The sequence below is a fragment of the Squalius cephalus genome (assembly GCF_949319135.1).
Source record: "Squalius cephalus genome assembly, chromosome: 8".
Classification (NCBI taxonomy): domain Eukaryota; kingdom Metazoa; phylum Chordata; class Actinopteri; order Cypriniformes; family Leuciscidae; genus Squalius; species Squalius cephalus.
The window spans coordinates 3310036-3432011 of record NC_137129.1 but is presented as its reverse complement, the minus strand read 5'-3'; the positions used below and the strand labels follow the sequence as shown (position 1 = coordinate 3432011).

Here is a 121976-nt window from a genome sequence, read left to right as displayed (position 1 = left end):
TGACTCATTTTTTGAAGAAAAAAACCTAAGTGTAAATTGAATTGGAAGCTAGTTACTTTTCAACAGTCCTCTTCTGTCTAGTGTGCCATACTAGAGCCTTGCGGTGTGACGCCTGCCATTCAGTGTCTGTGAGTTCAGGGCCGAGTCGGGTCACTCATAAATCATTAATGTGGCTTCTTCAACTTCTTCAGATGTCTCTGTCTCTGGGGACGACGTTGGCCGCTGGTGATTTGTGACATTAGAGCAATGTGCATCCTCAGATTCTCCTTCCTCTGTATCACAAGACAACCTGAGCTGGAGCGAATCTCATCGCTGGTGAGGTGATAGATAACATTCGCAGGGATGAAGAAGAAAGACATCCAGTGACCCGCTGTCACAGAGCTATCTAATGGTTAATTGCACACTCTGATAAGCCTGTATCAAAAACGAGGAATAACCTCAAGGTATTAAGATAAGAGCTATTTTTAAAGTGTTTGTGCTGTTATCGGACGTGCAGAATTATTTTAGTCAAAAACAGAGCAAATAAAAAAAGATCAGCAGGCATGATTTATTTAGTGTTTTCCCCATTCACTTCAGAGTGATGTAACCGTTGCACTTCAGTATTATTTATTCTATTCATTTAAGAAATTGGTTATTAGTTATGAATCTGAGCCGCTACCCACTGTTTTGCTGTGTTATTGTGAATTTAATGCATTGCATACATCTTTTAAACATGTGTTAAATAATTACAGTGAGTTCAGCTGGGTCTGGTCAAATTAACCCATGCATGTAAGCAGGGCCTAAAATTAACGTAAAAGTGAATCATTGTTGGCGAGTATGTGAAAGTGTCAATCGCCAGTTGGCTGGTAATATTTTTATGAATTCTAACAATGCAATGTTGTGAGAACATGAACGTGAACAACGCTCGGGACAGTTGAAATAGTTCGAAAGAGAACTCAATTCACTAAGCGCACGCACATAAATCTGAAAACGCATGCGTGTCAGTATGGATCCGTGCAGCTCTTAAAGTGACAGCAGCCTAATATTCCTGCTGCTGTCTGTGTTTTTAATGTTAATCAAACAACAAAAGACAAAGAACAATCACTGACTTCTCTGAATAACTTTTGTAACTTTCACCGGCTATTGGCAGGTTATGCAAAAAGTTAGTTTTAGGCCCTGCATGCAAGTATGCCCACTCAAAGTTTACTCAAAGTAAATTTGTTCAAAGTCGGCATTAAAAACGGAAGTTGTGATAGTCTTTTCTTCCCTATTGTGATGTAAATCCAAGTGAAATGGCTTTAGGAACAAGAAAACTAAAATATAGGGCAGGGCTTGATTTTGTCCATGGGGAATTGATTGGATGGTTTGCTATTGGTGGATCTCATGTGATTGACAGGTTGCCCCGCCCTCACGCTAGTAAACACGTCATCAGAGAAGAGAAGTCACTGTAAGAGGGAGGGGCAGTTATTTTGATTTAAGATTATGAGGCACAATCATTTTTTTGAAAATGAATAAATCATTCATAATAAATACTACAATATTCCATAAAAAAATAAAAATAGTCAATTTTTATTTCATGATGACTTTAAAAATGTGTCAGCCTGAGAGTTTCATCCTCATTTGCTTTTATAAAGTTAACATTTTAGAAAGTCCTTTCTTGCCAGAGTCTCTGTTAGTTTGTAAACTGGGGATGCCAAGCCACTTTGGAACAATATGCATTGTTAAAAGCTCAATACAAATAAATGGAATTAAAATGAGGGTGTTCTAGGTCAAGGCAACAGCTCTGGCCAAGTTTGACAATCTCACAATTTATATTCATAAGTTATTTATATTGTCCTTCATTGCACAGTGTTCTACCTCTCCAGACCTGCCAGGTGATAATTATGGCCTGAGTGAAATTAGCTAGTCTTCTGCAAAGTGGAAAAAGGAATTAGTACAGCTGGAAAAATAAAACTAAAAATCTGAAGGGCACTGAACAGGGTGCATTGTGTATCAATGAGAAATGGCACCTTCGAACGCCTGCGCAGCCGGACAAAGGTCAGCCGACTGGCCGTGTTTCGCCAAGATAAAGCCTGTGCCCAGCGTACATAATCATCCTGTTATGATAAAGCCCATTGTGTACAAATTTCCATTGTGATTTAAATGAGAAAAAAGGCAGGAGATAGGAATATCTTCACTTGCACTTGAGGAGGCAAAACACTAAGGGATCTCAAAGTTATTTCTTCTTATCGAGGAATGGGACAGTGTCCTCACCGCCCTGCTAATTGATACGAGTTATGAACAGCACAGAAAGCAAAAATAACCAGAAGAACAATATCAGTTTCCGTTTTTGATTTTGCTGGCCAATGACAAGTTTCATTTCTTAATTGGTGTTTTGAGTGGGATAATTGCCCACAACCAGAACTTACTGCAGTTTTAGTGTCAAAATGCAGACCAATCTTTAACATTTGCCTGGGGAAAGAAAAAATCTGTTTAATTTATGTTTTTTCACTTTGAAATTGGTAGTGGAAGTATATATGAACACCCAAACCAGCGCATATCTCCACCTCAGATGACCCGAAAAGTGTCATATTGGGTGAAGATGTTTGATATTCAAGGACTTCCTCCATCTTTGACTGAATATAGTTTACATGCAAAGCGCCCTCTTTGGCTGATAGATAATCAAACTGCTCAACAAGGACACAGCGCTGATGAAAACTAAGCAAGGGAGGGGAAAACATCATTGGCCTTGGGTGCTTTACCCTCAAATCAAGGCTTCATGTCAAGTCTTTCTCGGTAAAGCAGTGTGTGAAGTATAATGAGGAAGTTTAAAGTTAGTAGCCAATGGGCAGGAAGAATGGGACAAGAACCGGGGTTGATTTAATCGCTCAGATGGGAACAGAAATATGTTTGTCTGTCATTGATTTGTCCAAAACTGTTATCTACACAAAGATAGACATGCCCGAGGCCAGTCTGAGACTCGGAGTACTTGACCACACTAGAAGAGATGAGATTGTGATCCCGCCGGATCTTTGCGCTGTCAGCCGAGATTCTGTTCTGACTGTGATATTCTCACTTTCAGATCATGTAATCTGTCCACTGGCCTCGAGAAGCCGAACTACTGTTCCCACCTCAATAAAACATTCGACTTATAATGACAACATCTTCAGTGCTTTTCAGAAATGTAACTAGTTTTGCAGAGCACAAGGAACTACAAATAACAATCGCATCATGTTGGTTTGATGGCCACTGGAGAACTTTTTTCTCCATTCTGTCTCCTGATGGAGTTCGGGTTCCTCGTCTCTGGCTTGATTAGTTGGTGACACTTAATATTCAACATATTATTGATCTGACTGTACTGACGCTGCCGTGTAAGAACTGAACTGAGCTGGACAATGAAACATATTTTTCTGTAATCACTGTTGAAACAATCTCCATTTCATAAAGCACTATAAAAATAAAGCTGACTTGACATGCTGAGTCATATGCTTCAAATAATTCATAGGAACAATCATGCTGTTGTAATAATTGTATGAATAATTCAATAAACAAATAAATATATATATATATATATTTACTGGAATTTTTTTATATATATATATATATATATATATATATATATATATATATTGTATTTCTTTATGTTTTTGTCGATGTTATTTGTTGCTGCCGTCTTTGGCCAGGTAACTCTTGTAAAAGAGATTTATTATAAAATATATTAATGTATTATCAATTATTCCTATGTTTTATCATTATTAATCATTTATTAATGAATTATAATTTTAATCATTTGGTCTATGGATAATTTAGCAGTTTCACACAAGCATGGGTAATATTGTAAAAAAAATAAAAAAATAATTATATATATTTTTTTTATATAATAGATAATATTATAAAAAAAATGTTTTTAAATAAAGCTGGAGGAAGTCCTTGAAAAAAAATCCTCTTTTCTTTCTCTCTCTTTCTCTCTCTGGTAACATTTTATATGCTAGGTACAATTAATGCTGTAACCATAACCACATTTTGTCATTAAACTTTTTCAATTACAAATGATGTGCAAACTAGTTTTGATTTGCTATTGACTTTGAAGTGCTACAAATTGCAATACAATATTGTCACTCTCTATAGCAACGCTCTCCCACATATTAAGCTATTGTAACTGCACTTATTTCCATCGTTGGTATAAGTAGAAGTGGGTGGAAATATACAAGAAATGTTCCCATATATATATATATATATATATATATATATATATATATATATATATATATATATATATATATATATATATATATATATATATATATATATATATATATATATATATGAAGAAGCTCCTCCATCGAGAGACAGTCACTCAGACTCAGACTCAGTTTTCCACAGTGAGCAGAGCTTCATGTCCAGAAGTCTTCAAAGACTCACTGACATCCACTGAGGTCAGGACCTTTCCTCAAGGTTTGGACGGCCTTTGACTTTGAAGGTGAGTTAGTCGGACAAGAATAAGAAAGAGCAGAAGGAGAAACGGAGGTGTATCTGTCACTGGAAGAGTTTGTGGAAAGGGTTATGGCAGCTGCGGATCCTATTCATCCTCACTTTAATCTCAAAGGAATGTTTTCAATGGAATCAACATGCACGGAAAAAGCCAAATCAAAAGACGAGAATCCATTCTTCACTTTATCACGAGTGACTCTGTCTCGCCATTATTCAAATATTCACCGAAAAATATATTTTAGAACAAGATCATATAGTATGGTTAAACTATAAAAAATATATAATTTATCGTGTACATATTTTTTCTAATTCATTGAAGTTAGCTTCAGCTAGTATTAATAAGAGTATACACAAAGACTATATATATATATATATATATATATATATATATATATATATATATATAGTCACTATATATATGTGTGTGTGTGTGTTACTTGCCGTTTCTTTGTAATTCTGAAATTTACTTGCAATTTCTGAGTGAAAAATTTCTTCTACAGCAATGTTTTTTTTTTCCTCAGTGTTTACACAATAAACTATATTTTATGAATGTTTTACTGGAATTAGCTCAACTCATATTAATAGATTTTCTGTAAGAGCTTTGAGATTTCACATGCCAGCTGTCAGGATGTCACCTTTCTCTCTGAATATTTGAAAACACAAGTCTTGACTTTGAGACACGATAAACATGCCAGTTAAACTAGTGTAAAGCGTATCAGTGCTTTAGACTGGATCCTGCCCTGAATGACTGGATATAACAAGCCTTTAACCAACAGTCTTGTAGGACATGAGACAAAACTATTGGACAGCGATCAATAGCAGTTCCTCACAGCGCTGTGAGAGGTCAGAGGCTTCATCCGGTTGTGTGTCATGTGACGCGGCGAGCACAGGGACACTACAATCCTCAGACTAGAAGTTTATCATCCGTCAAAAGGTCAGATCAGCTCTCCTGACTGAACAGAATTATCAATAGAGCTGGCATCAAAACAACAGGGAACATTGTTTAATCCAGTTTTACTTTACTTTAATTTACTTTAAATAAATGAATAGAAAAAGCTAACATATGACCCATTTGTGCAATATCTATATATGAATGTATGGATTGAATTGCTTATATTCCTCTATTCGCATCTGCTAAATGCATAAATGTAAATGAAGTTGATCAAAAGTACAGACATTTATAATGTTACAAAATATTTATATTTCAAATAAATTAAAAAATGTATAATGCTTTTCTACATTGATAATAATCAGAAATGTATCTTGAGCATCAAATCATCATATTAGAATGATTTCTGAAGGATCATGTGACACTGAAGACTGGAGTAATGATGCTAATTTATATATATATATATATATATATATATATATATAAATAATCAAATGCAACCTTAGTGAGCAGAATTAATCAAATGAATGAATAAATTGCAATTAATTTATAGAATTACGATTTAAAAAAACACATTCTGATGATACACAATAAGGTACACAGATAATTGCTAAAATGTTTTATTATTTTATTATTATCATTATTATTATCATCGTCATCATCATTACTATTCAAGTTTAGATGTAACAGACATCTTTGCCATCTTTATTGAATCTTTTTGCATGTAAAAACCTACCACACAAAAAAAAAAAAAAATGAAAAAGAAAAAACAAAACAAAATAAAACAAAGTTAAGGTGGCAGCTGAAAAAAAAAGAAAGAAAATATCCTAAAATCATCATCTATGCACTTTAAATGCAGCAAGTGTAAAAACAATAACATTCTAAGAATAATGGTTAAAACATTTACATATTTATGCCCTTCACCTTGACCAAACAAGCTTCCAGGCTCCATCAAATACTCCTTGTGTTTCAATATTGCTAAGACCTTCGAACATCGGCAAGATCTCGTTCATTTATTATAATGCAGTACCTGTACTTAGCATGCTAATAACACATTTCATCTTTCTTTTGCAACAGAGTAACTGAAGTGCAAGCATTAACATTTTCAAATTAAAATGAACATTTAGAGACAAAAAATAAAAAATAACAATAATATGTTATTTAATACCCAACTGTATAAATGGTTTGTTGAAAAGCGACGGTTTATAATGATTTCAGTTATCTTTAAGAGGCATTTGCAGTTAAGCAGCGTTGTAAGGCTAGTTTCGGAGAAAGACAGAGAGACATTTTCATCTCTTTTCCCCAGTTCATATAAATAATATCTGTTTGAAGTCCGAGCAGTGACTCACTGAACCTGTGGCCGTGAAGAGGAGCGAACGTGGAGGACAAGCGCAACAACGACAAAAAAGTTGCAAGCAAACAAAAACAGATTCTGCGAGGGTTCAAATGATATTTCCCCCCTTTTCAAATGAACCGTGAAGATGCATAAACAGCTTTATAGGAGATATCAAGCGCTTGACTTGATGAATCACGTTTGGATTATTTCTGAGCTCATTATTACTTGTTCAGTTGCTCAGGTAGACAGTCCGACTCGACTCCACATGAAGCAAAAACCAAAGTACAGCTGGGTGAAACAACAATATAAATAATGTTACGCCTCTTTGAGACAACTGCCATGGAAAGGCACCAGAAACACCTGCAGTTATTACGTTTCAGAATCATCTCAAATTTAAAAACATCTGCTCTTTAGAATTAAAGGTGGAACAATAAATTTAGACTGGCAGAAAGTTATTATTTTTTATATTATAGAGCACTGGCTCCTATAAAAGGACCAAATAAAGCGCAGCAGAATCGGCTTCCCTTGAATGTTCGGCATCAGAAGAGCAGGAGAAAAATACAGGAAGACTTCAGTCCAATGCAAGAAGCTTCTTCATCGACTAACAAGCACATGTACACGGGTGAGGAGAGGCGACGGAAAACGACAAGCTCGGAATGAATAGTGCCCTTTTGTGGCCAAAGAGAAAAACATAGTACTTTTGTTTAATATTCCACCTTTGGAGGAAAGGAAACTGAATTGTCTTACTGTTTTCGTGGAAAAAGAAAAAGTTCAGGTGTTGCTTCATTACGTCGTTTTGCTACATTTGCAAATGTAAACGTTTGTCAGAGCCAAACTCCGGGCCCTTATTCAGATGCATATCAACATCTCATGTAGAAAATACTTTGTACAATATATCAGGCACTGATAATGTGATTTTACTATTAACAACCTAGAAAAAAAAAAATAGGTTTTTTTATTCCTTCCCAAATTTCTAGAGTAATAAGAATTGCATCCCAGCAACTAAGGCAGCAGCTTTAAAAGTTCCGATGGAATTCTGTGACTTGAGTTACCTAACAATTTCACTTCAGAAAAACGAAGAGAAAACCATAAGACATTTAGTATGTTAACTATAAATGTTGTCTAATTCAGCCATACACATTCCCTGAGGATGCTGGATGTTTGTTAGTTTCCTACACTGAGCCACACATGCAGAAACACATCCTCATTTTCATCACAACATTTCATAAATCTGTGGATACACACGACGACGACGACGAAGCATTGAGTTTGAGTAGATGTACCTTGCTTGCTGAACTGCCTTGTCGAAAATTACACATCTGGACTAACGAAAATATATCTTGAGTAGCTACATGTACCGATGTCTTCAAAAAGTCTTTAAAAGTGTGTGTGTGTGTTTGGGAGCTCCTACAGAAATGCTAAGCTGACTGAAGTTTCTAGCATTAGGCACCTTGATCCGCCTTGGCACGTTTCAAGCACTGGGATTGGTTGTGCTGGGACTCATTGGTTGGAGGGTTCGGCGCTGGCCTCGGGGACGGCCCGGTGGAGGCCTCGCTGGATGTGAGTTGTGAAGTCGTATTTATCGGAGCAGGAGTGCAGACAGATGCTGCACTGGAAGGGCCCGCTCTCCCCGTGGCAGCTCATGTGTAGGGCGTACAGGACCTCGTCCAGGAACACGATCCCACAGTGAGCGCATTTACTCGAGAGCTCGTCCTGCGTGGCCTGATCCACCTTCTCCGGCTTGGGGGTTTGGGAAGTAGAGCGTTCCTCTTCGGGTTCCTCCGTCTCGGAAACAGGCGAAGCTCGTTTCTCAGCGACGGGGGTCCCGTTGGGCGTCGGACTGGGTTTGGAATGTTTCATGGCGAGGTCGAGAGGCGTGTCGTTTTCGGGACCGGATGGGGTCGGTGGGGGGAAATGAGGAGGTAAGCTGAAGGCAGGGTAAGGCACAAAGCTTTGGCACGGATTGGGAAGGCCGGCTACAGGGCTCAGGTAATGACCCGGGTTGCCCGGCACTGACATCTTGTACTTAGTCCAGAAGCGCAACCAGTCTGACTCGTTTTGCAGGTCGTTGTGGAGGAAGGGGAGGCTGAAGAACGGGTACTGGTACTTCTCAATGGGACTTCCAGGAGGAGAGTAGCTGGCCTGCTTTGACGGGCGCATGTACTTCTCGATGGGACTGCCCCGCTCCGAGCCACCCTTACCGTCCCCAACGTGGGGTCCCGATCCAAGCCCGTTCCCCTCGGCCCCTCCGTCCGCGGGACTCTTGTGCATATGCAGCGGAGGCATACGCTTGTGGATCTCCAGCGTCTGGTTGACGAGGAACGCGTGGGTTGAGAGGGGGCTAGGGTGACTTTTGGGTCCTGAGGGACCGTAAGACTCATATTTGGCCAGTTGGGATTGGGCCTCGGCACGTGATAAAGAGCCGTCGGATCCGGGTTCCTCAGTCCTCCTCTCCAACGGGCTGCCGTTGAGACGCTCCTCGCTGTTGACCCGCTGCTGTTTGGACCCCACCTGCTCCTGCGGGACGGGCTCCGGGTTCAGGCGCTTGCGTGTCCGTCTTCGGATGATCTGCTCGCCGTTGTTTTGCTTGATAATGTTCAGCGGTCTGGGGGTCTGGAAAAGAGACGTGGAAATTACTTTTCAGAGCTATGTTGAAGTTGTGGTAGAAATGATGAAAGTACTTCATATTTATGAATTAGTGATTAACAATTCATTTTACAGTCAAAACATGTTTAAGCCTTTTTTCAAGATTTACGCATTTCTATTAATAGTATAATTCCATCAAAATTGAATTGAATAATCCTTACATATTATGTATTAAGAATTTGAAATGAGTAAAAAGCTTAATAAAACATTTTGTATAAATCTTAATGGAACAAGGGAATGGACCATTTAGCATATGTGATTCGTATTCATAAATAAAAATAAAAAATAAATTAAATTTAAGATTTATATAAAATGTGTTATTAGGCTCTAGTTTCTAAATTCATAATATGTAAGGATTATTCAGTTTAATTTGACGTGGAAATATTGAAAAAAAGGCTTTTTAGTGTATTTATGAATTATTAGCTATATCTTTGTTGGAATTGGTATCAATGATATGATTGTAATTTTTCGTATCTATACATTTATTCAAATAAACAATAAAAATTCAGGAAAGGAATAAAGCGTATATATATATGTATTAGTAATGAATAATTCATTACATTTGTACAAAATGGATGCATTTGCATTTTTCAAGGTAAAATGTTTTACCTTGAAAAAATATATTTACATTTTTTTTTTTTGAGAATAATTACAGAGGTGTACAGTTTTTAATTATGATTTACTTGCTAGATAAACCACAATCATCAAAACAATGTTAAAACAACAAGAATACAAAGAATACATTTTTAAAAGCCTAAAGAACAAAGTCGCAACCAGAGAGTCTATGTTAGAAATATTACATTTTAATAGTTTATTTGGGAATGTTTTTCTTTTTTTACAACCTCCATGAGTGTGAACCACACAAACAAATACTCACAAGCTTCCCTGTGTGTGTGAGAGACTGAACCAGATTCATTTAAAGCCTCATAAACAGGTCTTTGATCTAATATTGTGATTTCAGTCAAATGATCAGTCATCCCTTCTGGGACTCACAGGACACACTCCTGTAATTAGACTGGTTAGCGTAATAATCTGACATCAAATGCCTATTAATTACAGCTTTATTTTCACTGAACTACATAGCCAAGCTCCAAAAATCAAGGAAGTACAACGAGTCCACAAACACATGAGCGAACAACAGAAGAGATTTTCAGCTCGACTACCAGAGAGAGACCGAAATCGACGAGTGGAATCGTTATCAATCGTGCTACTTTACGAGAAAGCGCCAGAGGTAACCGTATGTTCCCTCTCATTTCTCATCCTCTACGTCTACGCTAAAATGGAAACTACTGTGGTTGGAGAGATGAGAGATATGCATATTTCCTCTGGTGGCAGACCTGCGACTGGAGGGAATAATGGAGCACTTGTCTGTAATCTATTTTCCTGAGCTCGAGATTCTGTCCTGGTAGGCAGCGGCTCGGGGGAAACTTCAGTAAGGTGACGCAACTCATCTAGTCTCTGCTACACTGCCAGACACATTCTTCCAAGCCAGAGATCACCCACGATCACCCAGAGCCAGAGATAATTGGCAGAGGAGTCCCGTCAGGCGTCGGGTCGCCACTCGCCTTTGTAGCTCGGATAAGGAAAGAACGGGAGGCTTGGGATGGCTAAGTGTTTCAGTATGAGAGAAGGAACATATTTCTCTGGTACCCTTTAAAAGCCGTACATAAAAAAATTATTTATGCAAACATGTATTTCCAACAAAGCCGCCTGAATCAACCGCCTTTGGCTCCGCACCATATGTTCTGGGGGAAGAAACAGGAGATGCATATTTTCAAGAATGTTTGACCACTGGGGGCCGGAGTTACAGCTAAAACAAATCTCTCTGTGTTGCTTAACTTCAGTTAATGCGCTGTGATGGATGGTGTTAAAATGCAAGCGTCAGGCCGGCTGTCTGTCTGAAGAGAGGACGGGATAAACGGCAGATAAAGAAAGAGTGCCCTCTACTGCTGGACCCTGTCAGGCCCTCACTGCACAGGACTGAGCGGACATCTCTTCTGTCCAACTCTGGATTATTCCTTTTTTTAAACGGACACTGCTTGATTTATCAGTTGGCTATGAGTTCTTGGCTTTTCTGTTTCAAATATCAAACTAGAACAGAGACAATACAAGTCTAAAACTAAAGCCTTTGATTACATCTACTTACTATAAAACTACTGAGAAAAGGGGGATTAAGTTTGGTGATACTATTTAATAATACTAGTTAAGCATTGCACAGTATGAAGACAACTAGAAAAGGAGATCATTCTATCAGACATAGCTTTTTGTGTTTCTTAAAAAAAATTAAAATAATAATAATTTTATTTTTATTAATTTTAAAAGCACTAAAATGTGCAACTACCCCGCCCCCACAATAAATGCACACAAAAAAATTATAAAAATTATATAATTAATGTGTACGCCACTAAAATGTGCATGACGCAAAATGAACATTAATTCTACAAAAAGTCTCATTTTGGAAAAAATTCAATAAAAAATAAGCCAAAATATAATAAGTGTGTATGATACTAAAATGTGCAAAAAACACACAAAATATTTATAATAAATGTGAATGACAAAGATAAAAAGAAAATCAATTATACAAAAAGTCTTATTTTGTATAAGATAAATCAAAAATAAACCAAAAAAAATATAATAATTGTGTACGACACAAAAAGAAAATGTATTTGTATTAACTAAAAAAGTTGTATTTTGTATACATACAGTACACTGTATATAAATACATATTTTGCTAGTCAGCAATCTTGGGTGTCTCTCTATCTTTTTAATGTGGTTTAAGTGCCTCAGATCTAAAGACCCTCGTGTGAAACAGAGAAAACGTTTGTTTTAAACACTGAAAGGTATTTAATGCTCGACCGTCTCGACCGCGCTGTCCGTGAACAAAACCTGTCTGCTATTCCAGCTTTTTTATTTATTTCTATCTTTTGGGCTTTCTTGTTCCAACGGGTGGTCAGAATTCAGAACGCTCGACATATTCTTTCTGAAAAGTATCATGACGGTGAGTTTTATGTCGGGCACTGACACATGGCTACGCCGCATGTCGGGTCCGATTATTAGAAGATAAAATCTGACAGACATTTATTATTGCAATGTGTTCTGGCATGAGGAGTCCAGACCTCCATTTAGGGCTCTCTACAGTGTGCTTTTATGAGGTGCTATTATGAAATGATTTCTGTACAGCATATAAAAGTTTTTATTCAAAAGTATAAAAATACTACTGGAAGCCGACTGCCAGGCGGACATGAAGGACACAGTCTCCGCTGGCCCGCGTCACAGCGCCATCACTGAAACAGTCACTCGATTATTTATCAAACCAAGAACCTGAAAGACTGCAAGACATTCTCTACTAACAGCCCCAGCGTCTTTCCTCGGCTCCGCGAATCAAACTACTGAAGATGACTCAGCATCTTCTAGCTGAAACCAGAAACAGAAACATCACGCAAACAAATCCTGCATCCAATCTGTAGTGTTTCGAGGGATCCTGAGGGCTTCGAGAGACGTCTCTACATCTTGTTTATTAGCTTCTAGTGGAGTGTGACGTGTACACAACCTGATGGTCCACTGCAGAAGCTACTTTACAGTGAAAGAACATGGAGAAGAGCAAGAAAAGACTGTCCATTCAGTCCACCGCTGGCTTTAGATCATCTCACCACACATATTAACTATCACCAAAGATGAGCACTGAGATAGAACTAATAAAATACAGATCCAAATATGATTTTGCTAGTTTTGTAGACAAGCCGAGGGAAATTCACCAGAACTAGATGCAATCATCGTACAAACGTGAATAAAAAAACCCAACTTCTCTTTTCAAGATAAGCACAAGAAGAGGAGAGTATCAGAAGGTTTAAGGCCATAACAGATTACATCAAATATTCCAGAACCAATGATTATTATGCCTTTCCTTCATTAACGTTCTGGATTGTCTACATTCTTCCAGTATGGACAGAGTCGCCTTGCCATATTAAAATCTGCTACTATCAAGAAGATCAATGTGAATTACAATATTTTCTGTCAGCAATGCATTTCCTGTGTTTATTTAAAGGTTTTCAGTGGTTTGCATGTCACTTCTGTACAGCCTGGGCACTGGAGAAACACACAACATGCCTCAATCTCACTAAACACAAGATATGGGTATTGGAGCAATAATGAAAATGCTGAATTATTATTATTGTACACTACAGTTCAAAAGTTTGGGGAGAGTACAATTTTCAATTGATAATAATCAGAAATGTTTCTTGATCAGCAAATCAGCATAGAATGATTTCTGAAGGATCATGTGACACTCAAGACTAAAATCAGCTTTGCATCACAGGAATAAATTACTTTTTAAAATATATTAAAATAGAAAACCATTTAAAATTGTAACAATAATAATAATAATAATAATATTTCAGGATTTTACTGTATTTTTGATCAAATAATTGCAGCCTTGCTCAGCATAAGAGATGTCTTTCATAAACATAAACATAAAAAAAAAAAACCTCATACAGACCCCAAACTTTTGAACGGTTTTCAAATCAATGTCTATTCTTGCTTCCTCAACATTTCAAAATAAAATCGTTAAGGAGACGAATCATTATTTGTAACTGGATTCAGAACCAAGACAATCCAAAAAAAAAAAACCCATAAGATTAGTAGAAATTAATGTTCCTATAATACAGCTACTATTTGCATCTAAATGTGGTAATTCACCAATAACAATAAATGTCAGTGCATTCATTACAATTTAGATTTTTAAAATGCTTAGAAAGACATGAAATTCAGCACAAAAAGTGAGAACAATTAAGCCATCTGAGCAATAATTCTCATAAATATTTCATTGTTCTCTCCATGTACTGACTTTAGGCCTGAAGAATAACTGAAGCCACTCTCATTAAATCCATCTTCCCTCTGCTTTTAATATCAATGTGATCTCAGTTGTAAAGCTATCAAAAATGGTTTCCGTTTCCCTGAAAGCCACGGCCACCCCACTGTTTGTGTCTCAGGAACCCTGAGCAAAGACTGATGGAAGTCCAACATAAATGTCAAAGTTAGAAAAACGTACGGCGTGAGGAAACGTATTTACTCCAGACAGTGTTTAATGTGGGGCAGTAAATAGAGCGTACAGTATTTCACAGGCCTGTCTGTGAAGCGCTCATTGATCGCAGGCTCTGTGATGAGGCAGATGTGAGGGGTCGAGCCACCAGGTGCCGTGGCCCCTGAAAGAGCCTGTTGTGATCCGGTGCCGGACCGCTTTACCCCAGTCGACCACACTGATTCAGTCGGCCCCTGTATCCGAGTCCGTGCCACCCAGGCTCTGCTCCCGAAAGCCCGAGGCCACTGAGGAAAAAGAGCGCTTCCAACACTGCATATCAAGACAGGAAAAAACCGAAACACTCACAGACCTGACCCAATTCTGAAGGAGCTCCAAAGATTAAACGCGAAAGCAACGTTAAGTCCGTGCACAATACTGCTTCTGTTTCTCCGGCTTAATCACTCACATGTCTGTTTACTCGTCACGTTTATCCAGACAGCCTTTTTAAAGGAAGTAGAAGAACACTAGAACACTTTCAAGGATGCAGACAAAGCTTTAGGTACAGTCACAGATGGACATTAATGATCAGAATTAAATTGGGAGGGCAGAGAACTGCGAGGCAATGAAGCAAATCAAATTAAGTCATTTTGTGACCCAGTCCAGAAACGAGCAGTTTCTTTTCTTTGGGCACAATTACACACTTTCTAACTTTGCTTTATGCATTTAAGCTGAAAGCGTGTGTAGAGTAAGTGCAACAGTGTCCACCCACTTTTTCAGTGGCCTTGTTTCCGGAAGTATTTTTCCAATTAATTTTTCTCATAGAGATTTTTTAAAGAGTTATAAGCTATGAATCAAATCAACCAGCCACGAGGTGAATCACAACACTAAAAACTTTGATTTGAAGCAGGAAAGTATATATATATATATATATATCATAAGTCTCTGACTGTTGGATTTTTTTCACCAGGTGAAATGTAGTTTTTCACCAGGAATTCTGCTGTTAAACATGATTATTTAAAAAATAATAAATAAATAATTAGGGTGGATGGCTTTAACAAAAGCATTTATCACTGATTAACAACCTTGTAGCTCAAAGTCTGTATTTAAACGTTAAAAATAATTTTCTCCATAGAGGAATTTTTTTTTTTCACCCTTCCAAACAATGACTTTTATAGGCTTTGGAATGCAGAAAGAGATATTTAACAGAATGTCAAGCTGCTTTTTTCTATACTATGAAGGTGAATGGGAACTAGAACCACTGTATGGAAAAAGGCAGCTTGGACATTCTGCTAAACGTCTCTTTTTGTGATCCACGCGAGAAAGAAAGTCATCCGTCTCGACTGGGGTTTTAAGGTTGTGCCAGGAGCCATTGTGTCCGTCTCAGGTTTTAAGGTCAGGTGTTTGTTAGGACTGTGGGAAGTAGGGCTCCCAGCTGGTGCAAAATTACTTCCATAGGGCCATTAGCTGGCTTCAGGGTATGGGGAAGGCCAAAAGGGCTATTCCCTCGGGATCCTCGCCTGACAGCGCGGAAATGAAGCGATCAAACCGAAGCTGCTACGCTGTCACCTCTCCATTCATTTGAACTCTGTTTCTGCGATTTGTGGGTGGGCTGGCGAGGCGTTTGCACTGATGTTTTCTTAGTTTCCCCCTTACCGAGTGCAGCTTCTGATAGAGGCCACACGCGTTGCACACGTAGCCGCCGTTGGCATTCTTCCTCCACAGCGAGGTCTTGGTGGTCAGACAGTTGGCGCAGAAGACCCCCGAGCCCCGCCGTCTCTGAAATCATAAAAAACAAAGAGAGCCAAAATGAGTTTTCAAAAAAAAAAAAAAAAAACGAGCTGCAGAGAAAAAGAGGGATTGAGATTCAAGCTCAGCATGGAGATGGGAGCTGAATGTAAAAAGCGAGCAAGAAAGGTAGGAAAAAGGCAAAAAAATCCCAAGACTCAGTAGGGTGTAGCTGGATTTGACAGCTCTGATGGAGACAGACACAATGCGTCCAATCAGAAAGCCAGGATTAGGCATGATTAATAGAAACAAGCTGATTCCAACACTAATTAAACTTCCTGTGATGTATAGACTTTGTTAGATACCACTGTGTCAGCGACAACACCGCCAGCTTCAAACTGGGTCGCTCGCACCGGCCTGACATAAATATTTTGATCTTTCAATAAATGTCTCTTCTCAAACACATGCATGACGTGAACCTTTAAATACATGGCCGCAACTCAAAATATCTAGTAGCTTGAAATATTGCACTCGACTGTGAGAGAAGGGGAAAACATAAGCTCAAGTAGGGGAAAAAAGGAGAGAGATATAGCCGCATGAATCATCCGCCGGGAACGGACAGAACTAAAAAGTGAATCCCGAGAGTCAGCCGAGGCAAATCACAGGAATTATCTCGCTTATGGACCCTGTAAAACTCGTTTAGGCTTATAGAATGTGTACGATTTATTTAGCCTAACTTCAGACGGCTTGCGCAGGGAGCACATTTCTCCTGCCAGAAAAGTACAATGCTCCTAATTGTGCTCTAATACATTTAGAATGGAAAGCTTTCTGCAGACATAATTTTGGCATCGAGTCGGTAGAGCTTTTTTGGCAGGGAAAGGGGCACTTGATTCATCGGGTGTTTCACAACGTATCAGTAAAAAGTTTTGGGGCGCCGCCAAGCTTCCTATAGGGTAATTTTTCCGTCCAGATGCGCCATTGGAGGGCCTGCAACAGCTAAACTAATTATGATCTCACCTTCGAAGATGCTCGCTCACTCTACGGTTCGACATCTACCATTAATCATAGATATGTAGAAAATGAATGTGAAAAGAGGATGAGGGACGGTAGCCCGCACGACCATAAAGAATAAAAATGATGGCAATAACTTAATGAGATGGAGCAATGTTTTCCATGAGCTATCAGCAAATGCAAAGTCACTCTGACAACTGGCCTTTGCAACCGCAGAGCATCATTCTGATGCACGCAGCATTTCAGGCAAAGAGGGAGGGATCTCTCGCCCTTATTGTGCACATAAAACAAAAGTTACTCAATGAAGATTCATAAACACTTTTCTAATGGCTCTCCGCAGCAATAATGACTCGACCCTTACATTAAAGGGATAGTTCTCCCAAAAACTAATGACTATTTGTCATCTTTTACTCACTCTCAAGTTGTTCCAAACCTGTATGAGTTTCTTTCTTCTGTTGAACACAAAATAAGATATCGTGAAGAAATGTTGGTTTTCAAACGGTTGATGGTAGCCAGTGACTTCCATAGTAGGAAAAAAAATACTATGTCTACCGTCAGCTTTCAGCAATCTTTAAAATATCTTATTTAGTGCTCAACAGAAGAAACAAACTCATAAGTAAATGATGACAAAACTATCCCTTTAAGCATTACACTTACAAAAATCAATAGTTTCATCCCTTACAAAAAGTATGTTGATGGTTTTAGATGCTAATGCTAATATTATCAGCACTTCTATTATGTAAGTTTGTAATTCCAGACCTGTATGACCTTCAGTGAAACGAGATATTTGGGAGAGAAAACAGACTCAAATATTTTTCAAAATATCTTCTTTTGTGGTCTGGAGGAAAAAAAAAATGTATTCATACAGGTTTGGAACAACATGAGTATGCATATTTGTAGGGTGAACTATCGTTTTAAGAGTGCAAGATGTCAGGCATATCCTCCAACACAAACCCACAATACCTTGCTGGAAGATTATCTCAAAATCGAATTACGGCTCATTAACGTCAAAATCAGTGCTTTCTTACAACCTTTAAGCGAGAATGTATATATTTTCTGATCTCAGTGGTTTTTTTTAGAGGGCCACATGCTAGTCCTGACAGTTCAGACATGATTGATTGATTTATTCTTTCCTATCCTGTTCTAGCGTTACAAGCCAAACAAAGTGTCCGTCATCAGCTATGTGGATTTCTCTCCCTGGCCTTCTGGGCTCCAGAGCCAAATCACTCACACGTGTTCTGCAGTCCTTCACTGCACAACAGCCCCAGAGAGTTAATATACATGCAACCTACACAAATCTGATCATTTGTCTTGTTGGTCATATCATTCATTTGTGCTGGGCCTCCTGTTTAGCCATCCAGAAAGCTTATAGAGTTAGTGAGCCAAAAGTGTTGGATTTAAAATGAAATAAATCAAAAGCTCCGACACTTAGCCTGATCGTATCTGCGTCTGTGTGATAATGGCTGTTTCGATGTTAGAATTAATCTGACTCTTGTATGTCCAGCATTTTTATCAATGGGCAGAGAAATTAGAAATTAAAAATTGGATTTACATGTCATTAAGTTTATGTTCACTGTATAACCCAATGCCTTACATATTATTTTAAAAGTACAAGTGAGTTTTCCAACCATGATTCAGTTCAACCAACAACTTACATTTACAACTCGGCAGGAACTTGCTAATAAACGACCAACTATACACACACAGGGATTGCAACAACAACTGGCTGGACTAATATCAGGTCAGAGGGACTTCCAAAACAATCCAAAGTTAGTCGACAACACGCATCTAAAGGAAAAATACATAAAATAAGCAAACATGGCACAAGCATTACATACATATGAGGGTAGGGTCAAATAAAGTGTTCTTTAAAAGTTGTTATTGCCCAGAAAAAAAAAAAAAAAAGTGTTTTCACTTTAAAATGGTCCGAAGGTGAATCTGCCATTAAACAGCCTAAGTAGTGAAACTGAAATAGTAAAACAACACGCATTTGGACTTTTGACTCAAAATCTTAGTTAATTAGAAACCTTATAGCAGTGGCTCTCAACCAGGTCTCAATCAGTAAACAGGTCTCGAGATGACTTACAATTTAAAATAAGCATTAAATCAAGATGTTTTTTTATTTTGATTCATGTCCTCAAAAACTTTTTTCTTTCTTTGAAGAACCAGGCACTTTCTTGGAAAACCAGGATATATGAGGTAGCCTAATTGTAAAAGTGTGATTTCTAGCTCTATTTTACAGTGAATATATATTTTTATGCCAAAATCTACTGTATTTTATCGGATAAAAAAAAATATTTTTTTTTAAAAGTCCTTATGGATAATCATTTCCAGTAAATCATGACTGGAAAAGCCATGTAAGTTCATTGGTTTAAAAAAGTGGGATCTCAGAGCAACCATTCAGCTCTTAAAACTTTAAGAGATTTTAAATGTAATTTACGGAATCTAGAAGGCTGTTGAATATTGTTGTGGACAATGGTTGAGAACCACTGCCACTGATAACTAGGCACAACACGCATCTAAAGGAAAAATACATAAATGAAGCGAACATGGCACAAGCATTACATTATACGTATGAGGGCAGGGTCAAATAAAGTGGGAGTGTGAAAAAGTTGAGATGTGAATGTCTGTGAGGAGGGGGTCGTGGGTCAATTACACAGGAAAGCCCAGAAATAGCCTTCCCCTGTCGAACGGTGCAAAATCCCAGACTTCCTTTTCAATTATCAACTGGACCGCCATCTGTAAAAACGAATGCGTACCTTGCCTTGCCAGGTTCTGTTGTTTTATCTCTTTCTCCCTCCATTACATCTCAGAAAAAGGACAAGTTGGCAAGGGAAAATAAGAATAAAAAAAAAATCCCGCACGTTTGCCTGGCTCGCTGCAGCTGCTCACCAAAGGAGAAGGAGGGGAGGCGAACAAGAGAAAGCCCTGATTGTCTTTGTTTTCCCAAAGTGTAAGGCGATTTTTCTCGCCTGCCACGTCTGGCCGTGCTGTGAGGTGATGCATTGTTTTTTTTCCGCGGGCTAGAAGGGCCGTAGAGATCCCAGGTCCTGTCTGATCCCAGGCCTGCTCCAGTTTATCACTGTATCTGCGTGATCCTGCTATCCGTCACGGCATTCGCTACAGGAGCCATGCATTATCACACAGCGCTATCACTGGTTAAAACACCACCAATCATAACCAGAACAAACTTTGTCATACCTTTCATCTGCACTCGGGATGAGGCGTCATAATAAGCTGGATAATTTCGACATTTCCAGACAGACAAAGGTATGTGTACAGGTAGGGTAGGGTTAGAGGTTCTCGCGGTAAACAACAAAATGGCTGTTCTTGTTTGCATTGCGGGCTGTGATGAATGACCGTGCTGCACTCTGGTGCTTTCTGTGGGTGTAGCCTGTGCTTTCTGTTTGTGCGTGATTGATTACGCATGCCTAACACTAGGCGCTCTAGGGAGTCCGACTAATTCGGTCCTGGTGAGAGGAATCTGAAGTAATTAGAGGCAGGACCTAATTACATCTATTTATTTAACAAGCATGTTCCCACAATCCCATAAAGCTCTCCATTAAAAGCTTCTAGTCTCAGGTGAAAGAGGCGGGGAAGAAACATCACACCTTTCTGTCTTAAAACCATTATGGTAATCAGCTGCTCTCGAGGTTTTGCAACCAGTTTCGCACCCATTGTGAACTTTCGGCACTAAACAATGCACTGTCTATGAAAAATGACCTGAAAATAATAGCTTTCAGCATCAGGGAGATTTTCAGGCCTCTGCGACGTCAATCCAACAGTCAGTTCTGGTGAGGTGGACGGCAAAATCATGCCTAAAAGCAGAGACAGTGAAAATGATGAGGGGAAGCAAGCGATGCTTGGAGACTGAGACACATCACAGATGTAATATGTGAAAATAAGGGATAATAACGCATTTGGCATGTCGTCTGGATGTAAGAGCGAGGATTCTTTGGTTTAAAGGGGGCGATTTGCACACAAAGCTGGTGAAATGAAATTACATGTAATTCACTTAGGCAATCCGCGGGGCCTCTTACATTAAATAAACAATTATTTAATCAGTTGCGGGGAAATTAGGTGAACCCCTACTGACAATTTCAATTTCTGAAATCCTGCATCAACTTTTCAAGGCTCAGGCGGTACCGTCGAAACGCCATCGGCAAACATCTGGATACAATTGCAGACATATCGAACCATCAAGTCCTATCTTAGGTGGATGTTTTACCGGGTTTACGCAAATCCAAAGTCTCTAGCTGAAACGGAGTCCTAATTATATAATTCAGTTTGATAAATAAGGTTTAATATATTCCGTGAAAGCTTCATTCCTCCTAGAATCTGGGAGGCCACAGTTCAGGGTAATATTCCCACATCACGTCCTCATTTCTTCACGATGCTCTCGATATGCTTCACGTCAGGAAGAAGTCTATAAAAAGTAATAAGGACGGTCTCAAATCATCTCAATCGGAAGAGTTTTTAAGCAATTATTCAATTAGGTATGGGCGAGCGGGGCTAGTTGTCACACCTTTTACTCTACGAATAATATTTCTCAGGGTACACTCTACTTTTCTGAATGTCTGTAAACTTAAAAGTTTAAAGTCTGTGAAGTGTCTATAAAAGTTGTTATTGCCCAGAAAAAGAGTGTGTTTTCACTTAAAATGGTCCGAAGGTGAATCTGCCATTAAACAGCGGAGCCTAAATAGTGAATTTTAAATAGAAAACCAACACACATTTGGACTTTTGACTCAAAATCTTAGTTAATTAGAAACCTTATAGCAGTGGCTCTCAACCAGGTCTCAATCAGTAAACAGGTCTCGAGATGATTTACAATTTCAAATAAGTTAAAACAACTAAAAATCAAGATTTTTATTTTTATTTTGATTCATGTCCTCAAAACTTTTTTTTTCTTTTCTTTGAAGAACCAGGGTTTTCACTTTCTTGGAAAGCCAGGATTTATGAGGTAGCCTAATTTTAAAAATGTGATTTCTAGACCTATTTTACAATGAATATAGATTTTTACACCAAAATCTACTGTATTTTAAATTGTGTGTGTGTGTGTGTGTCCTTATGGATAATCCTTTCCAGTAAATCATGACTGGAAAAGCCATGTAAATTCATTGGTTTAAAAAAGTGGGATCTCAGAGCAAACATTCAGCTCTTAAAACTTTAAGAGATTTAAAATATAATTTACGGAATCTAGAAGGCTGTTGAATATTGTTGTGGACAATCGCCCATGTTAAACATGCAAGTTGCAACTGTAGCAACTTGATGGGCTTCGGCTTTCCGTTCAAAGACAGAACCTTCTGTTATCTCTATCCAAATCCCCATCCATCCCTTTTGTCCTGCCCTGCGTCGTACCCCGCTGCTACACGAGACCATCTGAGCCTGGGCTTTCTCTCCAAATCAGATCGAATCGGAGGACATGATCAAAGACAGACGGCTCTCTATATGGAAGTGTGAAGCACAGATATCCATTTGCACTCAATGGGCTTATGGTTGCAGTCATGAGAGTCGCCTATTGTACTGCAAAAAATCAAAGACCTCCTTCCTTCTCCTGCAAATAGAATGCGGCTTTATGTATTCTGGAATAATCTATTCCAGAGGCCGAACAATACTCCGGTCTCTCCTTACCGCTACAAAGGCATTAGGCCTTTTGACACTATCGCTACACCCGTATCCCTTATCTAGGTCTTCCTTAGATATGTGGTATCCTCTTCTGAGAATCAGTTCCGAGGACAAATCCTGTCCCGGTGACAGGAGAGGAAATCCGGATACGCCACAGCTGGCCTCTAAATGTGTCATGTGTCATCTCTGTGAGGTTCTCTTCAATGCTGTTTGCGTCGACTCGTCCTGGATGTCATAACATGGGGCCAGCTGACCCAGGACAATAGTTAAAGTGACTGACAATGACGGGCAGGGAAAGAGAGCACAGAGTTCAGGCATGACTTCACCAGCACACCTGCTCGAGTGTCAGAGAGGACGAGGGGTTATTGCCCGATCTACAAATCAACATCGTCTACAAGCTCGGTTAAACCATCAAAATATGAGGAAAATATTGTATGGTTTTCAAATATTTTAAATGTGAGGGAAGAACAAAACACTGTACTTGGTTAAGGTATATCAGACCAAATTATTTGGCAAAAAAAAATACTATGCAAAAACAATGTGTAGAAAAACAAAAAGCTCACAAAATCGTTAATAGATTTTTAATAATATTTGAATAAATGTGTAGATCTGAACTTTCCTATAGGCTGTATGATATTTGAATATGAATACATATATGGGTCAATGACTTTTTTTTTTTTTTCAGAAATTCATTAAATATGCAATTTATACACACAAAACTTGAATAAAACTTTTTATGATTTTTTAATTTCTGAATAAAAATGTATTGTGGTAATTTTGGAGGGCATAAAAGCAAAAATTTCATATTATATAAATTCTAAAAAGCCATTAAAACAATCCTTTAACAGTAGTTTGGTTAAAAAAAATATTACTTATTTGAAAAATTATGACTGTTTCAATGTAAAGTCTCTTAAAATATCAGATAATAATAATAATAATATAAAATATAACATAATAATATGACCTTCAGCATAAAGGTTAGTTCAAGCCGAATAAAAAATTTAAAAAAATAGAAAAATAAAAACTTTATCTTTATTAAATCTATATAAAAATATTTTGAAAATAATAAAGATGTGTACACTCTTATGTTTATGTATACATTTATTTTTACTTGATTACATGTCACAAGGCATTTTTAGAGACTTTTCTTAAAAAAGGTTAGAACCCTAAACCAACATGAGTGAGTTTCTAAAAAGTGGCATGTGTTTTAAACAATATTTTAAAAGATGTTTCCTTTTGCTTAACATGGACACTCTTGCATGTCACTGACATTACTGTATATTAGTTTGGCCTTCAGCAATGTCACCAGCCAACTGATGCATGTTGCAAAAATAATATAATATAATATAATATAATATAATATAATATAATATAATATAATATAATATAATATATGACATTTAGCAGCAGATATATTGGAAGCAGATATATATAGGAAAGATTGAGAAACAGCAGATAGATTGGAAGGATTGAGAGGTATCTTATAAAATAAGACTTCACTCTGAAAGTTTCAGCCAAATATTTTCAATCTGCACGCCCAGGGCAAACAATCAGATTTTTTTTTTTTTCTTCCCTAAACTATATAAAATAGAGACTGTGGGAACTGCCACTAGCAAAACTGTGGCACACTTTGCTTTAATAGTGTGTGCTGTAATATTGTGTGGAAAGAAGGACATAGAAACCTCAATTCACCTTGCCCTGGAGGGGAAACACAGGCCAACAGAGACATGTGAGGCGATCTATGTGTGGGAGAGAGACAGTCTATACTACACAACACCTGAATGTGAGCCGCCCCGTACGCTAACAATGACAGACATTTTCCACTCCACTACTGTTTCTCTGCTGTACATTTCACATAAGCTTGCTAAAGTAAGTCGTGGGCTGCTGCTGCTGTACATTTGTGGCTTTGCAACACACACGTTACGAGAACGTCACTGTTGAGAATGGGCTGAACAGAAGTAAACCACATGCACATACACACACCGAGGTATTCACACCTAGCAAAAGCACACAAACTCTCGTCTTCCATTTACGTGCAATTAAGCCAACTGGAAAAACACTCAAAAATATAACCAGGGCTTTTCAGCTCGTATCAGTTTCACTGTCAGACATGAAGCATCACAATAATTGCCCTGTAACTCAGAACCCAATATTTTACTGTGCTCAGAGAAAATATCGAATTCACAAGGATAACACTCATACGCTTCACCTCAGAGAACCATCTGGCAAACGTACCCACTCGAAAGCAGCGAGAGAGAGAGATTTTGTGGTGTAGGCAGTGACTGCGTGGGATCTGATATAGCAGTGACACCATTTCACTTGATAAACATGGTCAGATCTGGTTGAAGCAGCTTGCTGATCCTGGATCAGGGGTTCGAGGTAGGCGACAGACATTAGGTAACTTAATAAAACTGACTGTTGGAAGGATTTTGGAGATTCATTATTATTATTATTATTATTCTGAAAGCATCAGGCTATAATGGCAACCTGTCATTTGTGCATTTGTCAAGATGTCCTCAACGTTATTTTCAAATGGTTTTTATTAGATTTGCATCATTATATTATACAACAATGCATGATGGACCACATTAGTAGAAATATTCTTGGCAACTTCTTTAGAATGTGAATAATGAACCACCTTTCCCTGATTGTACTTTAATTACTTGAAAAGCTCAACTTTTATTTGTTCTCTTACTTTCATCTCTTGGTAATCACTTAAAAGTGTTATGAAAAGTTACTTTCATAACTCTAAAGAGGTTGCAAAAATATTTGTACAAAAAAAAATGTCATAATGCACCGAGATTGAAGCTCCGATCATCGATGAAGATGAAAAGATGAAGATATTAACAAATGTACATTTTTTAAAAATATTTTAACATCCATTAACACAAACTTTTGCATGTGCCTCTCCATAGCTATCACATACCAAAGCAATGCCATGCTATTCATTACATACGAATTAAGGTGATATTTATATATCTCATACCAGTTTTATACCTCAAATGTACATTTCCATATAACCTAATTATGACTAGGCTTACACATACTGTATGTATGCATTATGAACCTCTCAAACTGAACATATTTGCAATATATTGCATCAAACAGACTTGCGTTTTAAGAACGTCATGTGATATTAGGAGCAGCTTAACTGTGATCGTGAGAAAGAACCGACATAAGTTACAAAACAATCCAATGGAACGTATGCAGGATGACTCAAAAGTCACAGGAAAACCTGGAGAGAAAAGGGGGTAAAGTAGATGAAAAAATGATAAGCTGTGGGAAAGCAATGCCCCACTAAGCTAAAATTAGCAGTAGCTCGATAAACTCCAAGGGGCTCAGACTGAGAACCTCCATCATGTTGCCCAGAAATCATTCACACACTCAGAGAACACATGAAGAGACCATCCGCCAGAAACTAACACTAATGAAGCCTCCATGGAGCTTCTATAGTTCAGCGGCCATCGGCTCAAAACACTTTATATTGACACTGAGCTCAGACAAAACGCTCCTGACCGACACGACAGCACAGCGGAGTTTGCTTGTGTGTTAAAGGGACAGTTCACATGAAGTCATCATTTACTCACCCTGGTGTTGTAGTAATCCCGTATGCCCTTCTTTTTGTTGTTTTTTGACCAGAGCTTTAAAAAAGACTCACAGAATGATCTCATGCGACACGAGTCGTATATTCCAAGTGTTCTGGGTGGATACGATAGGGTTTGCTGAAAAACAAACTGGAATTAAATGTATTATTTAATGAAAATCCTCACATTCATGAGACTCTTAGTGTCGCAGTTCACTCCGACTCGCCCAGAAAAACACACAAGCTGCGAGAAATCAAGATCGATAAAAACGTGACTTGAAATACAACGCCTAGAACGTGTCCGTGCTCTTTCTTCACTGAGTTGAATATATCTGGACTGGAACTTCTTGTTACGACGAACACAACAGAGATATTCGCCTCAGAGAAGAAGGTTCATGGATTGTATTTTGTTTCTGGTCGAGTCGGAGTGAACTGCGACTCTAACTGAGTCTCATGAACGCGCAGTCGGGCACAGAAGACCTCGGACAAGCTCAGGATTTATGTTAAATAACACATTAAGGATGCTTTCACACTTGGTTCGATTGGCTGGTCTGAACCAGAGTTGGATTCCTCCTCTCTGCTCCTGCTGGATTGTGTTCACATTATAATATTTGGGTCTGAAACGTGAAGCGTTTGCATCATCATAGCAGCAGCTTGTTACTGAGTTATAGTGATGCAGGAGAAGGCAGGTAAATGCACAGCGTTGCTCACCTCACTCTTATATCTTGGTTTTTCTAGGCACTGCAACTTGCAATTAGCAGTTGCAGTGCCTCAGTCATGCTGGTCAGGAAAGTGAGTAAGAACAAGCACAAACACGGTACTTCAAATTATATTTAAATAAGTACCTCAGTATATAGAAATATACTTTTTATGCGGACTCTGGTACGGTTTGCGGTTCGGAAAACAGCGTTCACATCATCCAAACGAACCGAACTCTGACGTCAAGCGAACCCGGGTGTGCAGCAAAAGTGCTAATGTGAAAGCTTTGTTTTTCACTACAGCCCTATCATATACACACAGGACACCTGGAATATATACGACAAGTCACATGGGATCATTCTTTGATACTTACTTTTTAAAAGTTTGATGATGGTTGCTATTCACCGCCATTATATGGACGAGCACGAGTGCAACATTTTATGAAGATTCTCGTTTTGTGGTCTGAAAAAGGGCGTACGACATTAGAACAACACCAGGGTGAGTAAATGAGGACTTAATTTTCAGGTTTGGGTGAAATGTCCCTTTAAGATCTACAAGAAAACAAAAAGGAGCGAAAAGGAATAAGGAACATTTCAAGACATTGGGCCCTATTTTAACGATCTGAAAGGCAAGTATCAAACGTGAAACGCAAGTAACTTTGTGGGCGGATCTCTGGTTTGGTCGGGGGTTGGGGTTGGACCGTCTAAACTGGGTTGGTCTGAAGTAGCTTCATTACTCATAGGTGTGGTTTGGGGCATAACGTGAAATAAACCAGAGTGTCATCTCGCATTCCCTGTAAGAGCAGCCGTGCTTGTTCCATGGCGGATTGCTATTATAATGGTGGATTTGCCAGACTCACGCCAGGAGCGGTTCACAGCCGAGGAGACCGACGTTCTCGTCAGGGCTGTAAAACACAGAGAAGTGACATTGTATGGGGATGGAGAAACCCCAGCCCGTTCTCATCCCAAGGCGTCATATACTGACGCTTTTGACATTTTGTCTACATCGAACGCACATGGCACCCTTTAGCGTCAATATGAGACGCAGATAGATATGGGCCAGAAGGCGCCTCCTAGCGGTCTAACCCTAACCCTACCCCAGACCTAAACCTACCCATAACCGAACAAAGCTCTGTGCATGTCATATTGACGCTAAAGGGTGCCATGTGCGTTCGATGTAGACGAAATTTCAAAAGCGTCAGTATATGACGCCCTAGGATGAGAATGCGTTGGAAACCCACCCAAATTAGCTTCGGTTAAACAGGCTATAATAATTTGGGTAAATGTTTAAGCTAGATTTATGCCTATTTTTTCACATCTTCATGGACACCACAATGATTTCCCTCATGTGGAATATTTTTCCTTGTAATTATGTATGGTTTGCAAAAATGTCAACTACTGCATCTGTGTAGATGAGAGAAGCAAAGTGTATGGCGTTGTGCACACGCTACATTATGGCCAAGCATGCGCCCTTAAAATAGCATCTGAATAACGCGCCACTGACTTTAGACTAGGTTTTTCCTGGTCAGCGGCGGAATTGTTTTCTGAAACTGCAAAATAGCACCAGGGAACGTTTGCGCCGGAACACGCCTCCTCTTTTCGCTGAACCACCCCCGGGAGCGCAAGTTCATTCCCCAATTTACAGACGTGCGTCTGTGGAGGAAAAAGTCCGCTGTGCGCGGGTGCAAAATAGGAATGATACATGCGTCGTGTATAAAGTCAATTGCGCTGGGTGCAAGATAGGGCTCATTAACAGTACATGTTCAATTGACTACACTGAAAAGCAGTTCTCTATGTCTGTTTGCATTGGTAAAGTGTGGCTTAGCGAAACCACCACACGATTTGATAAAATGAACAAGGCATGTTGATTATGCATCAAGACTGTGGAATGTTGGGAAAAGTGTACTATCCGTGAGACCGGCTTCACGAGTCGAGTTTCATGTGTTGTAATTGCCTAGCAACCCTTTACAAGTGAGCTCTCTAAATTAGCTGCTAAAGACTGGGAGACTTTTGAGCTACTTGAGTAAATTTCATTGTGCTAAATTTGGATAATTGCATGAGTTTTCAGGCAGTGTGGTAATGAATGGCACTTTGTTGTATTAAATCCGGGGATAAATGGCTGGAATACGGGAAAGACATAATGGGGGATTGAGGCCAACACCTCCATCAGTCTGCAGGAGAGACTGACGCTCCACTAACACAATCAAGTCATAATCAAGATCTGACTGAGAGGGAAGTTCCTGGAAGTGAGATTTCACGGAGAAATAGGAGGAAAAAACAGACCATATTAATTCTTGCAATGTAAACATTACAGCATCATAATCTGATCATTTTGCATTGAGAAAAATACAACACACTCACTCATATTACCAGATTCTGGACTAGAATAATAAAATAAAAAAATAAAAAAAAAGATAAATAAGAATACTAGGACTGACAATTTAATGTTTTCTATTTGAATATATAGTAAAAATGTAATTTATTCCTGTGATCAAAGCTGAATTTTCAGTCTCAGTGTCACATGATCCTTCAGAAATCATTCTAATATGATGGTTTGATACTCAAGAAACATTTATGATTATTATCAATGTTGAAAACAGTTGTGCTGCCTAATATATATATATTAGACACTGTATATACACACACACAGGCATTGACAAATTAACATTCAATCATTCCTCCTGACCTCAACATATATATGCGATTAATTTGATTAAAATTTGTGATCATCTGACAGTCCTAAAACTAAGGGAAATTATGGATGAGGAAGTAAGAGTTTTTCTGCGGCCTGTCAAAGACTCTTGTCCATGTTCACTTTGACCCGGCCGGCCTGAAGAGCTCATTTCCCAACACTGGATCCTTCCCCTTCACTGGGCTGATCAGAGCGGGTCACAGGTCACAGGTCAGTACGAGGAGGACAGTCTATTTCAGGCCTTCGCATTCAGAAACACACATGCAGACATGAACGCTGTAATTTGTTCCCTTTCCTTCAACCATTATGCCTTTACTGTAAAGTAAAATTTAATATGCATGTCATATGCATGAACAGTTACTGGAACTGAATCTTATCAGGAAATATTTATATTATATAAAGATTACCAAAATTTACCAGCAAAGAATAGAAACTGGCCCTTAACACATTGCACAAACATACAGATATGATGAAACTAGGTTTGTAATATTTCACTTGTATACTCTATATATGCTGGACTTTTCCACAGGATCCAGAGTGTTTTTAATGGGCGCGAGCAACGCTAAGGTCCATTCCCAATCCATCTGGAAGTGTCTCGAAGGACACCAGTCTGCCCTCAGGCAAATTCAAACACTTTCCAATTTTCACACTAACTCGAAAATATCTAGAAGACACCAACATCCAACCTCTTTCTCATCGGGTGCAAGTGACCCTCTCAACCACGATACACATTCAGCATTTTTCCTGTGCCTCGCTCTAAGTTAACACACTTTCTGTCTTGACCTTTGCTGCTAGCTAGCCATTGTTAATTACCCCTCCATTCGCCTAAATGTGCTGGTTTGCGGAGTATTAATTAATGTAGCCAATGTAAATCCCATCTGAGGTCTCTGGTGTGTAGGCATTTTGTGACACTTTGATTTTAATGAAGCACTGAAAGTCAAGCACACAAAAACTAAGAGATTGAGTTATATTAGCACAGATGAGAGTGTTGACCCTCATTTATTCAATAAATGAAATCCAATATCTATTACACTGAATATATTTTTATGTTTGCACCTTGTCATAAACGTGGCACTGAATAAACAAGATATCGACCTCTGCAATGTTAAAACATATTGGATAAATCTCACCGATAGAGCGTGGCGTAAAGAGTGTGACCTGCTGTCAGCTCTCATAAAGTGTGTAATGGTGTAAAAGACTCGTTTCACTCACACAGATTCATAAGATGTGACTTCTGCATCGGAGGAAGTGAGTGTGAAGCATTAAGTGGCGGTAACATTGAGTGTAATCAGTGTGTTGTGCCGTCTCATTATTAGGACTCGTGCAGATGTGTGACCCTCCACCGCTGGATCAGTGTTGAAAGCTTGTTCAAATCCTCTCATCATTTTCAGAAAAGAAAACACTAATACATCTTTACAAATATCACCTGTTGTGCTCCACAGAAGTAACAGGTTTGGAACGACATGAAAGTGAGTAAATGATGACAATTTTCACTTATATATCATTTATATATAATTCATATTTTTATATAACTATAATTATATATTTATATATTATATGTTAGTATATTTATTATAAATCTATCTATCATAAATCTATCTATCTATCTATCTATCTATCTATCTATCTATCTATCTATCTATCTATCTATCTATCTATCTATCTATCTATCTATCTATCTATCTTTTGTGTATTTAATAAAAAAATATAATACAATATAATACACTTATATAAACTATAATAAACATTTATATTACTATAATAAAAATATTTTTATTTATACATATACATTATTTGTAAATATTTTATATAATTGAAATTATAATTACAATTAATATTTTTGTATGAACAATTTATGTATTTATATATTATATATTTGTATATTTATTATAAATATCTTATATTAATTATAATAAACATTTCTATATTTATATTAATAGTTAGATATCTGATATCTGTGTGTGTAACATTTTATAACTATTAAGAGAGAGAGAGAGAGAGAGAGAGAGAGAGAGAGAGAGAGAGAGAGAGAGAGAGAGAGAGAGAGAGAGAGAGAGAGAGAGAGAGTGTGTGTGTGTGTGTGTATCAACCATGAAAATCAAATTTGCCTTGATCTTTTGACAAAATTACATTTTTGCAACAGTACAGTATGGAAATATTGCTGCAAAAAAAAAATTACGAAATATTCTCAAACGATTAAACGAGTGATCAGTGTTTTTATGAGACGAAAGGAAGATGTGTGTGTTCTACGGGAGGTAAATCCTGACCACAAGCTGTTTTCTGTGGTTACTGAGTGTCACTGCCGGCTGATGAGCATTATGGGATACGACCATTCTCTGAGTATCTCTCACACCGAAACCTAAAGAGATGAGCACAGCAGCTATGATCAATACATGAATTACAATTGTGTTGTGTTCAGTCTGTGGGGAGAGCGTGCTCATTGCATGCGTGGAGTCAGTGGCTTTACAACAAACAGGCTCAGGCTTCAGCGTAACCGGTGCGCGCCGCTGGCTCAGCGGATCGAAGCCTATCTAGCGTGGGCAGGAATCAAAACTGCTGTGAAGGGAATTGATGGAAGCGGAGAGCCGGGTCACAGTGTTCTTTTTCATTGAAGACAGTGAAACCTTGAACCGAAAGAATTACTGATTACAGAACTTTATTTCTGCTCTAATTATTGAATTCCGATGCATAGGCTGACCCTCGATTGTGGACGAGAAGGATTGTGTTACTGATCTATTTCAGTTGGCAGTGCAACGTGGAAAAAAAGCTAGTCTGAGCTCAGCAGAGAGCCCTGAATGTTGTAAATGTCATCTAAACATGAACTGAGAGATATACCAGTTCTTTGAAGATTTTAGAATTTGGTGCATGTGGATATGTGCTTTGATAACCCACGGCGTAGAGAATATGCACGTCATCAAGCACGCATGCATTCCTTCATTCAAGTCGATACATACATTTGAATTGATTCTCGTTTCTTGTGTGAACTCCTGCTACACAATCCAAAATAACTCACTTCACTGAACCTGAAATTACTGGACAGTACATAGTATTTGTATATAATCAGAATGCATAATGCCAAAAAAAAAAAAAAAAAAAAAAAAAAATAAAAAAAAAAATAAATAAAATAAAATAAAATAAAATAAAATAAAATAAAGTGACCCTTGACCACAAAACCAGTCACATGTCGCATGGGTATATTTGTGGCAATAGCAAAAAATACATTGTATGGGTCAAAATTTTACATTTTTTCTTTTATGCCAAAAATCATTCAAATATTAAGTAAAGATCAACTTCCATGAAGATATTTTGTAAATTTCCTACCATAAATATATTAAAAATGTATTTTTGAGAGTGGATGCAGCAAAATCGTGAACATAAATGCACAACTTTTTTAAGGCGATTTTACATTGTTTCGATTTTTTTGCACCCTCAGATTCCAGATTTCAATAGTTGTATCTCGGCCAAATATTGTCCTATCCTAACAAACCATACATCAATGGAAAGCTATATGTATATGTAAATCCAAGTTGCACAGTAATGCATGACCTTGACAGTCTTTTTGCTTCATCGAGTGGACTGAAACACATCACACCTCTCCTTAAAGCAATGACAACAGTTTCACTTTGCCTGCCAAAATGTCCTTCTCTTGTTGGATCCATCAACCTAAGTGGCTAAAGTATATGGAATCCTGAATCCTCTCCAGTCAGATCAATAAAACTGCTAATAGTCTTATTACTTTACAAGCTTTATTAACCCAACACCTACTTTATTTCCTTGATGACATGAGCTCCATTTCAGACATAATAAGCTCAGCTGACACGTGGTCTGAATGTCTCCGATGCACATCATGCTGTCTGTCACGGATGCGACGGACCAATCAGAAGACACGGCGCTCGCTGATGTCACCGATAAGAGACACTGTGACATCATGAGGCTCGTGGGACCTAATTCACCTTTGTAACAAGAGGCTGTCAAAACTCAATCGATAATTGAGTGAAAGGTCAGCATGGCCTCTGTGAGCAGTATTCAATACTTAATTACAAGAGCTGACCCGCTGTACGAATTCAAATGGGTATTTAAAGCGAGAGGAACATCTGCGACATGACATCAGCAAGAACCGATGATGCTTCAGGTATTTAGAAATGCTTCAGGAAAAACACTCCTGCTCATCTTCTGACAGGGTCTATAGGAGGAGGAGGGCTTTACTGGGAGGTTAAAGGACAAATAAAGGGGTATGCAAAGATTTAGCCATGTATTCATTTGATTTCTGTTATTTTGCTTGACTTGTGTGTTTTCAATTGCCCTGCTGGATATCCCACTGTGAGCAATTACATGCATGTGTGTCAACTCCAGACAACTATGGGATTAATATCCTGCCATGATTCAAAACTGAAAATAAAGTTCTGAAAGGTTGAAACTAAGTGTTCGAAAACTTAAAATCTTTAGTTTAGCAAAATCTGTTCTGGAAAACAAACTAATACACTGGGAGAACAGTGACAAATTCGAAACTCTGAAAAAATGATTGCACAACACCGTAAAAAAGAGTGTTGCACTTCTGAAGAAGGAAAACTCAAAAACAAAATTATGTTTGCAGAGATTTTTTTTCTTTTACCACTTTGCAAGCCTGCAAAACTCTTGTTTTCAGAGTTTCAAAACTTTTTTTCACACATTCGCACACCAGTTTTCAGATCACCATTTACAAAGTTTCAAACCTGGAAAACAAACTAATACACTGGGAGAACACTGACAAATTTGAAACTCTGAAAAATTGTTTGCGCAACATCGTAAAAAAAAATGTTGCAGTTCTGAAGAAGGAAATCTCAAAAACAACAATGTTTGCAGAGATATTTTAATTTTTTTTACATTTTGCAAGCTTGCAAATCTTATTTTTCGATCTTGCAAAACTTTTTTTTTTAAGATTTTGAGTTTTTGAACACTTAGTTTCAACCTTTCAGAACTTTATTTTCCGTTTTGAATCATGGCAGGATATTAATCCCATAGACAGCCTGACAGACCAGGAAACATAAGTAATTATGTTTGGTCTATTTGTCGATGTGTGTGTGTGTGTGTGTGTGTGTGTAGGATGTATGCAGGGGAAATTCTCACCTTTGTACACCTAGATGTGAGATATGCACATTTCACCCATCATGTGAAAGTTTGGAAAGTTCAAGATCCACAATAAAAAATAATTTACATATAATAGACAATCAACATTACGGTTATATGTGCTGGAAATGTTTTAGCATTAATATAACATTATATTAACATGCATTCAATATTTTACAAGTGAAAGGCATCTCATTTAATTATTTTTTTTATTTTTTATTTTTAATTTTTACGTGGATACAAATTAAAATACAACATTACTCCTAACAAAAGAATGATAAGTCTGGCATCAGAGTTTCACATCAGGTATAACTTTGAAACAAAAGACTCAAACAAGTAATGCATTATAAATTCAGATCAGATGAATCACGTTTGAAGCCATTCAAGCATAAAAAGTCAATTTACCTGTACACCGGTGACGCAAATCAGCTGAATATTTATATAAATGCACCAAGGTGCAATGTGATGATGACAAGAAGAAAACTTTAATTACAGTACGTGTTAAGTAGCGGTGCTTTATTGCAAAGATTCTCTCTCCTCTATAAAAGGATGTTTCTAACACTGACGACAACCAAAGCCACACTGGCGAAACTCTGATGCCTTTTGTGCTGATGTCGGCCAACATCTGAGGAAAGGTGCGCCCCGGTTTCAACAACAGAGCATGGTTAAGATGCCAGAGCAGAGGCAGAAAACTCAGAAATCAATTTAAGGGTCACTGCCCATGCAAGAGTGGAGAGGAGAAATAGATTTTCTGCTTCTCACAGGTGGCCACCTTGACATTTGCAGGCACTGCGAAACTGTGAGTGAAAGAGACGTGTTCATAAAAACACAAACGCCTCAGCTTAACGGAATAGCTCATTCAAAACCGGAAATACTCATCAGTTAATCATCCTTCTTGTCTTGTTGCAAACCCATATCTGACATCTAACTCTGATTGTAAAGAGCATCAAGCACTTGGCTGAAAAACTCCTTTCGGGTTGCATATACAAGTTGCACTGGTTAAATTACAACAAGCGAAATATTCTGTAAACATGAGATCTAAATATAAAATGAGAGTGAGGAAGTGTAAGAAACAGACCTGGCAGAGAACCAGAGTCTCCATTGTTTTATCCCCTGTGATATATTCTTCATGAGAATAAAGCATGATGAGGGGATGAGGAAGAAGAAAACCCCTCTGAAATGAGAGCTGAGGGCTGCAGCTGCAGGAGTGCTATTTAGAAAGCATTACGTCACTGCGAGAGGGGGCTTACCAGTATCAGACATGCTAAACCCATCCGATATTAACGTCTCATTCCTACACGCCCTGCGCTGGGAAACAGCAGCACACAAACACTGGTGTGAAGACAGATGATGGGCGATCTGTGAGATGTGAGTGACGTCTGACGCAGTGGGATCGCGACTGACACGTCTCAGAAAGCCTTTTATGTTCCACTATAAATACAGTTTGTTGGGCTGGCAGCTTCAAACATGTAAAGCAGAGGCTCGCATGCAGAAGTCGTGAGTTTGAATCCTGCCTGTCAAGTGTTCATCCCAACTTACTTTCTCAACTTGATTTAATAGTAAAAATACACAGAAAAAAGGATCAGATTCATTGCAGATTAGGCTCATGTGGTTTGCACATTTCGCGACACTTTCAAAGTGATATGTCCAGTGAGTGGCGCTAAAAGAGCGGTAAGTTTTATCCAAAACAGATGAACACAAATCTAGCAACGTTTTAGGTATAGATGATAGTTACATTTTCTTGCCTCATCACAACACACACACACACTCTTGTACATCTATCTTTATGAGGACATTCATTGACACAATGCAATCTCTAGCCGCTTACCCTAACCTTACCCATCACAACTAAGTGCCTAACCCGAACCCTGACCCTAAACCGACCCTTAACCTCATTATAACCGTATCCCTAAAACCCAGTCTTGACCCTCAAACAGGCCTTTAAAAGCTCTCAGAAAGTGAGGACTGGCCAACATGTCCTCACTTTACTCTCTTTGTCCTCACTCCAATGGTCTAAAACTCAAACTGGTCCTCACAAAGATAGTTGTACAAGTACACACACACACACACACACACACACACACACACACACACACACACACACACCAGGAGTTTCTGTTCATCTGCTGATTGACTTTCTAAATGCAAATACATGACAGTTTTGACTGACTACGAGCGTAGTGTTTCACCTCCTCCATAGTGACTCAGCATTTCTTCGAGAGGGGAATCCCACACACACGGCTTTCTTCTACCTGTTTATTCTCATTTTCCAAATTCCAATGCTGCAAAACGGTTAAAGTGTGATTCAGTGATTCATTCTCAAGGGGTTTCACACACGTGTGCAAACACATGCTCACATTCACACCAGGAGTTGTGCGTCATTCAGAATAGAATTGAGTTGCCTTTTAAATTCACATTTGATTTAAAATTGCATTTGAATTGAGGGAGCAAAGACGATGCAGAACTGCAATTTGAATTTGAATATAAGGAAGTATTAAAACCTTGTCGGCTTGATAACATTTACAGTTTTGAAGCTTTATAGGGCTAAAGGATAAACAGAATGATAGATAGATAGAGCGATAGACAGATAGAACGATAGAACGATAGATAGAACGATAGATAGATAGAACGATAGATAGATAGAACGATAGATAGAACGATAGATAGATAGATAGATAGATAGAACGATCGATAGAACGATAGATAGATAGATAGATAGATAGATAGATAGATAGATAGATAGAACGATCGATAGAACGATTGATAGAACGATCGATAGATAGATAGATAGATAGATAGATAGATAGATAGATAGATAGATAGATAGATAGATAGATAGATAGATAGATAGATAGATAGAACGATTGATAGAACGATCGATAGATAGATAGATAGATAGATAGATAGATAGATAGAACGACAGAGCGATAGATAGAACGATAGGTAGATAGATAGATAGATAGATAGATAGATAGAACGACTGAGCGATAGATAGAACGATAGATAGATAGATAGAACGATAGAACGATAGATAGAACGATAGATAGATAGAACGATAGATAGATAGAACGATAGATAGAACGATAGATAGAACGATAGATAGAACGATAGATAGAACGATAGATAGAACGATAGATAGATAGAACGATAGATAGATAGAACGATAGATAGATAGATAGAACGATAGATAGAACGATAGATAGAACGATAGATAGAACGATAGAACGATAGATAGAACGATAGATAGATAGAACGATAGATAGATAGAACGATAGATAGATAGAACGATAGATAGAACGAGATAGATAGAACGATAGATAGATAGAACGATAGATAGATAGATAGAACGATAGATAGAACGATAGATAGATAGATAGAACGATAGATATAACGATATATATAGATAGATAGATAGATAGATAGACAGAACGATACATAGAACGATAGATAGAACGATAGAACGATAGAACGATAGATAGATAGAACGATAGATAGATAGAACGATAGAACGATAGATAGATAGATAGATAGATAGATAGATAGATAGAACGATAGATAGATAGATAGATAGATAGATAGATAGATAGATAGATAGATAGATAGATAGATAGATAGATAGATAATGTTAGTTTATTTATTTTAACATATTTAATAAATGAACTTTTGTCGACCAGGGCGGGAAAAACACTTTGTTTCCCACAATGAATTACATGTGAATTTCTTTCTGTCATTCCACTTCAACTTGCAACTTTTCCCCTGACACACTCCTTCCATCTGTGTTTTCCTCAGCCTTGAAGCCGCCATGGGGACTGTAAGCTTTATTACCAGGTGCATGTTTTTTCAAACAACATTATCAGCTAAATCCACGAAACAAAGCAGCAATGTATTCTGATTATAAACAACGAAGCCCGCAGAGGTCCAGCGATGATAACGCTTCTCTGTGAAAGTGTTGCGAATGCATGAAAGATGACTGACAGCCAGACAGACACGTTCTCGAGTGGCACGCTTGTTAAGTATAATGTCTGGGAATATGGTGAATCTGCATGGAAATCAAAGATTACCATGCTGATCACTCAAAGGAGCTGAAGCACATGTTGTGGAAAAAGGCCAGTTGTAAAATCTGCCAGAACGGAGAGGCGAGTTCAGCAGAGCTCCAGGCGATAGAAAACTGTGCTGAAGATGGAGACTCGCAGAGAATACAAGTGTGTTAATGCTCTTTTCTTTATCAATGGCTCCCGGCCAAAGTGGAAGGCAAGAGAGAAAAGGTTGGGTTTTGACTGTGCGAGCAACATTTCTGTGAGTTTTAAAGCCGGAGATAGTGAGCCGTGTCAATGCGAGAGGAAAGTGAGGGAGACGGAAAGTTCAGGAAAGAAAGAAAGGGCCTTTTCTCCTGTTGTCTGGAGACGGCATCTTCGACAGGAAATGAACACAAGCCTCGGCTGAAGCGGCTGGTGCTCATGCCCACTCTCTGCTTTCTGTTCTCACAAGAGGATACTTTTACAAACCCTAGCGAGCCGCCTCGACGTCTCCTGACTTCATAGGGAGCATGCTAAACATCATAAGATCATATGAAACGCTTCACATTGGCATTAACTTCACAAGCACACTATACAATCAGCCTCTGCAAGGGGGACTAGACTCACAATTGATTTCAATGGAGTTTTATGTAAACCATTTTTAATAAGCATAATGCATAGCTAGTGTTATCATCATCAATGAAAATCTGTTAAGCAAAATTAAAATAAAAACTAGTATAAATGGGGATAAACAGAAACTAAACTAAAATAGTCATGACTCCAAATTAGTTATACAATATAATACAATAAAAATGCTAAAGAAGAGTAAAAACAAACAAAAACAATTTTTTTTTTTTTTTGGAAAATAGTAATAAAAACAAAAAAGTAATGACTCGAATTATGCTACAAATTCTAAAACTAAATTAAAAACTAACAATGAGGAAGAGTAAAATCTTTCAGAAAAATTTAAATGGAGTAAAATAGAAATATAGAGTAAAATAATGCATACATTTTATCCATACTTGTCAGTCTTGAATGAAATAATTGATCAACCTTTCTATCACAGCGTCTGTCACCTTGGACCTACTTGATGCAATGCACTCTGGGATTGCATTGTCCACATAATTCGGGGGCCAGTAAGAAAAGAGTTACGTTTTCAAATTACTTCTATTTGAACTTTCTATAAGCATATCAGAATGATTTCTGAAGGATCATGTGACACTGAAGACTGGAGTAATGATGAAAAAAAAAAAAAAAAAAAAATCAGGAATAAATTACATTTTAAAAAGTTGAAAATAGAAAAGAATTTGTCTTTTCTGATCTAATAAATGCAGTCTTGCATAAACAAACCAAAAAATGATTTTTGAATGTTAATGTAAATGCTGCATTCAAATTTCTGAAGAGGCAGCACAATTAAGTGTGTACTATGTAGGATAACGCTAAGGATTTGGAACAGTGGCAAAGTACTGAGAAAGATCTGGATCTTTTCCCTCACCTGACAACTCTGTAAACCTGTCTGCCTCTCACTGTCCTCTTCCCTGTACATTAGCATGAGAATCATCCTCCCATTCCTCTCAACTCCTGCAACGCTACTTAACCAACAACTCGAACGCCATCAAAACGAGAATAGACGTCAGTGAGCGCTGCAGATCAGTCATTCTCTCCCCATCACCTCTCTCTCCGAGCGTTCCTGAGCTGGACACTGTCCAGGATCTGTAATAAAGTGCTAAGCAGAAGACAGGAAATACTGGAGAAGTCGAACAATGTTATGACAATACTTATAACTTTTACAGTTGGGGCCCAGCTGCACATCTGCACATCTGCACAACATCAGGCTCTCGCTGGCCCAGACAAGAGGAAACCATTTCTACTCCTGGCATCCAGCGCCTCCAAACAGATGTTATCACTTTACCAATAGCCTTGTTTTGTTGTCTTTTTTCTCTTTAACACAGCACAAAGAAAAACACAACACAAAACGGCCATTTTTCAAAAGAGGAAATGGGAGTCGTTGGCGTTAGGGAGGGCAGCATGGAGAAACAGCATGATAGATTAATAATAGTTACCGTAATTGATTTAGCATGAAGGAATCCGCATTGCCTCACAGGAAGACGAGCTGTCGCGCTAACAGAACATGCTAAGCGTCTCGAGAGCTACTCAACAGCCTGTGAAATTAGCCCAGCGCCCCACAGGTAGTCATCTGTGTGCGACAATATCACTGTTTCTTGACCGCAAACTAAAGTCAATTTAAACTTAAATGACATTTGTAGATTGCAGTTTGACTTTTCCGTCTAACTGTCCGCTAAGGCACGGGGTGAACTTCATGTTCTCCGGCTCAGTCGTGTCTGCACGTGCTTTCAAAGTATTCTCGACCACGGATGGACGAGTTCGACAGATGGACAGTGCAATTGCTTTTCTGTACTCTACAAGACATCAGGGGGCAGCACTGAGTCGTGTCATTTACAGGACAGAAGAAGAAAAGTAGAGAAGTTTAGAAGAGTAACCAAAACAAAAAATGATGGAGAATGATATGCAGCTTTGTTTACTGCTCTTGGAACAGCGTGTTATGCAACGACTACTGCTACTACACTATATAGGGAATGTATTGAACACACTCCCTCAGCCGGACTGAGTGGCGGAAGAGCTGCTGAGTGACTGGATTTAATATGGAAAACGCCAGTAAAACGAACGATTAGCAATTTAAACTAAAGGTTGGACTCGATATAGTGTTGTTTACAACTTACCAAAGATCCAGTGATCATGGATATTGACATGCCGCCAGGAATCGTGTTTCCTGACATTTATATGTGCCTGATTTCGACGCCGGGGAAATGCATAAAGCAAATTTGCCTGTGAATGCTTTATATGAATACAATATAGGTCTAAATCCGGGTGATCACTTAATATCATTGTTATATATATCATCATATCGTCCAGCCTTAAAACACGTATAGTTTTTTGTCAGTGTTTATATAAAAACATCCAATTATGCAGAATATACGATGGTAAATATTGAATTGATGAGTTGTCAATACAATATTAAACAATACAATATATAGGATATGATTTTACCACAAAATTCAGCATATTGACACAAAATGAAAACTGCAAATCCACCTTTCTCTGCCTGGATCCAGTTGTTTCTATGAGTCGCAGCGATCCATTTGCTTCTCTATTCTGTAGCTTTCAGCAGTCTGTAAAAATACATCTCAGATTTCTTGTCAAATCTAGTTGTACAGTCAAATATCAAAGCTGTTTCCTGTTTTTCACGCCATTCGTGCTGAAAACCAATGCTGCCACTCAGTCTTTTTGCCACTCAGTCACTCCGTCACGCGCATAACCTCTATACATCACAACTGCGTACTGCCACCTAGTGGACTCTTCTGTCTAAACATTCACCTTGAGAATGTGCTGGATATGAAAAATGGGCTCCACGCGGACGGTGTGCGCGAACCATCGTGGAACACGGACGACTGAAGTATGCTTTGAGCTTTAAGCCTGACACGATCATGACTTTTATGCCGATGATTAATCAACACAAAAAAAATTTGAGATTCAGTTTTGTTCATGTTACTTATAATTTAGTATGAAGGAACACATCTGACATCTTTACTTCATAACAGTGTTTTTTTATATACTTTATTCTTTATTCCCTGCTAGATAATGACTCTTCTGTTCTCTGTTCTGTGATTAGAAACGAACGCGACAGGCCTACTATCCATCCTACTATCCAAACGTACATACAGCTGCTTCTATTTCGACTAAGTGCGAAGCTTGAAATAATCAGGGAATAGCTAAGCTAGAAGCCACAATACAACAGAAAAAAAGAAAGGAAAAAAAAAAACTCCAGGCTATTGCAGGTGTAAACTCTGGTTTGCTTACGTCCCATGTGAACAACGCAGGCTTCCAACTTTCTGCAAGTCTTTGGAAACAATGTTAATTGTTCACAATTTGACAGTGAAATGCGGAAGTCTGGGGTAAAAAGAGAGGGAAACCAGTCTGGCTGTTGTCGTTATGTGATAATGAGTTTTTATTAGCATAGCATGCCTAATCACAATCGACACCATCCGCCATCCGTTTAAGAATCTTTTGTAGAAAGTTTTTGGAATAGTATCATTTTTTTGACTCCCCACGCAACAGTGGATTTGCTCCAAATTCCAATTTAATCACAACAGACCGACTCTGCATATCCCTGTCGTTTTCCCCTTCATCTTTTATTTATCATTAAATACAGATTAAGCTTCCGTTCGCTGGGGATTGGAGTTAATTCTTGCTGTGCCGGCCCTTGCTGCGATCTCTGCTGTACCTTCCACTGATCCAACACTGGGAAATAAATCTAAATTATTCATTTATACCACAGAAATGTCCAGGACACCCTTGGGCTTGTAGGAGGAGATGCTTGTGAAGATTGACGCAACTCACCTTTCTGGCCTTCAATTACAACATCTCAATACAGCATCTCTATTCTGCACATCCACTAGCTTTCAACATCTTTTCAGGTTTAAACGCCGGCATCCGAGGAGGATTACAGACATATAATAGTGAGAAGTCTTTTCTCCCTCCTGGTAAACACAACGGCTGCAAAAAAAACTGACATTAAATGAAAAACAGTCCTTTGCGAATTAAACTCGGATTGTCGAATCAATGAAAACGAGTCTATCTGAATGCTGATGGACAGCAGCTACTGTGTTGTTATCCATACTGCGTTTCTTCATTGGGAATACGGCTTATTTGAATTTTCTCCTATATTAAATTATAATCCACCATTTCAGCAAAGGCAAGGCCAAAAGAAGGCATATTTCACACACGCCGTCTTCACACACACACACACACACGCAGAGCATAACAGTTTTATCCAGACGGCAGGTTTTACAGCTCAATTTGAGAACAAGTGTTTCATTAGTACAAAACAAAAAGCAGACAGACTCCCTCGGTTTGTGAGGAACGACAGCCAAATCAAAAATTGGGGTTAAGAAGTTCTGCATTGCAGTCCAAAAAAAAAAAAATAGAGAGAGGGAAATGAAAAGAGATAGAGAGAGCGATAAAAGTAGCTAACAAAACCACCCAACACCACATGCTTTTTAGACCTTTGCATAGTTTAGTCTATACTTAGCCACAGTTCGGTAGAACAACTCGTTCGCAAAATTACTCAGTAGCAACAGCATGCTGTAAAAACTAGATTTTAATATTTTCTAAAGAAAATGAAAGTGTTGCTTTAGCCAAGGAAATGCTGGAGTGTTGAAGAAAGCTATTCTCTGTGTGACTGACCAGTGTGTTTATGATTATGATAATAAAGTAATATGATACCAAATATCAAGAAGGTTAACGGACTGTTTTCGTACAGCTAAAATAACTGGAAGCATTGATGCATTCAAAGTTGCAAATGGTTGCATCCGCTCTTACGTTAAGAACAAGGTGAATAAGTCCCTATAGCCGGGATTATACATATTTTTTATGCAAATTTTGGCATATTACATTAAAAACAATGCTGCGTGCCAATGCACACGAAAAACACTCACTTGAAGTGGATACGTTGTGTATTTATCAAGAAGAGATGAGCATGAACTAGAAAGGTAACATAGACACACAAAGCAAAAAAATATGATGATTTATATTCTAATTATTCAGTTATTTAGTGTGTGTGTGTGTGTGTGTGTGTGTGTGTGTGTGTGTGTGTGTGTGTGTGTGTGTGTGTGTGTGTGTGTGCGCACAAGACTTTGTTAGCACTCTATACCAAATAGCATATTATTTTAGTGTGTGTGCGTGTGCGTGTATGTGTATGTGTATGTGTATGTGTATGTGTATGTGTATGTGTATGTGTATGTGTATGAATGAATGAATGAATGAATGAATGAATGAATGAATGAATGAATGAATGAATGAATGAATGAATGAATGAATGAATGAATGAATGTATGTATGTATGTATGTATATACATACATACATACATACATACATAATATATATATAAAGAGAGAGAGAGAGAGAGAGAGAGAGAGAGAGAGAGAGAGAGAGAGAGAGAGAGAGAGAGAGAGAGAGACTATAGTAACATTGATACTGCTTAAGCAAATACAACAGATTGATCTCAAGTTACATTATAATCATATAAACCCAGAAAGGCACATTGAAAGGGTTAGCAGGATACACTCGTGGGTGTGTGCGTGTGTGTGTTCTGTCAGTTCACACAGACCAGGAAATGATGACGGCCTGGAGGATCCTCCAGTAAAGTACACAGAACATTAAAGAGTGACTAGGTGACAACACACAGCTGTTTCATCCTCACGTGAAGCTTCTCGCAAACCCAAGGAGTTCGCTACCTCACACACTCTTTCAGCCTGCGTCACTGCGAACCTGACGACGACATCCGGTGAGGGACGTTCGCCTGACGAGGAATTCACGGTGGGACAGACGACATGAGACCATGAATCATGAGAGAGAGAGAGTGAATGAATGAGTGAGACAGTTTTCCACCCTTAGTTTCTCCCGCGTCAAACGTGAAAAGGGGATTACGCTTCCCACCGTTTACTTTGACAGACTGGAAAAGAACAAAGAGGGTGGGAAAAAAAGGGAAAACGGGATGAAAAAGAAAAATGACGAGGAAAAAGGAGGAAGAAAAGTAGTAGTATGTAAGCCTATTAACTTCCATCCATCTGTGTGCTGTACATTACCCTCAGCTGCCCTGCAGGCACCACACACACACACACACACACACACACACACACACACACACACACACACACACACACACACACACACACACACACACACACACACACACACACACACACACACACACACACAGGAGCTTAAGGAGAAAAAAATTTGTCTTTCCATTGAGCGAGGCCTTCCGAATCTCCAGTCGGAGCTCTCTCTCTCTCACACACACACACATACACACACACACACACACACGTATCATTTCTCTGCTGATTAGGGAAGAGGGATGGATTCACGATGAAGAGTTTAAGTGCACCAGACTTCCAGCTGTAGAGCCGATAAGGGATGATATAAAATGCTGAAGCATGTTTTTCCCTGTGTTTTACTCTTCTCCTTGTAATGTAACACTGGCTATGAGGCTTTGCCTTGAAGCCTTTATTTAAAACACATGTTTCCAGCTCTCCTCTTAAAAAAGCCTCCCTTATCTCTCCATCAATCTTCAGACACTGGCTGATTCATTCTGAGCGCGGCGGGGGCCAGGTTTTAAATTCATGCGTGTGTGTGGTGAGAGTGAGTGTGTGTGTGTGTGTGTGTGTGTGTGTGTGTGTGTGTGTGTGTGTGTGTGTGTGTGTGTGTGAGAGTGCAAGACTTTATTAGCACTCTATACCATATTACATATTATTTTGGGGTGTGTGTGTGTGCGCGTGCGAGCGTGCGTGTGTATGCGTATGTGAGTGAGTGTGTGTGTGCAAGACTTTGTTAGCACTCTATACCATATTTCATATTATTTTGGTGTGTGTGTGTGTGTGTGTGTGTAAGACTTTGTTAGCACTCTATACCATATTACATATTATTTTGGTGTGTGTGTGTGTGTGTGTGTGTATGTGTGTGTGTTTATGTGTGTGTGTGTGTGTGTGTGTGTGTGTGTGTGTGTGTATATAAGACTTTGTTAGCACTCTATACCATATTACAAATTATTTTGGTGTGTGTGTGTGTAAATACTTGCGCATGTAGATATAATAGACCAAAATAATGTGCCAATCACACACACACACACACACACACACACACACACACACACACACACAAACAAACAAATAAATAAATGCTTGCTATTCAATGCTTACTACACTTGATAGTTTAAAATGAACAAATAATCAAGACAAATAAATGCTTTTTTTGCCTGAATGTGTGAGTATATCAGGTTACTGGAACCAGTGACATTTAAATATAAAACATTTACGACATTTAAAACTCTGTCAGATCTAACACAACTTTAATACGACATTCAGAAATAAAGATGATTCAGATGGAGATCAAGAACGGTTTGTGCAAATACAGTATGTTTTGACATTACCTGTGGACTACACTCATGAAACTTCAATATCACTGAAGCAACCTGAGTCTCCAGGAAAAAGAGAAGAGAGGAGGAGAAAAAAAGAAAGAAAGAAACAAGCTCCAGGCAAGGAGAATAATTTCAGCTCTCCTCTTCAATTATTAATTCGTTCATTTTCCCCTTTGAACGTGTGTAGATAGACTAGGAAAGGGGAGGTAGAGCGTGAGTGAAAGAAAGAGGAAAAAAGATGGAAAGAAATAGATAATCTGGGACATGCTTTATTCTTTACAATTATTATTTTAGAACTGCCCGTGTATGACAAGTATGTCGCTGTAGGATTATGGCCCGTTCACATTAAGAGGGATAACTATAACAATAAAGCACAATACAACCATAATGATAACGGCAAAGAGAAACAATATCATTGGAATCACTTTCAGAATGATTTTTTTCCAGCTGATGAACTATAAAAAAAATGAACAGCCAATCAGGATCCATCCTGCTGTAACGAGCACGAGCATTTAAAGCTACAGTACGACAAAACTGCGGCTTATAACACACAGAACGTTATTGTCCACTGGATAATATAGTTATCGTTATAGTTATCATTCTTGGTGTGAACGTGCCTTTATTCTCATAATAATATCTTCAAAATCTGAAGAAATGATTCTCAAAAAATGCTGCTAAGATGTTGCTATGCGGTTGCATAGAATTTATGCAAAATTATCAAGACTCCCATTTGAGGGGAATGCATTAACATTCATCATACACTTAATCAGCTAAAAACATAATAATGAAAGATGAACTGTGTCGAAGAGCAGAACACAAGCATTAAAGCTTATATATTCCACCAGAAGAGTGAAAGCCTGGAGAGAAATATATGAGAGAGAAAGAGAGGCTCTTGACATGTCAAACGCATCCTCTGAAGAGACCGACACAGAGAACTTCAAAATGAGAAAATAATACGTAATATATCCCGCTCGAGAGGCCTGACAAAAGCAGTATTTCACTCAAATACCCATAATGCTTCTGGGCTCATGGGAAAGAGAACTCATTCAGTACTGCGTTAAAGGGATCAAATTGTAAAGACGTTTCATTATGTGTCTTCCCACATTTTACAAGCTAAAGACACCACAAATCTTAAAAATAAAATACATAAAATATATTAATAATCAGAATTTCATATCTAATTTATATATATATATATATATATATATATATATATATATATATATATATATATATATATATATATATATATATGTATATTTATATATTTATATATATATATATATATATATATATATATATATATATATATATATATATATATATATATATATTATGATTGAACAATTATAAAATAATAGTATATAATACTTTATATAATATTATATTTATCTACAATGCATTGTAATTTTAAATAATTTTATAAATTTAATCAATGGAGAAAAATTCATTGTATCATGTATATATATATATATATATATATATAAATTAATGTTTAATCAATTGAGACATATTGCATCATGTATGCATGTATGCATGTGTATATGTGTGTGTGTGTGTGTGTGTGTGTGTGTGTGTGTGTGTGTGTGTGTGTGTGTGTGTGTGTGTGTGTGTGTGTGTGTGTGTGTGTGTGTGTGTGTGTGTGTGTATGTATGTATGCATGTATATAGTTCTTACATTAATTATAATATATACATTTATTTACAATTTATTGTCATTTAAAATGATTTTATAAATTATTTACTAAATCATTTTAATCATATTTAATTGAGACAAAATGCATGGATATTTGTGTGATCCATTTCTTGGATTGCACGGCTCTATATGGTGTACTAGCGAGAGAACGGCCTCATCTGATTTCGTAAGGGAATGTAAACAGCGTTTTCAACAGCTTGCCTCGTCTGGTATCAATCAAGTTCAGACTTCATGACTAAAGGCTGCTTTTCTGTACTGATAAAATATGGCTGTAAGTTAATGTTGTGTGTGACAGTTGTGGTCAGAGTTGTTGGGGGAAAAATGGAGAGAGAAAAGAGAGACTGAATGGAAAGAGAGACAGACAGAGAGATAGACAAAGGAAGAAAGCGGGAAATAAACAGACAATCCAAGTAAGATGTTTCTCAGTTAATTGGACACAGATAACAGAGTATGGCTTTGTGAAGAGGAATCCAGAGATGCGTGTGAGTGTGTGTGTGTGTGTGTGTGTGTGTGTGTGTGTGTGTGTGTGTGTGTGTGTGTGTGTGTGTGTGTGTGTGTGTGTGTGTGTGTGTGTGTGTGTGTTGCCAGATGAGGCTAATGAAAGCAGTCAGAGTCCTGGTGCTGCTCGGCTGCTCTTTGTGTCCACTTGGAGCCCACACACACACACACACACACACACACACACACACACACACACCACTGGCCTGATAATCCACCCGTTGCCATGGCGCTGGCCTTGAGGACCCACATTATTTCCCTCCTGCAGAATTTACCGCTTTGCACAAAGACACACACTCTGTCCCTCATCGTAATGATTCCTCGCTAAACGAGCGAGAGGAAAAACTACACTGGGAACGAAAGCTCATCAACGACTGCTGCCGTTGTTCCACTGCATAACTGCACACATCTTTGTGCTCTTTAAAAGCTCAGAGAGAGAGAGAGAGAGAGAGAGAGAGAGAGAGAGAGAGAGAGAGAGAGAGAGAGAGAGAGAGAGAGAGAATATATAGGAGAGCAAGCAAGGAGGAAAGTGAGAAAATGATAATGAATGATATGCTGCTTAATTAATAAAGATCATATATAATGATATATATATATACACACACAACCATTCAAAATATCAAAAATACTGTAAAAATATTGTGAAGATTATTACAAATTTTAAACAATTGTTTTCTATTTGCTGCTCTCAAGAAACACATTATTATTATTATTACTATTACTATTATTATTATTATTAACAATGTTGAAAACAGCTGATTTTTTTCAAGATTCAAAAGTTTAAAAGAACATCATTTATTTGAAAGAGAAATCTTTTGTAACATTAAAAATAGCTTTACTGTCACTTCTGATTAATTGAATGCATCCTTGCTGAAAAGTATTAAATGTCTTTAAAAAAAAACAAATCTTATTGAAATCTCATTTTATTCTTCCTTTATTCAACTTTTAGTGAGCGTTAAATTGAATACATCTCTCCGTTTAACCCAGTGCTTCCTCTAGGGAGCTTGAAGGAAATTGCATTTCACCAGCAACTTCAGCTCCATACTGTATTGATGTGCATTTGATAAAGAAAACCATGAATCTTAAGACTCGAATGAGAGCATATATTGAAGAGATTTCATTACTACAACACTGTTGATGCCAGAAATACCGGATATATATTGCATAAAGCCATGAAAAGTGTATGTATGCACAGTGAAAAATACACATGCATCAAAGATACACACTTATACCTTATCAATACATAAAGGGATATTAGTACCTTAAGATAATAATTTGCACATATATTATATTATATTATTACATGTCTTGGTTGAATTCTAATGTAGACTGCGGTCTGTTAAGTAAGGGATAATGTAGAGCGAGGCGGTTGTTATAGAGAATACAACCCCGACAGGCTGATCAGGACACCGACGCGGAAGCGGATCTTGAATCTCTGTTTCTGTTATCAAGAATTTGAATTATTGAATTGTTGAATTATTACATGGCTTGGTTGAATTCTAATGTAGAATGCGGTGTGTTATTTCTTGATAACAGATGCTGCTAAGTATAACACACCATTGCCATGATAAACAGAGCGTTGCTATGGACGCAGGATTCTATCCGTAGAGACAGAACAGACTATTTTCTTTAGCGGAAGTAATACATTTAAAACAATATTTTGTGTCAAATTATTGATTTATTTGGTAGGTAGCCATGTAATAAGCGGGATAATGTAGAACGAGGCGGTTGTTATAGCGAATACAACCCCTTCAGGATTCAAGCTCTGCTTCGCGTCGGGGTCCTGATCAGCCTGTCGGGGTTGTATTCGCTATAACAACCGCCTCGCTCTACATTATCCCTTACTTATATTAGCACATATGAAGTTCCATCAATGATACACACTTATACCTTTAAAGGGATGGTTCGGAGTCATTTCAACCAAGGGTCTTTTGCACCATGACCTCGAGCCAAACAAAAATTCCAACAAAATATGTTTTCTCGTTCCTAGTAGTAGTAATACGTTACTAATTATCAAAGAATCCTGAAAAAAGTATAATTTTTTCCCACAAAAATATTAGGCAGCACAACAGATTTCAACATTGATAGTAATCAGAAATGCAGAAAATCAGCATATTAGAATGATTTCTGAAGGATCATGTGACCATAACAGGAATAAATGACATTTTAAAACATATTAAAATAGAAAACAGTTGTTTAAAGTTTTAATATTTCACAATACTGCATTTTCTAAGATTGTTCTTTATTCAAATTTGAATAAAGACAGGAACATTCTTAAGAAATGTTTTAACATAACATAAAAGATTCTTAACTTTATAGTTAATTTAGAAAATAAGAGGAAAATAGCAGCTAAGAAAAATTTCATTCCTAATAATGATTCCAGCCCCAGGTCTGCTGAATCCAGAAGTGGGAAAAATACAATAAAATAAATAAACAAAGCAGTAAATAGTGAGCAAACAAAGTTCAGTGGCATACCCTTAGAAAGCCCATTCATAATTGATGTTTTGCTGTAGTGCCTAAATTCAGTTTTATATATATAATAGTGTATTAGCAGACGCACTGACTGTTTTATCTGCCAGGCACGCATGAATAATATATCGCATCGTACCTTTCCTGTCAAAAAGTATGATGTACACCTTTCTCTGTTTCGCAAACAATAAATAACCTTTGCTTTCTAAACACAAGCCGTTCTGGGAGGAAATCTGGTCTACTGGAGTGTCCAGAAATAGCATGGACGGGCCGGTCCCAGCGGTGTTGTCTGAGGAGGGCAGAGACACAACTGCTAATCAATGGCAGTCGCAAGGTTTACACAGGCTAAGTCACTTTGACCAGAGTCGGGCTGAAACAGAACCTGTCTTTGGGAGCCGGCAGAGGGACATCTGTGAGGAGTTAGCATTGAGAGACGAGGATTAAGCCAAATTTCATTGCAGGATTCGCTATGTTCCAGGCGATCTTTCTCCCTCTTGTGGAGAGAAATCTCTAACTGAAATCTCTATATGTTTATGTTTGTTCAAAAAGAAAGGGCGGTCTATTGAATGAATGCACAGCAAAAACAGACTTTTTGTAAATGCAGAAGGTATTTTTCATCTGGAAAGGGCTGGAGAGATAAAAGTGCAGCTGGCAGGAGGGCTGTCAGCACTGATCCTCCTTTCTACAACAATGAAGTTAAAAATAAAAAGCCAATGACCAGGAGGGGCCGAGCAGAACCGGACTTATTTTTTCCTGCCGGATTTGCCAAGGGTCCCATTAACTTGCGGGACCATCTCTGTAACACACATTTAGCAACTCGCCCAACACAAACCCACACTCATTTCATGAATTATCTATGATGCATCATAAAAATAAAATCTCTAGCTTTATGCACACAAATGAAAGCATGCTGAAACAGCAATGAGCAGGAAGTTATCCTGAGCAAATAGTCTGCGGTAGTCCAGGCCAACGGGCCAAGCTCAGCAAACACTGAGGAAGCTTAACATCTGTAGCCATGAACAACCTGTTTGTGAAAACACACAAAATCCCTAATTAGTCCTCCATAAAAGTGAATATGAACACCATGTTTTTCAACTTTAGTACTTTCCAAACCCGAGCAGTGCAGCTGCGAAGGAATGCTGAGAATTGTGCGCACATTTGTTCAGGAATGGTTTTTACAAGCTCTCGGAGAACTTCTGTTGGACAGAAAGTGTGAGACTGTTAAAGGCATAGTTCACTCAGATGAAAATTCTGTTATTAATTACGCACCCTCGTATTCGTTCATCTTCGGAACTCAAATGAAGATCTTTTTAACGAAATCTGAGAGTTTTCTGTCCATCCATAAACAGCTATGCAACTAACATATGTCGCTTCAAAAAGTTCATAAAGAGATTGTTAAACCAATCCATATGAATTGAGCGGTTTAGTCCAAATTTTCTGAAGAGACTCAATCACTTTATATGATGAACAGATCGAATTTAGGCTTTATGAACAAGCGTCACACAGAAGTAGAGCAATCCTTAAGAGAACACCATTGTAAACCCTTATGCTCAAAATCATTAATTGGTTTAAGTAGGGTCAACTCAAATTGAACAAATTAGTTCAACCAAATTAACTTTCTTTTTCTTTTGAGCTCACAAAACTTACACGTTAAGTAATCTGAATTGTTTTGAGTTATATGAAATAAACTTAAATTTGACTGAAACTGGGCTGGGATTTCCATTTATTTATTCTATTAGCTTACTCAAATATTTTGAGTTGAGCAATTCAAATATATATGAGTACAAAATAAAAATCTACAAGTTCTGCTTAAACGTGTTGTGAAAAAGGTGGTTGCTAAAAAGGACTACAGAGGCTGTCGAGGAGATGAAACGTCATCACGCTGAAAAGGTAAACTCAGTCCACTTTTACAGCATCGTTATGGTTATAATTGTGCTCTTTCAAACTATTCTATAGTTGTCGGAAGCTTAGTGATGGTGACGTTGAATTTGTGGGACCGTGGTGTAGTTCGTTTTTAGCCTACCTACTTCTGGCGAATGCATTTAGGCTTCAAAATTCATAAAAGTTGTGTTCATCTGTGATAATTATCTAGATGGACAAAACGTGCAAGTATCATAAATCATTTTGTCGATCACAGAGCTTGTTTTTAGCGATAATCCAAAAGCCTACGGAAAAATTTTTGTCGAGGGAACCAGCGTGATGCTAACTCAACCATAGAATAAAACGTGAAAGTGTCTCGAGCTTGTGCTTGACCTTATTTCAGACATTTAACCAAAACCCCATTCAAAAAACCCATTGACTTCGGGACTATGGAACCGGAAGCGCTAAAATGCTAACTCGCTTCTGCGTTTTGGTCTACAAAGTGACGTCATACCTGCACCACTCTATTAAACTGCAATCTTCCCTTCACTCATGTTTTCAAACAATCTGTGCAACGAAAGCACGCTGACATTACCCCCCCCCCCTCTCTCTCTCTCTCTCTCTCTGTCTCTCTCTCTCTCTCTCTCTCTCTCTCTCTCTCTCTCTCTCTCTCACTCTTTTCTCCTGCTTTCAGTCTTCCTGAGGTGAGGGCACAAGTTCTGCTTGGTCAGCCAAGGGTGTTTGCCACGTCACACACCGGACTGCCAGTGTCATGGATTTCAGGGTTTCTATGGCAGCAGTGGTTAATTCCCCAGGCACTGCATGGGCTCTTTCTCATCAAGCCTGACACTCTCTCTCTCTCTCTCTTTGGAAAAAAAAGCTCTGACCAGGCCCTTAGCCAAAAGCCTTGGAGATAAGCTGCTAATAGGAAACAATCTACAGCTAATGCACACATTCCACAGTGAAAACATCTTTTAATAACAAAAACAGAGTGCTTCCCCTCTTCTCGTTTTCTTCCCCCTTTCTCCTGTCTCCACGGCCCCTTTCTAAACAAAGCTGCGGAGTGAGCAAGATAGCGGGAAGACGTTGTTACAGAGCGATGTTGAGAAATGCACAGGAAGACAATCAGAGCGTGCCGACACCTGAAAAAAAAGGGAATCGTTAGAGAAGTGTAGGTGTGGCACTGCGTCCTCGAGCCATTACACGATTACAGAGGGAAATGAAAGAGAAAAGAGGGAAGAGCAGGCAGCGATCTGCAACGAATGAGAGGAAAGTCAGGCCCCCGGGCGTACGCAGACGAACACGCTTCACGCCGGCTTGTTTGTTTGATGCCCCGCTGCCACGTTTTTCCTGCAGATCCCAGAAGCCTCCACTGCGCAGCGTGAGAGCGAGCCAGAAAACATGCACACCGATCTGTGATTCAGCGCGCAGATGTCCTGACAAGTATGAGTGAGAACGGTCCATCTTGCTGTGATTATAGCTGCCGTCACGTCTGACGTCGTAATTGACACTGGCTGCGAGCTGTTTACGGCTAGAGAATCACACATATGGACTTGCCCCTTTCATTTTAGGGCTGCTGCACATTCTCCTGATCACGTCTCCTCCTCTCTCGGACCCGTTCCATCACTGACACCGAAGCCTTGATGGACGGGAGCCGTTGCGGAGCGACGCCTGTAAACAATGGGGATGTTTGCGCTTTGTTTATTCGTACCACGCTGAGAATCGTCGTGCCAAATCAGCTAGTGTTCTCTCTAAACAATTTGGGTGTGCTGTCATTCCGTGATACCTGGAAAAGCTGTCAGCGGATTCACTCAAGATTACCTTACAATACCGCTGCCAAATAGTGTGCAAGCAAACTGTTTCCCCCCTTACAAAGGCAGCATTTATGGCCCTTAATGAAGCATAACAGCCACCGTCAGCACTCATATGCTAACATTATGCCACACTCGCCTCAAATGCCACCTGCGCTGAGTAATATGACAAATGACACGACCGTGCATAAACATTTCTACAGTGCTTTTTTTAGCTCGGCTGAAATTATTGTGCGAAGCTTAATTGTTTGGGAAAGTTCACCCAAAAGAAATTACTGACCCTCATGGTAATATGATTTTGGTAACACTTTGTTTTAAGGTGATGTAGGTACACGTTTCTACATGTACTTACTATAGTTATCACAGTAAATTATGCACAAGTAACTTGCTTTAATTTATATTCACGTTAATTAATATTACTCAATACTTATTTGAGTAAACACAATGTAACTACGTCACCTTAAAATACAGTGTAACCCAAGATTTTTTGCTTAGAAAAAGTATTTTTTTCCCAACGGGGTCCAAAGTTTTACTTTTACAGTTAATGAATTACTCAAACTATTTTCTTTTGGGTTCCACAGAACAATGGAAACTATTTTTAGACATAATATTATAATATGTTGCCAAACTACTTTCAAGTCTTTCTTATCATTCTTGAGTTTTTTCTTCATTATAATATCAGCACAGTTGCTGACATTTTTGGTTTTAATTAAAAAGTTAAAAAAGTGCTCATAAAAATATCCATAAAATTTTTTGTTTGTAAGACTTCCATTTATAATGTATTTTTGACTAAACAGATCCGTACAGTTCTTGTTTTTTTTTTTTTTTTTTTTTTTTGGTGAACCATCCCTTTAAGCACTGGGGTTTCTTTCATCTCTAAATCGGCCCGAGAGTCAAAAAAGTGGCTGTTTTGGAGTCTCAAAGTCTGTCTGTCTATCAGTCTGTCTGTGGATAAATCTCTTTGGTAAATAGCTTCGAGGCTTCGCTAAAGAATATAGCACGGATCAAAGAAGCCATGTCTTCCTGTATAAAAAGCCTAGGCCACAAGCTTGCTTGTTTGTCTAAAACAATTAAGGTCGTTATGAGGGGGTTTCTGACAAATAGCTACCAGCTGATAGTGCTTTGGCAAACTCCAGAGGAGGTCGGCGGGGTAGTAAAAAGCAGGGGGCCAGACCCTGAGACGGGGTTCGAAATTAATGATCGGTCAGGGTCTGAAGCCCGCCTAATCTTGGCCAATTGCTCCTTAATTATGTAAGGTGCTGCCAATTTGAACTGTCGAGCAAATCAGGATCAGCGTGCATTCATCCCCCAGCCCTGATTCCTGATTGAGACTGGTCATTATTCGGACGGATCTCATTTTCACACATGGAACCAATATGCCGGCCAGATGTTCATTTGCAGTAGGGTACAGAGCACAACGTCTCATCTACACGCAACGCTACGGCTGTCGTCTCACACCCTAGACAGGAGCGAAGGACATGAAAGAGGAGGAGGGAGAGAAAAAAAAAAAAAAGTCTGGTAAATCCTCTGTCAGGTCAATGACTTTTGTCGTGCATAGTTAAAACAGATGTCTCATTGCAGTCGGCCTGGCCCTGGAATTAGACCTCTGTGTTCAAACAAGCAAGCTTTGGTCAGTAAATCAAAAGCATAATTCATATAAACATTCAAATTATGCAGTACTGTTTTTTTCATCTCTCTCATCTTCTTCTGTAGGTCATAAATAGCTCCGCTCGGATTCTGGTTTCAGGCCCCTCCTGCATTATTAGGGCTCTTTCTGGCACCGTTCAATGCGCAAACCTGGCTTTCTGAATGACGCCACATATACAATTGCTTCATCGTTAAATGCAGATATGATCTTTAGTGACATTTTGACAATCCAAATTTAGATCTGCTCTCATTTTGAATAAGTTTAAGGTTTAAATGCAAAACATGATGGAGGAGGAAAGGTTTTTTAGAATGTCTTCAGGTTCTATCAGCCATATTAAAGCAGAAGGCAGTGTGTGTTTTTTTCGTTCGTTGAAATAAAGTTGAAAAATATATAAATATTAGTTGAAAAAGTAAATGTAAAAAAAACTAATGAAAATAAAGTAAAGCTAAATGGAAATTTAAAATGGAACAAAAACTAAAACAGAATTTGAAGAAAAAAAACTAAAACTAAACATATAAAAAGTCTAATTCAAGATATCAATAAAAACTATATTATATAAATTATACTAAAATAACATTGATGGTTTACTGAAACAGTGTATCTGAATAACAAATTTGTGGAAACAAGATGTGCTATCACTTTAAGACAAATATAGTGCAATTAAAAAAATTGCCCAAATTTACAAAAGAACACACACATAATTTGATCAAAACATCCTAGATTTAACAGATTGAGGTGGTTCAGGGTTGAGTAATGACCAAATGTGTACAATATCAGCTGAGATCCGAACAGGCGATGATATTGTCGCTTCCCTGAAGTGCAATAAGAGAGAGTTGCAGTTCTGTTAGAAACGCTGTATTATTCATGGTGGAAGAGGATGAAACGTGATGGAGAGAGGGCGTACGAGGGGTTTCCACCATGGGAAACAAGTGGAATCAGGACAAATGAGACACAGATCACGAACACCCCACCCCAAAACCAGATGTTTGACCATTTCATCCCTGCACCCCACCTCAACCTTTTTAACATGCTATACATCTACAAGACATTTTACACACAAAAGAAAAAACGTATCCGTCATGAGACTGCAGAATTGGATGAATGATTCATACTAAAAAACAGCGCATTACACAAATAAAGCATAAAAATAACTCTAACCACCATCCTGTCAGTGAAGAAATTACACTTGTCAACGATATACTGGGCGCGCTTGTGTTTTGCATGGCATCTCCCGACCCAGATAACGTTACACCCTCTCGTTTTAAAATTTCGCCCGGGTTCAAATGTAAATAACGTCACGGGAAGGTGGGGTTGGCAAAGTTTTATTATCGCTGACATTTATTATCATTATAAAGGTTTTGGTGAATGAAAGCAGACGTGGGTGGTAAGGAGGCAGGTTTCCGGCACTATTTAACAAGGTGATTCGGTGCAGCTGTGGCTGGAACGTTTGAAGGGTGGGCGCACAAAACAGTGAACACGGTCCAACCTGCTACCACATAAAGCAACATAAGGAGAACCACGTTTGGATTTGGGCTTTCAAATGGAAAGATAGTTGCACATAACATCAGGTTTCCATAACAATGCAAGTCTTTTCCTCATGGCGTAAACATTCCCGGTTCTGTGCGAATATAGGCTAAGCGAGGCGTGCGGCCAAAAATAACAGAAGGTGCGGTGCAACTTGACATAAGTGCCATTCAGACTCAAAGTCGATAAATTAATCGCTCTCTAAAAACGGCGTGGAAATTCACGTGGCGTGTGGGACCGACGCTGAGCAAACATGTTATGAGAGCAGCTGGCCGTAACTGAAAGGACTTGATTTAGGATGGTGGAGAAGGATGTAATCATGGCAGACAGACACATGAGTGAATTACCGCCGATTATGTCTTGCTTCAGCTTTAAACACAATCTGACCATTATGGGCCACGGAACAGCAAACTTTGCTCACAACCTCGCCATCCTTTCCATTCCACCTCCTCCTGCCCAGAGCAGCCAAACCCCAGAAACAGGACGAACACACAAACGCACACAAACGCACACTGGCCGGCTGGTGCACAAGGGTGTCAGTTTGTTTCTGCAGCAGTCAAATTTCCCATCATTCCATAGACAAAAATAAACAGGGGCGTCCTGGAAGACTGTTGAAACGGCTCAGTGTATTCCGCCCCCTCAGACGGTGAGGTCATGCTCTCAGACCGTACACTACAGCAGGTACTCACACACTTTTTTTTTTTTTTTCTCTTCCCTCCCGTCCTTGCTCATAAAATGTGGCACTCTGTTACAGAATTCGTCTGCGAGATGTGGGGGAAGTTTTTCCACTTCCTGTCTGAGCAGCATTAGCACGGTTCTAGAACACAAATGGACGGGAAACACAAACACACACACGCACGCTCGATGACAAACAAACACAGACATTAACAAAAACTTGCTAAGAACGGCAATAAAAGAACAATAAGTTCTGTGTAAGCAGAGCATTCAAACCATAACCCGAAACATTCTGCAAACTGAGCCCAAGCTGTGGACGAGCTGTTCAAGATTTATGTGCAAATTTGCAGGACAAAAAAAAAATCATAATCACGATATGATCAAAGTCTTATTTCACGATATGAGTCATTTTAAATATCACTGAATTTTCACAATTATCAATCCTTTATCAAAAACTAATACTAGGTTAACTAACGTAAGAAAAAGGGCCTCAAAATAAATACATAATACAAGTAAACAGTCAGCAATACAACAAGTAACAAAATTAACGAATACAACAGAATGAAAATACTAAATAAATAAATAGTGTTTAAGTTTTTCATGAAGATGTACACACATTGATATTCAGATAAGTAAAAAATTGAATATGTAAAATAACACTGCATAGTCTTAATGTACACATTAAATATAGATGTTATTCTATATTAAGTTATTCAGTCAAGATCAGTGAGTGATTTTCCTAGACTGCATCAGGTTTATTAGGCTGCTGTCACTTTAAGAGCTAATGCACGGATCCAATATGCTGTTACACATGCGTTTTCGTACCCAACTGTGTATGTTACGTGTATACTTAATACATAGCCTACTGTGTTTATGTGAATACTCTCCAAAAAGGCATTTTGACATTGTGTGTACGCATTAAGGTGCATATCCGAAGCCCATTTGCTTATCCGCATTCGGCTCAGACTCAGAGCGCACACAGAAAGCCACCCATGAAACATGAACTCTTTTGCAGCTTAAAGGGATACTTCACCTCTGGAAAGATGAATGTTTATTTAAATTGGGTCATTTATGTAGTAGAAATGTGAAATTATTTTTGAATTTGGAGTCTTCTACAATGAGAAAAGCCAGAAAATGTATTTTTTGGCTCATGTGGATGAAAGACAACAACCCCCAGAATGGACATTTTGGACGATTTCGACGGCCGGACATGTCCGGGAAAAAGAGGATGTATGGTAACCCCTACTACTCAGCTTTCTCCACAGAATAAGAACCCGTCCAAATAACAGATGGCTGACACTGTTTGTACATTCTGTGAGTGAGATCCCACCCTCTATGGGCGGGTTGAAAACAAGAGGAACTAGCTACTCCTACAGACTGTAGTCTTTAGCCTCTGGCCAAAAAATCCTCCGATGGCGCAAAATGACGATTTTTCCGTCATCGGAGGATTTTTTCCAGACAAAAAAAATACATAAATCTCTCGTCTCAGGGGGATATGAGGGAGGAAAGCATGGTAATTCGAAAATACTACAGGTTTTCTACAGATACAAAGCTTAATGCTAAATCCTGAAGTATCCCTTTAATGCGCTGTTAATAACTCTGTTTAATATCAAACACGTCCCACAGTTTAGCAACAGTGGAGTGCATTTCACAACACTCACTCAAAGGAAGGTGCGCTTGATTGAATGCGGAAGCGGCACAATAATCGTTTTACCTTGATTATCCTGTTTTCATAATAGTCGGAAGCCAAAATCAAAATCAAAAATCAATTCTGATTAATCCAGCAGGCCTAGGAAGAAGTGTATTATCCTCAAATCAACCCTGCAGCATTCGCCTTTATCTACATGACCAGAAAAGGGCAAAGACAATCAGTGCAAAATATTCCAAGTGCATTGCGAAGTGTTTGTTAAAAAGCACAGAAATATGGAGAGAATTTAATGAGGGATCTTCCTTTAAAAAATAAAAATAAATACAGCTTTAAAAGTTTAACACTCTAATTAGCTTCCCTGAGAACAAAGGACAAAGAGAATCAGCTCCATTTTTTTTTTCTCATTTTAGCAAAAAATTGTATTTCTTATAAAATAAGTCTTTAGGTACAGCCTGTTCTCTGCCTCCTCTTTTCTGGCCAGCGGATTGTCATTCCGTTGCATCTCGTCCAGAACTCTGATCCACTCAGCACTGAACGATGAGGAAATTATCGCCCAAGAACCGCTGCCGCTGATACAGCTAAAAGAATGTTGAAGTAATGAGATGCGGGGAGGAATCTGTGATTAGAGCTCACTGATCTATATAAGCCATTACTTATTATCACCAAAGGAAAATAACCTTGGTCATCTTTCTGTCAGTGAGGCCGACTTCCTGAAAGGGCAACCAACCAATAATCCTGCCAAGCTTCCATTCTGCTAGGAACAACTGGGCATAGAAAGCATAGCCCAGTTAAATTAGATGGAAGGACTGTGTGCTATTGGAAAACAGCTCATGTTGTAGATAATACCATCTTGAAAATGGTCTACAAACATGTATTTTATTGGCAAGATATAGACACACAAAGATAAACATCGCTGTGTTGTGCTTCTAATCTTTTGAGGTAAATTGCAACCTTTCATGGCCTCTCTAGTTGGTAACCCACAATTTTGTGGCATAAAAAACCAGCAGTGTTACAGGAATCTGTGGCACTTTCCAAGAATAAGGTGCACTTTGATATCTCAAAACGTTTTAGCACTTTTTTGTGAGATCTTCAAGATCATTTAAAAAATATAAACCTAGCATGACTAGTCTAGTTTTAAACATCAAACGTCTGTATCTGCCCTTAAAACTGTCTCCTTCTTGACTGTATCCAACGACTTAAAATAATATAAAAAGCATTGAAATATTTAAATAGGCATGTTTTTGATATTATCTGTTGAATTGCTATTCAAAACGTTTTTTTTCTCTCATCATTAACCCAATTTGCATTACCAAAAACTATTCAAACTTTGATTGTTATTCAATGTTTATTGCTAGAAAAACGAAACACAAATGAGAGCATTTAAAGCGAAAATTTGGTTGTAAAACCTGCAAAGCTCATTTAAAATGAATAGAAAGAGAAAGCAGCTCATTTAATATTTATTTTGACCTCTTGGGGACACACGATCAGCATTTTCTAAAGGTTAAGCACCTCGTTTCACTGACCATTTGTTGAATAAGAAAAAGAGAATGGCCCTATTTTGTACCTTCATGGAAAGTGTCCTGTATGCCAAGTTGGTCCCTGTATCATGTGGTGAGCTCTCTAAACAGACAGAGAGTCAACAATAAAAAGCAAAAGAGAAAATAAAAGCTGTTCTGTTGTGAAACTCAGCTGTATACACAGGTAGGGCCGGCTGAAGAGAGAGATTAGAGGGCCTGGTCATCTGTAAAATGTCATCAGTAATTAAAGACTTACGATGATGATCAGAAGAAAAGATCATTTATCATTTGCCTATTTTTTCGTCTCGTCGGGAAACAGGCGGCTCCACCCACCCCATTCATCTGCACCGGCGAGGTGGAACCATGTAATATTCCTCCTCAGGACTGGCTTCACACCATTACAAAAGGGGACGGAGGACGAGAAAAAGAAAAGGCTATAGAGAAGAAAATGAAACACATTAAGGAAGAAATCCCGATGGAAATTCAATAGTCCCAGAAACTTACAGTGTGGCTTATCAAAGCAGCTGTCACTAAATATAATTTGAGGCAGCGGGCGGAAATGTAAACGATGGCAGACCTAATGAATTTCATTTCAGGCCTGCCCGAAGTAGACGTAGTGTTTATCACAAGCCTTTCTCCTCGCAATGACTCATTTACGCTGTGCTTGCATTTACTCGCACTTCGAGGCCTGAGAACCTTTCGCAGTCAATTGAGTGCTATGGTTAAGGAACTTTAAGGTGTATTTGTCACATAATAAATACACAAATTGGAAACGCAATACAAAGAGATTGCTCTTCACTCGAGAGCAGGCAAAGCTGGAGAAGATACAGGTGTTTGCAATGGTAAAGAGTAGCAAGGAATGAGCAATACAGTAAAAAAAGCAATGTTAGTTTAACTAGTACTGCATTTCACCGGAATAGAGGAACCACAGGGGGGACAGGGGCTATTTAATGATAATTATTTATTATTATAACAATATTATTCACACATTCATTAATTACATCCAAGCAATGTCATAGAAAAGTGCTGGTGTTCAAAATATGTGCTGATATTCAGACTGCAAGTATGATATTACTTTTATAAAACTGTTCAACCACACACACACACAGTTAAAATTCAAGATCAATCTTTTCATTACTACAGGAGCTGCCAGTTTGCTAAGTTTTAAATGATTATTAAACAGCAAGAACAAATTATGCAAAAGCATCAGCCCTTTCGGCGCACTCTGTGACTGTGTTCACTCACTTGTTTCAAGTGGACTATATTAGTGGAGTAATGTAGGGAATAGTGAATGAGGGTGTAGGGTGCGATTTTAAACACAGCCCCTATTTTCGTTCCTAAATGAATCAGTGTTGTTAAACGAAACGTTGACTGAATGATTCAATGACTCACTTACTTTTAGACAGTCTTTTGTCGCCACCTACTGGCGTAAATAATAATCTAAATAATGAGTGTAGGCAATAAGGCTTGTGTGTTAATATGCACATTATTCACAATGGCTAAAATAATTTGTACCATATAAATGGTGAAATTAAGCATTAAACCAATTATACAATAGGGCCATTTTATTTATTTATTTTTCAACAAATGTTACAATCACTCCAGCTAACACTCGTATTCCTTCTATTAAATCTGATCTAAAATCTAAATCTTAAAATGCAGTCCTGCTCAATGTAAAACTGATTATCGTTCTTCTACTTTTAGCATGTTCTTTTACCATCTTAAAAAGAAACAAGAACGCTCTCCTGGGTACAGTATCCAAACAAGCCTTTGATCTAGATATATGCAAAACATATCCATATGCAACATAAATATGCTAAACAGATTCTAATAGATCCCTAATGAAGAACATGCTTGTTGCAATCAAAGTTTACTGTTCCTAAGCTACAATCCCTCTTTGATACTCGGAGGGTAATCGTGCATTCAGAGGCATGTGGACACGATGTGCTTGGAGAAATTAATTGTTAGTTCCAGTGGTTTTGTGCAGGTGCGGGGAAATCTGACTTGAGAGAAATGAATTGGTATTTTGGGGATCAGCAGGAGAAAATGACACCGGTTGCTCGGCCGTTCTCACCTGGAGAGGGGCTGGAGATGGCACTGAGATGGGCAGATTGGGTGATGCTTCTCCACATTACGCTCCCGGATGTGCATGAAGGGGTTGCCGAGTCAGCACGATACCCGGAGAGAAGCCTTACGTTGCAGAAACGGTGGTGAAAGGTGGTGGGGGTGGGGGGGGAGAGAAACCATCTGTCTGCAGAACGGTGCAAAGCACTTCAACTTCACACCTGTGCAACCAGATTAACAACCCCTCTGACATCTGCCACTCCATGTCATGGACACACCAAAACATAGACATTCATTCATATCTCCCACATGCATCCAGAGTCAACACACTATTCACAAGATTCACAATTGATATAATTCATATTCAATTGCCACCACCTACTAGCATCATGTAACCTGCACTGAAGTCACTAAAGCAGTCTGTTTATAGTAATCAAAGCCTTCAGTATATGACGTTAAAATGTTTTTATATTCTATGTACTCCTAACAGTAAAATCAGCCACTATAAACCTATATAACTACTCAGTCATACACAGTGAAATTACCTAGGGCCAGATTTACTAAAAATGGCAAATTAGCGTGAGAGCGCAATTCCAAAAAAACGCTGATGGAAGTGGAAAGTTCTGCGCGTGATCTACTGACGACTCGCAAATTAAAGAACAGACGCAGCCGGATCATTTCTATAATGACCAACACAATCAACCAAGAGCAGCGCAAATCAGCATATGGTTTAAGACGTGCTTTTTTGGGGCGGTAAATAATGGTGCAAAAAAACTGTAAATTGGCTAGCGCAAACCTTAGTAAACCACCTGGCACGATTCATTTAAATACTCTCCTCCTATAAATTTTGCATCTGAAAGGGAAACTCCAATAAATGCATATGCAATAAGATCATCCGCAAAAATAACTGTGTCCACACCTTTTCAGTGCTAATTTCTCACTGCGTGTCTTTAGTAAATCTTGACAGAAGTTTATAACGCCAAAAGTGGGTTTGCACTGGAGTAAGCTGTTAGTAAATCTGGCACATAATCTTAAAAAATACAGTGATAGAGATTACAACGGTGAAGTCCAAGGATTCAAAATGACCATTTTGTAGGATGATACTGATTGATGCTCCTGGAATAAAACTGCTTTTGTAAATATGACTCGTCGTATACAGTCCATATAAGTTTATGATAACATTTTGTCCCAAAACGAAAAGCGCAATACATTGCAATATTGAAGTAGCCTGGAAATCCAGACCTAAATGTGAAAGATTAATGGTCTGGCATCGACTAATGAAAATCGGCCAGCTCGAGGGGCGGCACCAAGCATACATTTGAAAATCTCACTGCATGCAATTGGATAACACTTCGACCAATCACAACAGGCCCTATATGCTTAGCTACCAGCGGAGCTAACTGGTAGATTAGACTCTTGCCGTATCCGGTCGGCAAAGCAGCAAAAACGCCCTTCTTGCAAAGGGAGGATTCGAGAGCCGTCTTCTGTTCCTCTTTTAGATAAAAAGCCAAGTCTAACTCGTTCATTGTAGCGGCCAAAGCCGTTTCAAACAACTGGTGTTCATCCATAGCCATCTTGCAATGTTTACTAATGACTTCGACGTCACAGCACTGTCGTCATCTTTAGCTCGCCTCTGGCCCGCCTATATCAGATAACCCGATGTGATTGGCGCAGCTTGGATACAAGGGCATATTTAATGAGCATCATTACTTGACGCCAGAGTAAACTCGCTGAGCAAATTCAACTTGTGCTCTCGCGAGAACTCTGGATTTCCAGCGTAATATCGAAGCTCAATACTTGTAGAATTGCAATTCATAAAAATCGCAATATATATCGATTTGGCACCCAATTATCATGATAGTATATATTTGGGAGACAAGCGTATCGTTCTTCAAACATCAGCCTCAGGTTTGGTAAAGCCTGGTTAGAGAGGACGTCTGGCCCTTGGGTAAAACAGCAGCTTTTGCGGATCTCGTGTCACTGCACCTCCGCCCGCAAATCATTCCACAAGGTAATCACACATTTACACGCTGCCAAGCACTACTGTTTTGTGTTGTGTGTGTGTTTAGAGGACTCTGGCTCCTCCTCCTGATCCATCGCTCCCACATACGAGCTTGCTGTTGCATCGCAACGGTTTCTGTAGCAGTGTCGTCTCCTAAATCCTGAAGCCTGGCACCTGACACTCGGATTCGGCAGACTAATAGGTAAGCTGTCTCTTCATTAGGCTGTAAAGTGAAGCTAATCAGCATCTACCCAGACTCCTTCTCCTTTCATCCTTTCACCAGTTCCCTCTCCCGCTGTCTATCCGCACGGCATATTTAACGTCAACTAAATGCTTGCTGAACTACAACCCAAGGAGGTGGGCGAAGAAGCATGTGAAAAAGGAAAGGGAGAAAACAGCGAATGTCACCTTCCTCGGAGGCCCGGTTAATCCGACACGGCGCACAAATTAAATGGCAGATTGTATTCGTTAAGGAACAAAAAGGGGCTCCTGTCTCTTTGATGTGGGCCAGGCGGTGCTGGACGCTGGAATCCACAGCCAGGCTTGGTGTCAGATTGGGATCAAACGTGGCCACACTTACATCTAAATAGAAATCTGGGATGGAAAAAGTTCCAGGGAAGGTGACCACACATGAAGAGAAACAAAAGGAAACGGAGAAAAAAAACGGAGCTGAGAGCCAGAAGTTTGGCTTCACATGCCTGTACGCTCTCTCTCTCTCTCTCTCTCTCTCTCTCTCTCTCTCTCTCTCTCTCTCTCTCTCTCTCTCTCTCTCTCTCTCTCTCTCTCTCTCTCTCTCTCTCTCTCTCTCTCTCTCTCTCTCTCTCTCTCGATGCAAACAGATTGTCGCTGACCTTGTCAAAGAGTTTTAACACTAGTTTTAGTGTTAAAAATAAAAGAATTCATAAAAAATATATATCATCTAATTCATCAATATAATATAATATAATATATAATGTTTTTAGGAGTCATAAAAAAAATAATACTAAACTAAACTAAACTAAAATAAAATAAAATAAAATAAAATAAAATAAAATAAAATAAAATAAAATAAAATAAAATAAAATAAAATAAAATAAAATAAAATAAAATAAAATGCCTTGGTTTACACAGCTACTTTTGAATGGCCTTCAATGTAGAAATATGTTTCTCGCATTTACCAGTTGATCCCTAGATTCAATCAATGTAAAACTACTTGTTTGTCTGGCCAATGGGCACCTGGAGGAAATGTTTGGGAAGCCTGTTTGGAAAAAGTAATTATTTGTACAGTTTTATTTGGTACCAATAGTGCAGTAATCCTCACATCTGCTGACTCCTGGCTGGTGTTTTTTTTTTTTTTAAAGAGTCAAAATAATCAAATCAGACAAAGGGTAGGAAAAGTTCTCTCAACGCAAATCACATCAAAAACTATTCTAGAGATCCTCACGCAAAACTAGCATTTTCAGTGCTAGACAGAGGGTTAAGTTAGGAAAGTCTAAGTAGTAAAAGAGCACTGGGATGATCTGCAGGGTTTGTGGCTGGAGGCTTAATTAGGTAATAGCAATAGGACTATCTTTAGAGATACTGAAGTGCACTGAGAGGCAACATAAAAGGATAACCGCATGATTAGTCTTCACAGATGAAAAAACATATCCGTTTGCTCCAGGGGTTGACCAACTCCAGCACCGAGCACAGCGGGAATATCAATCTGGGGCAATTAACGTGACCCGCAACTGGCAGGAGGTCAACTGCAAAAAACAGTGTCCCTTTTGAACACAACCCTAAACAATGATTGTGTGGCAGGGCACAGCCACAATTCACCGGAGGGGTTAATTGCTGATCGCTGGACGAGTTGGATTCTGGGTAGCATGCAGGAGAACACTGGACCAGGAGTAATGAGCTCTGGCATGAGGAGACGCCGGTAACGGGCCAGCAGCCGAACGCTGACACAGGGGGAGAACGGCTCTCTATGGGTGTGAGGAAGCTGGAAATCAGAGTCACTGACTGTCAAGGGCAAACCAGACACTTCAGTAGGAAATCCAAACGTTCGCCTATCATCCGTCGACCTCAAATATGGCTTAACATTTGAAACGTGGAAGTAACTTGGCCACTCGCTCGCTCGCTCTAACGTTCACCGTGCGCTATTATTATTAGGCACATATCTAATCCAAGTGTTTGTGCGGAGTGTGGAAGCTAAAGTATTAGAGTGCTTACTGCACAACATGGAGTTCACAGTGGAAACTTATAATACTACATCATTTCGGTCATACAGATAAGAGTAATACATCATTCTAAACTGTAAAGTACTTTTATCAAAGTAAACTCACAATAATAACAAGAGTGTGCCTTTGTAAATTAAAGAAAGCAAACAGAATGCGTTTTCTGACGTCTCGTTCTCCGTGAAATGGAACGCGTCACATCAATGAACCGAAACTCAGCGTATAGGCTGCTTACCTCACATGCATGAGAAATATATCTATAGAAAGCTTGAAATGTCTACTTTTAAATGAACCAATCACTGATTATGGAATATGAGTCAGTATTTTCAACTTCACTGACACTGACAGTGACACAGATAACTCTAGTTAATTAATAAATAAATCAAAATGTCTCCTTGCCACATTCATAATCATTACTTTTGACGGAGCTCTGCAGCAAGCTATGTGTGCGCTTGAGCGTGGAATAGGCTATATTATGCCTATATATTAAAGGTTCATTATGGTTTAGTATTCCCTGCAGTATATATTGAACTATTTTAATTCATATAAACAAACAATTAGTCGATTAATGGCTCAATTAATCGGCTAGAAAAATCTTTAGTCAGGAGCAGCGCTAGATGTTTTATAACAATGCTAGACGTCAGAAAAAAACTCCTTAAAATACAAATCAAATGTCCTAACATGAATGCATAGGTGTAAATATGGAGAGGAATGTAGATCAGGGTTAATATTGATAACTAAAACTAAACCCACTAATCTGTTAATTGAAATAAAGCAGAAATAAAAAAATATAAATATTAGTTGAAAAACTTAAGCTAAATTAAATCTAGAAATGTAACCAAGCATAAGAATTAAAATTATTAACTGGAAATAAATAAACTAATGAAAAACTGAAATAAAATTAAATGAATCCGAAATAGACAAACGCACATAACAAAATTACCAAAAAAAATTACACTAAATATATATATATATACATATACACACACACAAAAATTAACATACAATGGTTTCTATGGCTCATAGTGGACAAAAATTATACATTATACTAAGTTCTTCTCCAAAAGAAAAGCTGGCATCCAGACCCTCTACATTATTGCTCAATGATTCATCGTTGAGGAAAAATTATGCTCATGCTTGAGTGTAAAATAATCTGAAGTTGAAGGTTAGCCCAACGTAGATCAAATTTTTAAATGCTAATTTTGACAAAAGTACACGTATATCATAAAATAAACTCAAAACTGTGAAGGAAAAAAGTGAAATTTAACTTTATCCCACTCTATCAATTGTGGTAACTTAGTCACTAAGTGGGAGGCTGGAAGAAGATCATAGAAATTGTAGGCGATGCAGGTCTTTCTTTTCTCAATTAATGCAAACGGCTAATAAAAGTTGGCCAAAGGTGGCATATAATGCGAACACATTATCTAATATGTGAAGGTGGGAAGACAACAACAACAAAACTAAAAGAATTAAAAAATGATGAATCACTTATGTTTCACTATTATGTGCTTGAGTTCAGATATCAAAATCTCTTTTTTTCTCTCAGATTTTTGCTCTTGCAATAAGACTAAATAGGCAAATATGCAACAAAAACCAGGAAGAGCAGGAAAGAAACCATTAGCTCTCCAGTTTCTAAAAGCACCTCCCAAGCCAAACCCCTCATCACAAAGTCTCCGTCTCAGTTATCAATCTCCTCTCCGAGACCTGAATCAGGTCTGTGTGAGCTTTGGCTCCAGACTGGGTTCTTCAGGTTCCTCGGTGAGGAACCCCTCCCTGGCTGAGCCGGGTTTCATAATACGATAGATGACTCACACGCCAAGTCATGGTAACTCAAAAAATATTGTGACGGACTTCAGATCCCTTCTGAGTCCCATTAAGCCCTAGCAGTCCCAAAAAATGTTCTGATTCAACATTTCCTGAGGGCTAGAGCGAGGCCTCCACCTCCACCCCGAAGCTTTCACACACTCTCGACACGCCTAGCCTAATGACTTAACCACCGAGCGGACCACGCCTGGCCTTCTCTCCTGCCAACCCTTTCCAGAACCATCCAGGGAGGAAAACCCATTCCCGTTCCCCTTGCTTTTCTTTTTTTTTGGGCCAGTTACATCAGACAGTGATGCCTTTTGGATTGGAGATGCACAGGAAGGAACGATTCCCAGCAGGGGCCTCTTGTTACTCAGAGCTCAGCGTTAAAATACAGGCAAACAAGCGGAAATTATGTCAGAAAGTTGCGGGAGAGCCACTCCTTCCTCTTGCTGTCAGTCGACGTGAAGATCAAAGAAGAACGGGGAGCTTTAACGCGCACATAAATATACAGAGCTGTTGAATACACACCATCGCACGACCTTGGGTTTGCATTTAACATTTAACCGCAGCCCAATTCTGCTGGAAATGTCAGACAGTGAATACATTACATAAAAAAGCCTTTGTAGAACTCCTACTTTCACTAGCTGTGCATCTTTAAGCAGTCTCCGCCTGTCTTTTTTCTGCTCACCTTTAACAACTGTGTGGAAAAAAAAGAGCCCTGATCGCAACTAGTATAACAGAGACACTATACGTCCTGATTTTTATAGACTCGCAACACATGCTTCTGTGCAGCTGAAACCACTGTGTCAGATTCACCATGTTATCCGATTGACAGAGACCGTGGAATATGGGAAGACAGAAACGCAAATACAATGTTACAGATATAAGACATGCAGCCATTACGTTCAGCTCACTGTAACCAACACACATTTAATGATATGTATTCATCTTCTGACATTGACGCAGGAATTTTCAACTCAGATTTGCATTTTATGAAGGCAACATTAAGGCTTGCAAGGCTGCAAAAGAATACGTAAATATATTCAATCATATGCAATCCGCTTTAACAATGACATGATCCTCAGCGTATGTCATAAATGGTAAATATAAGGATGACTGGACCAATCACAATTCAATTATGCAAACGCTGCAATGGTTTCAATGAATGCTGAAAATGTCATGTAAATCAATGGGCGATTTCTAAAAATGTAATGTTAAAATGTATAGTCAAAAAGTCTAAAATGAATAAATAGTCAGTCTAAAAAGTAGATTTTAAAATAGAGCATGTCTAATGGTAAAATTATATTTTAAATTTAAATAGAGTCTGCAGAATCTAACCAGAATTGTTGAGTGATATCAATACAGTGCTGCAAGTAAATGCTATAAATGTGTTAACAAACAAGATCTCTAATGTGAGCTTTTTAACTGAAATAAGCCTCCAGTAAAGCACTGCTTCCTCACAAGGCCTGTCGGTCATAATTTCCATCATTGAGGTGTGCAGTGATCAGAAATTTGAGGGTAAAGGGCTTTTTTTGGAATGTGTCACCTGTGAATCCAGTGTCTTGTTATTTGTTGCAATGCCCTTGTACTCCCTATTATATCTTTCCATCAGATTTGAGTATATAGTCCACTACCCAAAGCTCAGAGAACGTATATGCTCCAGTTTTTTCAGTTTTGTTTGTCTCTCAGAGATGAGGACCTCGATGGCTCTGTGTAACTGCATCAATTAGTTTGTCCAGGTTTTTAAGCTGCAGAGGGTCTCTGCACATACTGACTTCAGGATGATCACACACACACATACACACACAACTTAAAGGGATACTTCACCTCTGGAAAGATGAATGTGTATTTAAAATAGGTCATTTATGTAGAAGAAATGTGAAGAAATTTTTGAATTTGGAGCTTTCTAGACTGAGAAAAGCCAGAAAATGTATTTTTGGCTTATGTGGATGAAAGACAACAACTCCCAGAATGCACTTGCTTCGCTGCCCTAGGAGGCCACTCCCAAGCCACGCCTACCGGTTAGAGAGCGCAGTTGAAAACAACAAGGTTAGGCTACTAGTGAGTCTCCGTGACGAGTTTGCCTGGGATTTCGAGATCGCCCAAAATGTTCGGGATTCGGCTTTTGTGTTCTACAGTCGCCATTCATCATGTTTACTGTGGCGAGCAGGACGAGGCCGCGGGAGAACGGCGTGAGGCCGGTGGCGTGATTACTGATGAGCGACACCTCTGAGACGCAGCGGTCTCGTATCTCTCACGGAGGAGCGGGAATTTTCTTAGCAATGTTAAAACGCACATCAACCGATCACTTGTTTAGCGTTCATGTAAACACTACATTCAGATTCACCAATCGGAATGAATTCAGTTAGATTGAAACAAAAGGTGTGCACGTAAACAATGAATGGCGACCGCAGAAAGCAAAAGCCGAATCCCGGACATTTTGCACGATATCGACGACCGGACATGTCCGGGAAAAAGAGGATGGTAACCCCTACTACTCAGCTTTCTCCACAGAACAAGAGCCTGCTAGCTTAGCTTCCAAAGAAAGACGGCTGACACTATGTGTACATTCTGTGAGTGAGATCCCACCCTCTATGGGCGGGTTGAACACATGCGGGACAGCTCCTTCTACTGGCTGTAGTCTTTAGCCTCTGGCCAGAAAATCCTCCGATGACGCAAAATGACGATTTTTGCGTCATCTGAGGATTTTTTCCAGACAAAAAATACATAAATCTCTCGTCTCAGGGGGATATGAGGGAGGAAAGCATGGTAATTCGAAAATACTACAGGTTTTCTACTAATACAAAGCTTAATGCTAAATCCTGAAGTATCCCTTTAAGCTTGACAACAAGCAGGCTGCTCAGTATGATAGGCACAGAGAAGCAATTGATAAGACTTTACTGTCATGGACACTGGTCCTCCAGGCCAACAGAAACACTGCAGATGTTCTCAGGTCAGGGCTCAAAAACAAGGACGGCCAGTGAGAGAGTTTCAGAACGGGTCAATGCTGTGCAGACAATACATCTCAGATTTGTTGACATCGTACATATACTCTTATTAAATTATTTGTACCAATGTCTTGAACAGAAAACACAACCAGCATGCATATATTCACACAGGCTCACATATACTGTATATATATATATATATATATATATATATATATATATATATATATATATATATATATATATATATATATAAAAACACATATACAGTATATGTGAGCCTGTGTGAATATACTGTATGTATATATAAATAAATATACTTTTATATACTTTATGTAAATATATATATATATATATACACAGACACGCGCGCACACACACACAATATATATAAATATAATAATATATACACACACATATGTAAACGAAAACTTTTATGTTAGATGTGATTAATTGCAGTATGCAGTATTGCTCATGTAGATCAAATTTTGCTAAAATATGTATTTTTAATAAGTTATTCAATTTAAAAATAAAAACACCTATAAAACAAATTTATATATATATATACATTGCAAACACAATATATGCATTTAAAAACACAAATAATAATAAGACAATATTATGATGATGATAATACACTACTAGATTTTTATATAATTATATTTTAAATAAAATAATTAAAAAAAATAATGTGTTGTATTATTACAGAAAATTTGTTTTTATATAATTATATTTTAAATAAAATATTACATGTAAAAATATGAAAAAATATCTCAAATAAAAATATGTATCTGTATTTAAGACAAATAATAATAATAATAATAATAATAATTGTTGTGTATATATATATATATATATATATATATATATATATATATATATATATATATATATATATACACACACACACACACATATATATATGTAGTATTTTAGTCAAACATTTTAGCAATAAATTTATGCACGTGATATTTTCTTTTTTAGAGTGGCCAATGAAAATTTACTGACTATGCCAGCACAAAGAAATTAAAAAATCCATATTGTTGAGCACAGTCACATGGGTTTTATGGCCTTATTTCAGTGCCTTAACCCTAACCCTAACCCAGGAATAAACGTCATTTTCCCAAAACTACAAACTTGTAAATGCAGGCTGCTCACATATCATTGCAGCAGAGTTGGTCCTGAAAACAGTGTGATCAGACTTTAGCCATTAAAATGTTATGAGTAACAGAAATAAGCACAAATATCATCAGAACACCTCCAGGGCCCAGAAAACCCCTCAGACCTCAGAGTGTGAATAACTGGAAAGGAAAAGCATGAAGTCCAAACAGAGTGGACAGACATAGACCATCATCTCTTACCCGTAGGAGTGACTGAGACTCTTCCTTGGCACTTTTGCCCTCAGTCGAGGTCGGGAACTGCTGTCCGGCTTTCTCTCCGCTCGCCGGCGTCCCCGGCAGAAAGGCTTTGGCATCAGCGCTGAGGCTGAAGATCAGTCCCGATGAGTCTCGAAGCTTCTGCTGGTCTTTAACCCCCGAGGTCACCGCGTTCAGAAGACCCAGCGTGGATTGAGGGAACGGGGCAGGGCTTCCCCTAAGAATCTCCCCTGCGCGCTCTTTAGGGACCCACACCAGACTCTGCACGTGTTGCTCTCCGCCTCGGACTCCTTCAAACCAGCCCTTCTCCTTCTCGTCCTGGGCCTCGCTCTTCACGGGCAGCGTCTCGGCTCGGCTGGGCTCTGGGGTCACCAGGCTGTAGAGTTTCAGGTCACCTTTGCTCTCCTCTTTGATGCGGAGGGTCGAAGGGGCCGAGCATCCGTTGGCAGGAGCAGACGCTGGATCTGTGGGGTCCTGACAGTGGACCGAGTTGAAGTGATCCAGCAGAGCCGAGGTGTCCGTGGCAGTGAAACTACAACGCCGACAACGACAGCAGCCGTGAACTCTCCTGCAAAGAGGACAAGAGATGGTCTCAGGGATCATTTTTATCATTCTTAAAAGATCAGGAAACCGTCGTTTCGCCTACTACCCCTAGAGAGACGAATGCACATCATGATTACGTGTACTTTCTCCTAATCTGACGTCTCTGCCCTCCTGAGCTAGGTCTGAATCTCCGTGATGTTGTGTAATTACGGTTTAGTCAGCTATTTTCGTCTGCATAATGGCTCTTTGTTCTGTTCCAAATAAAGGAAACAAAGAGCTGCTCAAAACTCTGGCTAAATGAACAGTCTGTAAACCTGTAGGTAAATGAATGTGACATTCCCTCCAGAAACACCAATGATTTTCTATAAGCGTCTGCTTGCTGTTGGAAATCCACTACTGTCAAACTGACACCCCACCCAAAAAAAAAAAAAAGAAAAAAACATGTTTATTTTACATGCATCAGTAGATGTGCTTGGACAATGGCCATTCATTGGTAAATGAATTTGGTTTGGCTTCAAATGCTAAACGTACCGCAATGAAGTATTTACATTGAATGAGAGGTTTTGAAAGCAAAGATAGTCCTTAGTGTTGATAGTTCAAGGCAGGGCAAATCATGTTATTAATATCTTTTTTCAAGATCATCTGTAAATAAAAAAGCACTTTTTTCCTGTTCTAACATGCTCATCAAGTATCACGGACTCAAAGGCTGGCATTTATGATATGATTATGTATAAATGAAGACCCTTTATATTGACAATAGTTCGTTTTGGTTTCAAGAGTGCCGATATCTAATCCATCCAACAGTGTGAATATGCAGAAACAGTAGTGAATATGCACAGCTTTGGAATTAAATTATCTTCGAAAAAAAAAACCCCGAAGACTAATTCACCACTGGTTCCCTCCATTTTCCTATGGAGTTTTTCAATTTATGAGTAAAATAAGGTTGTTTTGCTCAACAACGTAAGTTAAACACACCTATATAAAAAAATATTTTTATTAAAAAACAAAAAAACTTGTTTTTTTTTTTTTACATAGCTTTTTATCCATCTTTTCGAAGCAAAAGCTGTGATGGTGTTGTCATAAATGCCCACTGGAGCCTTATCCTTCAAACATAATCTCACTGCAAGATTGTCCTTATATTATGAAAAAGACCAATCAGTTGAAAAGCAAAAAAAAACAAATAAAACCTGAGATCTTTTACCCGGTAAACAGCCTCTCACAATCTGACTCGGTGCCGAAGCAGGACGGATAAAGAGCGGGAGAAGACGAAAGAGAGCAAAACAGCTAGATGACATCTCTGCCCATCTAGACACTAAACGAGGGACAGAGTGGAAAAGTGCTTTTCATCATTGCTGCTGCTTGACTTTCCCAGCATGCAGTGCTGTAATTTGTTCCTCCTAGGTACACGAAAGCAGGGGCAGATCAAACATTGGTGCATTCCAGCGACCGGTGAAGTGTGAGAAAGCGTACAATCCGTTGCATTTACCTTTGATTACACACAACACAATGTTTACACATCAGAAAAAGGTTTTTTAGGTACACATATACAAGTATCACTTTGCAAAGTCTGAAAAACTTCTTTAGCTAGGCCAAAATGTAAAAAAAAAAAAAAAAAAAGCAACCTATGAACATTGTTTCCTTTTTCCATATTTTAGATAAAGGTAATCTAAAGAAAAACACTTGCACATGTAGAAATAAATGGACATCTGAAGACCATATAAACTTCATGAAGTTGTTTTATGAGGACCAGTTACCATAAGCGAGAGACACACAGACACATTGAGTTATCATTAATCAATACCAGACAAAACTATATAGCTACTTCAACGCCCCCCCCCCCAAAACTCGACTGTTTTCCAACAAAGCACGGGCTGCTTCCAAAACAAATCATATTCTTTGGTCCCTGACACGGAGCATAAATATGTTTGTCAAACCCTGTAACCCAGAACTGATTGTTTTCTGGCATGAGTTCTGGAAACAGTGAAGTTTTTAAATTGAACTTAATCATACATGTTTATATCCTACACTGACATTCCAGTTATTTGCTAAAACGTTAATCTAAATTACAAAAATGACAAATCATAAGTAGATCACAAATTTTTTTTATTATAAATAAAAAATATGTGACAGTAAAGACTTTTACATTGTTACGAAAAAAATCTATTTCAAATAAATGCTGTTGTTTTGAACTTTCTCATCATTAAAGAAGTATCAAGGTTTCCACAAATTAAACTTTAAATTACATTTTAAAATGTATTAAAAAAAGAAAAGCTATTTTAATTTTTATATTTATTTATTTTCCTTAATGATTCAATTAAAATGCTTCTGCTTAGTATTAATATTAAGGTAATAAAGTAGACATTTAAGTTCTAATTAAAACAGTTATATTAAAATGGTTATTATATATATATGTATGTATGTATGTATGTGTATATATATATATATATATATATATATATATACACACCTGACTTCTCTAAACATCTGTTAATGTCAATCACAAGCACAGTGCATTACTACAGTAATTATGACTATTTCCTCAAATAAGTTTTAATTAAAATGCTGACAGCTTGTCACATTTTCTGTGATGTTAAGAAAACACATCAAGGCCATTAATAAAATAAATAGATAATTCCAGCTGCATCTGCTCGATAATGAGGTGCTTGTAGCATTACTGAAAAAGCTCATATTAGATGAGTACATGTTCAAGCAGACATTCAAGAGCTGTCAACGCTACCAAAAACCAAGAAGAAAAATCTTCCAATATTTAAAGATGCACGACACAGTGGATCGTTTAGAAAGCCAACCATCTGAGGAATCATCAGTTGTCATTATAATAAATAAATAAAAACACAACACAACATCAACGTCGGACTGGCTTTTCAGAGAATAGACCTAGAGATGGCTTTCTCTCCCTCAGTTCCCAACTCTAATAAGCAAGTAAAAGAGAGAGTTTCATTTCATTTGACTGGGAGATAAAATAAAGATTTATAAACGGGAGGTAGAGAATGTGTCTTTCTACCCTCTCAGACTGAAGACAAGTAAACACTGTATAAGGGGTCAGAATTAATCTGCCGAACCAACAAGAATCATGTAACCATTCAAAAGTGTACAATTGTACGTAATCAACATACCGTAAGTGATTAAGATTATGTACCGAACAAGATTTAATGCTACCTGCCCTCCTACACTATAATTTCCTCAATGCTTTCAATTTAATTGCAATCACAACCAAAATTTTTTCCACTTTCATTTTGCAAAACATCAAAACAACATCATCGATTTAGGTGGGAAATACTTGAAAACATGGAAAAATGAATGAGCATCTATATCGATGTCAATAACGGCACTGAGTGGCAGTAATCTGTGCTCGTGAACATGAAGGCCTTTAGCTATGCATCAGCACACCGGCTCAATATCCATGACAATGCAGTGGAGGTGGACGTTCACCTGACCGGGTGATAGAAAAACTAGACGGAGAACAATCTCAGTATGGGGTGAAAGTGCGAGTCCGACACTCATTCGGTCTCCAAAAGGAAGCCAGGAGTCCTCATTAACAGAATCGGTGGGAAACCCAAAGGTTTCAGTCATGGGCCTTAGGCAACAAGATGCCTTACGATGACATAATTGACTGTCATCCATAAAACACCCTGCAATAAATGGGATAGACTTGAAACTTTAATTCAAAGAATCATCGCTCAGTAGAAACAAAACAAAGGCTCTTACACACCAGTGTTTACTTCATGCTACATATTCATTGATTTCAATGGAAATTATTAATGCATTCATGCTTGATTTCAAAATCTCTTTCCACCCTCAAAATGGATCTTGGATATTACAGTAAGACATTCCTAGAAGCTGGTGAATTTATTTGGGGATTCCCTCATGTTACAATGTTTAATGATGTCTGAGGTAAAGGAAATCCAAACATTTTACATTTTATTTGTCTTTCCTTATTGTTCAAAATAGAAAAAATTCCCAGTGCTGCAGTGTGGCAAGTAATGACTGAGAGAGAAAAACATTCTCTAAAAGAGGAGTATTCATTTTTCTTAAGCTCTTATACACCATTTGAGGTCAGATATGTATAAGAAAATGTCCATAATTAACAATAAGAAAGTTAGACAAGCGATGCACCAAAATTGACAAATGAAAATATTTTTGCAAAAAATTAGGTTTCGACCTAAATAGGGTCAAAATCAGTCGTTTAATTAGACACATTTTGAATGTTTTAACATCTATTTTCTGCACAAAACTACAACAGGTAAACGTGTGGACGCACTTTAATGTGACCAAAAATGATGCCAAAATAGCAATATGTAAGATTTGTTTGGTGGACTTTTACTACGACTTTTACCCTTGAACAGCATTTCCAAGTTCAATTTCCCAAATTTACTGAAATTTAATTTTTGCTTTCAGTTGTTTTTGGCTAAATTAAAACTTGAAATTCATGTCAGCGCATCACTACTGTAGACGGCTAATTATGCAGAGGTAAAGTCATCACTTGCGGTATTGATGGGAATTACAATCTGTTCACCTGAGCTGTCCGACTGTGACTCAGCCAATGGCGTGAGTCTGGGGGCGGGGCTCTCTGTTGATCCGAGCAATGGAGGATGAGTGTTTGAAATGCAAAGATGTGCAGATATTCCACACTCCCCTCTTTCTGAGTGAATCCCACAATGAGCTAAAGTCCGAAAGCAGCGTGTCTAAAATCCAATGCAGTTTATTCTCAGCTCCTGCACGTAAAAGGTCTCCCTTTCCCGAATTGGAGGGCAGTGTGATATATTGAGTGCGCACTGGATCGGGTGGGCACGAGGTGTGGAAGGCTACGGCATCAATATCAGGTTCACGTTCGCGGTGGGTGGGTTGCTGTTTGGAGACTAGAGGGCAGGATTCTGCTCATAAATCTACACTATAGCGAGGTGTTCAGGAGAGACACATACGCACACTGGAAATATTATGTATCATTGATTCGACAGACCACACAATCCCTCACGCGCACACACAGAGAGGTCAACGAATGCTTCCACACAATGAAACCGGATACCATGACACAGATGTTCATACAATAACATGGAAGACACAACCCAGAAAACATGCACGCAGTAGCCTATAAACTAATATCTAGAGAACACAAAATTCTCATGCTCCCAGTAAGCCTGCATGGGGAAAAGTAGTTTAAAACAAAATATGACATGCACATTCTCACTTGCACACACACACACACACACACACACTCGGAACGGTCTGAGCTGAGAAGCAGGAGCTCTCCAGGGAGCCCATACAGGTCTGATTTCTGCTCTCTCCTCGCTGGTTCCAGGCTGTGGGCTCTGAATACAAACAGCGCCTTATTCAGAAAGGCCGCACGCACAGGCTGAAAACACTCAGCTCCACGTCCACCTGAAACAACCAGCCCTGGGCATCTGGACCATGATGGACGTCACTCAAGGCTTAAGCACACACAAACCTTCACACAGGGGACAGGTGGGTGTATGAGGCCTTCAGATTCACAGTTTCCTGACATGAGCGCCAACTTGACAAATGATTCCTTCGCCGGGATCTTTGACAAGTCAGATTAGACCGTTGATCATTTAACAACACTTGAACTTGTGGAATTACTGAAAAAAGTTTAAATAGTAGGAAAAATGTGTCTGTCATGCAGCTATGTGTAACTTCTTTGTGTTATCTTATGCCTGGATGAATTAATTATGCATGGGTTGGAAATCGATTCTTATTAAAAAATATTGTAAAATATTGAGACATTGATTTTCATGACATTTGATTCCAATAAACTGTTCTGGAATGTCTGAATGTCACCAGTGGATGAAACACATAATATATGCAATATACACATTAGAGCCACTTTAAACTCGCCATTGTCGTGACAATTGACTTGTATTTTTTGTCAGCAAACAATAATCAGCTTGAGTGTGCAATTCATTGTTTCCTGTGATTTAATATATGCATAAGCAACATATCTGCAATATAAAGACTTGCATTTGTGTGTGTATCTCACTAACCAAGTAATTGCAAGATTGGTTTAGAAGAAATAAAGACAGCTACAATGCTAGATGCCATAAATGTGAATGGATAATTGCTTTTTACAAAAATTACAAAAACTTTATATCACAATTGATTTCTGATGTTTTTATCTGCAATGACCTGATCATTTGACAAAAGTTCGCTCACAGTACTGAATGAATCATTGTTCATCAAAAAACTAAATTATTAAATGGAATTTAGCATGACAGCAATTTAGCATTTAGAATAGTCTTATATATAATATTAATAGTCTTGTAATAATGTTATATGTAGGAACTTGCTTCTATTGTTCTCACTTGTAAGTCACTTTGGATAAAAGCATCTAAATGATTAAATGTTAAATGTGAAACTGAAAATAGATTAAACATTTCAAGAATTTGTCAGTGAATTTCATAAGAAAGCATTAACCGCATAAATACAATGAAATAAAGCATATGGCCGTTTTGCATTAAAATGTTGCTATTGGGTTCGTCTTCCCATTTAAACATCAGTAGTGAAATTGCAAAGAAGAAGTTCTTGCACATAATATAGCACAGTATACTATAATATCAAACACATGTGGCATTGAGGTGGTTTGGTGTATTTACACAACATTTATATTAGATTTAGCAAAGTGCCTTTCTGTTCTCTTTCTACTGTGCCAAACTCAAGCGGACATATGGATTTCAGTGGTGCAGTAAACTCATTTTTATCAGTAAATTCAAACCGGCACATGTAGACATGCCTGTAAACTCTGGCAGAAAATGGAGAGTAATTGAGATCTTATGTGAAGGTGAAGCAGAGCCACGCTCATCCGCGCCGCACATACCAAACAGATGGTGAAAGAAAGAATATGGAAAGGTATAATAGATTCCCACATGTACACGCTTAACGGACACACACACACACACACATGAAAACAAACAATGAAGTGCACTCACATTTACATGCACACCTGGCCTCAAGAAAAGCTAAATCAGAACCAATGAGGGACTGCTGTAAGAAAAGTTATCCCTGACGTTTAGCATTTTCAGTTTATTCAGCTGTGTTGCTCGACTTCAAGTAAAAAAGTGAGAAAAAAAGAAAACCTGTTACCTATCAGTATAAAAGCACAACCACCAACACAGAAACAAATGTGTAACACAAGCTCGCTGGATTTAATCAACAGCTGCTTTCACTGTCCAATGCTATTGTGCTACAATAAGATTTTGAATATAATAAAAAAATATTTAAAAAATATTTTATAAATATAAATATAAATATATAAATATATATATATATATATATATATATATATATATATATATATATATATATATATATATATATATATATATATATATATATATATATATATATATATATATATATATATTATATATATTATATATATATATATATATATATATATATATATATATATATATATATATATATATATATATATATATATATATATATTTATTGTTGGGGTGCGTTGCAAGGAAATGCTGCTCGAGGTCTACAGACGAGCTTCCCATGTAGGTGAAGTATATACATATTGGACCTTTATAATATTTATTCATATTTACATAAATACAAATGATGAGTTAAAACATTTCAAAATATGAAATAAGTATTTTAAAAGATACAATATTATGTTTAATAATATATATTTATATATTTAACAGACTGAGGTAATGTGATGCATTCCAATGCTAAAAAATAAGTTTGTGAAGATAATATTAGGTATTTGCCAGCACAAAACTCAACGGCTCTATCTTAAGTCATATTAGCAAAATGTGGTGGTCAAAAAAGGTCAGTTGTCTATTGTCAATAGTGTAACTCACACGGAAGTCACTATTAAAACAAGGTTTCTGTTGGTAAATGCAAAAAAACCTGTTGTGGTCTGAATCTGCATGGGAAAATCTTTCGCCTTCATGTGTAATTCCGGCTACACTTTATTTTAAGGTGTCCGTGTTACGCTGTAATTATACATTTAAGTATTGAGTAATAATAAACTACATGTACTTACTATAGGGTTAGGTTTAGGATTGGGGTTGGTTTAGGGTTAATTGCATGAAATTATGCATAATTTGCAGTTATTAACACATGTAACACTGTAAAATAAAGTGTTACCGAAATTCCTGCTTGTGTGGACTCCTATTGAAATGGCTGGAGTTTGCCATTGAAAATTCGTTAATCAAAATGTGACCGCACCAGTGTTATGGGTGGTCGTAAAGAAATTGCAATGCAGTTACTAGTTCTAGACGGAAACTTACTGACCCAATCCATTAAGCCCACCCTCAAGACCACTAGATATGGTTCGGGTCACTCCATGTTTGTAGCACAATTAGAATCTTTCGTAACTATTGATCAATTTAATTCATCCTTGATGAATAAAAGTATTGATTTCTTTTATTTATTTCCCCAAAAAAATAATATAGAAATTCTTACTGACCCCAAACTATTGTTTAATGTTACAAAAGCTTTCTATTTCAGATAAATGCTGTTCTTTTGAACTTTCTATTCATCAAAGAATCCTGAAATAAAAATGTACACAACTGTTTTCAACATTGATAATAATGAGAAATATTTCTTGAGCATCAAATCATCATATTAGAGTGATTTATGAAGGATCATGTGACACTGAAGACTGGAGTAATGATGCTGAAAATTCAGCTTTGATCACAGCAATAAATTACACTTTAAAATATATTAAAATAGAAAACAGAAGTTTTAAATTGAAATAATATTTGGTAACACTTTATAATAACGTTCAGTTTTAAGTAATTTATAAGTGGTTAGTTAATGATGAACTAATCATTTACAAAACATTCATAAATGATTAGCAAGTGATATACTAACATTTTATGTATGTTTTGTAAATTCCGTTACAAGTAATTTACAAGTGATTAATAAATGATTAACTAATTATTTATGAAACATGACTATGTGTTCATAAATGATTAATAAGTGATATGTTAATTATTCTATGTATGTTTTGTAGATTCAGTTATAAGTCATTTACAATTGATTAGTTAATGATTAACTAATCATTTACAAAGCATGAATATGCTTTTCATAAATGTTTAATAAATTATGGGGTTTTTTTGTGACTTACAATGACTTACAACTGTACGTTATTATAAAGTGTTACCTAATAGTTCACAATATTACTGTTTTTTAGCCTTGGTGAGCAAAAAAAAACATAAAAAAAAATCAATCCAAAACTTTTGACTGGTAGTGTATATACATATATATATAAAAAAAGATGGATCTGTTATGCAATGTTACCTGTAGTGACGAAAGATCTCCTCCTCCACTTCAGTGAAGAAATGGCACTTAGTGCAGGCGTATTCTCCGGGATGATCCCGCCCTGGTCCCGCTCCTCCATCCCCTGATCCCTCCTCCTCTGGTTTGACTTCCAGTAAGGTGTGAGAGGTGTGTGCGCTGTCATAGTGCAAGAGAAGCAAGTCAATATCAGTGGAGGTGAAAGGGCACTGGTCACACAGGTGTGTGACGGAGCCTCGGGGAGCCGGCGGGGACGGGGACGGGGTCGTTCCTCCAGTTGTCAGTTGCAGCAGAAGAAGAGCACAGTGTGAACAGGAGCTCTTTCGGCAAGCGAAGGGGTACGAGATCTCGCCCAGGTGCTTCTCGGGGGTGCAGAGCCCACGCGGGCAGAACGGGCAATGTTTAATGGTGCACTTGTGAATGCTGTGAACCCGCTGGTAGTGATGCAAAAGCGGAGCGACGACGATGACCTCCGGTCCGTGTGTCATTGAGTAACGGAAGTCGCAGAACTGGCAATTATAACTGGTTACTACAGTTTCAGGGTCGCCTGTTGCTCCAGCCTTCTCTTTTTTCCGTAAATGTGAGTTTTCGTCACGTGTCTTTCTGTCCCTCTCCACTGGACTTCCCTCCCTGACGGCCGCTTGACCGTGTCTTTTCTCATAGTGCTCTAGAAGCCTAGAGGCGCTGGTGGATTCGCAACTAAAGCTGCAGTACTTGCACCAGTAATACGCCGCAGGAGCGTCACCTTCAGTGAGGCTAGGAGAGTCTGACGCACGGATTGGTACAGAGTATCCAGCAACCGAGTCATCTTCGGCCCTTACCGCCACTCGATCCGCCCACTTCCCGTGCTCATCCGTCCCGATCCGCGGTACGCAGTTCCCCTTCCGCTCAGTTGAGGACTTGTCGTCGAGGTTGGGGTTGAACGGAGGTGGACTCTTCATCTTGTTGGGGTGCGTTGCAAGGAAATGCTGCTCGAGGTCTACAGACGAGCTTCCCATGTAGGTGAAGTTGCAGAACTTACAGCGGAAGTACTTGGTGTTGCCCTGACAATCTTGCGTCTTCCTCCCGATTCCGATAAAGGTGCCGGCTAACGTTACCTGTGAGAGCAGGGAGGTTGAGACAAAGAAAGAAAATGAGATAAAGGGAAAGAACAATCATCCGTGAGTTACAGAGAATTACTGAGAAATAGAAGTCTGATATAATAAGGCAGACAACAGACTTTCAATAACCCTCCCAATCTCCAAGACGAGGCGGCGGTTATCACCACACAAAGGCAAATCACATTTTATGTTCTTATTACTTCTCAGCGCTGAGAATTCGAAAATCCTCCAGCGAGCAGATGGGGAACATGTGAAACCTGTAGACGAGTGGAAGAGCAAAGCACCCATGCATGCAGAGACGAAATGGATCTTTTCTTATTAATAATATCCAGGTGTGACTTTAGTTCTGATACTTTGAAATTAAATTTAAGTTCTCTTAAATCAGTCTAATCAGTCTAAAAAAACAGACATGCTGATCAACGGCTTAAGAAGATGCAATAAAAGTCCAGCCTATAGACGTGCATATGGAATATCAAGCTGGCAGTCACAGTCAGAGGAGAGTATGAGTGGGAGGTCTTGAGCTTCATACGCACTGTGGGGAATTCAACGTCACGCTCCAGACAAAACACTCAAGGAATGTCACAGCGCAGACAGACCCTTTCCCCTGAGCTGTATGTTCAAGCAATGATTAAATAAACACCCACTGCGAAGTGTAATGTGTGCTTGACTGTAATTCTACACATGCATATTACAGATACAAAGTGGACCAATTTAAAGTCTCAGCTGGTTGCCCTGTATCACCTGTCTGTCTGAGCAATTGAGCAACTGAATTCAAAACTTTGTCTGCTAAAGACTGCACCACGAAAGAGTCTCTCAAAAGATATTTTTTTTACATTATGGTGGGGAAAAAACATCTAAAATATCCTCCATAGCAATAAAAGATCACAACTAAGGCAGCTCAGGAAAAGAAATATGATACACATTTAAGTAAATACAATTATTATTTATTGTTAATGATAATAATAAAATAAAATAAAATAAAATAAAATAAAAAGACTGTTTAAAATACCTAAAAACTAGTTATTTTGTCCAAAATGTATATTTATACACACTGGAGTTTCGCGACTTAATTGCAGTTGAATTATTTTATAAAATTAAATAAATAAAAATGAAATATAAACATTAACTAAATATATATGGAATATATATATATAAAAACACAATATGTTATAAAATATAAAGAGTATATTTTGAATATTATTATTACTAAACTATTTCATGCATCAATGAGTTAGCAATAAGTAAAATCATTAGATCTGGCTGGTAAACCGGGCAAAATCAGCCCTGCACTGACTCAAGCTAAACGCATCCAAACTTGGCTCAACACGCAGAAACCCAACTTAAATATGACGCTTAAATTGTAAACATGACATTGTTGAAGTGAAGAGTGAAACCGTGCTGAAAGTTGGGCAGATAAATGACTATGACATCTGTTCATTACCCATCGTTTAAAATAAATCGACTGCTGTGTTTTCACTGGCTCCCCTCACCAGCTTCCCTACGCTCTTTTTCCCCCCTTTTTTCATTGGGAAAATGAGAAATCGCAGTCGTCGATATTACTGCATGGAAAATTCCACTAGGAACGAATTCTGAATAGACTCATTATTCAAACTTTTTTCCTAAGAATTTATACGGTATTACGACAATTTGTAGACAGGCTGATGTTGAATTGAAAAAGATCGTGGCCGGTGTTATTAGAAGAAGAAAAAAGCTCAGGTACTCTGAGCTGCGCTGTGTGCTTGCTTGATTGAGTACATGCACATGTGCAAAGCAGGCAACTGTTCATAATGGTCCATTTAAACATGATACAGTGAGACTGGTGCCACGATATATCAGCCAAAAGTCACAGAACAAAGCCAAACGCAGTGTGCCAGCATGATCCACACTAATCTCCTTCACATTTTTTGTTTGTTTGTTTTTATAAATCCTAAATCACCAAGGTGATATGACAAATGACGCTTGCATTTCAATTTCAATGGACAAGCTTGATTGCTTATTCATGGCGTTATTTTAAAACACACGCATGAACAAATGCAGACTCTATGAGGGCTAGTCAAAATTTCAGAATGAATTCATGGCAATGTTCATCAGTGTGCGAGTTTCTGCGTGTGCATGACTTTGCATGCATCATATACGGTTACCATGCATCAAGTGGTTTTATTCTGTGACATACATTTTAAGTTCCACTGTTGCATGTGCATGCATCATTTTGAAGCCTTAATGACCCATGGGTCTGATTATAGCTGTTCTCCAGAACATAAGGAGGCGCCTTGCTTCCTACATAGGCAGCTGCCCTACAAGACAGCATCTGAAAAGAGCTCTACATAAGCGCCAACTCCTGCGGAGACTTCAGATGATGCAAACTCTGAATCAACATGCACCAATGCTACATTTTTCTAAATGTCATAATCATTTGTTAACAAACAAGTATTCAGTACTTCAATGAGCTCATTGTTTCTGCCTTAAATTAGTACATTGTTTAAATTAATACATTATTAGCTAACTGAAATGCATAACTTAGACAGTCACCTCTGATAGCAGATCACTCTAAATTGTAAAGCTGCCTTGAAACGATGTGTATTGTGAAAAGCGATATACAAATAAATATGAATTGAATTGAATTGAATTGAATAAGGAGAGGCAGACAGGAGACTTGATTTGATTTCAATACAGATGACGAGAGGAATGACGCAAAACTCCAAAATGCATAAATACACATAGCATATATGCACCAAGTGTATTTAGAAACATTTGATCCCTTGGAGATTACCTGCACGTCGTAGGTGCCGTTGAGTACGGAGGACCTGGGTGACCCTGCTTCTGCCACAGATCCGCTCTGAGCCGATTGGCCGAGGAGGCGCGCCGAGTCTTTGGCCTGTGACTGGGCTGTGAACTGCACCATGTTGTGTAGTGCCAAAATCTTATTGTCCAGCTCTGCGTCTTGCCGCGTCCGGTTGTGCAGGCCCAAATGGTACTTACGAAAGTGCTTGATCAGGTCCGTGGGGTCATTGCCGTAGTAGCCGTACCCACAAATGTTGCACTTAAAGTCTTGTAGTTTGGGTGAGGTGGGTGGAGGTGCTCCTGTCTCCGCTCCCAGAGGACTAGGGGCGTCTTCTGCTCCCCCGATCGGCCTCAGTGGATGAAGGGTAACAGGAGGGACTTTAACTTCGACCGCAGCGCCACAAGGGCTGACGGAGCCCAGGAAAACGAGTGGGCTGTGTGTGTCCTCTCCGTTACTGACGATGACGCCGCCCGGCCGCGTGTTTGGCCTCAGATCGATCCGCTCGTCCTCGCCGTCCGCTCTCTCACCCGGGTCAGAGGTTGTTGGAGAGTTGGCGGAGTCCAGCGGTTCGCTATCGGTGCCCTCGCGGCTGGAGGAGGACGCTGCCAGGTTGTGGCTGGAGTAATGCAAGTCAGGCCTGTCTGGTTTGATGGGGCCGGGAGAGGACGGCTCGTCCTGCTCTTCGGGCTCTGAGGCCTGGCTCCCCGTGTTCCCGCTCTCTGGCCCCGTGGCCTCGGCCGCCACCGCCTCGCCTTCCTCTTCTTCACTGCCGAAGCTTCTCAAAGGGGGATTCTTTTTCCGCACCATATCTGGAACCCAGCAAAAGAGAAGAGCAACGTTAATAACTAGACGCAATGTGATACGATTCCAGCAACAAGCAATTTGTCTGTCAACTACGACTACGAGACGTGACAAAATCAATCACAAATCACAGTCAATCAGAAGGGAACTGGGCATGTGGCCGGAGTCTCTCTGTACATAATAAAATTCATAAGGCCTTGACATTAACTTTTTTGCTCAGCAGCCACTGTGGCTAGTGGTTTTCCAAAGTTACTAGCCAGTCTGCATTTCACTGGCCACAACTTTGACATCGATACCATGGGGAAAAACTGCCATTTTTAATCTCATCATATAGGCTGCTGTCACTTTAAGACCTGACGCACGGATCTATCGCACTGGTACACATGCGTGTTTACGTTCACTTAAAACAAAACTGACGTGAATTCTCGACAAGTCCGGCATTTTGTCATTATTTTGTGTATTTGACTGTTTAAGCACAATATACAGTATAAGCAATGAAAAAGAACTCAATTTAGTACAAGGAGGCTTTATGTGCGCACATAATCTGAGGGAAATTATGCTCAATAAATGCAATCCCACTCCGAAATTAAAGCCCTGTGACAGCAAAATTATTCATGCAATATTCAGAATATTCTCGTTTCCTTCAAGATCTGAGATGAATTATCCTCTGTCGCTTTTAATACAGCTATAAAGGTATTCAAACTCGCATTCAATTCTTTTAACGTTAAATAAAGCTCATAATCAGTACCTGAGATTATCATCGTCATATTTTGTCGTTCCAGCCCTGGCGTCGGAGAAATAGAAACCATTTCTAAAACGAATGATTACGTATCGCCGTCGTGGCTGGTTAGGACAAAAACTCTGATTAACATTGAAAAAATGTTGCGGCGTCACGTCTGGTTAGGACACGGCGTTACTCAAGTAACACACTCGATGTGTGGTTCTGTTTGCTTGCATGCTAAATACAATTTTGTAGCCAATGCACCTATTCTGCTCTCTGTAAAAGCTTTTTGATTGTTGTTTGATTTTCGAAAATCGGAGACAAAATGCCCTAGAAATGGTTCTGCTCTTCCAACTCAATCCATAAACAGCAAATGAGGTTCTAATATCAGTGACTATGTCGGCGCCGGCCTTTGTTGATGATGTTTTAATGAATAAAATCTGTGCACTTATGTCATTGATGTGGCTTAGGGACACACATTTTAATCAGTTACCAAAATCAAAGATGATAGGGAGAGAGGGAAAAAAAGTGGAATTTATAAAGTGATTCATAGCAAAAAATTTCCATCAGAACTCAATGAGATCATGCGTGTTTGTTCATAGCAGGCAAATTGCACTATTAACTAGACTTTCCTTTGGCACAAACGTGAATTTCTGTGAAAGGTTTAGCATAAGGCACAGTTAAACATAATTTTGCATTTGCAAGATGGTGTGCGTGTTGGCCACTTTCAATTTAGGGCAATTACAGTTTCTCATGATTTAACAAAACAGGGGCCTGTCTTATTACGACAGACCGTCGAGAGCAATTTCCTCATTTAGTCCGTGATGCAAATGGATATTAAATAAAGCAATTCATGCTTTGCAGAGGGGCCACACCTTAACCACAGCTAAGTTAATAAAAGTCTTGAGAAAATCTAATCACAAATATGACCACACCCTGTCAAATCACTCACAGCATCTTAAAACTCTGTGAATCTGAGGCTTCACGACATCTAAACACACTTCAGCCGGTGATTAGAAACACACCTGTCTGGGTCATATTACCACCGCTGAAAAGAGATCGCATTTGAAGAAGAGATTTATTCAAATATCAGCGGCGTCTGTAGCGAGCGTGACTGATGGTGGCACAGATGTAACTAATGGCTGATGTCGTTTTCTGAAAGCTTACATTCTTAAACTGTCATGAAACATCCAAAACTGCACATCATTATTGTATCATATCAAGAAACGCAATCAAAGACATAACACTGTGTGCAGGCCACAGCATGATCTGAAACGTGTTGATGAGGATGACAAATAAACTAAATGGTAATTACCGCTCCACACAGCAAGATTACTCATTTGTTGGTTTTCTACACAAGTTTGTATGCCTTGCATACATCATGGAAAACCTAGAAATATCAGGGAATTAAAAAAAAATAGCTTTCCAGGCCAGTAAAAGTCAAAAGCATACATGGAATAAATAAATAAAAATTGTTTGATTTTAGTATGTTTTTAGCATGTGAGCAAACAGCACCCGTATATATATATATATATATATATATATATATATATATATATATATATATATACAGTATATACTATAATATATTACATTAATCACTGTATAAATGAGATACATTTCCATATTGTACATTTTATTTATTATATGATTAGGAACAATTACTGAATTTCATTTTTGCCTAAGAAACTCTAACAAGACTATGAAAAGTCATTTAAAGAAGTTCTCGCAACAAGTGTGTTTGTTTGGATACACTTGAACTTTTTTCTGATTAGTAATATGTGCCCTATTGAAACCTTAAACGATCTCATTATTTAACTGATGAGGGAAGTAAATGAAATATAAATGACTTTTCTTTATTCCCAAAGTACTAAAATAATCACTGACAGAATCAGAATCATTATGACGAATCAGAACCACGATTATAAACCCGCACGATTCCCACGCCTCGTGAACAGACGTGTTTTTAGTTCTGCTGCGACCCACAAGCCATTATGATGATAACTGAGCATTTGTGAGCAAAATCTTATTTTGAGGGGATTTTCAATAAATCAGTCGAATCAGTTTAAATCTAAACGATGTGATCCCTGCTTCTGTTTAATAAACTGTGGATTAAGTTAACTTAATTTAAAATTTGTATAACATATTAAGCTACTATTTGAGAGAGCTATTGATTTACTGAACTAGACGCACTCTCATTTTCCTTTCTGAGAATAAAGGTACAGGCTTGCTATCAGGATCGAATACTAAGACACATCTTAACCAACATAGAAAGGGAAAAAAGGAATGGAGTGGGAGGACGAGAAAAGTTTTTAATACCCTGATATGGTGCACAATTACATTAAAACTTGCAGGGGAAGCAGTGAGACATTACCATTCCAGGCCGCCATCAGAAAGCGAATAATCTGCTTTTATAGATCCCAGGCATTTGCGGCGTTCCTGTATCAGTCGATTCAAATCTCTAGTTCACTATTATCCACGCCCACCTCCTCCTTTCCTTTCCTATATTAAACTGCTCCTCTTCTGTTATTGTGCCTACTCAAGAACTTACTTAATAAAGTATAATACGCTTTTTGAAAAGGACAGAACAATCAATTTTCTTAATTAAAAAAGTAAGGGGGGTTGAATGGTTTGATGGCGGCTCTTGTCTGAATACAGAACAGGACTGTCCCTCGAGTGATCAGAGACACTTCAGATAATGTGATCTAATGACAGGAGTCAAAGCTCAATTATAAGTGAGTATTACTACGACTATCTCACAATCAGACAGCGTACGAGAGTGTTAACTGAGTGTTACTTGGAGAAGAGGAATATTCCAGGGGGTCTTGGAGAAGAGAATTAACACATCAGCCACATGATTTAAAGCTACTATATTATGTTTTGACAGTTGTTTTTTTAATCAGAGAAAACTACCTGTCAACAGGCACTTCTTCACTGTCATTGCGACACGGTGATGGAAAAGCTTTGTGTGCTTTAATCACACACACACACGCACGCACACAAAAAAAAGAAAAAAAAGCATTGTATGCATGGACAAAACTGACAATGCAGTGATGCAACATTCCTGTGGAGAGAAGCGCTCGATGACAAGAGCAACGCATCGGGATAGTTCAATTAACACGCCAGCTGATGCAAATGTTGCACGTTGAACCACACAATGAGTCATTTGCATACATATTGTGTGTGCAAAGTTCTAAATAAAATAAAAAACACTTTTTTTAAAACAGTTAAATCACACACAGACCCAGGCGTAACCGCTTCCCGCATGTTTCTGTTAATATTTGGATAATTATTATGACCTAGTAAAATTATTTACTAAATGAGTCAATGACAAACAAAAGCATCCATGATAAAGAATTTGCAAAACAAACTTTGATTTGGTAAACTTTTTTTCAAATATTAATAATCAGTTTTGTTAAAATAGGAAATAATACTAACAGATCATGCCAAACCACTTTTTCATTTATAGACATATAAAAATCCAAATTCAATTCAGAAATGAAAAACATGCCCGTTGTATATATAAAATGATATATAAATACATAAGAGTATATATTATAAAGACAGATATATTATGGTCACACTTTAGATTAGGGTCCAATTCCACTATTAACTAACTATTACCTACGACTTTTGCCTCAATAAACTCTTAATTACTGCTTATTAAGTAAGGTAGTTGGGTGGATTATGGGTTATGGATTATGTCGCTATAATAAACAGCCAATATCCCATTGCATGCTAATAAGCAACTAGTTATAGTGAGAATTGGACCCTAAACTAAAGTGTTACCTATATTATATATAGATGTATATCAATGACTATTCCGATTTTAAACCAATTCATTAAAATTCCCGCATCATCCAGTTGTTACAGTCACAAGTCAACTCACAACAACTCGTATATCCACTGGATGTTTCACAACATCAAATAGAGATGAAAAGCAGATTTGCTGAACAGTAAACTAATGTTGTGCATAAAATGCATAAAACATCCACAGATTTCTCTTTCACCCGGTGAAAAACTCAGCACTGGCCGGCTTCCTCTTGGCTCATCTCTAGAATCAAAAGGGCCGCCCACAAACACACACCACATACACACACCACATACACACCGCGCCTCATTTGTGAAGAGGCAATGTGACTCCACATATGTCATCTTCATTGTCAAACCCATTTAGGAGATCCCATTTCAAAAACAACAACAAACACAGGGGATTTCCTCAGTGATCTGGTCAGCGCTGATGACATTTCTAGAGGTGGGGTTCGACTCATGCAGGACGAGTCCACAAATCTAATAGTTGTTTGTTCTATAAGTGTTGGTGTTTTGAGCGTTCACTATAGCTGCATTGGTTAAGAGTGTATGTCAAGGTGTTGCATAGCTAGAGATTACTGCTTAATGAGTGTGCTTAACACACACACACACACACACACACACCGGGAAGATGATAAAACCTTCCTTTAACTATGAGTGATTCATGTACTGTTAAATAGGGCAGGCTGTGACATTTATGCATTAACTTTGAAATAATTTTCAAAAAATGTATTAAAAGTTTTTTGTTGTTGTTGTTAAAAGTCTAGTTAAAATAGTCAAGGCATGTTTTTCATTAAAAGAAGTTTAATGTTTCATAATTTTATCATTTTAACTTAAATGCACCAACTACAAACTACAAATAGTTTCACCAAAACATTTTAATACATTAAATACATCACACCGCATGATGACATTAATAAATTGAACTGAATTCACAGTTTTAACTGATATTGATGTAAAAGAATTAAACTTTGCAAATCTCAACTTAACTTATAAACACTATTTAAAAAAAATCTAGATAATATGTTCTGTCCTTAAATAAAAATATATTAAAATGAATGCATTAAAAACATTGAACTATTTACTATAATATATTTGCTATATTGTAAATATTCAGAAACATCACCCAGCCCTTGTGTTAAATCAGTAACACTTTAGTTTAGGGTGATTTTGCATTCTTTTTTTAAGTTTGAAATCTTCATTCCCCATTCAACTGTATGAAAAATCTATTTAAAAAAAACGCCTCTGTTTGTTTTCTGAGGAGGAGAGAAACTCGTACTGTTTTGGAACAATATGGGTAAATAATGACAGCATTTTCATGTCCAACTGAACCATTTCTGACTATACTGAACAAACCACCAATTACGTGAGCGAGCCCGTAGCCGCTTTATTTCAGTCCCAGACTTGTGTCCTACAGCCTTTCATTGTGAGTTTAGATGTAATCCTCTCGGCATCCCGGTCCCAGGAGGATCACATGGAAGCGGAGATTCTCACACACACACACACACACACGCACAAAGCTGGAAGACCCCATGGAGCGCTGGGACACTGCGAGATTCTCCACCCAGAAAGTACGTTTATTAAAAATACATTACCCAAACCGCCCTTCATAACTCAGGCCTGTGCTTTCAGTCCGTCGGGGATGGATCTGAGTGAGACTTAAATAACAAACCCTATACACACACACACGCACACGCACACTGACGCTCCCTCACATAAATACTAAAGCAGTTGTGCGGGCACATGCGCACCGCTGATCAGTCAGCCGAAATATTGAGTTCCCCGAGATCTAAAATGATGAGACTCATTTTGCATCCTTTATTTACCGGCATCATAAATTGAAGCAATAGATAGAAAAAAAAAAAAGAGAGAGAGAGAAACTATACGCTCTAATTGCTTTCTGTCATGGCTGGAAGAGGAATTAATTTCTAAATGAGCAACTGGTACAGCAGCAAACTTTAACAAACTCAAATAAAACAACTGCGTTTACTTCTGATTTTACTTGCATGTTCTGGGATTTGCCGATAATCAACTTTCTGGGGCTACAAAAGCACAAAAAACGTCACTTTAAAACAAAACAGGCCTTGCTTTCCATCCTAACAATGGTATATTCAACAGCACACATGGCAATTAGCCCCGACTCGGATCCGTCAGGCATACCATGTGTGTGCGGTCACGTCTAAGAGCGACTCGGCATTAAAGTGTTCCCCCAGCTATCCCACAATCCACCTTGTACAGTCCCCTTTATTATTCCTCCCATCCTTTATGATGTCACCGCCGCAGACTTTTGCGGCGAGAAAGGACTCGAAGGACCCCGATCCATCTTCCAGAGGAGTTTAATCTCGTTTGTAACATTAGGAATAAATCACATTACTGTCTGTGTGTGGAGCAGAGTTTCAAGCATGCGGAGGGTCTATGGAAAACACATATGTGAGATGCTAGATAGAAGCAGTGCAATTAATTATCATTAAGGCGAAATGTCAAGAGGAGGAACTGAGCTCTGAGTCACTCCACATCACCCATATCCACCTCCCAAATCGGGGGATACACACACTCTCACATATGAACCATGTGGCTGTGTGTGTCACATTGATTTGACCCTGGGCTAAAACATGGCAAAGAAATAATTGCCTCTAAAGCAAGATAACTTCCAAGCTGTGACACTGAGTCGATTTCATTTAAGTGCTTTATTTTTCTTCTTCGGATTCAGGACGTTTCTCTCTTCCATACATCTGAAAAAGGATTTTCTTTCCTTGAAAGTACGAGTGAAGAAATTCAAATTTACAGTTTCACCGATTAAGTTCATTTCCGGACAGCAGCAGATAAAAGCAATCGTAAGCTTTGGAAGAACCTTCCTTTTTAATTCAATTACATTTACTTTATTTTCATTCGCAGGCTGTTGTTGGTCCGTCTGCAAATCTCCTTCCGCGATCTGGAACAGCCGATCAAGTGCACTGACATTTCCAGAGAAACTGAATGAAAGAGTAGCAGCGAAATAAGTGACTTTGAGGATGCAACAGGCAACGGGGATCGAGAGACAGCGGGACTGCACCGTCTTCACCACATCAGGACAACTGAATACCAGAGCGCATATCAGTATATGCATTAGGCGTGAAAGAAAGAAAGAAAGAAAGAAAGAAAGAAAGAAAGAAAGAAAGAAAGAAAGAAAGAAAGAAAGAAAGAAAGAAAGAAAGAAAGAAAGAAAGAAAGAAAGAAAGAAAGAAAGAAAAAGAAAACAATAAAGCAAAGTAAAATAATTCAAATAAAATTAAATAAAAAACAAAATAAAACACAAAATAAAAACAAATAAAACATAATAAAAATAAATAAATAAATAAATAAATAAATAAATAAATAAATAAATAAATAAATAAATAAATAAATAAATAAATAAATAAATAAAATAAATAAAATAAATAAAATAAAATAAAAATAAAACAATGACAGGTTAAGAACAACAATTGCTTGCATCTATCAGACTTAAAACAGGACGTTTGGGTGGGCGATATCAATCAGAATTGTCCCTTTTTAAATAATAAAATAGCCAATAAAGTGCAATAGTGCCCGTCCCCTTTTTCAGTGGTTCCGGAAGTATTTGTTTCCATTCATTTCTCCCATAGGGATTTCAAATAAAGTCTTCAATAAACCATTATAAGCCAACCAGAGAATCATAACATTACAAACTTTGATTTGAAGCCAAAAAGTATATTTGAAAATCAGCCAAAAATGTAAAGGTTCAAGACCATGTACCTGATGACTTCAGTGATAGAAAGAACTACAATCCCATGAAGCAGCATAATCCAATTAAAAACGATGGAGAAATATAAAACTACTCATTTACTGTCGATTAGGTCTACATACATATATATTGCAAAATATACATATATATTCAAATATTTAAGTATTTTGGAAGCGTAGGGAGAGTGACTCGATTATGTCATTCACAGTGGGCGGAGCTAATGAGATCTTTTGGCACATTTTGCTTGTTTCGACTCTGATTGGTGGAATTTTCTGCAAAGCATCATGGGTAATGTAGTTTTTCACCACGAATTCCACTGATTATTTTAAAACGAAGCTGAAATAACGTGGGCTGACGATTTCAACAGAAATAAAATACTATTGATTAACAGCCTCGTATCTTTAAAAGATTTATAAATGATTGTTAAAAAATAATTTCCCTATGTTATTTAATGTCCCTATTCCCTTTTGTTATGTTACAGTCATGAACCATGATTTGCAGCTAGTCGACTGCAGGTGTATCAGAGGAAAGTATTTGATCGGACAAAAATCTGTGTAGTGCACGATCTCAACAATACTTATAGGATAGTTTGAGGAAAAAAGTAAGTAGATTTTAAATTCATATCTGCAAACGGCTATTTTGTCAACTTTTAGGAGCACACTAGCACATACATGCCATCAGTCCTCACACAAATGGGAATAAAACTATCAATGGGTCTTTAACACAATGAAATGATGCATTTCCTATAGTAAATGTCTTGCATAATAACACACATTTCAGTTTGTGGCCCCGTACGCCTCATTCACACCGTTAACTTTAAGTCTAATATTACTAATGCTGCTGTCCAGTGGCGAAACACAAATGATACACAAACACAGAAGGTTATTACCAAGGCAACCACAATCTCTTTTCAATGATCTCATCTTTTCAGTTTCTCGTAAGCAGCATCTAGTCGTCAACAGATTGCAAAAATCAGGACACAGATTCTACATGGAAGAGTTGAATATCAAACGAGAGAGTGCAGAACGTAGGCAGCGTCTCACAAGAGATTCAACCTTTAATGTAAACAAGAAGTGAGGAGACATCTTTAGAGACTGAAATAAATCAACAGGCCTGCCAGAACACAGGGCTTTCTTCAGAGGGTGTGTGTGTGTGTGTGTGTGTGTGTGTGTGTGTGTGTGTGTGTGTGTGTGTGCGTGTGGAATGGCATACTAATCTCCTCTCGTCCTCAAAGTGCGAGAGGAGGAAGATAAAAAACGAATACTGCCACTGCAACACTAAGGCCTTTGAAGGAGGCGTGTACTGCCAAAATCTGTCTCCATACAGATGTCCGGGAACGCCAATCTACGCTACACCCAATATTCCACTGACTTTGAAATATCAGCATGCAAAGGGAAAAAAAAGGGGGGGGGGAATAATAGCAAAGAGGACTATGGTGTTCCTCATTAAAACTCCATGGAGATAGCCAGGTTTTTTTTTTTATTCCTGAGTTACAAGGGAAGGAAAAAATTGATTTGAGAAGCTACACTACTGTTCAAAAGTTTGGGGTCGGTAAGACAGTCTCAACAAGGCTACAATTATTTGATCAAAAATAAAGTAAAAACAACATTATGAAATAATATTATAATTTGTGAATATGTGAATATATATATACAGTAAACTGTGATTATATCATGTGATCAAAGCTGAATTTTCAGCATTGTTAATCCAGTCTTCAGTGTCACATGATCCTTCAGAAAGCATTATATTATGCTGAAACTGGTGATACATTTTTTTTTTTTTCATTTTCCAGGATTCTTTGATAAATATAACGTTCAAAAGAACAGCATTTATTTGAAATACAAATATTTTAGAGCATTAAAAAAAAAATTACTGTCACTTTTGATACATTTTATGCTTCCTTGCTGAATAAAAGTATAAATTACGTTTTGTTTGTTTTTTAAGAAAAGTTTTGAACGGTATAGTGTACATATGAAATATGCATTTCAGGTAGAAAATTAGACCTCATCAACTTTCACAATTTTTTTTTGCTGAACATCTTTATCTTCACACTTAAATTACTGCTGTGCATTAAACACAAGATTTGATTTTTGAAGGATGATTCATTCCACAGTGTTTGTATTAAAGTCATCCAGCCTGGAAACACACAACTCAGTGACAGGAAGTCCCCTCACCTTAAAGGGATGGTTCGGAGTAATTTCAACCTAGGGTCCTTTGCACCATGACCTCGAGCCAAACAAGGTCCCTTTTTTCCCTTGGTCAAACATTATTAAAGTTAGAGCTTATTTAGAGATATCAGCCGAATGGCTTAGTGCAGGTGCTAATGGATCCAAGGCTGTATCTGGTAAATTACCCCACTAATAATGCCCAGAATGGTACCAAACTTCAACAGTAGTACAAATAGGTTCTGTACTCATAAAACGAGGCACTGGAAAGTTTGTAAGTACATCAGGAGTTTATTTAAATAACACTTGCCTGATGGCTAATGCTACCGCTAACCCGGACGTCAAGGTCACTTCCGTAAAGTCCACAGCCTGTAAAAGTCCTGGCAGAAAGCGATGCATTATTTATTATTTTTTCCGAAGTGTTGACAACTTAGTGTTTACTAATAATTGTTGCAAACTGGTGCTACCAACAAAATATTAGTTAATTCCTGGAACTGGGCGTCATTACACTACATCCTTATGCATCGCTTTCTGCCAGGACTTTTACGGGCTTTTCCCAAATCACAGAAGTGACGTCGACGTCCGGGTTAGCGGTAGCATTAGCCATCAGGCAAGTGTTATTTAAATAAACTCCTGATGTACTTACAAACTTTCCAATGCCTCGTTTTATGAGTACAGAATCTATTTGTACTACTGTAGAAGTTTGATACCATTCTGGGCATTACTAGTGGGGTAATTTACGAGATACAACCTTGGATCCATTAGCACCTGCACTAAGCCATTCGGCTGATATCTCTAAATAAGCTCTAACTTTAATAATGTTCGACCAAGGGAAAAAAGGGACCTTGTTTGGCTCGAGGTCATGGTGCAAAGGACCCTAGGTTGAAATGACTCCGAACCATCCCTTTAAGTAATGTGACGTTTCAGCATACAAGAGGGAGAAAGTACAAGAGTGACAGAGAAACGTCAGAGACAGAGAGAGAGAGTGTGTTTGTGGAGTAAAGAGAGAGGAGGGGTTGGCATGTCAGACATAAAGAGCTTTTCCCATAATTCTCTTCACCCCCTGTTTTCCTTCCATGAGGCAGCTTGTGAAAGGGTGACGTGCTCAATAAGAAGGGCCCGTGACTAACTGCCTCTCTGTGACTTTTTTCCCCTTTTTTACGTGGCATGTCAACGCTACACAATACAACCAACACAACCCCCCCTTCATGTTTATTCATGAGAACTCATTCACATCAAAGACGCACCACCAAAAACTGTTGCCTTTGGCAGTGCTGGCAAGTTTTAACCCACCTCCCTCCACTTCTTCTCTTAATCAACTGAGCTGAAGTCAAACTACAGAACATGTAAACCTGCTGCACTCGACCGCAACATGCTTGACAGGCATTCCAGTGTGTCATCATAACATCTGAATATAGAGGAAGCTGCTATTTTAATGATTTACCAGTAGTTGCTTTTGAAATCAAATGCTGAATATTTGTTGAACTCTCTATCATGTCGTTTCACTAATGTTCAAAAGTTTGGGATCAGTAAGAAATATTTTTTTTCTGAAAGAAACTTCAGCAAGGATATATTAACTTGATCAAAAGTGACAGTAAATATGTGTATATAATGTTACAAAAGATTTCTATTTCAAATAAATGCTGTTCTTTCTGTTAAAGAATCTCTTGGTTAATCTGTGAGAAAATCTATAGTTCTCTATATACACAAGATTCTATTTCAAATAAATGCTGTTCTTTTGAACTTTCTATTCATCAAAAAATCCTGTTTTCAGCATTGATAACAATAATAAATGTTTCTTGAGCATCAAATCATCATATTAGAATGATTTCTGAAGGATCATGTGACACTGAAGACTGGAGTAATGATGCTGAAAATTCAGCTTTGATCACAGGAATATATTACAGTTTTAAAATATATTTTATCAAAACCATTTTAAATTATAATAAATAGTTCTCAATATAACTGTTATTGTATTTTTGATTAAATCAGTGCATCATTGGTGAGCATAAGAGTGTTTTCTTTCAAAAACTTAACTTTTGAACATTACAGCACAATACATTATAGATCTGAAATGTCAAAACAATATAACATTCATGTGTGGGAACAGGAATATATACATAATGGCATGCAAACATTGCATTTAAAAAGACTATCTCTCTCCCTCTCTTGTACAGCATTCATTTCAAATTATATAAATAATAACAACTGTCGGTAGTGATTCATCATAACTACTGATGTAAGTCGGGTTAGTCAATAATTGTTAAACTTCAGCACTACTTTTGAAAAATGTTTCATTCAAATGAAAATAGTGATGAAGTTTATAATAAAGTTAACAATGCCTAAGCCTTAAAAAGCATTTTAAAATTAAGTGAATATACAGTATATTTCTGCAATGACAACTCAAGTGTTTTTGGCATGGTAATTGATATGACAATACTAATATATTTGGTCTTGGTGGAATAGATCTGCTGCTGCTACAGATTAAGCACAGAGCTTCAACAACACACTGTGAGCAAGTAAGATATGCTGTTGCTGTACAATATAGCATGCATTCATTACCAGTAGCAGATCTATACAGGTGCAGCTGGGGAAAATGGAGGGTTTCTGAAAGTGCGCTGCAAACTTCTATGCAGACACTGAACAAGCTCATTTGCCGTACAATTGTACAATGTGATTGCAAGCAGATTGAGTTAAGGACAGTGCCATCTAGAGTTTTAAAACATTGTGTGTGTGTATATATCAGCAATATCGGTTGACCTCTTGTCTGATCTCTACACTGTGCTACCCAATAATGCCATAAAAAGGCCAAAAATATAACTTGATGGAGTGAGACTCTTACAATTTTCTAACTTGCATGTGAGCATACAGCACACAATCGCCTTGTTCAATCACAACCAATTTAATTTGCCAAACCCAGAACCTTCTGGCCAGAGTGTCATTACACCAGAAAAAGAAGTTAAACCAAGCCTTTCCCAAACCTCTCCCGAATCGGGCTTCCAGTCAGGCAGTGTGTAGGGGGAGGGGAGGAGCGGGCCCCTGTCTGAATGACCTGGCCCCTGTGCACTCAATCAGCGCACGCTAGAACCGGAGACAACAGAGAACAACTGCTTCCCTTAAGCTTCCTGTGATCACAGGCCCCGAGCTGCCAGAGAGGGCCAGGGATCACGCGCTCTAGAGAGAACTGCAGATAACAGGCTTCCGCCAACGCCACCGTGTGTGTGAGAGCGTGCGCGTGTGTGTGTGAAAAGAGAGAGAGAGAAAGGAAGGAGAGACAGATGGGAAGAAAGACCTCATGGAACATAAAGGACCTGAGAAATAGCTGCTTTTTTAAAGTTTACGTGAATTGCCGCTTGCAACAATTTACTTCCTTGATGTGACATGTAAGAGTGAAACAGGACAATCAACAGGGGGGAGACGACGTAGGGCAGGACTTATTTAGGAATTGAACAGTTAGCATTATAGACCAGAAAGGACCCAGATCAAATGCATGCTACAACACTGCCTAAATAACTATTTGAGACATCAGCGGAAAAGGAAATTCATTTCAGAGGAAGAGCAAGTTATGGAATTTTGATTAAAGATTACAAAGACGAAAAATGTCTTTTATGGAATAACGTGCACAGATGAAAAGGGCAAATAATGTTCTTATTATAATGTAATGGTCAACAGAAAACAGCATAGAATATAAAGATTCTAAGAATAAGAATCCATATTAATATTAAAACAAGATTTATGGCTATTTTTAGCTCCACACTGTGTTTACGACATACACGCCTTTCTGCACTTTTACTTGGGTGATCATTCATTGTCCATCACTTTCTATCTCCCTCACTCTCAGAGATGAGGACTGAAATAAAAAAGGTTTTCTGATATGGAAAGCTAATCCTCGCTTTCCCCGCACGCATTTTGCCAATCGCCTCGAACTCATTGAGTGAAACGCTTTTGACGTCTTTTCACTGAAATTTTGATGTGCATAGTCTCATTTTAATACGTCAACCCAAAAAAAAGATGTGATGTGACTTTTTTTTTAAAAAATCATAACAATTCACAGCAAAAATAATACTTTTGGTAGATTTTTAGGCAGCGCCTGGAGCCATGTAGTTGAATTAAAAAGTGAGATGTCAATTCAAGTCAAAAGGCAAAATGTAAGTCATTATATAAACAGCACAACTAATTAATTGCCAAACTATGCTCTGCATAGTTCTGTGTTTGAGAAAGCAAGCCACACCACATGTGTGAAACATCAAGCAGTGCTGTGGCATCCATCTAAAAATATATTTATTAAGCAACAGGAAAAGTTAGACGTAATTGTTCATTGCCCAATGTGCTACCCAGAGGCACTGATGAGAAATCACTTCTGCTCGGGTTCCTCTGTTCTCCCCCTGCTCTGGGCCGCTCTCCTCTTTTCACACTCCTCCGTTTATGGAGTAGCAGAACACCTCCCGCTCTGTGATGTTTTTTAACTTTCCCATGAAGGACTCGGAGACAGTTAAAAAGGCCCTGCAGGCGGAACAATAGCTTTAATTTCCTTCTCTGCACCTTGATGATTGAAATGGTTATGAGGTTTTTACGAGCTGACATCTCCCCGATGTCCTACCCAGGAGGAAACGTCTGATTGCAGCCCACCAAACATGGAGTCATTCTCAAGATAAGACAACCAGAGATTTCAGACGAGCTGAGAAGATGATTGAACGAGAGTTTGACAAAAAGAAAACTGAACACAGGTAGAAAGTTTTTAAATAAAGTTGAGACGACTCCTGTGCTGCAATGATATTTTTTTTTTTTACTATTCAAAGCAAGCCGTTGCAGCTACAGTGTGAAACCAACAGTAAACCACAGCTTGAGATGCATTTCCCCTCTGAGTTAAAAGCACAAAACGTTGCGACATACCTCAGGCTTCTCTAAAGCAACACTCACAAACTCATTAAAGGGCTCTAGCCATTTTAAACCGACTACCTGACTTTCCATTGAGACTGGGGAACTCTGAGTAAATAAATAAACAAGACTGAGAGCAGAGGTGTTTTATCACATGTAAATCTAACAGTAATATCTTGCGTGCGAGTCTAAAAATAAACTTCAAAAGCAAGTCACGGGGTCTTCGTTCAAGTCACAGTTAAAGGAATGTTCCAAGTTCAAGTCAAGTTCCATCAACAGAATTTGTGGCAAAATGTCGATTAGCACAGAAAATAATTCCGATTTGTCCCTCAGTTTAAAAATACGCACACATATAGCCACAAACTTAAAGCATGAGACAATTCACAAACAGTCGTATAATTCTGTAATAATTCATTATTTGTACTTACATCATGACCATGTAAAATCCCTAAACTTTCATGAGATGCATGCAAAAGACACCACTGCAAAATTACAATTTTACATCACAAATAAACTGGGGATGCACAATATATCGGCCACTATATCGGTAACTATCGGACGATATATGTTTGTTTTTAACGTTATCATTAACGGTCCAATAAGAAGATTTGGCCGATATCTTAAAGCTGATAAATAATGGATTATCTGAGACACTTCAGTAAGGAAAGTGTCTTAGCTTTCTGTTTTTTGGTAAGGAAAGTTGGCCATTGGAGTGTAAAATTACACTGATTCAATCTATGCTACTGTTCTATTTTGTCTGATTTATGTCGAAGTGCTTGGGACATGGTTTTAATGGTGAGACCTTTGTTTTTGTAATCAGGCTCTAAAAAAATTATATGAAAAATGAAAAAATTTATATCGGTTATCGGCTTTCATATATAAAATAATTATCGGTTATCGGTATTGGCCAAAATTCTCATATCGGTGCATCCCTAAACTAATATTTTTAACTGCATTTATGTACATTTTTATTTTCTTTTTATTTCTTTTTAAAAATACAAAACATGTATAGTTCCATTACTGTAAAAAAAATTTTTTTAAACCTGTGATATTCAACATTATCTCACAAACACACATCCCTTTAGGAAGTCGACACTTGCTTTGGCTGAACGTGAAAGGCCAAAGGTCGTTTCTGCAGCATCGTTTACAAAATGTCACTTGCTGAGGAAATCTTTTCAAGCCACTGTAGGAAAAAAACAACAACCCATTATCTTCATCACATTGCCCAGAGAACCACAACCAGAGGCAGATCCTGGTGACAGCGAGGCCTGCTGTAATTGAGTCTCTCTGCTGCCTCTCTGGAGAGACTCCAAACGTGATCAGATGTGATTAGCCACAGTTAAGTGCTTTTTGAGAAAGTCAGGTAAGTCACCTGGCATCTCTGACTAAATATTTGCACACAATCATGTGTGGAAAGACTCGCTTAACATACCAATAAGGGCTTTAACCTTGAGATTCATCAGTGGAAAAGCTGCTGACGCTAAGTACAGGCAGGTCCTTTGAACACGTGTAGTTCACAAACAGTTCAGATAAACCTTCACACACACACAATATTCTTTGTCAGTTGCTACTTGTTCGTATCTCCACCCTTGTACACAAAGCAAGTTACCTAGGACACTTTGCACTGCCTAAGTAAACATGGCTCTTTCACCACCGCCAAGACTAAAAAAGCACCAACAACCACCAAGCATCAAGTCATTTGTGCTGTACGTAGAGTATTTTCTATTTTAAAGATTAGCAGTTCAGCCCCACTGGTTGTACAAGATTCCTCTATTTACTCAGTACAATGATTCTCCTTTCAAATGCCATATAGCCTTGGGACCGATTAGTCATCAGAGCTGTTTGATAGAAACAACCACACCCTCTGATACCATCTGTGATCCTTATGCAAAGACTTACCTGCCTGTCGCTCTCATCATGGGAACTCTGCCTCATTTAACATTTAATGAAGCTCAATGCTGCAATGCACGAAGATTTACTTTTTATAACTGAAAAAGTACCGTATGTTCTCGTGAAAAGAAATCGAAAGCAGGAGCATGACCTGACGGCAGAGAAACATGCCACCTCATTTGCTCTCGACTAGGTCTCAAGCTATTCATACTATTAGCAGAAAGGGCATCCCAAACAAGACGGCTGAAGTAAACTGAGGACGGAGATGATACCTTAGACATGCAGAGGTCTGAAGTCACCGCTATCTATAACACAAACTGTCCGTCACGCCGCCTTTTTACCATGAGAAGTAGGCCGCATATCATTAGGCTGGGTGAACATGGCCTCCTCAAGACGGGAAAAACTCCTGAAGGATTTGAGCGCTTGATCACCTGTGATGTGAAAGATAGATGCAATACTGGGAGATAGGGATGTTGAAAGTAGTGACTATAATAGTCAGTACTAAATAAAACTATACAGAAAAAGTCAATGCTAAAATTAAAAACAAAATATAACAGTATTTCAGTATTGTTTGTACAAAATACACAATTTGGTAGCCGAGTTTCTATCCACATATTTTTGGGAAAAGTTTGGGAAACTGCATTAAAAACAGAAATGCCAAGATCTGAAGAACTGTGCATAAAAAAGCTTAAATGCTCACTTAAGGTGGATACATTTTTTTTATTTGATACAAACACATGCACATAAACCACGATGGAAACACATATACCAAATAAATTCCTAGATGTGTCATGTGTCATGACTATATCATTGGCAAAATTTCAATGTATAGCATCTCAAATATTGCTCTGGTCATTCTGAATGACACAATTTTGATGTGCACACAAAATTAGGCTAACAAAATTAATTATAGTTTTTTTAAAGCAAAGCATGACAATACTCGAAGACTACGTGCCACTGTATTCATTTAATTTGTTAATATTTACATTGACATTTAACTTTTAAATTAGTGTGTTCCGCTGCATATATTACTGTGGTCTCAAAATTGGTATCGAGAACCATGACAATTTAATTTCTGGACTCTTATAACCCCTGCCTCAGACATGAGCTGTGGGCAATGTTTGAGACAGTACAAAAATGAGCTTTCTCTCTCTTTAGCAATGTCTTTGTCAGAGAAAAGGTCAGGTAATAATGTCTGTGCGCGCATGTGTGTGGTTTCCACTGCGCTAGAGTGCCATAATTGGTCTCGCTGCAATTGTGTAACTGTATAAGAGCAAATATTACACTTTTCATCTAAATATAATGACTGTAAAGCCTGTACGTGCAAGTGCATGTGAATGCGTGTAAGAGTATGACTGTTTGCTAGACAGCTTTTACATTTTAGCCTCTTTACAATAACTCTCTACCTTGAGTGAAGCGCTTGGGGCTCGGATCGCCCTCAACATATCAGCACAATTGACAAATCCAATCCCTGGCGCCTACACAAGCGCCGGGCTCTCCACTCAACAGCTTCCTAAAGAGTCAGCGCCCCAGTTAGCTATAGCATGCAGGTCGAAGCATGCAGATTTATGGCATAGCAATGTTGCATGGGAAATCTGAGTGCCTTGGTGTTCCGTCTAATGCCAGAAAAGAGGTAACGTACGGTGTCAGGTTTGTTGACAAATCTAGAGCAGTCACGGTGTCCACATGATGTAGAGAGAATATAATTCGAAATAGATCTGAAATTGTATTACAATTAGAAAACTGGGCCCAAAAAAACTCAGCTACCTCAAGATGCATTGAAAACTGCACCAAACAGATGAGAAAGACCCAGCTGTCTCATTGAAGAAGTGGCTGAGAAACACTGCTTCTTCATTATATAACTACAGGATGAGAAATGATTGCCCAAATAATGCCCTACATTGGAGTGAAGCTTAGGTAGTGGGAGGTGCTGAAGCGAATCATACTTGTATTGTTACCACATACTTTCCAGCCTGGTGTCACTGGCTCGGTCCTCCACCATCCAACTGTCCGCCTAAATCTCTGCAATTGGCAGGGACGAGCCGAAGGAGCACTAAAAGCTGCTTGGCTTCGGTTCGGCCGTCATGACCGCCTCCAAGTCAACCGACCCCGACATATAAATAAGAACAATATCAGATAAGTCTTGCAGGAAGCCTATAAACATTTACATTCTCTTTCAAGTGCTGTTTATGGATATTTTATCTCCTATCTGGAAGTCGAAGACATGGTGAAAAAAGACGGCGACCTGGGGAAGAATCCGAGGCGAGTGGTGAATCAAAAAGGCAGCAGGCCCTGACAGGGACCCAGGCCCATTGACCATAATAGGTGTTGAGACTGGCGGCCTCCACAGATGAGGAACCAGCTCCCTGGGCCTGCCAGAAGAGTTATGGGATGGTGTGGGTAGTGATGGGGAGGGGAGGGATGCCTGGTAAGCTACTAATTCTATATCTTCCCCTGACATAGACGAAGTACAGCCAGCAGAGTTCAGTCTGGGAGACGGGGAGAGGGAGCTTGTAGGATTCACTATAGTGTTGTGTTTAACAGAGTAAACCCACTCCTGCCTTCATGTCCTCCAGCCTGATGCCTATCAGAGGCCGAAGTCTGACCACAGACAGTTATTAGTGTCTGGTTTGCTAAGCCTGAAAGATATTCGAAAAATTTTGTGATTACTTTTTTGCGCCCATTAACCATAGACTTCTTTTTAAGGTCTGTCTACGAGCTAAAGCATGCAATAATGGGAAGGTTACCTAAATAAGTGAACAGTATTCATCTCATGTAAGTGTACATGTTCTTTAACACATTCTTCGCAAACACTAATCTACATTTCTTCAATCCTCACTATTAACTAGTTGCTTATTAACATGCATATTACTAGGATTTTGGCTGTTTATTAGTACTCATAAAGCACATATTAATGCCTTATTCTGCATGACCATATTCTACACCCCTTAATCACTCAATACTTAAACTTAACAACTACCTTAACTATTAATAAGCAGTAAATAGGAGTTTATTGATGGAAAAGTCATAGTTAATATAGTTAGTTAAGTGAGAACTGAACCCTAATCTAAAGTGTGACCAAATTTCTTTATTTGCAAAACTTTGCTACTGGTAAAACTACAGACCCTAACTTTCTGTAATTTTTTTAACTACAAAATTTTAGCCCTGATTATACACTCGCTGTCAGTTAAGGCATATCGCCAACCAATCTGAGGCAAATCGGTGCTTTTTCACATGATTGACAATCACTATGAGTCATCAAATATGTGACCTAAAAGATCACCGATGCCTAAAGACATTTAGCAGATTAAATATCTATACCTGTAGTATGAAATGTATTTTGCCTAGAACTGACATCGGTGACAACAGACAGTTATGTAGTCTGAAAAAGACGACTTTGAAAGTTGTGTAGTATATGGGTAGCATTAAAGGGATAATTCACTGAAAAAATTAAGTCAATTCATCACCGTCATGTCATTCTAAACTTGTATTAATAAATGTACATCCGTATACAAAAAAAAAAGATATTTTGAAGAATGATGGAAACCAAACAGTTTGTTTGCACTGACTTCCACTGTACGCACAAGAAAGAAACTTTATTAAAATGTCAATTTATGTTCCACAGAAGAAAGATAGTCATACAGATTTGGAATGACATGAGTAACTGATTATTTTTAATTTTTTGGGAACTATCACTAAGCTCATAGCAAAAATACTGTATGATGCAGCACTATAACAGCCAACAAGAAAAAAAAATAGGTTATACACTCCATAGGATCAGAAATAGAGAGCAAATAATTGAAAAAATTTATATATTTTTAGCTAGAAAAGATAACTTTTATCGCTTTTTGCTTCATCAAATCATGCCTGTTTATAGCCTAGAAATCTAGACGCACCCTAGCGGCAGCAAAATTTATTTTGCAGCCAGGGTAGTCTAGCAACTCTCCGTTGACTTTCGGAGCTGTAAAAACCTAAATTGGGTCAGGCCAATCACATCGCGTATAGAGTAGGCGGGGCGGGCTTAACATAATGACAACAGAGTTGCGGCGGTTCCCTGCTACTTGAAAACAAATAATGGCAGCTTCTGCTGGCGAACAGTCTTTCGAATCGGCTTTGGCCGCAACTCTGGAGGACTTGGAGTTAAGCTTTTCTTTGAGAAAAGAGCAAAGAACGGCACTTAAGTCATTCTTAAAAAAGGAAGATGTGTTCGTAGTTTTGCCAGCCAGATTCAAAAGTTGAATCTATCAACTAACGTTAGCTCCGCTGTTGGGAAAACGCTCTGGTTGGTTGAAGCGCTGTCCTATTGCGTGCAGAGGGAATTTGAAAGACAGCCGTTTATCCCGCCCCTCGGATTGAGCCCTGTCTATGGTGAGTTGCCAGACCTAACATCTTGATGTAGGTCTGGCTTGCCAGGCTAGCCTGTTTAGGCATTGGTGTAAAATGTATTGCTTAAAGCCTGAAATCAGCCATTAAGCACTTACAAATAAAAGCAATGACTTTTATCAAACACAACTAGTACAAAGAAAAAAGACAAAAAACCTACCATAATGACCGTCTTTTACCGTTTTATCAAAAGCCTACTCTACAGTATGATTTGAAGTTGTATTATATGACATCTAAAACTATCCTTGATCATCAAGTACACATTCCGGAGACATTTGAGAGACCTGAACTCCGATCTGAACGGAGAAAGACAAATCACAGCAAACAGTAGCTGTGCCACTCAGTCCCACATTCACCTGAACCCTCCTAATCTGCAAAATAATGGCGCTCTTACACCGAGGTGCATCCTTGCCTGACGTGACGCCTTTTGTCTCCTCCTGTGTTGTGACAACACTTACATTTGTAAATTGCCCTCCTTGTACAGGATAAACATCTGATAGCCACAAGAGAAGGGGGTTGGGGAGCGTAACAAGCCTCTGGGACTTCCTCTAAACAAATGGAGAAATCTTTAGAAGGCTACTGTTTGTGTTTGCCAAAGACACGGCCAGGATACATGAGGCTCCTGTCAATGGCCTCCAGGCGCTATTCAACTACGGCAAAGTTGGCCAAAAGGGCGCTTCTGAGAAGGTCCGAGGGGAGAAGATCGCAGCGCAAATGCTGCAGAGAGTTATTGCAGGTTTAAAGTAGCTACAATATTGTATCAGAAACATGTAATACGATCTGCATTACACTATGCAACTGAACCTGGGCTTTGAACCAAAAGCATAATATTGCTGTGCACTGACGCTGTGCAGGCATCACTCAATGTGTGAACAATGTGGTCAGAAGCACTCTGTCAAAGCTGCTCATTGGATTGGCAATTACTTTAAAAAAAAGAAAGAATGAAAGAAAGAAAAAAAAAAGAATGGCGGGGAGAAAAATCAGCAAATTAATCATGCTGTTAGCGATGAAGATGAAGACGTTGATTAATGCAGTTTGGCTTTTTAAACAAACAACTCCTGAGTGTGCGGTGTGCTCGGCATTACCCTTTAATTTAGAGAGGGTTGACTGGAGAAGTTTTGTTTTTGCAGCTTCTCTGCCCCCTTGTTCTTTACCCCCTTCTCCAGGGCTTTTTTCTCCCCTCTCCGACACCATATGGAGCAGGCCTTGCGGAAACAATCTGCTAAAAACAACAGGCCTGCACTCAACCATTCCCTCCTTTTTTAACACCATGCGAGAATAAATTGCTCCCTTATTGTGCGTTCTGCCAGTGGTCCGGGATCATTTTTGTGTTCTCGATCTAATTAGATTAGTTCGGTGCCGGTTCGGGGTTACTGCAAGATGGTGCCACACGAGTGGAGGAATATCGGGCTAATTGGCAGGCGAATACGACCCGGGCATCGCCATTCGCGGGCAGGATCGCTCCTCTCTCATTACCGCCATTTTGCAACCATCTCAAAAGTCTGTAATAACTCAGCTCACTGTATTCTTACAGGCAAATACTGGAGTTGAACTAGAGAGTCTCATTAGGCGCGCTCACGACCGTCACCTCTCAGTTCGTAAAGGCTCTGCTGTTTATCTAGCAGGCCTGAAATGCATATAGATGTGGAATTTCCATTGCATTTACAACCGGTTCACGCTCACATGCTAATTCCACGTCTGAAGAAACACGTATTACACTTTTACCTGCAAATAAAAACTTTTCTCAGGTGGCATTATATTACTCAAAAGTAACAAACTGGAGGTTGAGCATTATGTGGCTGATTAAAGTGTTGCTGCATCAGACATTTCTATATGCACAGCAAAACCGAGAAAGAGGTGGAGGCGAATGATCAGACTTTTAAATGAACATTATGAAAACATTTGGCCGTCTGCCTCCCTCGGCACACTGGCACGCCATACATCACACAGGCACCTACTGGAGAACTATGCAGACCACTCAAATTCCCCCACCATAACTCAACCAAATTATACAAAGCAAGGTACAAGTAATAAGCATAAGCTTTAACTCACAGCATAAATCCATGTTTATACCCAAAAACGGGCATGCGAGTCAAAGAGATGATCCAGCGCATAACAGCTGAGCCTATAAGGATATGAGCATAACTAATGCCTACTGTATGGTTAGATGCAATTAAAAGTGGGCTGAGATCAAAAAAGTCGTCATTTTGAAAATATAGGCTACTTTAGTGCAAACACACCACATACTGCTAAATGTGTAATATCAGTAAATCACAGTGAAGAATCATCGGCTGGAGTAAATAACACAGCCATGAATTAGCATTTATGGGTTTAGTCTGGGTCATACGCACGGGTTTAAACCAAATACACCAAGTTTTAAAGCAAATTAACACTAAATTAGCAAAATGGGGTTGGGCATTTATAAACATATGGGGTTGTGGAAATAGATCAAGTCATGTTTGAAAGGAGAAGAATCTGTTGAGTAAATATTGATGTAATATTAATGTAGCCTTGCTGATCAGCATCCCAATGATTCAAATTAATAAAATGCGAAAACTATTTTAAAAAAAGTGCACTATTAAAATTGAATATAAATAATTCTTTTCACTAAAGCACATGAAAATTCAGAGAAAGACAGGCAACAATTTGTTTAAAAAAAAAGTTTAAAAGACTAACAAACGCATTACAACCCAGTAAGCCCCATCAGGGGCCCCTGGACCCCCATATTAGCACTGAGGGATCTCAGGTGACCCTTGACCTAGAAGCCTGTGTCGTAGTTCTGGGTTAAGGATCCATGGGGTTAATCTTGCCATTCAGCTTCACCCCCACGCCTAACACCAACCGAAACCATCAAGCACATTTTACCATCCCCGAGAGCAGGTTTTCCCCTGAAATCCAGACTGGAGAAGATGGCATGTGTTTAACATTACGCAAATCTGCTGAAACGGCAGGGCACACGAGAGAAACCTCCACTGTGGCAGCGTTCACAAAGACAGGATCCCCTAATCACTGGCCGTTACAGGTCGTTTATTATAGATTTCGGCACAGGAGAAAACAGCCATCTATAACACACTCTCAGATTACCTCATTTAAGAAGGACAACCCAGACCGCAAAGAATGCGGACGCTTTCAGAAGTTCAGATTATTGCATTTCTACGTTCATTAGCTCGACTGAAAATCATGCGGAACAGAGCAAGCTGGCAAACCACTTCTAAAAACAAAATTAAAATTTCCCAACGTTTAATGCAATTATGACGATTTATGATATAATTAAATAACTGAGGATCATGAGGATTTAAAACTCAAAAAACAACTAATGCAAACAACTATTTATTTTTGCTTTTGGGTGACACATAGGATAATAAACCATTTATAAGAATAAATGCATGTACAAAAACAAACTGTTGACTTTATCTATATCCTTCCATGCATTTTTTTTTTTTTTTTATGAGCGATGAAAAAAAAAAATCTTCTGAAAGCAAGTCCAGCGTTCCACAAACACAGTGGCAGAGAATAATACCAGACCACAGTATCACCTGGTCCACAAATGTACAACACAAAAAAGAAAATACTGCTTGTGTGGCCTCTTATTACCCTGGAGAAAACCCACATATAGGCAAAAAAAAAAAGTCAGGGAAAAGAAAGTCAGTAAATTCTACTGTTCCACGTAATAAACGCCAAAGCAGGGGATGATGGCCTTACTGAAGATCAAAGCACTTTAACAGCTTGAGCTATCTAGCGGTCTAGATTACTGCTCTGAACTACAGGAAGACTGGGTTAAAAGTTACCATAAAGAAGGTTTTAAAGCTACATCACCCTAACACAAAACCCGAAGACAAAAACTGTGTCCTTACGTGCGTGCTACATGACTTGCATGAAAAACCACAATGCCACACGCCGCCAGAAATCCCTGCATTTTCATAACACACAATCGCACGTATACATACCTCTGTTAAGCATTGGGTTATAGCATTATCACACTCAAATCCAACAGGGAGGCAGATATCAAAGCTGGCAGAGTATCCAAAGACCCTTCCCTGAGGAGCCCTCCGAGGTATCCTTTATTCCACATCCATTCTGGCCTGGGAATCATTCCATTTTTTTCCCCACAGTGTTCACAAAGTTTTTTTTTTACTCGCTCTACGTGCGTCGCTTGTGAAATGCGCCCGTCCCGTACTTCCTTTTCTCAGAAGACCTCACAGGTGCAGATGATCCTGGGTGCGAAGGGTGACCAAACCACACCGTTCTTCTCGATCACTGTAACAACAAAACCGCACATGTTCAGCGAGAAGGAAGTGCTCTGGGTAAACAGCAACTTTAAAGAAGCATGCATTCACAGAATAAAATAACTTTAGAAAAGAAGGATCTAACCAAAAGACAACATGGACACCACACTGCACGCAGAGAGAGCTGAGAGAAATCCTGCGTCATGTACTCAGGCAGTCTGACAGCAGGGTTCATGAATGGGAGCTCTGACAGTACGGGCCTTCTGGCCGACCAAATTGGAAACAGGAAAACAAACATTCTCAAAGGAAAACTCCCCCACCACCGTAACCCCTCCCCCCCTACAAACCTTTTCTTCGACTCATTCTGTCCAACCTGTGTCAGGTTAGCAATAGTCAACCGCACCAGTCTCCAGACCACACAGATGGAGAACATTCAGCCACCGAGAGATGGAGAGAAGGAAAAAAAAGACGTAAAAAGCTAAATGAAGATCTGTTTGCGAGGTAGAAGAACACACACCGTGATAGCAAGAAAGGAAAGAAAGAAAGAAAAAGGCTAAACTGACTCATCAGCGTTCCAGAGGATCGGCGGATGAACTAAACTCGGCACATCGGAATGGGGAGGAGAGGAAGTGGGCAATGCTGGCTCGAAAACTTTCAGAAACTTTTTGATATGAAAGCTGAGCACAGAGGCTTGAGGGATGAAGCTTGAAGCAAATTAATACTTTTACTTTAGTCTTAAAAAAAAAAAAAAAAAAAAGTCCAGGGAAGCCAACTCGTATGAAAAGCCTAGCCTAACGGGAACCGCTAGCTTTTGAAAAACCACACCAACCAATAAAAGGTTTGTCGTCACGCATCGCTTTATCTTGCATATGCAACAAAAATGTCAGTTGTTTTTAATTCCTCAAAAAAAAAAAAAAACACACAAAAAAAATAGTTTTTGTCAATGAGTAAGAATGAAGATTTAGGGGAACTTCGACTTATTTTTCTTCGTTTCACAGTGCAACCTACTCTACTCTACTGGGAATACGAGAGTTTTCAGTCAGCAAACTTTACCAGATGTACGCTAACCACTAAAATATTACACGCCACATAATTAGCCTAACAAGTGATGTCAAACAGCTCTGACAGAGTCAGAGACCCAAACTGTGTCTTATCTGTGGGAGTCGTTAAACACACTTCAGCTGCATCTGTGACATGTAAGAAATAGCCATCAAAACATAATATTCAGAAATATATGTAGAAGCTGAATCTATATTTTTTCACAGGATAAAGGAGGTTGCTATGACACCACAGGTCAAAGGTCCTTGCGTTTCATTCCCACGCAGGGTGTGAGAAAAAAAGGTAAAGAGAACGAGATTTCACTTTAATTCAGATGACAAAAACAAGAGATAAATGTTAGATTCATAAACCAACCGCCCACACAAAAACGCACTTTACTAGTTATTTCGCATCAAATCCATTCGTGTTGCATGAAAGTTTAGTGAGAAATGGCAAGTCTTACAATATAACTCACCATAACAAGTCTATAGCACACATCCAGAGCCATTTAGTGACTTCAAAACACTGCTAAAAACAGGATGAAAAGCATATGACGAGACAAGGGACGACCTCTGTGAACTGCGGCTCTTTTATTCTTGAAAATCCCGAGGAAAAAAAAAAGACGAGCTATTCATATGCAGGCTACATCAAATATATGTTATAAAAGCTTTTAAGGGCACCAATTATCAGGAGCTGTCTCTTTGCAAACCTTGGCATTTCATCAGGCGACTACAAAAACAATATTCTAAAGTTTCCTGTCTCCCATGTTTGGAGATTTCTGACCACGAAAAAACAAAACAAAAAGGAATTTCTATAAAGTCGTTGAAGCATCATTTCAAAACACTTGCCTGGAATAAAATACTGTGCCGTTCTTTGCAATGCTAAGTTTGAAATAACAACACACAATCATTTTGAGTTTCACAATCACAAACAAAACTTATTCAGTCCTTATAAGTTATTCAAACGTTTTTTTTTTTTTTTGAGCAACAAATGAATAAAAAGTATATGCAAAAATAATCATCTGGTCTGAGTATATTTTCTAACAACCAAGAAAAAATGTAACTTTTGTGGTCATCAACTACTTACAATATGTGCAAACACTAGCGTGAGCCATTCTATCTCTGTCATTAAAAAAAAAAAAAAAAAAGGCCCCTACCATTTATTTTCTCTACAGGCTTCTTATTCAACGGCACCAACGCCACATGAATCTGGGACACAAGTGGCAAATCTCGGTGCGGTAAGAAGTTAGCCCAAAAAGAAGTTGTGCAAACTCAGAAGCCACGAAGAACAAATGCAAGACCCCCACTGCTGCTTTCTCCCTCCACCAAGGCCCAAATTCATTTGTCAGCCGTAAAGTTCCTGACTATACAGCGCTGATCTATTGCCTCTCTCCAAAGAGCTCACAGATGTGGAGTCATTTACATTTCAAATACACCTCAAGCTTTTCAATCACTTCAAACGCGCCTTATCAGACAACTCATGTGGATCTTATTCTTCTGTGCGGACTGAGAACTGAATCTAGTAAACCGCTGAATGGATATTCGCATATTTATGTGTATCACATGATGAACAAGGAATGAAATAATATTCCAAGCAGATGGAGATATTTTCTTTTTTCTTCTGATCTCTAGACTGTTACACATGTAAAATGACTAAAAAGTCAAGAAATCGATTTGTTAGAATTATTTTGACATGCTATGTTACCTGTTAGTTTACCTGATAAAATATATCATTTAAAAACGACACTTTAGTGACAGTGCACTATATATTTTTTTTGCACTATTTATTGATGTTGAAGTGTGTTTTGTTTTGTATGCAAGGAGGGAGTGCAGAAATGATAGATTTTAAAAAGTGTTTTGTTCAGTTCAGTGCTCATCAAAATACATAAATATTGGTTATTGGGCACATAAACATGCAAATACTTGGTATCGTTATCAGTTATAAAATAAAATAAAAATCAATGTCGGTCAATATTTTTGATGCACAAAAATACTATTTTAAAGTCCTCAAAGATTTAAAAAATAGTCATGCAACTGCAAAAAGAGTAAAGATAAAAGGTAGCACTTTACAGTAAGGTTTCATTAGTTAACTCATGAACTAAGAATTAACAATACTTCAACAGCATGTATTATTCTTAGGTAATGGCAATTTCAACATTTACTAATACAATATTGTATTTGTTAACATTTTGTTAATGCGCTGTGAACTAACATGAACAAACAATGAACACCTGGACTTTTATTAACTAACATTAACAAAGATTAATAAATGCTTTAACAAATGTATCGCTCATTGTTCGTTCATGTTAGTTAATACATTAACTTGATGTTAACAAATGAGACCTTATTGTAAAGTGTTACCAGATAAAGTGATTGTGACTGCAGAAGCCTGATGATGACAGAGCTGAGATTCCCTGTTGACTGTGTCTGAAACTATGAGTACAGTTGAGAGTTTCTCTAAATGATGAGCCTGCACGGGCTTTGTCATTAAGAAACATTTACCGACAAACCATTTCAAGACAGAAAAAGAGAGCATATCATTTCCAGACTGCCCGAGTGTGGCAACTTTCACAGTTTACAGGAAACAGCGTAACTCATCTACTGGAACCAACATGGGAATCTGTATCATAACAATCAGATTTACAGGTTACGCTTCGGTACGGCACATTTAAGTGAAGTGTGGGTGATTTTATCAGTTCTAAGATAAATACTAGTTTCCACACACTTAATGGCATTCTAATGTGAAAGTGATTGTAAAACCAAATTAACTGGAAACATTACCACAGTTGCAGAACTGAAAACGTCCAAACAATATATTTATATCATATAATCACACAAAAAGTATAGGATACGAGTAAACACATAACTAACATAACACAAACCTTGAAACAATATCACTTGTTAGCTAGCACATGCAGAAACTAAGAAATCTATATTATTTAGAATTAGATATATTTCGTTAAGGAAAAATGGCTGGAAAAGTTTAAAAACGTTAAGTTTGTGTCATGTTCTTACAATAAAGAGTGGTTTAAAACCACAATTAACAGTCTGGTTTCTACAAATTTCACTTAGGAGCAAAAAAATGCTTTTAAACTTGAAAGAAATAAAAATGTGACATTTATCGTGCTAATCATCGATATCGAATGATATGAAAGATTTTATTGTGATATATCGCCCGGCTCTAGTTGCAGAACTGAGGAACATCCAAACTATTCACACAAAATGTACAGTATAGGATATGAATACACACATAACTAGAAGACATAGTAAGTGTGTATCTATTGTCTGTACTGACTCAAAAAAAGTTTCTGTTGATGGATAACATCAACAAGAAAAGGATTACTGTACATGCCAAGACAAAAGGTACACTTTCTATATGCATGCCTTCATTTTAGAGGGTAGAAAGAGTTATTTAAATTCCTTGAAAAGTTTTTAGATAAGCTCCATCACGCCACAAGAAACTTTGTGAACTACAGCCTCCCCCACACTCACACACACACCTAAGTGTGAAAGTTCTCCACAAAACAAATATAAAAGTTGTTCCATCATTTATCAATTCACAAAAAAACACACACATCCAAATGAGAAATACTCGTTACCGCTATTCATAAACTTTTGCTGCTCGTCTCCATAGCCTCGAAAGACGCAATGAAACGACAGAAAGACATCTTTTCGCAACCTGCCTTCGAATAAAACCGCAAAAATAGCGATAAAACCCCCGTTACGATCCGTAGACTTGTCATGTAAACAACCTGTGCTTCTTTGTGTGTGGAAAATATAACATTCAGTGCGTTGCCATGCCTACGCGTTTTCTTATCGTACATCATCAGATACGGAAAGTTTTCGAAGTTTGTGTGGAAAGCGCCATTCAGCATCATTTACGCAAAAACAGTAGCCTACACACCAATGAAACTTTCTATAACTTTACTTAGGATCCGTTTAGCTTCTTGCGACGCATAAACAATGCAAATGAAAGGCGCCTCGCGGCTTAAACGTACAAGAGAAACTGCTACATTGTGGATATTATGTTGCGCAAAACGCATTGCAACACAGAATGGCTGAAAAGAAATGGGAAGGAAAAAGTAGTATTTTCTCTCAACTACTGGGAGATACAATGTAACAAGTCGCCGATTTCAATTTGCAATTTAGCCTCAAAATTCGAAATCCGAAGAGCCGAGCTCTTATTTTCGTTACAAAGTAGCACTCAACTGATTCATCATTCTCAACATTACATAACATTCATCAGGAACTACAGCTAAAACCACATCGTTCTTCATTGATTCGCTTTCTCCTTACCTGTTGATTAAATTGCAATAGTCTTTGCAGTCTGAAAGATGGTGGAGCTTTGGCGTGAGCCATGAAGCGTCTTTGTGTTGTTTGTTTGTTGATCTCGGGGAATGATTTCTTTTTTATGGGGATGTAAGATTGCGAATTGCTCCTGTACACGTGAAATCTTGGGAGACTGTGTTTAATAGTAAAAACGCCTGAGTCTGGGGTGGAAGAAAGGAGGTTGGTTTTTGCAGTGATCTCAGTTCTTTATCAGAAATGTTATCGCTTGTCAGGACCTCAGACTCCAAGCATTACGTCAGTTTCAAGACACCAACACTATTAATATCAAGAAGCCCTTGCGGAGGAAAGCGCCACCCTAGAGCGCGCGCTCTTAAAGGGACAGTGACCACTGAAAAACTCCAGCAGCAGCACTGAGATCTGATGAAGAAACACTGAGATCTGCTGAAGAAACACTGAGATCTGATGAGAAACGCTGAGATCTGCTGAAGAAACACTGAGATCTGATGAGAAACACTGATATCTGATAAAGAAACACTGAGATCTGCTGAAGAAACACTGAGATCTGATAAAGAAACACTGAGATCTGCTGAAGAAACACTGAGATCTGATGAGAAACACTGAGATCTGATAAAGAAACACTGAGATCTGCTGAAGAAACACTGAGATCTGATGGGAAACACTGAGATCTGATGAGAAACACTGAGATCTGATGAAGAAACACTGAGATCTGATGAGAAACTCTGAGATCTGATGAGAAACACTGAGATCTGATGAAGAAACACTGAGATCTGATAAGAAACACTGAGATCTGACGAGAAACACTGAGATCTGATGAAGAAACACTGAGATCTGATGAGAAACACTGAGATCTGCTGGAGAAACACTGAGATCTGATGAGAAACACTGAGATCTGATGAGAAACACTGAGATCTGATGAGAAACACTGAGATCTGCTGGAGAAACACTGAGATCTGATAAAGAAACACTGAGATCTGATGAAGAAACACTGAGATCTGATGGGAAACACTGAGATCTGATAAAGAAACACTGAGATCTGCTGAAGAAACACTGAGATCTGATAGAGAAACACTGAGATCTGCTGAAGAAACACTGAGATCTGGTGAGAAACACTGAGATCTGATGAAGAAACACTGAGATCTGATGGGAAACACTGAGATCTGATGGGAAACACTGAGATCTGATGAGAAACACTGAGATCTGCTGAATAAACACTGAGATCTGCTGAAGAAACACTGAGATCTGCTGAAGAAACACTGAGATCTGCTGAAGAAACACTGAGATCTGATGAGAAACACTGAGATCTGATGAGAAACACTGAGATCTGCTGAAGAAACACGGAGATCTGATGAGAAACACTGAGATCTGATGAAGAAACACTGAGATCTGATGAGAAACACTAAGATCTGATGAGAAACTCTGAGATCTGATGAGAAACACTGAGATCTGATGAGAAACTCTGAGATCTGATGAGAAACACTGAGATCTGATGAGAAACTCTGAGATCTGATGAAGAAACTCTGAGATCTGATGAGAAACACTCATCTATCTACGCACACACAACTAAAAAAATAATATAATCGTGCAAAGAATGAAAAAATGAAAAGTACCGACTGCCCCTTTTAACTGTAGAGCTTAAATTAGGAGTCACAGCCAAATTGTGAGAATTGGGTTGACAAGCTGTAATTTTCTCAAAGGGGTTATTATTATTATTATTATTATCATTATTTGCAGTCAATCTAGTACTGTCGACCTCTCTGCGGGGTTATTAAA

General features: G+C 38.4%; 1 protein-coding gene across 6 annotated transcripts; it reads right to left on the bottom strand.

Annotated features, from left to right (window-relative positions):
* Positions 1 to 5949: 5949 nt before the first annotated feature.
* trps1 (trichorhinophalangeal syndrome I) lies at positions 5950 to 120505 on the bottom strand. Of its 6 annotated transcripts, none has more exons than XM_079878301.1 (7): positions 120192 to 120505; positions 114580 to 114889; positions 88234 to 89054; positions 84367 to 85460; positions 74515 to 75097; positions 15991 to 16113; positions 5950 to 9287 (listed from the first exon to the last, which is right to left on the bottom strand). In XM_079878301.1, the coding sequence occupies exons 2-7, from the start codon at positions 114590 to 114592 to the stop codon at positions 8175 to 8177; spliced, it is 3747 nt and encodes a 1248-aa protein (XP_079734427.1). In that variant the 5' UTR covers positions 114593 to 114889; positions 120192 to 120505; the 3' UTR covers positions 5950 to 8174. The 6 variants fall into 6 exon arrangements, with proteins under 6 accessions (XP_079734427.1, XP_079734428.1, XP_079734430.1 ...); XM_079878302.1 differs by lacking the exon at positions 120192 to 120505 and adding an exon at positions 119495 to 119717; XM_079878304.1 differs by lacking the exon at positions 120192 to 120505 and adding an exon at positions 115206 to 115241.
* Between the last annotated feature and the right edge of the window lie 1471 nt (positions 120506 to 121976).

Bases quoted from the DNA above. Each gene is read 5' to 3' on its own strand.
- trps1 (XM_079878301.1), bottom strand. The intron at 85,461-88,233 runs GTAATCTCCAAG...CTGCTCTCACAG, and splicing joins ACGGCACCTACGACGTGCAG to GTAACGTTAGCCGGCACCTT. The intron at 16,114-74,514 runs GTAAGAGATGAT...TTATGATTTCAG, and splicing joins AGTCTCAGTCACTCCTACGG to AGACGGCGGGGCTCGGGGGT.